The 105,211-nt window shown below is 40.8% G+C and overlaps 1 protein-coding gene across 1 annotated transcript; it reads left to right on the top strand.

The window, feature by feature from the left end:
* The first annotated feature begins 2,260 nt into the window (after window positions 1-2,260).
* On the top strand, window positions 2,261-75,772 carry LOC117346293 (vomeronasal type-2 receptor 26-like). Its single transcript, XM_033915693.1, has 5 exons — window positions 2,261-2,307; window positions 10,669-10,960; window positions 47,841-48,068; window positions 65,700-65,826; window positions 74,886-75,772. Exons 1-5 carry the CDS (start codon window positions 2,261-2,263, stop codon window positions 75,770-75,772), a joined length of 1,581 nt encoding a protein of 526 aa, XP_033771584.1.
* Window positions 75,773-105,211: the final 29,439 nt, after the last annotated feature.

Below are 105,211 nucleotides of genomic sequence, written 5' to 3'. Positions count from 1 at the left end.
CTGTAGGAAAGACCATATTTGGTAACAGGATACATAAAAGCAACAAAAAAGGTAGCAAGCACAAGGAAGGAGGGGTCCATAACTATGGCATATAATACTGTGCTTTATTGTCTAAGGTCTTTCTTAGCAAATGTGTCTTATCTACAGGAGAAGCAGGATCGCTCAACTAGAACACGGGCTGTGGGGGGCAGTGTTCCCTCTAAGCGGGCGGGTGTTGTGAGCAAACTTTTTTCACCGTGAGCCAAAAATATCGGGCGCCAGCAAGTTATGAGCCAACTCGCCTGATTCTCCTCTCGCCGCCCTGCCATCTGCCGTACGCCTCTTCCGATCGTGCGCTGTGACGAGAAACGTGTGCGCTGCGATGTAATATTTTGTGCGCCAGCGCACGCCAGCGCAGCTTAGCGGGAACACTGGTTCAAATGGTTTTATTTATTTCCCCAAATTTATTTTTGTTATACGCATTGAAAATATTTGATATTGCGTTTAAATCAAAATCTCAATAAACTTGAAACGAGTGCCCGTGAGATTGTGGGAGGGTTAAATACTCAAAACTTAGAAGTTTTTGCTACGCCAGCTTTCTGGTATCTTTACATACAGTGGCGTACCTAGCATATGTAACATCCGGGGCCCATCATTTTTTGGCACCCCCCCCCATCTGTAAGAAAAACATGATTTTTAGTAACAAACCACACGTCACACATGAGTACCTAGGAAAAGGCAGCATCTTACATATTGCAGTGAGCAGTACATCAATACACCCATTGTAAAACTAAACAAGCCAGACCAGCACAGATCAATCCTACACCGTCAATCCTAACAGAAAACCATGTCTTTCGAACACACAGAACACAGAAAACACCTTCGCCTAGTAAGGAATATGTAATCACAAACTAACCCCTCCCTCTTTTACAAAACTGTAGTGTGGATTTTAGCTACGGAGGTAACAGCTCTGATGCTCATAAAATTCTGAGCATCAGAGCTGCTACCACCAAGGCTGGTGCTAAAAACGCTTCACAGTTTTGTAAAAGGGGGGATAAAATAAAAATACATAGACAAAGGTTAAATTGAACCAGCAAGAAGCTGGACTCTGCATACAATGCTTCACAGAAACAGTGACACATGTCTCCTAAAGCAATAAATAAATAGAAATTTTTTTCTACCTTTGTCTTCTGTGGTTTCTCCTTTCCTCATCTTCTTGTAACTCTCTTCCTTCCATTCACTGTCTGCCGTCTCTCTTCCCCTATATGGCATCTTCTCTCCTTCTATGCCCCTTCCAGAAACTGTATGCCTCCCCCTTCCATCTCTCCTTTCACCCCATTGGTCTGGCATCTCTCTCCTCGCCTTCCCTCTCCCACACCTCTCCTCATAGTCTGGTATCTCCCCTTCCCTGATTCTCTGGCATCTCTCTCCTTTCCTTTTCTTCCATCTTTCGTTCCCCCTCCATGCTCTCACATCTCCCCCTTCCTTTTCCCTTAGACTGGCATACCTTCCTCCTATGCTCCAAGCCCTGGCATCTCCTTTAATTCCCTCCCTCATCTTCCTTCTCCCTCCAGCTGGGTACCGCAACACTCTTCCCTGCAGCTCTGCACTTCCCCACAATTGCCATGCTTCGGTTCCTCTTCTTCCTTCCTTCCTCCCCCCCCCCCCCGCGGGACCCTGCGGCACCATCAACTCTTACTCCCTCTAATGTCGGCCCTGCAGCTCCAGACTTCCTCGCACCTTCTCCCCTCCCCCTTTGGATCGCTATTATTTTAAATGTTATAGCCGCGGAGCTGTATCCATCAGTGGAGATGTCTAACCTCGGCCTGCCCCGGAACTCTTACTGCAGCAGCCGCCCGTCTAGGCAGGAACAGGAAGTCACTGTTGCAGTAAGAGTTCCGGGGCAGGCCGAGGTTAGACATCTCCACTGATGGATACAGCTCCGCGGCTATAACATTTAAAATAATAGCGATCCAAAGGGGGAGGGGAGAAGGTGCGAGGAAGTCTGGAGCTGCAGGGCCGACATTAGAGGGAGTAAGAGTTGATGGTGCCGCAGGGTCCCGCGGGGGGGGGGGGGGGAGGAAGGAAGGAAGAAGAGGAACCGAAGCATGGCAATTGTGGGGAAGTGCAATCCCCCCAATGCGTCCCCTTACCTTACCTCCCCTTACCTTTGCGACGCGTGTGTGCGCTGTGAAGAGAAACTTTGCGCTGCGATGTAATATTTTGTGCGCGCGCGCAGGCCAGCGCACCTTAGCGGGAACACTGGTGGGGGGTTCAGGACATGAAGAGAAATGACCTTGGCACAAGTAGCAAGCTTCAGAACAGGATGTAAAAGTAGCTGTTCAGCAGAATGAAAACTGTTTCTGTGTTTTTTATAGAATACTTACAAGGAATATATATGCACCTTCAACATCCACAACAGATATAGACCTCACTAGAAGAGAATTAATTGAAGAAAGGCTCAAAGACATAAATCATTTTGATGTAAATTGTCATTAAGGCCTTCAATTTGATGATAGCAGATATGCTCATTCAATGATTTACAGTGCTTGCTGTTGTTGAAATCAATATCTAATAAAAAAAAATAATAAAGACAACAGCTCTAGCCCCTAAGTCAAGAGGACGCTGATATAAGAGCTCCTATTTGAACCCTTGAAAAAAACCGGCAGGGCGAAAAGGGTCCCGTCGGGGCATGCTAGAGACACTGCATTAAAAGGATAAGTAAATGATACATCAGCTGCTGTCTTTGTTATTATGTTTTATTAGATATTGATTTCAACAACAGCAAGCACTGTAAATCATTGAATGAGCATATCTGCTATCATCAAATTGAAGGCCTTAATGACAATTTACATCAAAATGATTTATGTCTTTGAGCTTTTCTTCAATTAATTCTCTACTAGTGAGGTCTATATCTGTTGTGAGTGTGAACACACTCACCAAGCTGGAACGGGGTAAGAGCAGGAGAGAAGCTCCAGCCAGCCAGCCTTGAAGAGGCTGGGAGTGTGGAGGATCTCCCTCCCAGGCTGGAACAGGGTAACCTGTCTCATGTGTAATGTGCAGTATGTGTAAACATGCAACAGCAGTGGGTATATTCAAACACAGCACAAATAGGACATATTTGGCCTCGACAGCCAGCCCCCCATACTAGGTAAACACCCATTGTAATGCTAGCCTAATCAAAGGAGACCATAAGTATGCACCATCTTAAGTGTGAGATTGCCTTATCACACACCCAGGATTGTGGAGACGGCACTGAAAAGGTTCTGGTCCCAATACTGCCTCACACGCTCTGTCGTTTCTGGTACAGATGCATCTGGGGACAGTCTCTTTAAGAAGAAAGGACGCTCAGGCTCAGGTTTGTCCCAAAGAAATTGTCCATTTATTATGAGTTTTTCATCCATTTTTATAGCATTATACATGAGTCAGTTTTTTCAGCATATGACTGTAGGAAAGACCATATTTGGTAATAGGATACATAAAAGTAACTAAAAAGAAATAGCAAGCATAAGGGGGCTCTGGTGGGAAGTTTCATAATACTGACTTTTTGTCTAAGGTTTGAGCTGTTTCATTCTTAGGATAATGTTTCTTATCTACAGGAGAAGCAAGATCGCTGTGCTTCTCCTCTAGGACTGTGGGACATGAGGAGGAAAGGCCTTAATCAGAACACAAAGAGCAAAATGACCTTGTTCTTGCTTAGCAAAGTGAAGTTTCTTAGCAAAGTGAAAACTTTCTTTTTCAGCACAAGCATGAATAGAAAAAAATTATTTACAGAGAAAATTACTTACAAGGAATATATGTGAAGGAATATATATGTGCACCTTCAGGCGTCTGGTGGCAATTGCCACCTGGCTAGAAAAAGAGGAGGAGGGGGATTGAGACATCTGGCCTTTACTTCTATTTGGGGCAATGGAGGTAAAATCCAGAAACCTCAATTCGTCCATAGGATGTTGCTGCTTCCTAAATCAAAGCTACAGAGTGTAGAGACGCACGCTGCTCCCCGTGACACTTACCTAGGAGCCAGCCGTTGCCGTGCCTGTCCTCTTCAAACTGGCAGAATATGGCCAATTGTCGCAGGATGTAGGCATCGTGGGTAGATCCTGGAAATCTGGCCACCACATTCATGATCAACATATCTGCGTCGTACACCACCTGCACGTTAAGGGAATGGAAATGCTTCCGGTTCTGGTAACAGGCTTCCGTGGCACTGGGTGGGACTAATGCCACGTGTATGCAGTCGATGGCCCCATGACCTGTGATATTCCGGCAACAGTCTCAAATGATGTTCCTAGTGCTGCCCTGGTGTCGGGCAAGGAGATATAATTTCTCACGCTGGCCATCATGGCTCCAAGTACCTGGTGGAGACACCTTGAAAATGAGGGTGGAGATATCCCTACCATGGCAGCAGCAGAGGGCTGAAAGCTGCCGGACCCCAGAAAGTGCAGGACAGACAGCAGCTTGCAGATCCCGGGATGGCTCTGGATCTAGCAGTCAGGGGCTACAGATCATCCCGGAGCTGATCGTACAGTTCTGCGATGGCAGCAGAACTGAGGCAGTACAACGTGACCACCTGGTCTTCCCTTTGACCTCGCAACAGCCTCCGAACCCATAAGAGTTGAGGGAGACGTGGCCATTGTTCGGCCCTAGGAGGCCGCCCACGCCTCTCCTGCTGCTGAAGCTGGCCTACTGCTCCTGCTTCTGGTCTCTGCTGGTGGGGTGCCTCCTCACGTGCACATGCACCCTGTGACTGCATGTTCTTCTTCTACCAAGAGGAATGCCAGTGGTACAGCACAACTATAAACAACCATGACTGCAAACACTTACTGGTTGCTTGAACTTCCACTCTCGTTTTATTGGCTGATAGGGAGATGTCATCACATGGACTACCGCGCGTTAGTGCCCATACGCAGCGTGCGCCATAAAAAACGGTTACCTACACCTATTTTCGAGGCGTTAAACAGGGACACATTAAGCACACGATAGAGCCGTGTGACGCTTCTGCCTATACTGTGCAATACATAATTTCTGGTACCCGCCTACGCCACACCTCCTTTCTGCCCCTATCTCCGCCCCTGTCCGCGTTAGGGCTTTTATGTGTGAAATAACACGCACTACTACCTGATTTACTGCATGCACCACCTAACGCGGTCATAATGCGCGGTACGCCACGCATTAAAGCCCTAATGCTGCTTAATAAAAGGAGACCAATATATCCTAGTCATGGCCCTTCATGAACTATATCTCTGTGATTGCCACCAAATCCAACTCATCTTCTTCCATCACAGCCTCTAGATTCAGAACCTTGTTTCCCATACTTTGAGCATTAGACATTGCCCCCTTCCCTTTTTTGATAGATGCACACCATTCCTGCCCAGCAGCCCTTGGAAAACCAGAAAGGAAGCCAAAATGCTTTCTACGACACCATCTGTGCAGCAATACATTCATCCCCAGGATGTGATCTTCTCTGCCCTGGTCTCAATAGGAAGGATCAATGAGAAAAGCACCTGTACAGCGGACTGCTTCACCTTTTCTCCCAGAGCCATAAAATCACTTTTGATATGTTCTGAGGGGTACCTTTCAATATCATTAGTACCAACATGGATGAGCAGCATATGATAATAGTCATTAGGCTTGATGAATCTCAGCAAGATCTCCATAACATCTTGAATTTTGGTACTAGGCAGACAGCATATCTCCCAGGACCAAATGTTTGGTCTGCAGATGGACACCTGTATACACCTCAGAAGGGAATCACCTAACGTCACTACCTTTCACCTCCTTATGGTTAAAGATCCAGAAACTTTGGGGATTTCCTATGAGGGGCCTCAAATGCCTGGGACAATCAGAGCCTTAGGCCCCTCCCCAGTGCATCCCAGGATTCACCAGGAATAGGAAGGCCCACCATTTTGTAAGAGGCGGGCCTGCCAGTTGGAACGGTTAGGCATCCCTCCAGCCGGACATCGTCAATAAGTTAGGGAGGGGCAGGGACATGAGGGGAGTAGTCAGGGGACTTGGGCGATGGCAGGAGGGGGTAGTAGTATCGGGGAATTGTGCAACATGGTAGGAGGGAGTAGGCATCTCCTGCTGTGGAGGGGAAGTAGTACTAGTGTCAGGGGACTTTGCAAGCACAGCGGTAGAGAGTGGGCATCTCTCCTGCTGATCTTCAATTTTTATTTTATTTTTTTAATATGTGGGTGTATTCTGCACATGTGCTGATCACTTCCACCAGTGATCACTTAAATTTAGTGAGCCTATGTGAACATCCACAAACCTCATTTGCATGCGGGGCCTTTTGAGAATGACTCACCATTTTTAACTCATTACAATAGTGACCTCGGTAGCAGCCCATCGGATTTTACCATTAGTTTTGAAACCCTTCCCCTCAGTTTCTTCATTATATAAAAGTAAGGATGGGAAAGGAACATACAAGTATGACATGGAGAGGACATTGGAGACAAAAGAGTGGAAAAGGAAGAAAGAAATATTGGCAAAGCTGAGACATGAAACAATCTAAGAAGAAGTAGTAAGAAGTGCTAATGTGTGGAGAAGACATGAAAATTGACAAAGAGAGTGAAGGAGAAAGGAGGAGAATGAGAGAGATCAAGTACCTGATGGAGGTAGTGTTCCATTATGTCTTCCCAAACTTACAGGAGGTCAGTATTCAGTCAGCATGATAACTGGATTAAGTTAAACATTGCACTGATGTTCAATCTAATCCATAGAGTTAACACCAATATCCATAGAGGCATCTGCATAGAATCTCACTGACTTTATTGGCTCCTTTTACTAAGGTACGCTAGCGTTTTTAGCACGCACTAAGGATTAGCACGCTCAAACCATGTGCTAAATGAAAAATACTAACGCAAGCTCACTGGAGGTGTAAGAGTTTAGCACGCGCGGCATTGTTGTGTGCAAAAAGCATGCGCTAAAACCACTAGCGTACCTTAGTAAAAGGAGCCTTATATGTTTAGCTTATATCTGCTAAATAACTCTATATCAAGCAGATTTATTTTATTTTTTATTTTAAAGTGTCATGGTTACATGCTAAATACACACTGCATATGTCTTTCAGTTCTTTGAAATGATAAATAATAGTAGTGTAGAGTTGGAGATAATGAAGGTGGGCTGCAGACTAGTACAAAGGCTTTATTGGGTGATAGATTGCCTAGAAAGGGGGCAGAATAAACTGTTCTGGAGAGATACTTGAAAGGATTGTGCTCTGATTGGAATCTGAGAAAGTATCCAAGGCAATATTGCCACAATAACTGTGCAGACCAAATGGACTTTCATGTTATTATCAACATATTATATTGTTATGTTATTAAACTATATCCCACACAAGCATTGCAAGTAAATTAAAATTTGATTTTATTTTAATGAATGCACATGAGCCATAAGGTTATATTTAAAAGAAATAACCTATATTTCAAAATAAATGTAGATATCAGGAGCAGATATCCCTTAAGGCTGAGCGGCAGGATCCAAGAGAGACCACATGGTATCCTCACAGGTGTTGATAATCTAGAAATAGAGCGATCACCTCAATATCATGGTCTTTCCTCATTCATCTTCTGTATAAAAGCACAGGTCTTCTTCAGTCCAGTTTAACACTTACCCCCTCTTTTACAAAGGTGCTTTAAGCTTTTTAGCTCATGCTAAATGCTAATGCATGCATGTTATCCTATGGGCATGTTAGCGGTTAGCGCATGCGTTGATTTAGCGTGTGCTAAATCCACGCTAAAACGCTTAGTGCACCTTTGTAAAAGAAGGCCTTAATAAATTCTTCCCATCATTCAACTATTCAATTCGATAGCACCTTCAAGGACTCTACATCATCCTGCCTCAATGATCAAGTGTAACAACTGGAGTGGTAAGAGACAGCGTCATCACAGAAGAAATTTTCACAGCCTTAATTAATGATGGAAGCTCGTCTGGTCCTAACTTTATTGATGCTTTGTGACATCCTGCGGAATATGGCTGCGGGTCAGTGTACACTTAGAAACTACCCACCAATACAACCTCTGCCAGGATACCATAGAGGTGGGGACCTCGTGATTGGGGGACTTGTAACTGTGACAAATTTTTATCCAAATGTTGGTGCCTCCTTCACCACTCCTCCCTCATTTGAAGGAACTGGCTTGTAAGTAGCATCATGGCTTAACTCCTTATCTGAGATATGCTTTGGGCTTTTACATTAGATGGTTACTTCCTGACGTGCAGATATAACAAACATATGTTGGAGGGATCTTTGGATGTGGAAGTTCAACTTGAAATATTACTTTACCTCCAACCACTGTATAATATGAGAAGCTATGAAGTGAATCACAATCTGACAGTTCTAGGTTGACAGTGAAATGCTGCAAATAAATTACTCATTATTACAAGACAACATTATTAGAATAGTTTGCCATGGGATGGAATATTTATAGTCAGAAAATGTTGTTTTTCTGTTATTTACTGTGTCGTTTGATGGAATTTAAGTTTTATACTGGGGGTTTTTCTGGTTATGTTGTAAGTTTCTGATAACAGAGCGCACTTTGGAAAATGTGGAAAAATGGCTCATTATTACATAAAGAGGGCCATGGACTTTTCCTCCAGGAACTTGTCCAAACCTTTCTTAAAACTAGTTACGCTATCCGCTCTTACAACAACATCTGGCAACGTTGTCCAGAGCTTATCTATTTTTTTTTTTGTGTGTGTGTGTGTGTGGGTGTTTGGGTTCTGCTGACTTTCATTTGGTAGTTACATATAATGACATAGAATAGGTTGTTGACACTCCTTGTACTTCCATGACCTTCCTGCTTTTATGATGGTTGATAAAAGCCTATGCCTTTAATTCTTCCTTAATATTATAATGAATGTCTCTCCCCTTTCCCAATGTGTTATTTATCTTAATCGTTCCTTTTGAATTAAATTGTATTTCTTCTCTAAACTTTCCCTTTGTTTGACCTTGTATGTATTTATTGAATTTTAATATGTTTAATAATAGTTTTGTTAGTCATGTTATGTCATGTTAGGTATTTATTGAAATTTTAATATGTTTAGTAATAATTTTGTTAGTCGTGTTTGTTTCCCTCGACTCTGTAATTTTTAACTGTACATCGCTTAGAATTTGGAATAGGCGATTAATCAAATCTTATAATAAACTTGGAAACTTGGATTTAGTGGCATTGCCCAGATAATTGCTGAAGAATATCGGTGTAAGAGTGGCCTAAGTGGGCCTGACGTTCTTGAGTCCATTTAAATCACTCTGAGTTCCTATGAGCGTCAGGAGCAGCGTGAGGCATTAAGCTCAGCTCCCCGCTCTAAACACTGCTAACGGAGTTTAATAAAAGGAGGCCTAAGTGGGCATGAGCTTCTTGAGTCCATTTAAATCACTCTGAGTGATATCTTTCATGCAAATGGTGCTTACATTTAGCTGTTAAAGTTATAGGACTGGGGAAATTTTGTGATTTAGATTTAACCGTTAAGTACAGTGACGCTCTGAGCTTCAGCATACAACATTCTAATGCATGAATAGAAAAGAACTTCCCATGCAATAAATTAATGGTATCAAAACTACAATTGTATTAAAAGTGTGCAATGAAAGAAAAACAGTGTATACTACCGATTGTAGCATCAGGAGTGTTTTTCTCTCTATCTCTCAGTTGTTATTTTTCTAGATGGGGCAGACAAAGAAAATTCCATTTTCTAACTTTCTGTATCACATAATTAATTCTGAATTTAAATCACCTGTCAGTTGAGGTGGAGAATGCAAAGCTTTCTGCAGAGGCTGGCTAACTTTTATAAATGTATTTGCAAAAGTTTTCAAAGCTCAAAAATGCAGATGGTTCTGTAGTTCTAAATTTTTGGAATGCCAATCCTTCTGTGAGAAAACTGAATATGGAGTAATGTGAGTAGAGGAAGGGGTGATATTCAGGGAGACTACGGTACTGCAAATGCGTTTAGGGCTGCCAATTTATCCCTTTCTGCTTTCTTTCTCTCTTATTCCCTTTCCTCTTCTCCCATTTCTGGTACTTCCTCCCCTCTCTTCTCCAACCTCATTTTCTAACTTTTCCTCTTTACCTTCTCCCTTCTTCTACTCTTTAATTTTCCTCTTTCTCCCTTTTTGATTCCTTTGTTCTTAATTCTATTTTCTACCCCTTCTATTTTCTCCTCTTGCCTTCTTCTCCTCCTCTTCTTTCTGCTCCCTTTTTGCCTTTTCTGTTTTCTTATTGTCTGAGATGCATTTTCATCTATGATAAATATGAACTTCCTCTAACATTTCCAGCTTTTCCACCTTGGTTCTGGTCTCATTTTATTAATAGTAGTGACAAACCTCCACCAGCACTTTCAGACTTTACTAACTCCTGCCTAGTGTTCAGCAGTTAGTTTCTCTGTTCGGTTAGATACATATAGATGGGTAGAGAACAGTAGTGTTAGAGTCCAGTGAGCAAGGCTATATCCATATGGGTAGGATATGCGTTTACCTGCTATGGCCTGAGAATATGGCAGGTAAGAAGGTTAAAGAAATCTGACACACACTTATCTATCATATTATCAAACAAATATAAAGCTTGTGACTATTACTATTTTGAACCCTTATCCTAATCCTAATCCTATTTCACTTTTTTCTATCTTATTCTATCTTTTCTGTATCTCATTCATTGATTCTAATTTCATATTATCTGTCATTCATTGTCCTTACAGTCCTGTATCCTTGAACTATTACAACTTCCTGGCTTTTGTGTCTGCGGTGGAAGAGATTAACAACAGCTCAGAGCTCTTACCCAACCTCACACTGGGATTCCACATTTATGAACCTTACAACAATTTATTATTAATGTATAGAGCTGCTATACATATATTTTCAGGATTGGAAAGCGGGATCCCAAACTACAGCTGCAAAACATCTGGCCCATTGGCTGCTGTCATTGAAGGTCTTCCAGCTGAGCATTCGAGTGAGTTTTCCAGTCTTTCCAGGATATACCAGTACCCACAGGTCAGGGAAGATCTTAATTTTACTCCATATCCTCTTCTACATCCCCTTCTCAAAGAAATTAGTGATCAGCAACATCAAACCAAATTATTAACCACTCACAGTTAACAATGAGAAACTGCAGAATTGAAATTCTAATTTAGAAACAAAAGTTGTACATGAAATAATGCAGCATAGAAAAGACCATTTCAAAAGGTAATCTAACTCAGAACAAGAAAAGAAAAAATTATTGTCAAAATAAAGGACCTCTTTTACAAAGGCGCTAAGGGGTTCATAATAAAAAAACAAACAAACATCTAAAAAGTGGCCTAAATGGCTACTTGGACGGTCAAAAAGCCTGATCATCCAAGTACCCATAATCAAAGCTGGTTTCAAACGTATCTAAAACCAGCTTAGGCCTTTCCCCTGCCTCTAAATGCACAGAGAGAAAAGAGGCGTTTTTAGAGGAGGGGAAAGGGCGGGCGGTGGGTGGGAAGTGGGCCGACCTAGACCTAGGCGTACAATAGGTATAAGCAAAACATTTGACATGTTGCCTAGTCAGCACTTATACATTTTGACTTAGACCAAGTCAAAACAGGTATAAGTGCCGAAAAGGGGCCGCTGAGCTGATCGTGGCTGCTGCGATCAGCTCAGCGGCCCCAGCAACCTGCCTACCCCCCTACAGCAATGATCGCGGCAGGAGAGATGGCTCATCTTCCCTGCCGCGGTCCACCCTTCCGTCCCAACGATCAGGGCAGGAGGGAGCCCAAGCCCTCCTGGTCCACGGAACCCGATTATGTTTGGGGCAAGAGGGAGCCCAAGCTCTCCTGCCCCACAATCCCCAAACCCCCCGATGACATCGGGGCAAGAGGGAGCCCAAGGGAGCCCTCCTCCCCTTGATACAACCCTCCCAATGACCGCCCCCCAAAACCCAGATTGGCCCCCCCACTGACCCAGGCCCCCCTGCCGACCCCACGACCCCCCCACCTTCACCCCCCTTCCCCGTACCTCAAAAAATGTTGGAAGGACAGACGGGTGCCAAGCCTGCCTATCCGGCAGGCCAGCCAGCACAGAAATGGGCCGGATTGGCCCAGGCAGCTGAAACCCCGCCCACAGGTGGGGTCTGAGGCGCCTTGGCCAACCAGAATCGGCCCGGGAGCCTTAGGCCCCTCCTGTGGGCGAGGCTTTAAGCACATGGCCGGGTTGGGTCCATGTTCCTAAGGCCCCACCCACAGGAGGGGCCTAAGGCTCCCGTGCCTATTCTGGTTGGAGTATCATTTGCTAGCCCCAACATTTGCATGCTCAAATGTTGGGGCTAACAAATGATACTGCATTAAAGGATAAGTAAAAATATTTACATACTGTTGATTATTATTTTATTATTAGTTGAATTTAAAAGAACAGATCAACATATAGAGTTAGCATGTTTTGCTATCATTCAATTTATAATCAGACCCTGATGAGTGAGGGTGATTTTGGTTGTGGAGTTTTTCTATTTACCTCACTTTCCGTCTTCAATTTTTTGCTTTAGTGCCTTTTCTAGTTGGCCCAGGTGCCCCATTCCTGCACTGGCTGGCCTCCCGGATGGGTGGGCTTCACACCCGTCTGTCTGGCACACATTTTTGAGGTACGGGGAAGGGGGTGGAGGTGGGGGTTGTGGGATCAGCAGGGGGTCGCGGGTCGCAGGGGACCGTTCGGGGGTTGGGGGGGGCGGTCATTGGGGGGTTGCCTTGAGGGCAGGAGGGCCTGGGATCCCTCCTGCCCGTATTTTAATGGGGGGTGGGGATTAGAGGGGGTTGCGGCCCAGGAGGGCTTGGCCTCCCTCTTGGCTAGACCATGTGGTGTGGGAGGGGGGGAGATCGCTGGGCCAAGAGGGCTTCGGCTCCTTCCTGGCCGGATCGTGTGGTGGGGGGAGGGGGAAGATCGCTGAGCCAGGAGGGCTTGGGCTCCCTCCTGGCCCCGACGGATTCAGCCCGGGGGGGGGGGGGGTTAGGGATTGCGGGGCAGGAGGGCTTGGGATCCCTCCTGCCTCGATAGTGTCGGGGAGGTCGGGGGTGCCACGGGGAAAGAGGGCTTGGGCTCCCTCTTGCCCCGATGTCATCGGGGGGGGGTGGGGTTGGGGATTGTGGGGCATGAGGGCTTGGGCCCCCTCTTGCCCCGATGTCATCGGGGGGTGTGTGGATTCTGTAACCGCTGTTGTTTTTGACAGACACCGGTTACAGAATCCAGCTTTTAGGCGAAGGACTGGCTCCTCCTTCGCCTAAAAGCCTTTGTTTTGGATGTTTTTGGCTTAGGCTTCTTTTAGGTTGATTATATGGTATAGGTTTAGACGTAGTGTGGTGGTCTGGGTGTTTAAACAGCTGAACGTAGAGGCAGTCCATTATCAAAAAAAACCTCCTTTTGGACATTTTTTTTGATAATGGACATTTTCCCTGCTTCTACTTTCAACGTTTAAGGCCTTAGGCCAAAAGGAGACTTAGATGTTTTTTTTGATTATGCCCTCCATGTGTTTTAGTACAGATTTAGGGCACGCTAAATCAACACATGCGCTAACCACTAACGCGCCCATAGGATAACAGCCACGCATTATCAATTTAAGAAAGATATACAATAAATTTTAAGAGGTAAACCTGCCCTTTAACTTCTGAGCCTTGATCTCATTCCATTAAGGAGCTCATTAACATCCGAAAATGACAAAGTTGCAGACGGATGCTTTTCTCTCCAAACCTTCCAAATTGCTGTTTGTCTGCAATGCATCTAAATCTCAAGGGGGGGTGTTAGAGGCATGTCTTGGGTGGGACTAGACAGACTTATGAGTTGACTGTATTTCTGCAATAATTGCGAAAGCAAAATATTGACCCTTGATGTTCCACAGAATCAAAAGACTAATGAAAACAAAAACACCATGGAGAAGGTGATGTTCAAGATGTAGGCTTTATTGAAAGTTCAGTCAGATAATCCATATGACAAGATACCTAGAACCCAAGTTGTTGGGGACTATGGACCCAACATGGTCTGTGTTTCGACAAAAACTGTCTTCCTCTGGAGTTCCTGCGCAAAGTTTTCGTCCAGGACTGGTTTTAGTTTTTGATCTATGTTTTTTTTTTTTTGCATCAGGGACCCCTAAGGAAGACAGTTTTTGTCAAAACACAGACTGTGTGGGTCCATAGTCCCCAACAACCTGGGTCCTAGATATCTTGTCATGTGGATTATCTGACTGAACTTTCAATAAAGCCTGCATCTTGAACACCGTCTCCACAGTGTTTTTGTTTTTGTTTCTTCAATAATTGAACATTATAGAGTAAGTCCAGGCACAGTTTGGATGTTTGAGGCTTGACCTGTTTTCCTAACAAAAAAGTTCCAAAAAGGTGCTCACACTCACCAGATGACTACTGAAGGGATGAAGGCATGACTCCACCTTTATCCTCTAGTGGTCATTCATCCCTACCTCTCCTAAAAGTTCCTGGAGTATCCTGGCAGGTGGTGTAGTAAAATCAGAACCTTGGTCCAACCCCTGTGGAGTACCACAAGGATCCCCACTATCCCCTACTCTATTCACCCAATATACTGCCTCCCTCGGAACATACCTAGGCCAACTAGGCATATCCTCATACAGTTATGCAGACGACATCAGCATTCTCATACCTTTTGATTAACAAAAATCCACCATAACAGACGCAGTACCCTGAACTCTGGAAACAGTAATGAACTGGATGAAAGATCACAAACTGAAACTCAACCCAGACAAAACAAAATTCATCCCAGTGTTCTCCCTAGGGCCTTTCAGCTGGGCGGTCCGCCCGGGTAATTTAGATGACCGCCCAGCTAAATTCTGCTGCCTCCGCTGCTGCTCAACATTAAAAAAAAAAATAAATAAAATAAGCCGGCTTGATGATTTCACCTTAGCCCGTAGCGAACTTATGCTCCGGGGCTTTAATGTGTGTGTGCCGGCTTCCCTTCTCTTCCCTCCAAAACTGGAAGTTATGTCCAGGGGAGGGGGGTGAAGGAAGAGAAGGGAAGCTGGCACGCACATGTTAGATCCCCGAAGCATAAATCTGCTACGGTCTAAGGCGGGAGACAGGTCAGTGAAGCTTTCCATTTGCTCTTCTTGCTGCCGGGTCCTGCTTACTTTCAGTTTCCGTGAAGGCAGGACCCGGCAGCATTTCCCCCAATCGATTGTGATCTTGGGCCGATCAGCTTTCTTCTCCGACGGCAGAATTGACATCGGGGAGAAGAATGCTAATCGGCCCGAAGTAGGGAGAGCTTGGGGGGGGGGGGGCGGCGGCCAGCGGCTTTGGGGCCTGTTCCCCGATGGCAGTGACTTGGAGGAGGGCAAGGAGAAAGAAAGTAAGAGGGCAGGAAGAGAAACAGAAAAAAAGAAAGGGGGCATGAAGAGAGAAAGAAAGAAAGGGCAGGAAGAGAGGAAGAAAAAGTTGGGGGAGGGGAATGAGGTCAGGAGGAGAGGAAGCATACAGGCTGAAAGAAGGGAAGAAAGATTGGAAGCACAGTCAGAAGAAGAAAGTGCAACCAGAGACTCATGAAATCATCAGACAATAAGGTAGGAAAAATGATTTTATTTTAAATTTACTGATCAAAATGTGTCTGAATTTATATCTGCTGTCTATATTTTACACTATGGTCCCCTTTTACTAAATCGCAATAGCGGTTTTTAGCGCAGGGAGCCTATGAGCGTCAAAAGCAGCGCTGGGCATTCAGCGCAGCTCCCTGCGCTAAAAACTGCTATCGTGGTTTAGTAAAAAGGGAGGGGGTATATTTGTCTATTTTTGTATGGTTGTTAGTGAGGTGACAGTGCATAGAGTCATCTGCTTTGACCTCTTTGAGAAAACCCCGGAATAGGAATGATTATTAACATTTTCTCTGTGTACAGTGTGCTTTGTGGTTTTTAAAAAAAATTATATTACTGGTAGATCATTTTGACTTGGTCATTTTAAAAGTAGCTCGCAAGCCCAAAACATAGCCAATGGTAGACTTCAGAGGGTGGTGGTTAACGGTACCCTCTCTAAAACGTCAGAAGTGACAAGTGGAGTACCGCAGGGCTCAGTCTTGGGCCCGCTCCTTTTCAACTTATTCATAGGGGACCTGACTCAGGGGCTTCAAGGTAAAATAACACTATTCGCCGACAACGCCAAACTATGTAACATAGTGAGCGGCTCCGATTTACACGATAGTATGACGCAGGACCTGTTTTTGTTGGAATGCTGGTCATCTACCTGGCAGCTGGGCTTCAACGCCAAGAAATGCAAGGTATCCATTCAAGTTTCATCACGGTGCTCTGGTTTTGGCTCCAGTATTTGTCACTTCCGTTCACCAGGTCTGGCTATCCGTTACCATCTCATATTTTAAAGACTCACTCGTTATAATTAGTGGTGATCCACATGTCGCTTCGTAATGGACATGTCCGATTTTAGCATTTGGATCTTAGTACTATGGATTTGGTCTTTTCTGGTTTCCTTTCTATAGTATGCTTTTCGTCTGGAGTCTTTTGAGTTTAGAATTACATTTTATGACGTATTTTTGTGGTTATAATTGTATGACATGTCTAAAATCGGTCAAGTTATCCATTCTTTTATTATTTTTTGTCCCCTCATACAGTGGCAGACCGCCCCGGGTGCCAGCCCTAGGGGGGTACACAACCGGCTTGATCCAGAACCTTCCAAGCTGCTCTAAATGGCACCTGCACCTCAGCACGGCTGCCGTACTTATTCTGAAGCAGAGTCGGCAGCCGCACTGAAGTGCAGGTAGGTCCCACGATGACTGCATTTGCTGCCTCTGCCTCCAGAAGACGTAAGTGATGTCGGAAGGGGAGGACCGGCAGCTGCAGTCATTGCGGAACCTTGCTGCAATTCCCTGTGTCTGCCGGCCCACCCCCTCCAATGTCACTTACATCTTACAGAGGCAGAGGCAACAGAAGCAGTTATCATGGTACCTTGCTGGTTTGGAGGGAGAGAGGAGTATAGAAGGGTGGTGGAGGGAGAAAAAGGAGGTCAGGGTGGTATGGAAGGGTGGTGGAGGGAGAGAAAGGGGGCAGATGCTGATGGAATTGGTGTGCACGGAAAGGAGAGAGAGACATAAGGGTGAAGGATACTGGATGGAATTGGGTTGGAGGGAAGAAAGGGGGTAGATGCTGATGGAAGTGGGGGGAAGGGAGAGGAGATTGAAATGCCAGACCATGGGGATGTGGGAGAGGGAAGGGAAGAAGAGGAGAGAGATGCCAGACCATTGAAGGAGGGAAGGGAAGAAGATGGATGCCAGAATAATAGGGGTGAAGGGAGAGATGGAAGGGGAATACAAGGAGAGAAGATGCCATATAGAAGGGGCAGAGAGAGGGTAGACAGTGGATGAAAGGAAGAGAGTATCAAGACTATGAGGAAAGCAGAAACCAGAGAAGACAATGTAGAAAAAAAATTATATTTATTTATTTTTTTGCTTTAGGGAAGATGCATCGCTGTTTCTGTGGTTTTGCATTGTATGCAGAGTCCAGCTTCTTGGTAGTTCAATTTAACCTTTGTCTACATTTTTCTATTTTATCCCCTCCTTTTACAAAACTGTAGAGCTTTTTTTTTAGCACTGGCCATGATGGTAATTTCTCAGAATTCTATGAGAGTCTGAACTGTTACCACCATGGCTAAAAACCACATTACAGATTTGTAAAAGGGAGAGGGGTTAGTTTGTGATTACATATTCGATACTAGGCGAAGGTGTTTTCGAAAGACATGGTTTTCAGTTAGGATTGACTGTGCAGGATTGATCTGTACTAGTCTGGCTTGTTTAGTTTTACAATGGGTGTATTGATATACTGCTCACTGCAATATGCAAGATGCTGCCTTTTCCTAGGTACACTCTTGTGTGATGTGTGGATTGTCACTAAAAATCATGTTTTTCATACAGATGGGGGGGGGGTGTCAAAAAATGATGGGCCTCGGGTGTCGCATATGCTAGGTACGCCACTGACTTCATAGTTTATATCTAATCCACAAGCCTGCTTTTAGGAACTACAGGGTATGTATCTCTTTGACTCATGACAATTTCACTTCTCATGTTATCTTATCCATTCTTTTTATTATACAACTGCCCAGATAAGCATCAGTCTTTGACGTGATTGGACCTTGAAAACTAACGGCAACATTGTTCTCCCCAGAAATTTTTTCCAGCCATGAAAAACATTTGCTGCATTTAGTGTGCCACAAAAAACATTTGCTCCGTTTAGTGTGCCGGAGTTAAAAAAGTTTGTGAGACGCTGCTCTATACCATTTGAAAGAGGGCAAATATCTAATTATTCACTTCTAGAATTGGATACTTCTTAAATTTAATAAAAAATTATGGAACAAGTGTCAAACCTTAAGTCATATTGAGCATTGGAAAATAACTAATAATAATTAACTAATACAAATAGTACACATTTAGGGCTCCTTTTACTAAGCTGCGATAGCGGTTTTACTGCGCGCTTAGCTCACGCAGAATTGCCGCACATGCTAGACACTAACACCAACATTGAGCTGGTGTTAGTTCTAGCCGTGTAGCGTGGCAATTCTGCACGTGCTAAAAACGCTATTGCAGCTTAGTAAAAGGAGTCCTTAATTTTCCCCACTACCAAATTTCCCTGTCCCGCCCCACCCGGCTACTTTTTCATGCCACCCGGCTGGAAAAAATTTCTGGGGAGAACACTGCATCCTCCTCGAAAATAAAAAACCCCAACTATAACCAACATAAAAATCAACTCGACCAAATACCCCATCCAAAACACCCTAACACTACTAGGCATGACAATAGACAAATGCTGTACCATGCAACTACAAATAAATAAAACAATACAGAAATCCTTCGCCGTAATGAGAAACATAAGACAAGTCCATAAATTCTTCAAAAGACCACAATTCCAGCTCAGAGTACAATCCCTTATCCTGGATATACTTGACTATTGCAACATCCTCTACCTCCCCTACCTTGCAACAAGGACCAAACAACTACAAACAATTCAAAATACTGCCCTAAGACTCGTCTACTCCTTAAGGAAACACGACCACATTACTGAAGCATTCATCAACTCACATTGGCTCCCAATCCAAGAAAGGATACTATTCAAATTCTACTGCATACTATTTAAAATAGGGAAAGCACAACTTACCTGAACAACAGACTCATCCTTAACCAGACATAGAAAAACTCACAACCCATTCATACTACCGCCAATCAAAGAAATGAAAAGGAAAAAAATCTACGATGGTCTCCTGGCCACGCAAGCAGCGAAATTGGAAGCCAGATCTCCAAGCTACTAATAACAACCTCAGACTACAAGTTTTTCAGAAAAAAAATAAAAACCATACTCTTCAAGAAATCCCTGAATAAGTCTTAACATCACAAACTCCTCCTTCTTCCTCTCTTCCTCCCGACCCCCTGAAATTACCTGACCTATTCACCTTCTCTAGCCATGTCTACTGATCTCCTTCTGTAACAGACCAACCATAATTCTTTTGTAATCCGCCTTGAACCGCAAGGTAATGGCGGAATAGAAGTCTCTAATGTAATGTAATATAATGTATAGAGATGCAAATGAGGACAAGACCATCTGAGAAATGGCCATTGTTGAAACAAAAGATGGATGCTTTGTTGTTTTGAAAATGGTCATGTTCACTGCTTGGTTTTGTGTATGCTCCATAAAATATCTAAACTCAGATTTAGATATCATATTGAAAATGTCTTTCCATATAACACTGTAAGTGAGAAAGATAAAAAAAATAAAATCTTTTCTTCTGATGTTGCAAAACACATCTACAGAGGAAACAAAGAAAAAAAAGTTGTTCCAAGGCTAAAACTTTGGGTTTCAAAGTAAGTAACATGTTTCTCCTTTGCTGAGTAACAAATACATTGTCTGAAAAGATTTATATTATATGCCCACAAAACAGCTCCTGCTTAGCCTTAACATATGTAATTTCAGGATCTTCAATTTATCCAGATCAGAAAGGAAGGTTAGTAGCAATGTTGCATGTGAAGAAATGATAATCTAGGAGTCCTCCAGAAAAGCTGTCAACTGACCATCTTTCTTAGAAGGATTCCCACATCCCTGTATTCTGAGAGTCATTAGAAACCTTAGGGAGATATTAACACCTAGAAACTGGAAAATTTCAGCATATTCTAAAAATCTGTGTTTCTAAATTTATAAGGTTTTTATTTGTCTATTCAGGCATATATTGAGGATTGACAGAGATGTGTTTTTATGATGTGCCACCTGCTGCACCATTTATATAATACACATCTCAAGAGTTAGCCAATCTATTGTATTGTATATAAAAACACCCACCCTCAGGTTATGTGGCAATATTGAGTTACAGAAGTTGCAGGACAAAATAAAAAAGGATTGTCCTGTCTTGTGGGGGAAATCATTAAATAAAGGGGCTGTGGAATTCAAGAGGCTGGTAAAAGGTCCCAGTGTGGGCTTTTGTTTTAGAATTTCATTGGAAGCAACATCTTTGGTCAGAGAATGGTAAAGTTTCTGGAATCCTGTGGATTACAGGACTGAAGGCAACATGGATTTACTAGAGGCAGGTCTTGTTCAAGAAATCTGATCAATTTCTTTGACTGGGTGACCAGAGAATTGGATAGAGGGAGTGCGCTAGATGTAGTGTATTTAAATTTAACCACACAGATGTCTACTGAGTTCCCTTGGGATGGGTCCCAGAGTGACGGGCTGGGTTAAGGACTGGTTGAGTGGAAGGCGATAGAAGGTATTGATCAAGGAGATCGCTCTGAGGAAAGGGATGTTTCCAGTGGTGTGCATCAAGGTTCTGTTCTTGGGCCTGTTCTTTATAACATTTTTATAAATGATATTGCTGAAGGACTGTCAGGTAAGATTTGCCTCTTTGGGGATGACATCAAAATCTGTAATAGAGTACTGTAGACACCCAGAAAGGTGTGAATAACATGAAGAAAGACTCGGCGAAGCTTGAAGAATGGGATGAAATTTTATAGCTAAAATTTAATGCTAAGAAATGCAAGGTCATGCATTTGGGCTGCAAAATCCTGAAGTAATGGTACAGTTTAGGAGGTAAAGAAGTTATGTGCATGACAAAAGAGCAGGACTTGGGTGTGATTGTATATAATGATCTCAATGTGACCAAACAAGTTGAAAAGGTGACACGAAAGCTAGAAGGATGCAAGGGTGTATAGGGAGAGGTATGGGCAGTAGGATAAAGGAGGTATTGAGGCCCCCTTTTAAGACTCTGGTGAGGTAATTCTGGAGGCTGCACCTTCAAAAAGATATAAAAAAGATGGAGTCAGTCCAGAGGAAAGCTACTAAAATGGTGTGTGGCCTTTGTCATAAGGTGTATGGGGACAGACTTAAAGATCTCAATCTGTATACTTTGGAGGAAATATAGGAGAGGGGAGATATGATTGAGACATTTAAATACCTACATGATGTAAATTTGCATGAGTCTAGTCTTTTTCATTTGCAAGGAAGCTGTGGAATGAGAGGGCATAGGCTCAAGTTAAGAGGTGATAGGCTCAAGAGTAATCTAAGGAAATATTTTACTATAGAAAATGTAGTAGATGTGTGGAACAGTCTCCTAGAAGAGGTGGTGGAGACAAGAGAATGTGTCTGAACTTAAGAAATCCTAGGATAGGCATGTGGTATCTCTTAGAGAGATGAAGAGATCATGGTTGCTGTGGATGTGCAGACTGGATGGGCCATTAGGCCTTATCTACCATCATGTTTCTATGTTTCAATTTTTCACATGGGAAGGGGGAAGTTTCCTCTTACTCTGGTCTCTCTCCCTGAAATCTCTGCTACCATATATCATTTGGCTTAAACCTCTTAAGCTTTTTCTATTTTGCTCTTTACAGTAGAATTATGCACTTAATATTTGATATGTGGATGAAATGTGATCTTTTCATAACTAAGGTGTTGATGAATTCAACCTGTTATTTTCAGCAGATCAGTTACACCTCAGGAAATCTTGTCATGAGTGACAGAGTTAAATGTCCTTGTTTCTATCGTACTGTTCCCAGTGAGCTGCATCTCTGTGCTGGGATAATCAAATTACTGAAGCATTTTGGCTGGACCTGGGTCGGTATCATTACATGCAATGATGAAAACAGTCTGAGGGCTGTGCAGATCCTGAGAGAAGGGATTGAGAAGAATGGAGATTGTATTGAATTCATACAAACATTCAAAGTTTCTTTTGTGTATCAAAATATGAGTGAAATTTACCATACCATCCAAACATCTTCAACTAAAGTGATTATTTTGTATTGTAATAGACACTACACAGAGTTTCTAAAACAAACAGTTATTTGGGAAGTATCTGGAAAGGTCTGGATCTTCGCAGCTGAACCATTCTTTCACTTTCCCTCATACCATATTGATAGGAGAAATGCCTTTGCTTTCTCTGTGGCAAAAAAGAATATTCCAAGTTTTCACAAATTTGTCCGTGAAGTGAATCCTGTTGTGTTCCCAAATGATTCTTTCTTAGAGATGTGGTGGAAGGACCTGTGTAATGACCAATGCCCCGAGAGCATCCAAAGAACCTGCAGTAATAATGAAACATCTGACTACCTCATACACTGTGACGTCATAAACTCTGGGGACAGTTATAATGTATACAATGCTGTGTATGCCCTGGCACACGCACTTCATGACATGGTCACTTCTACATCAGATAACACCAAGTGGGGTGGAGAAAGTGAGAGATTTATAGATTTTTTCCCATGGAAGGTAATATCCTATGTAAAAAGAATGTTATTTTCAGAAAGGAGTAATGATATATTATTGTGCTTTGACATTTAAAGCAGATTAAGCTCCTACCATTAAAAAATGCCATATAAATAATAAATCTTTTATAATTTCTATATTTTAAGCTTTGTGTTCTTTATATCAGTAGCCTAAGTTTCCAGTTTGCTTTATATCAAGAGCCTCATTAATGATAAATGATATTGCTTAAGGGCTGTCGGGTTAGCTTGAAGAATGGTCTGAAATTTGGCAGCTAAAATTTAATGCTAAGAAATGCAAGGCCATGCACAGAGCCGGATTAAGTCCCTTAGATGCACTAAGCACTAACTAATTTTGATGCTCCCTTACACTTGTAATTCAAAATAGTGAAACAATAATAAACCATAAAATAAAATTTTAATTATCGAAAATTCAAAATGAAAAAAAATTTAAAAAAAAAAAAAATTTAGCATTTTCAAATTACAAATTGATTCCGGAACTTGGAGGCTTGGTGGATGGCTGGCTAGAAGTTGAACTCCCTCCTCTGAGCATTAATTATTGGACTTAAAGTAACAATTTTTCTTCTATTTGAAAATAATATCCTCTAAGACAGCAGTCTCAAACAAGCGGCCCACAGGCCGCATGTGGCTCTCCAGGTTTTATTTGTGGCCCGCGGTCTGGACACGATCAACAGCATTTCTCTTCCCCTTTCCCTTCCTTTTGCAGCAGCAGCATGTCAGGCCGGCTCATTCCGTTCAAAGCCGCGGGTTGGCGGCTCTTCGTGCTATCCACTCCTACATTGGAAGCCTCTCTGACATCACAACATCAGAGAGGCTTCAGACGCAGGCGCAGATCGCGCAAGGAGCTGCCACTCGCGGCTTTGAATGGAATGAGCCAGCCAGACACTTTACTGCTCCACAAGGAAGAGAAAAGAAGGGGAGGGGAAAGAGAAATGCTTCTGCTACATAGGGAAAGGGGGACATTAGGGAAATGCTGCTACTGCTGTACAGGGAAAGGGAGAGGAAGGGAAAGGGGAAGAGAAATGCCTCTTCTGCATAGGAAAGGGGGAAGGGAAATGCTGCTTCTGTTGCTGCTGCACCTAATTGGGGAAAGAGAGGTAAGGAAGGAGAAGGGAGAGGAGAGGAACAAGAGAAGAAGCTAAATTCATGGGAGGGAGGGAAGGAAAGGAGATATCAGACCAAGGAGGGGGAGGGAGAGATGCCAGGGCATGGGGGAAGGGAAGGAGACAGATGCCAGACCAGGGGAAAGGAAGAAAGGAGGGAGGGAGAGAACATAGTAACATAGTAACATAGTAGATGATGGCAGATAAAGACCCGAATGGTCCATCCAGTCTGCCCAACCTGATTCAATTTAAATTTTTTTATTTTTTCTTCTTACCTATTTCTGGGCAAGAATCCAAAGCTTTACCCTGTACTGTGCTTGGGTTCCAACTGCCGAAATCTCTGTTAAGACTTACTCCAGCCCATCTACACCCTCCCAGCCATTGAAGCCCTCCCCAGCCCATCCTCCACAAAACGGCAATATACAGACACAAACCGTGCAAGTCTGCCCAGTACTAGCCTTAGTTCAATATTTAATCTTATTTTCTGATTCTAGACCCTCCTTTGTGTTCATCCCACGCTTCTTTGAACTCAGTCACAGTTTTACTCTCCACCACCTCTCTCAGGAGCGCATTCCAGGCATCCACCACCCTCTCCGTAAAGTAGAATTTCCTAACATTGCTCTTGAATCTACCACCCCTCAACCTCAAATTATGTCGTCTGGTTTTACCATTTTCCTTTCTCTGGAAAAGATTTTGTTCTACGTTAATACCCTTCAAGTATTTGAATGTCTGAATCATATCTCCCCTGTCTCTCCTTTCCTCTAGGGTATACATATTCAGGGCTTCCAGTCTCTCCTCATACGTCTTCTGGCGCAAGCCTCCTATCATTTTCGTCGCCCTCCTCTGGACCGCCTCAAGTCTTAATACGTCCTTCGCCAGATACGGTCTCCAAAATTGAACACAATACTCCAAGTGGGTCCTTACCAATGACCTGTACAGGGGCATCAACACCTTCTTCCTTCTACTGACTACGCCTCTCTTTATACAGCCCAGCATCCTTCTGGCAGCAGCCACTGCCTTGTCACACTGTTTTTTCACCTTTAGATCTTCGGACACTATCACCCCAAGGTCCCTCTCCCCGTCCGTGCATATCAGCTTCTCTCCTCCCAGCATATACAGTTCCTTCCTATTATTATTTCCCAAATGCATTACTCTGCATTTCTTTGCATTGAATTTTAGTTGCCAGGCATTAGACCATTCCTCTAACTTTTGCAGATCCTTTTTCATCTTTTCCACTCCCTCTTCGGTGTCTACTCTGTTACAAATCTTGGTATCATCTGCAAAAAGGCACACTTTTCCTTCTATTCCTTCAGCAATGTCACTCACAAACATATTGAACAGGATTGGCCCCAGCACTGATCCCTGAGGGACTCCACTACTCACCTTTCCTTCCTTTGAACGACTTCCATTAACCACCACCCTCTGGCGTCTGTCCGACAGCCAGTTTCTGACCCAGTTCACCACTTTGGGTCCTAACTTCAGCCCTTCAAGTTTGTTCAACAGCCTCCTATGAGGAACTGTATCAAAGGCTTTGCTGAAATCCAAGTAAATTACATCTAGCATATGTCCTCGATCCAGCTCTCTGGTCACCCAATCAAAAAATTCAATCAGGTTCGTTTGGCACGATTTACCTTTTGTAAAGACATGTTGCCTCGGATCCTGTAAACCATTAGATTCAAGGAAGTACACTATCCTTTCTTTCAGCAAAACTTCCATTATTTTTCCAACAACTGAAGTGAGGCTCACCGGCCTGTACTTTCCTGCTTCATCCCTGTGACCACTTTTATGAATAGGGACCACATCCGCTCTCCTCCAATCCCCAGGAATCACTCCCGTCTCCAGAGATTTGTTGAACAAGTCTTTAATAGGACTCGCCAGAACCTCTCTGAGCTCCCTTAGTTTCCTGGGATGGATCCCGTCTGGTCCCATCGCTTTGTCCACCTTCAGTTTTTCAAGTTGCTCATAAACACTCTCCTCCGTGAACGGCGCAGAATCTACTCCATTTTCTCGTGTAACTTTGCCAGACAATCTCGGCCCCTCTCCAGGATTTTCTTCTGTGAACACAGAACAGAAGTGTTTGTTTAGCACATTCGCTTTCTCCTCATCACTTTCCACATATTGGTTCCCAGCATCTTTTAGCCTAGCAATTCCATTTTTCATCTTCCTCCTTTCACTAATATATCTGAAAAAAATTTTGTCTCCCTTTTTTACATTTTTAGCCATTTGTTCTGCCTGTGCTTTCGCCAGACGTATCTCTCTCTTGGCTTCTTTCAGTTTCACCCTGTAGTCCTTTCTGCTCTCCTCTTCTTGTTTTTTTTTTATATTTCACGAAAGCCAACTCTTTCGCCTTTATTTTCTCAGCCACTAGGTTGGAGAACCATATCGGCTTCCTTTTTCTCTTGTTTTTATTGATTTTCTTCACATAAAGGTCCATAGCCATTTTTATCGCTCCTTTCAGCTTAGACCACTGTCTTTCCACTTCTCTTATGTCCTCCCATCCTAACAGCTCTTTCTTCAGGTACTCTCCCATAGCATTAAAGTCCGTACGTTTGAAATCTAGGACTTTAAGTATCGTGCGGCCGCTCTCCACTTTAGCCGTTATATCAAACCAAACCGTTTGTTGATTGCTACTTCCCAGGTGAGCACTCACTCGAACATTAGAGATACTCTCTCCATTTCTGAGGACCAGATCCAATATCGCTTTTTCCCTTGTGGGTTCCGTCACCATTTGTCTGAGCAGAGCCTCTTGAAAGGCATCCACAATCTCCCTACTTCTTTCCAATTCTGCAGACGGAACATTCCAGTCTGCATCCAGCAGGTTGAAATCTCCCAACAGCAGAACCTCCTCTTTCCTTCCAAACTTTTGGATATCCACAATCAGATCCTTATCAATTTGCTGCGATTGAGTCGGAGGTCTGTAGACTATACCCACATAGATAGAAGTTCCATCTTCTCTTTTCAGAGCAATCCATATCGCTTCTTCCTCTCCCCAGGTCCCTTGCATTTCGGTCGCTTGGATATTGATCTTTACATACAGAGCTACTCCTCCACCTTTTTGACCATCTCTGTCTTTCCTAAAAAGATTATATCCCGGTATGTTTGCATCCCATCCATGTGATTCACTGAACCATGTCTCTGTGATAGCGACAATATCTAGATCTGCATCAACATCAGGGCTTGCAGATCATGAACTTTGTTGCTTAGACTGTGAGCATTTGTGGTCATCGCTTTCCAGCTATTTTTCAGCGATAATCTCTTTTTTCGTATGGATTTTTGTTTCGTTTCCCTTTCATTGCAATACTAAGAAATGAGTTGCTGATATTTCTTATGTTGCAGTCTTTACTACTATCACATCTTTTCTTTTGCCGGGGTGGTCTCTATAATTGTCCTTCATACATACACCACCCCCACCTTCTAGTTTAAATGCCTAGAAAAATATTGTCTAAATTTCTCTGCAAGGTTTCTTTTTCCTGCTGTAGTAATATGTAGCCCATCAGTGCAATATAGCTTCTTGTCCTTCCATGTGTTTCCCCATCCTCCTATGTACCTGAAGCCTTCTTGATGACACCAGGCTTTGAGCCATCTATTAAAGTCCTCTGTGTTTTTCACTCTTTGCTCTCCCTTTCCATATGCAGGCAGTATTTCAGAAAAAGCGAAAGTGTTTAAAAAAGGTTTCACGCCCTCACCAAGCTCCCGAAAAGCTTTCTGTGCTGCAAGTGTGGAGTTGTTGGCCAGGTCATTTGTTCCCAGATGGATGACAACATCAGTGTTAAAATCCTTAGTTTCTTCCTTAATTATAGTCTGTATTTGCCTGGAACTCCTGGTAGCTGAGGATCCTGGAAGACATTTCACTATTTTGGTCTCCTCGCCCTGTGTTCTAAGGTTAATGTCTCTGATGATGGAATCCCCCAACAGTAATAGTTTTCTGTTTTTGGCTTTTTTATCTGTACTTAGGGTGCACTTGTTCTCTTGAGTTACCTTCATTGGTTCCAGTCCCACCTCCCTTCTGTTTTCCTGAGTATCGCAGTGCAGTAGTGGAGCGAAGGAATTCTGTAGAGGTAATATTAGTGAAGGTGGATGTTTCTGTGTTACATGTTGCAGTCTTCCTGAGCCTACTGTGACCCATTTATTCCTGGGCTGTTTTATTCTTTGAGGTAGAGGTGGTAAGTTGGTATGATTTTGTGGAGTGATGAAAGCTGCTTTAATTGTATTCAATTCCTGTTTAAGTTTGCAGAGCTCCTCCTTAATACTAGCAAGTTGAAGACAGATGGGGCAAGCCTTAAGCCTCCAAATAGTATGTCTTGGAATTAAAGCGCCACAGTGATTGCATAGAATAAAGGTCATCTTGATTGGTTGTGAAGTGACTTGATTTGAGTAGTCCTGATTATTTTAGTCTCTATATATGGTTGGACTATAAGTCTTACCCTTATTCCTATGAAGAGGAAGAGGAAATAAGATTTAACAGAGGAAAGAGAAGGGTTTATTTTTTTGTGCTTTTTTGTTGTTGTTTTTTTAAGTAAGAAACAGAGAGGAGAAGAGAAATTAAGCAGATATAATGCTGAAAACCAGTGAAAAGAGCAGAATATGAAATGTTGAGCAACTTATCTTATTGAAGTTCACAGGGCAGCCTTGTTCACAGCAATGTCTCAAAGATAATGCAATTAACCTTAGAAGTAAAACAGAGCCCCTCCTACTCCACCTAATCAGACACAATAGCTAAAAACTAGTAAGTCAGAAATATAGGCTCTATACCACCTAAAACACAGTATTTTAAACAGAAATGCAGGTTCTATAACAAATCAGGGCTACCCTAAAACACAGGATTTTTAACAGGATTTTCCCTACTTTAGTCACCCTGAGCCACAGGCACCAGGATTTAATTAGAGTTAACAAAGTCTTACCCTTATTCCTATGAAGAGGAAGAGGAAATAAGATTTAACAGAGGAAAGAGAAGGGTTTATTTTTTTGTGCTTTTTTGTTTTTTTAAGTAAGAAAGAAACAGGGAGGAGAAGAGAAATTAAGCAGATATAATGATGAAAACCAGTGAAAAGAACAGAATATGAAATGTTGAGCAACTTATCTTTTTGAAGTTCACAGGACAGCCTTGTTCACAGCAAAGGAAGGAAAGAGATGCCAGACCATGGAAATAGGACGGAAGAGAGAGATAGGAAGGGAAGGTAAGACATGGAAACTTAGATTTTGAAAAGAAAGCAGAAAAATTGAACATTAAGTTAATGCCAAAGATGGATGCAACGTTAAAGAAAAGTACAGGGACTCATATATGAAAGCCCTAGTCAGTAAGAGTATTTATGATAAAAGATGATAGACTGACTACATTGGTGATAAATGCCAGCGGGGAGAGAGCTGATGACAGCTTAGAAAAACGCTCAGAAAAAATGAAACTCTGAGGGGGGTGAATAGAGACCCCTAGAGCCCTTACAACCACAATCCTTAAAAGCTTGCACAGATAAGTGTATAGTATCATTCAATGAGCAAGAGATTTTGTGCATGATACTTTTGAACAATTTTTTGTCAACCAAAAGCTATTGAAACAATTGAGTTTTACCAGCGGTCAGAGAGTGATGCTCCAAATAGCAAATGCAATGATTGGATTGTAAACTCTTGCCCAAGGGGAGGTATTCACCCCCCTCAGAGTTTCATTTTTTCTGAGCGTTTTTCTAAGCTGTCATCAGCTCTCTCCCCGCTGGCATTTATCACCAATGTAGTCAGTCTATCATCTTTTATCAAAGATGGATGCAAGGCAGAAAGTGAAGACGGAGAGAAAAACAGTCAAAGGACAAGAAGGTCCTGGAAACATAGTTGAAAGCACAGAAAAATAAAGTCACCAGACAACAAAGGTAGGGAAAATGATTTTATTTTCAATATAGTGATTGAAATGTGCCATTTTTGAGAAAGAAAAGATATTAAACTTTAAATGTGAGTGCTGCAGAAAAAATAGAGTACTTGGAGGGCCGCAGTAAAAATAGTTAATGTCTTATTAAAGAAATGACAATTTTGCTTGAGGTAAAACTCTTTATAGTTTATATAGCTTTCCTTTTAACTGTTAAAGGAAAGTTTTATAAACTATAAAGAGTTTTACCTCGTGCAAAATTGTCATTTCTTTAATAAGACGTTAACTATTTTTTCTGCGGTACTCCAAGTACCTACAAATCCAAAATGTGGTCCCGCAAAGGGTTTGAGTTTGAGACCACTGCTCTAAGATGACATCAAACAAGCAGAAGATGCAAGAGACTCCAGCAAAATCCACAGGAAAGGTTAAAAGATTAAAGGAAGATCCACAGAATCCTAATGTGAGTCCTCTGCCAATGGATACACTTGATGTACTAGAGGTAATGAAGGAGCTGAAAAACATCAATTTATCCTTAATAGAGATGAGGAAGGAAATGAACCTCATGAACAGCAAGCTGGATATAGTTAATAACAGGATGGACAAGATGGAAAACAGAATAGAAAAGATAGAACAGATACAAAAGGACAACAAAGAAGATCATAACATATTTAAAAAAATGAATAAAGAAGATGGCTGCTTCAAGCTAGACGTGCTGAACTGTTCGCGTCGGGTTTGTCCCTAATTCAAGAATTTTATTTGTATCGAGCCCTGAACGGGCTTTGCGGATACTTACAAGCATGCCTAAGAGAAGAGGCCGGAACGCTGCTGCTGCCTAATGGCGCCCCGAAGTTCCCCCTCTTGGCAACATAGAACAACTCCTGAGGTGAATACAGGAGGTCTCTCGGGCGTCGGATGGAGGCCTGTTGAGGACACAGGGAGGCAAACCCATTGCTGTTCCTCTAAGGCACGATGTCACGCTGAGCCCCGATGCAAGGGCGCCGCCCCCACAACCTCAGGTCACCAGCTCTCTCAGGGGTGGGGAAACCCCAGAGCCCTTGGTGTTTTCTCCCTCAAAGGTAAGATTGGAACCGGGAGAAGGCTTGGAGGTAGGGGCTCACAGTCAAGGAACCCTAACAAATATGCCTGGGGACGATTTAACTTTACAAGGGGCGATATCCAGGAGGCAGGCCCTGAAGAATACCCACAGAATGGTGAGCACTCTACTATCTTACAAACTTCAATTTCTTTGGTAAAACCTGCAGTGGTAACCTTAGATTCTTTATGGAATCTAATTGCTGGTTTTGTAAAGTCTACTACCCCTAAATTTCAATACTTGGAAGGAAAAATCACAAAACAAACAAAAGAACTGAATGATTTAAGAAAAGAACTGACTGACTCAAATGCATCTATACAGAAAATTGAAAAGGAAATCTTCACATCTAAACAACTTCAAGAGACTCTGATTAAGGATAATACCAACTTGAGAAAGAAAGTTGAAATGCTTGAGAACAATTCTCGTAGTGATAATTTAAGGTTAATTAATTTTCCTAAACTTGAGATGTTAAATCCTAGAGAAATGCTTAAGAGATATTTAGTGGAAATTTTAGAAGTATCAGAGGAAATGTTATCACCATTTTCACATATCTATTATTTGCCGATGAAAGTTTCTGTAGACCAGCAAAAAGAATCGGTTCAATAAACTCTAAATGTTTCAGAATTATTAGAGACATCTGATAAGGACTTAGCATTACCAGCAACTTTGATTATAACTGTGGCGCTTCCGTTAGATAAAACATGGTTATTAAGACTTTACTTTAAAAATAGACAAAAAGTTTTTCTTGGTTGTAAAGTACAGATGTTTCCTGATCTTACAAGGGACACACAGAAGCGTCGCCATGAATTTCTTCTTTTGAAACCTGGGGTTACATCTTTGGGGGCTACATTTTATTTGAGACATCCATGTAAATGTATAGTGTGTTACCGCTCTGTCAAATATGTATTCTTTGAACCATCTCAATTGACAACTTTTGTAGCAATGTCTCGTCTGGATGGAGGAATATCTTGACCCTATATAAATATGAGATCTCATTTTCAGTGCTATAGCTTTTAACATCTTGCTATAAATTTTTATTTTTTCTTGTTTTCTTTAATTTTTCGCTAGTTCTAAAACTTGGATCTAGAATGAGGACTTGAGCATAAATAGTTAAATAATGTTTTCCTTATTAGATGTAAAATTTATTTTATGATTTTATGTTATTATAACTAATGCTTTCTGTACAAGTGTTAAGCTTGAATTTAAATTGAAAATCAATAAAGATATAATTAATAAAAGGGCCTTCAGTGTAGGCCTGAACACACACACAAAAAAAAATGAATAAAAAAATGATGGATCTTGAAAATAGATCTAGAAGACAGAATTTAAGAATATTGGGACTGAGGGGAGAAATATGATATCTTTTTTGGAAGAAGCAATACCAAAGATTCTGCCTCTTAAGTTAAAAATACCAATTGAAATTGAGAGAGCACATAGAATTGGAATGAAAAAAAATCTCATAATCAAGGAAAGCTAAGACCTGTAATATTAAGATTACTGAGATTCCAGCATGTACTTGAAATTTTAAAAGCTGCAAGGGAAATTAAAAATCTGACATATAAAGACTCTAAATTGCTTTGTGTCCTGGATTTTGCCAAGGAGACTGTTCAAATAAGAAAACAATTTCTACAACTCAGACAACCATTAAAGGAACTGGGAGCTAAATAAGGATTATATTATCCAGCACAAATGAGAGTCACATATAAAGAAGAGTTCCATCAATTTGAAGATCCAGAGAAACTTAGAGTTTCTGTCATCTCTAGAAACACCTATGAACTAAATTTAAAAATATTGGTGGGATTTATGGTATTATGAGAAATGCAGAAATACAGAAATAATTGATTTTTTAAGTTAAAAATATATATTTTGTCATTAAAAATGGCTGCTGCAACTGTTTTTCAACTGACATGGAACTAATAGAATAGTTATAATTTTAAATAGAAGATTCTGCATCTGAATAAGAAAATCTGCTGATGTAGTTAATGTATTCAAAAGCTACCTGATGTCAGAAGAATCCGAAGATGGTTCCTGTGATGTATGATGCTTCGTTTGAGAATGGAAGGGATGAAAAAATGCCGTTGGAGACTCGACAAGAGACATGAGACACTGCATTGGTGGTAAAGGGATGGAGCAGTGCTGTTTTTATGCTGAAGTAAGGCCCTGCCCACTACCTTTAGTCTTCCAGTTCTGGGATCCCCACTCAGTCCTGGTCGGCGGTTGGGCAGGGTAACGGTCTCCCATTGCTGGATCGGATTCACATTGGAGCTGCCTCAGATGCCGAAGATGTGGTCGAGTGGAGCGGTTACGGCCTGCGAGGAGAGGATTTAATTGTGTATTAATATTGAAGGAGGGCCGGTGGATCATATGACACCATGAGGCAGGTCAGATGCTAATCGCTGGAAAGGAGGTGAACAGAGCTGTGTCTTGGCTGGGGAACGGCCCGCTGGACTGAATTTTCTGGTTCCAGGTTGGGTAGAGAAAATGTCGGAGTGATTCCCAATCCAGGTTGTCGGTCATTTAGGTGCAGATGGCGATGGAGAGGGCATAAGGAACAGCAGCCAGAGACACCGGAACTGGTGAGCGAGCGAGGGAAGGGAAGCTGAAGCCGACATGAAATTTGTTTACAAGGAGGAGAAGCGACGTTACGAGGGTGAGAAGATCCGCATGAAGTACTGGTTCGACATAGGAGAAGAATAATGTAAAATAATGTAGACATATGTTCCTTCCTCGAACCAGTGATTCATCAAACTTGGCAACATTGAACCATCTATTCCTGCTCCATTTTCCCCCACTTGCTCATCTTCTGCACCACTAAAACGTTTTATAGAACCAGGGAATGTACCACTAGAGACCATGTAAAATGAGCCTGAAAAGCAGCAAACTGGATTGTTGGAAGACCTAATCGTTGCAGCAATGGATGCCTTATAGTACATTAGTTCAGTAATGAGAAAAGTTCTATTAACTGAATGATTTACATAATTTAATTAATTATTTTAGATAGTTACTATACTTCATCATATATTTATTCTTCCCTTATGGATAGATAAAACTAAATTATTTATGAAATACATATTTTGAGATGATTAATTCTTATTCATGAATAAGGGGTAATAGGTTTTGAGTTATATGATATTTATAATTTAGTGAGTTTTAAAATTGAGTATTTTATGATTAAATGAAATTGAATTCTTATTTTAATTGGATTTTATGGACTGAAATATTGTAATGCACTTAAATTTTAAAAATATCAATTTAATACTGATAAGGGGAAATTATAAGGGGATTTCTTATGTATTTTAGGCTATCAGATTGATTTAATGAACATAATATATTATATAATAAATCATTTAATTATACATTTGTTTTTTGAAATGAATTTATGCAGATATTTATGTAATATGTTCGAAACATAGGTTTCATTGACAATTATCGTATTAAAGGGAAAATTAAAGGGTTTTTTATATATATCTTGTAAAAAAAAATTTAAGTATATAGGCTGATCAATTCTTATAATATAGAGGAAATAGTAAAGTAAAATGCTTGGGGGAGGGGTGGGGGCTGCCAGTCTGATTTTATGTCTTCAAGTTATCATAATATAAGAAGGGGGTATGGGATGGAATAGGGAAGGGTTTTTGTAATTTTAAAAAAATATAATATTTAAAAGATCAAGGGAGGGAGGGGTTGTTCCACAGAGTAAATTAAGGGAAATGAGTTATGTACAGAAAGTGTATAATAAGTTAGGGTTCATATGTCCTGTGAGCAAATATCTTAATGGAGCTTAAATTATTTTTGTTAAACGTTAATGGCCTCAACCATCCAATTAAAAGGAAGAAAACACTTTTATTTTTAAAGATCCCACGTTGGTTTCAAATTACAGGCCTATTTCTTTAATAAATGTAGATGGAAAACTTTTAGCTAAGACATTGGCTTTACGCTTGGCTAAAGCTCTCCCTTTTATTATTGGTATGCACCAAACAGGGTTTGTTGCTCAGAGACATTCTTCTAACAATACCAGAACAAATGGTAGGAGAACCAACAAGAGGGTGTGCAATCCTGGACTTGGTCATAAATGGCATTGCTGGTAGGGTAGCAGATGTAGAAGTTACAGCCCCGCTAGGGACAAGTGATCACAATATGATCAATTTTACCATTGGCATCGGAAAGGGGAAACCAATTAAGACTTGAACCACGACCTTTAACTTCAAAAGAGGAAATTACGACAGCATGAGAACTATGGTTAGAAAACGGCTCAAGAAGGGCAAAGCAGACATCCAAACAGTTGATCAAGCATGGTCTCTACTGAAAAACACCATCACAGAAGCACAGAATCTTCACATACCGAAGATATCCAAAGGAAGGCGAAAAAAGAACAAAGGAGAACCAGCTTGGTTATCCAAAGAGGTGAAAGATACAGTGAGAGAGAAGAGGAACTCTTTTAAAAAATGGAAACGGGAGAAAATGACGGAAGCCTGGAACTGTCGCAAAATCGACCAAAAAAAGTATCATAAATGGTAAGAGACGCCAAAAAAGGCTATGAGGAAAAGATAGCGCAAGAAGCCAAAAATTTCAAGCCTTTTTTTAGATATATAAAAGGAAAGAAACCAGCAAGAGAGGCAGTGGGCCCTCTTGACAACCAGGGAAGGAAAGGGTCAATTAAAGAGGACAAACAGGTTGCCGATAGGTTAAATTCATTCTTTGCCTCAGTCTTCACAAATGAGGACATTTCAGCAGTACCAACCACAGGGAAGCTATTCACCGGGGCCATAGAGGAAAGCCTCACAACAGTAAATGTGACGTTGGACATGATACACTTTCAGATTGACAAACTAAAAAGCGACAAAACCCCTGGACCGGATGGAATTCACCCAAGAGTATTAAAGGAACTTAAGGTGGAAATTAGTGAATTATTACAATCCGTAGCTAACATGTCTATTAGAACTGGGCAAATACCAGAAGACTGGAGGATAGCAAATGTCATCCCAATTTTCAAAAAAGGATCAAGAGGTGATCCAGGAAACTACCGACCTGTGAGCCTCACATCGGTTCCAGGGAAGATAATTGAAACACTAATAAAAGATAACATTGTACAACACTTGGAGGATCACAATCTAATAAGGGCTAGTCAACACGGCTTCAGAAAAGGGAAGTCATGTTTGACAAATTTACTACAATTTTTTGAGAAAGTGAACAAACAAATGGACAGGGGAGATCCAGTGGATATAATTTACTTGGACTTCCAGAAAGCGTTTGACAAGGTCCCACATGCAAGGCTTATGAAGAAACTACTAAGCCATGGAATAGGAGGAGAAGTACACAGATGGATCGGCAAATGGCTAGAAAACAGAAGGCAGAGGGTTAGCATAAATGGGAAATTCTCGGACTGGGAGAAAGTGACTAGCGGCGTACCTCAGGGCTTGGTTCTTGGGCCTATCTTGTTCAATATTTTTATAAACGACCTAGAAGAGGAAACAACATGCAATATAATAAAGTTTGCAGATGATACAAAACTATGTCGGGCGGTTGGTTCTCCAGAAAGATCTGAACCAGCTGGAAATGTGGGCGACAAAGTGGCAGATAAACTTTAACATAAACAAATGCAAGGTGATGCATCTAGGAAAGAAAAACAAGGAACATGAGTACAAGATGTTGGGGGTGACATTAGCAAAATGCGAACAAGAAAGGGATTTGGGGGTACTGATTAACAATACCCTAAAGCCATAGGTACAATGTGTGGCGGCGGTGAAGAAAGCAAACAGGATGTTAGGCATAATTAAGAAGGGGATCACGAGTAGATTGGAAGATGTCATAATGCCACCTTATAGAACAATTGTCAGACCGCACTTGGAATATTGTGTCCAACACTGGTCTCTATACCTCAAGAGGCATATAACTCTGTTGGAGAAAGTGCAGAGGCGAGCCACGAAACTTGTCAAAGGAATGGAGCATTTGAGCTACAAAGAACGACTCAGGAAACTGGGACTGTTTACCCTCGAGAAGAGAAGACTGAGAGGGGATTTGATAGAGACTTTTAAAATATTAAAAGGATTTGATAAAATAGACCAAGAAGCAGAAATGCTAACATTTTCAGATGTAACATGGACAAGAGGTCATAGCCTGAAACTGAGTGGCAACAGGTTTAGGACAAATGTCAGGAAGTTCTGTTTCACACAGCGAGTGGTGGGTGCTTGGAATGCACTCCTGGAGGAGATTGTGGAGGAGACTACGGTACTGGGATTCAAGCACAAGTTGTATGCACACCTTCTTGCATATCATATTGAGGGATACGGTAAAGTCGGGTCTCCAAAAAGGAGTACCTAAATGGGCCGCCGCGTGTGCGGAGCACTGGACTAGATGGACCTCGGTCTGATCCAGTGAAGGCATCTCTTATGTTCTTATGACTTTTCATATGTTAAATTTAACAAAAGCCATGAACGATCCAGCCTTTTCTGTATCCTTGGATGCAGAGAAGGCCTTTGATCGGGTAGAATGGGCCTTCATGTATCAAGCAATGGAATGGTTTGGTATAGGTTCAGGATTTATACAAATGATCCAAACATTGTATAGCTCCCCTGCTGCTAGATTATATATTAATAATAATTTTTCAGAGTGTTTTAGTCTTCAGAGGGGGGTTAAACAAGGCTATCCTTTGTCCCCTTTACTTTTTGATATTGTATTAGAACCCTTGTTATTAGCTATTTAGCAAGTGAAGGTATTCCTTATTCAGATCGGGAATATAAAGTTTCTGCTTATGCAGATGATATATTGCTTCATTTGAGAAATCCGGAAACAACCATTCCAAATTTACTAGAATTGATAAAAAAATTTGGAAAATTTTCAGGGTACAAGATAAATTGGAGTAAATCAGAAGTTCTTCCACTTAATGTCCATTGTACAAAAGGTTTATTTGAAACATTCCCCTTTTTATGGAAAGAGGACAGAATAAAATATTTAGGTATTTGGATAAAAAGCACGTTGGAAGAAACAATGCAAGTGAATAAAAAATTTTTATTATAGAAGGTAACAGAAATGTGTGAGCAATGGAATCCTCTACATCTTTCTTGGTGGGGGAGAGTTCAAACTATTAAAATGATGATTTTGCCTGTGGTTTGTTATCAAATGGGTATATTACCAGTTTTTTTTCAGGGGTCCTTTTATAAAAAGTTAAATTGTATTTTTACAAAATTTATTTGGCTGGGCATAAAGGCTAGAATTGCTTTAATATCTTTATAAAAACCAATTACAGAGGGAGGGGTAAATTTTCCAAACTTTTATACGTATCATCAATCCTATATTTTGCGCCAGGGTATGTATTGGATCCTCCCAGAGCCCGTTGATAATATCCCAGATTGGTTATGGCTGGAATGGCGCCTTATGCTTCCTCTGCGATTATGCCATGTACTTAGTATGAAAATGCCTAGATTATATAAAGAAAATAGATTATTTGTAGACACATAGAAAACAATATGATATATGAGTAATTTAACACCTATTCCAATTCACAAATCAACAAATTAAATTATATGGCTGAACTTCAAGATTCAAATTGGCAGATTTAAGGTCATCTGGAAGCAATGGATGATTGCAGGAATACGTGAATTAGAAGATGTTATTTCTAATGGTAAACTGTTTGAGTTTTCACAGTTGCAACATAAATATGGTCTTAATAAATCACAAAGTTATAGATGGTTGCAACTGAAGCAGGCCTTTCAGGCGGGGTTCCCTGAATGGAAAAATCTTAATAATCAATATAGTTTAGAATTCTTGTGTTTTCAGGTAGACTTCTTGGGACACCAGGCCGCACAGTGGTACAAATTGATATCTGAATTTGTGAATAAAAAATCAAGAACTGGTCTTAAGGATATTTGGAGAATTGAGATAAAGCATCAAATTACTACTGCGTCTCAATGGCCACGAATTTGGTCTTGGAGGATGAGATGTACAATGTCTGCATCTATGAGACAAACATGGTTTTTTTTCCTGTTGCATAGAGCATTCTGGACCCCTGTTTGTTTACAAAAATTAGATTGCTCTAAGTCTGATAGATGTTGGCATTGTCATTTTGAAGCAGGGACTTTAGATCACCTATTATTCTATTGTCCATTTATTTTGGCTTTTTGGAAATCAATATGGGGCCAAATAAATTGTTTGTTAGAAAATCATGTGGCATTATCATATGATACAGTATTATTTGGCATGTCTATGAGGGCTAAGAGCCAAATATCTTCCCAAAAAAATAAACTTTTACTTATTTTAACAGGAGTTGCCATACAACAAATAACTTGTAATTGGAAAAATTGGAATAGATTGAACTACAGTTTTTGGTGGAATTCAGTATGTCATATTTATAAAATGGAAAGATCTTTAGCTATTCAGAAAGGGAATTTTAATAAATTTCAAGATGTGTGGGGACCATTAACAAATTATTGCAATGAATAGATATTATTTTCCCTGATTAGTACAAATGAAAGAATGGGGTGGGGGAGGGGGGGTTTATTATAAGGTATATGTGTTATGAAATATTGAAGAAAAAGGAGGGAAATGGATAAATTACATTTAATATGAAGAATTATAGAAATTCAAGTGATGTATTTAAGTTCAAATGTGGTTACTTTTTAATGCACTTGATGTAAATTATAAAAATGAATAAAGAATTTTTTAAAAAATTACAAATCAAGTGTTCACTTGTACAGAAAAATAAAGATAAGCCAATAACGTATTCATTCTAAGATCTCAAACATCAAAATAAGGAGGAAACTCAATACAGCTTAACTTCAGCTCAAGTCCACAATTAGGATCTATAGTATATGTAGCGAAAAATTAAAAGAAATTTAACAAACTAAGTTGCTATGTGAAGGAAAAATAGGCCCTTTAGACTGAGACAGGATAATAAATAATCAACATAGCCCTCATAATTCCCCTTAAGCCTGAGGTGCTATAGACAAGAATGTTGTCAACTGGCTTGGATCAAAGAAAAGATATATTTTTAAATACGATATTGTATCACACATTTACAAGGATGCAGGAGAAAAAGGTCGCCCCCAAAGCTATAACTCCTGGTTTTAAAAGAAGAAATTCACGTTTCCTTTTTTGCGTATCTCGAGCCTGATGTGGAAAAATCAATATCTTAAGTCCCATAAATTTTTTTTGTCTATTTTTAAAGAAAAGCCTGAGCAACCAGTTTTTATCTGGTGCTAAGGCTACTGTAATAAGAAGCGTCGCCGGCTTAGCCATTTCTATGTCAGAAAGTTCGAATATTGCTGTAACATCAAGTGGTTGCTGGTCCCATTCTTGTAATTGTAGTTGTTCATATCTTTTAATTGGTAAATAGTAGGCCTGAGTAAGTGGTGGCAACATATCTTCAGAAATTTCCAAAATTTCCATCATATAGCATTATAGTATATCTCTTGGAGATATTGTTGCAACCCTCGGAAAATTAATCAATCTGAGATTATTATTTTGGGAGGTATTTTCTAAGGATTCCAGTTTCCTTCTCAAATCGATATTGTCCTTAATTAGTGTTTCTCTAATCTGTTTAGATACTTTCAATTCTTGGTGGATATTTTATAAAGAACTTTTTGTATCATCAATTTCAACTTTCATGTTTTCTACTAAAGTTTCATAGGCTTTAAATCTTTCTTTAGGAACATAAGAAGTTGTCTCCGCTGAGTCAGACCAAAGGTCCATCTCACCCAGCAGTCCGCTCTCACGGCGGCCCATCAGGTCCATGACCCGTATGGTGATCCCCTTTATCCTTCTATCTATACCCTTTCATAATCCTTTCCCTACCTCTATCTGTATCTCTCAATCCCCATGTCCTTCAGGAATTTATCCAATCCTTCTTTGAAACCCCGTAGTGTACTCTGTCCTATCACATCCTCCAGAAGCGCATTCCAGGTGCCCACCACCCTCTGGGTGAAAAATAATTTCCTAGCATTGGTTCTAAATCTGTCCCCTTTCAGCTTCTCTGAGTGCTCCCTTGTTCTTGTGGTTCCCAATAGGTTGAAGAATCTGTCCCTATCTAGCTTCTCTATGCCTTTCAAGATCTTGAAAGTCTCTATCATGTCTCCCCTGAGTCTCTGCTTCTCCAGGGAGAAGAGCCCCAGCCTTTCCAACCTGTCTGCGTATGAAAGTTTTTCCATATCTTTAATCATTTTTGTCGCTCTTCTCTGAACCTTCTCAAGTATCGCCATGTCCTTCTTAAGGTACGTTGACCAATATTGGACACAGTACTCCAGGTGCGGGCGCACCATTGCACAATACAGCAGCATGATGACTTCCTTCGTCCTGGTTGTAATACCCTTCTTAATAATACCCATCATTCTGTTTGCTTTCTTCAAGGCTGCTGCGCATTCTTCCGTTGACTTCATTGTTGTATCCACCAGCACAACCAAGTCTTTTTCAAGGTTACTTTCTCCTAGTACTAATCCCCCCATTCTGTAGTTGAATATCGGGTTTTTTCCCTATATGCATGACCTTGCATTTCTCTATATTGAAGTTCATTTGCCATTTTTTTGCCCACTCCTCCAGTTTGTTTAGGTCCCTTTGTAGGTCTTCACATTCCTCCGCTGTTTTAACCCTGCTACAGAGTTTAGTGTCATCTGCAAATTTTATAACATCACACTTCGTCCCTGTTTCTAGGTCATTTATAAATTCATTGAACAGCAGTGGTCTGAGCACCGACCCCTGCAGAACACTGCTCGTGACCCTCCTCCAGTCCGAGTAGTGGCCCTTCACTCCAACCCTTTGCTTTCTGCCTGCCAACCAGTGTTTAACCCATCTGTATACGTCCCCTTCCACCCCGTGGTTCCACAGCTTCCTAAGTAGCCGCTCATGGGGTACCTTGTCAAAGGCTTTTTGGAAGTCGAGATAGATGATGTCTATGGGTTCACCTTTGTCCATCTGGCTGTTTATCCCTTCAAAGAAGTGCAGTAAGTTCGTTTGGCACGATCTTCCTTTGCAGAAGCCATGCTGGCTCGCTTTCATTTGTCCATTTTTTTCTATGTGCTCACAGATGCTGTCTTATATCAGTGCTTCTACCATCTTGCCCGGAACTGAAGTCAAGCTTGCCGGCCTGTAGTTCCCCGGGTCACCCCTCAATCCTTTTTTAAAGATAGGTATAACATTTGCTATTTTCTAGTCCTCCGGGATCTCCCCAGTTTTCAAGGATAGGTTGCAAATTTGTCGGAGTGTTTCCGCTATTTCGTTTCTTAGTTCTTTTAATATCCTTGGGTGGATTCCGTCCGGGCCTGGTGATTTGTCGCTTTTCAATCTATCTATCTGTTGGAGGACAACCCATGGCTTACTTCTATTTGCGACAGTTTTTCTTCTTGGTTTCCACTTATGATCTCTTTGGGTTCAGGTACATTGGATGTGTCCTCGCTTGTGAAGACTGACGAGAAGAACTTGTTTAACCTGTCAGCTACCTCTTTTTCCTCATTTACCACTCCCTTTCTGTCTCCATCATCCAACGGTCCTACTTCCTCCCTTGCCGGTTGCTTCCCTTTAACATATCTGACAGTGGCATACCTAGGGTATGTGGCACCCGGGGCCCATCATTTTTTGACACCCCCCATCTATATGAAAAATATGATTTTTAGTAACAATCCACATATCGCACAAGAGTGTACCTTGGAAAAGGCTGCATCTTAAACACTGCAGTGAGCACTAGAACACCAACACATACATTGTAAAACTAAACAAGCCAGATCCTGCACAGTCAATTGATCCTGTAGTCAATGCCAACTGAAAACTATGTTCTTTTCATACACACAGAACAGAGATACACCCTCGCCCAATATGGAATAATCACAAACTAAAAATAGAAATGTGTAGACAAAAGTTAAACTGAACCGCCAAGAAACCAGACCCTGGATACAATGCAACACCACAAAAACAGTAACACATGTCCTCTAATACAGTGCAAAATATAAAGACAGTAGATGTAAATTTAAAAAAACTGATACATAACAATTACCACTTTACAAATTAACAAATAAAAATAAAACAAATAATGAGAAATAAAAAAATACCATTTTATTGGACTAATCCCCGTAAGCTCGGTCCCCATCCCCTCAAACCACCTGATTCCATCCACACAAGCCTTGAATTGTTTATATTAAAGTATAAAAAGAAACAATATTCTGTACAATTGTCAATTTATAAATCAGCGTCTTCTCCCCACTCTCTTCCCCATATCCCTTCAGCATCCTCAGCCCACTCTCTCTCCACTTTCCTTCAGTGCACGCACATAAAAACAAGCAAGTAATTTGATATCATTTTCATTCTATTCATTCATAGAAATTAAAGTCTAGATAGTGCCAGTCACATAACAAAACATGATTTTACAAAAATAATTCCCTGCACAATCAAGCCTGCAAGGATTACTAGATATCTTTCAGCAGCTCCCCTCCCTCCCTCCCCCTTACCTTTGTGGCCAAGTCAAAATGATCTACCAACAATAAAATTTTTAAAACACAAAGCACGCTGTACGCAGAGAAAATGTTAATTATCATTTATATTCCGCGGGTTTTCAAAGAGGTCAAGGCAGATGACTTTATGCAATGTCACCTCAGTAACAACTATACAAAAATAGACAAATATTCCCCCTCCCTTTTTACTAAAATGCGATAGCGGTTTTTAGTGCAGGAAGCTGCGCTGAATGCCCCACGCTGCTCTCGACGCTCATAGGCTCCCTGCGCTAAAAACGCAATTGCGGTTTAGTAAAAGGGGGCCATAGTGCAAAATATAGACAGCATATATAAATTCTCAAAGCAGACACATTTTGATCACTAAATTGAAAATAAAATCATTTTTCCTACCTTTTTGTCTGGTGATTTCATAAGTCTCTGGTCCTTCTTCTCTGGCCCCCCTCTTTATTTCTCTCGCCCCCTGGCTCCCCTCTTTATTTCTGCCTTTCTTTCTCTCTCCCCCTGGCCCCCCTCTTTCTTTCTGCCTTTCTTTCTCTCTCCCCCTGACCCCCTCTTTCTTTCTGCCTTTCTTTCTCTCTCCCCCTGACCCCCTCTTTATTTCTGCCTTTCTTTCTCTCTCCCCCTAACCCCCTCTTTATTTCTCTCTCCCCCTGGCCCTCCTCTTTCTTTCTGCCTTTCTTTCTCTCCCCCTTGACCCCCTCTTTATTTCTGCCTTTCTTTCTCTCTCCCCTTGGTCCCCCTCTTTCTTTCTGCCTTTCTTTCTCTCTCCCCCGACCCCTCTTTATTTTTGCCTTTCTTTCTCTCTCCCCCTAGCCCCCACAAAGCCATTGTGCCAATTTCTCCACTTCCACGATTCTTTCCCTACCCTCACCACCAAGCCAGCAGCCGATTTCTTCCTGATCCTTCCCCGATGTCCTGATATCCTGAACTTCATCGGGCAGCAGCAGCATTCACAATTCACTGCTGTTGCCCGCTTCAGGCCTTCCTCTCTGTCGGGTCCTGTCTTCATGAAAACAGGAAGTAGGCAGGACCCAGAAGAGAGGAAGGCCTGAAGCCGGCAACAGCAGTGAATTGTAAAAGCTGCTGCTGCCCGAAGAAGGTAATGGAGCACCGAGGCAGACCGCTTCTCCCCCCTCCCAGCCAAACCCCCGCTGACCCTCCTATCTCCCCCCCCAGTGAACCTTTCAGACCCTCCCAGCGAAAGCAGCAAACCTCCCTCCAGTAGCGTCTGCTGCTTCGTGGCTTTCTTCTCCCTCTGCCGCGTCACTGATGACGCTACTGGAGAGAGGTTTGCTGCTTTCGCTGGGAGTGTCGGAAAAATTCACTTGGGAGGGATAGAGATAGGAGGGTCAGCGGGGGTTCGGCTGGGAGGGGGGAGAAGCGGTCTGCCTCAGTGCTCCAAGGCCTGGCCCCATTACTTTTTTCGGTAATGGCGCCGATGCTGCTTTCGCTGGGAGGGTGGGAGCGCAATAGGGACCGGGCCAGCTGTGCACCCCCCAAGGCTGCACCCAGGGCAGACCGTCCCCCCCGCCCCCCCTTGGTACGCTACTGATATCTGAAGAACGTTTTGAAATTTCTTGCTTCCCCAGCCAGCTTCTCTTCATATTCTCTTTTTGCTCTCCTAACCACTCGGTGACATTCTTTTTGGTGTTTCCTGTGTTCCTTCCAGTTTTCCCTGGTTTGGTCCTTTTTCCATTTTCGGAATGATTTTTTCTTATCTCCTATCGCTTTCTTCACTTCATTGGTTATCCATACCGGGTCTTTTGTTCAATTTTTTTTGCACCCTTTCCTAATCCTGGGGATGTACAGATTTTGTGCTTCTTGCACCGTGTCCCTGAATAGGGTCCAGGCTTTCTCTAAGGTCTCCGTTTTTCTTGAGCTGTTTCTGAATTTCTTTCTCACCATTGCTCTCATAGCATCGTAGTTCCCTTTCTTGAAGTTGAGCGTTGTCGCTGTGGTTCTCTTCACTTTTGATGTTCCTACTTCTAATTTGTACTGGATCATGTTGTGATCACTGTTTCCTAGTGGTCCTACTACTTCCACTTCCTTTGCAGGTCCCCCTAGCCCGTTGAGAATTAGGTCGAGAGTGGCATCCCCTCGCGTTGGTTCCTTGACGAGCTGTTCCATGAAGCAGCCCCTCACAGCCTCTAGGAATTCTGTTTCCCTCGCGCAGTTGGAGTTTCCAATACTCCAGTCTGTCCTGGGGTAGTTAAAATCCCCCATTACCATCACACTTCCGTTTTTGCATTCCCGCCTTAATTCTGCTTCCAGTTCTTTATCGTTTGTTTCTGTTTGTCCAGGTGGATGATAGTGCAGTCCCAATTTTATGTCAGATCCATTTCTTCCTGGTAATTTAACCCATAATGATTCCAATCCTTCCGCCTTTGCTGCCGTATCCACTCTGGTTGAGTGAATGGTGTCCTTTATATATAATGCTATTCCTCCACCCTTCTTGTGAGTCCTGTCTCTTCTATAGAGTTTGTACCCTGGCAGTACTATTTCCCATTTGTTTTCCTCATTCCACCATGTTTCCATGATTCCAATGATGTCTAGGTCCTCTTTTTTGGCCGTGACTTCCAGTTCTCCCATTTTGGTCCTTAGGCTCCTTGCATTTGCGTACAAGCAATTTAAGTCTTGGGTTTTTTTCTGCTGTTTTTCATTGTGATTTGCTCCTCCTGCCATCCCCCTCATGAGCTGCCAGCCCCTGATTTCCCTTTCTTTCTTCCTCTTCCTTTGGTGCATCTTTTTCGTCCTCAACCTGTTTCCTCATTTTCACACATTCTTCTAGCTCCCGCTGTTTGCTTTTCTTTTTGTTCTCTAGTTTCTCTTGATCTTTAGACTCCTATAGTTTGTCTTTTGTTTCTTCCCAGCATTTTCCCCACTCAGTATCTTCTTTGGATACTCTTGTCTGAACCGTCGATGTTTGGTCGATGTCGGCTTTCCCCTTCTTCTTATTTTAAAGCCTGCTCTATTCCTCTCTTGATGTTGTTTGCTAGCAGTCTCGTTCCTGCCGTGCTCAGGAGTAGGCTGTCCCTCCTGAAGAGCTTGTTCTTCCCCAAAAAAGTTGTCCAGTTCCTCACAAAGTGGAAACCTTCTTCGCACCATCTCCTCAGCCATGTGTTTATTGTTTGTAGTTCGGTCTGCTTCTTCACATCTGCCCTCGGTATTGGCAGGATCTCTGAGAATGCTATCTTCTGTGTCCTCAGCTTCAGTTTCCTTCCCAGGATCTTGAACTGTTCAGTTAGTGTAGTCCTGCTGTAATTTCTCCTGTTGACATCATTTGTTCCAATGTGGATTATCACTGCTGTTTCTTCCATCTCGGCTCCTTCCAGGATCCTCTCAATTCTGTCGGTGATGTCCTTCGTTCTTGCTCCTGGAAGACAAGTCACTAACCAGTCCTCTCTCCCTCCTGCTATATGACTGTCCACTTCTCTCAGGATTGAGTCTTCCACTATGATTGCAGATTTCCCCTTTTTCAGCTTCCTCATTGGTCTGAAATCTGGCGTGATTCAGTACTTCTCCTTCAGGGTTCCGGTGATTTTTTGCCTCCTCTGTTTGCTCGATTTTTCCATCCTTGGTGTCTGATGGTTCTTGTCTTCCGTCTCGTGTGGGCATAGCTTCCTCGTTCCAGTGTTGCAGAAGCTCCTGTTCTTCCACCCTCCTGTAGGCCTCCTCAATGAATCTCTCGAGCTCCCTTACTTACTCCTTGATGAGGCTCTCTCTTGTGGGGTCCTCAGTTGTCTTGAATGGGTCTTATGAGATGTGGAGTCCCTCCAGCTCCTGAACCCTGCCCTGTAGTCAACCGACTTCCTTCTTCAGGCTTTCCAGTTCCTGACACCGACCGCATACCTACGTCTGCCTTCTCGAGAGGAGGTAGTCGTACATATGACACTCCGTGCAATACACTGGGAAGCTCCTTTGGGTTCCTGCTGCTTCCATTACTCTTTAGTCCACTAGGTGCTCTCTCCTCTTGCTTTTGCATGTGTGCGTGTGCTCTCTCTTGTTTCAGTTGTGGTTTAACTGACTTTGCCAACTCTGCCACAAGATCCCAAAGGGAATCCATGGCTACCTCTCTCAGTTTTTCAATTGTGTAGGAAACACTTGTATAATGAGAAATCTCACCAGTTGGCATCCCCTCTTGAACAGCACTGCTCAGGTTCCGGTTTACCCCTACAGCTGTTGAACTCTCAGACCTCCAAACTCTCCTGCAAATGTAGGGAGTTCGTCTGAACACATACAATGAAAGCTAGCACAATATATACTATAAAATTACATTCTTCTTCAAAATTAATAAAAAACTTTAACGAGTCTTCAACTGTTTTTTAAATGACATTTTCTCTCTGAGCAATCTCAAAACCTCTGGAAATGTGTTCCATTAAGATGGACCTACAATGGAAATCGCTGTCATTTGTGATTTTTTGATAACTTCAGGACTTCAGTTTTGTTGAGCTGCTGGTACATATTCACCAATTTAACTGATGTTTACCTGAAATGTTTTTCATATATGGAAACAAAATTATGGGGTAAAAAAGTCATCTTTACAGACTTCAAAAATAAGCTCCACCCTATTAATGTTGATTGAAAATGAAAACATATTACTAAAACCAGAGCAGATCATATGTGCTTGAAGGTAGAGATGTAACTCTGCAGTTAGCTTCACTAATAAAATTGTTTCTCTTATTAGCTTCATCGTTACCTGAAGAACCTACACTTTAAGAATGTTCTAGATGAGGAAATCTTTTTGGATGAGAATGGTGATCTTGCCATTGGATATAATATTATAAACACAATCTATCTACCTGATGGTACAAGGAGTAATGAAATTATTGGAAATTATAACCCTTATGCTCCACCAGGGCAGGAATTTATGATCTATGAGGAGGTGATCATGTGGGAGAACACATTCACCGAGGTCAGATTTAAATGATACAAAAACAAGATGGAAAACCCTGAACCATGCACACATTGAAAGAGATTCAGTAAATGACACCCAACATTAGACACCAGAAAGATCCAGCACCCTTTATAGAATAGTGCTTTGAGTAGATTCTCATGCCCAATTTTGGGTGTGAGGAACTCTGTCTGCCAAAACCTGTGGTAAATCCATGCAGCTAACTAATGGTGCAAAAGTCTAAGTATTATATAACGTAGTGCCTAAATTTTGGGAATGCCCTGATCCATTAATGCCCCTTCCATTGATTTGTCTTCTTTTGAGTTTCAAGTTATGAAAGTTGAGGGCCCATTTTATAGAATAGGGCATAAGGGCAGCTATAATAATAATAATAATAATAATAATTTTATTTCTTATATACCGCTGTACCGTGAAGTTCTAAGCGGTTTACAGTAGAAACTATTAACTCATAACTATTGCTAATTAAGTGTTAATTGATTAGGTCCATGTGCATCTTTCAGATATCAAGATAAATTTGCATTACATAATTGCACAAATGGCCAAAATATATTCATTTGGCAAGGCAAGCAGTTTTAACCAAAAAATACCAAGTGTACAAGAATGAAATTCTCATTGGGAAAAGGTATTAGCTTAATAATGAAAAAAACAAAGGTCCTTATAAATTAAGCAACCAAAGGCGAGGGCAAAATAAATTTGGCTCCATTAAAATGAGTCATCATGCCATATCCATTATGCACATGTTCAGTTTTGGAAGTAGTAAAGTAGGCTACAATGACATCACATAAAAGTCCTATTCTGATACCTCGTCAGCGTTATTCAAAATATTTTGTCAAAGTATGAGGGTACATTTTTTTAAAAAATTTATATTCTGCATATCTATGTGGATTACAAATTATTCAGGTACTCAAGCATTTTCCCTAACTGTCCCGGTGGGCTAACACTCTGTATCTGGGGCAATGGGGATTACATGACTTGCCTAGGGTCACAAGAAGCAGTGCGGGATTTGAACCCACAACCTCAGGGTGCCACGGCTGTAGCTATAACCACTCCACCACACACTCAATCAAAAAGTAAAGTCAAAATTCATTTAATGGCTTTAATAGAAGTCACTGAAAGCAATTGATCATATCACTTTTCCACATAGTCCCCATGCAAGACGACGCATTTGTTGTATTGTTCAACTACTTCTGTATTTCTGAAGAGAAGATTTTCAGCTGCTCCTTGTGATCATGTGATTGGGTTGAGTGGTCACTCCCTGCCTCCTCTCCACTCCCCAGGTACTTCTGGTCTTCTTTCTTGCTTCTGTCACACTGTTCTAACAACATATACAACCTCCCTGGTCTCTTGAGCCACCACCGGTCCCTCTGGTCACCACGTGTCACTCATTCTCGGGTCACCTTTATAGGTTATCAGGTTATAGGTTATCCTATGGGGTCCTCTTACAGCTCCTAGTACCATTCACCGGTCTCTCTGCCGGTCACCACCGGACCCTCTGGTCACTCGACAGTACCTCTCAGTCTTTGTGGGGCCATAGCCGGTCCCCTGCTCCCTAGCCTTTTAAGTCCCGATGCTCTTCACTGGTCCCTCCACCAGTTGTCAAGCCTGGGGCACTCTCCTGACTACCCCCAAGCTCTACCAGGCCCTCCAGCTACTTCACTCCTCAACTGGTTACCACCAGTTTTCCTCACTGGTCACTCCACCTGTCACAGTCAGCCAGGACTCCACTAGTACTCTAGTCATTCCTCAGACTCTCTAGTCACTGGTCATTCCTTGAGAACTGGTCCCTAGGACAATCTTTTGCTGAGGACTCTCCTAGTCCCTCACACCTCTGTCACTGGGCCCTCTGCTAGTCATTGAGCCTGAGTGCTCTCCAGTTGCTCCAAGCTCTATCAAGTAGGCTAGGGCAGGGTCTCTTTCTCTCACTGCTGCACCGTGCCCCCTGACAGCAACGGACAACTCCTCTACTACACTGGACCCTCTGTCAGCACTGGTTAGTACTGGTTTTGGGAGCTTTCTGTAAATTAGGATAAAGCCAGCTTTCCTCCTCCAAAGGGTTTCCCAGTATCACTGCTCATCACTGCTCTAGAGCTGTTCTTTTCAGCACAGTACTTCACTCAGGGTGAGAGAACATCTCACAGTAGCCTTTGCAAGATCTTATGCAAATGAGTTTTACACACCACTTCTCAGGCTCCCTGTGCAGGTTTGTAATAGGCATCTCACCCTGTCACACTCCCAAAGCCAGGTGAGTACCACTTCCTTTACTTCATCATGCTTTGTCTTTTGCTTTCCCGGTCACAGTGATGCACCAATGTCTCACCACCAGTACAATTCTCTCCAGAATTCTCAGATATTCTTCATACTGTCTCAGGAATTGGGTCACAACCTCCACACATTGTTGATTGTGCAGATCAGTTAGCTGTTAGGGAACCCTTTGTGTGCAGACTTTCCTATATCCCAAGTCATCATGCATTATGGCAAATGCAGAGCCATAGCCGATATCAAAATTTGTAGCCATTTGAGATACCGTTATCTGTCAATCTACTCTAATCAAGGCATCTGACCTGTCAAAGTGCTCTTGTGTGCGCGATGTTGATGGCCAATCAGAACGACCTTCATCTGTTATACCTGTTCTCACTTTAAACCTTTGGTGCTATGTCCATACTGAGTAAATATCCAACAGTGAAGTTCTACAGGTTTCACTTCCTCTGCCCACAGAAAGTGCACTTCTGCATTTTGCAATGGAGTGTCAATGTTTCTGACCTTGTGGTTGTCATGCAACTAAAGTCTGAGCACTGCACTGTGCGAGGATGAAATATCCAATAAACAGTATATATAGTAACATAGTAAATGATAGCAGATAAAGACCAGAATAGTCCATCCAGTCTGCCCTGTAATCACATGCATTACAATTTCATGATTAAATTAAAATGTCTTTTTTCTTTGTTATTTCTGGGCCATAGACATTAGAAGTTTACACAGTACTGTCCTTAGTGTAACCATGGATTACAAAATAAATTTGAAATATGTTATAGTTTACCCAGGGCAGAAGACCTGATAGAAGCTTTTTTTCTCTAATATTTTAAAGTGAAAAGTTTTTTTTTGTTGCTAGCCAGAAAAATTAATGCTGTATTTGCCTGACTGATAGTAAGAATTCTAGAATGCTGATGTCTGCATCAGGTCTGATGATCTCATGTAGAAGCGGCAGTGCTGGTCAGGATTCTAAAACTGCCAGAGAGGGCAGTTGGGGAGTGATCAGTTTGGAAGACAGGTTGGTTTGGGGTTGCTTGAGAATAGTTTAAGATACATCGTGGGTGGAAAAAGTTTAGGGAATTTCAATTATCCATTCTTTTCTATGGGTAGTTATTAAAAAAATAAAGAAACAAATATAATTTTCAGGGTGATAGGGTTTTGCTTCCTTTGATTTTTTTAGTTAGGAAGTAGGTACGCTGTTGATTAGAGCTGAATCTCCATAGAGGAAAGAAGAAGCGCTGGTACCCAATGGCTGTGTAAATAAAACAACGGAATCCTATGAGAAAAATTTACATCTGAACTCTGTGAGGATAAAATTATTTGAAAGGACTAAATTCTTTGAGGAAAACTTTTTTTTTTTTTTAAATCTTATTCTAAAGTTATTTAGATATATATACTTTTTGTTAGAGTTGTAACAATAAATCAACAAAAACTCTTATTTAAGGTAATTTTATATTTTATGTTAACTTTTCTATCTTTTTGTTATAATTCATACTTTATCTAGTTAGGTAACCTAAGATTAAAGGTTAAGAGAGTGGGAATTGGGAGTTAAAAGAGGGAGGGGTTACATTAGGTTGCGGCTACTGGAGTTGCCATTGAAGCTCACTCCAGCCTATCCAAACCATCTCCTTTGCTGGATTCAGACTGTGAAAGATTGCTTATCAATACCTCAAACATTTTAGAAATAAACGACATTAACAATAAATTGGATGCAATAAATGACTGGCTTTACACAAATAAACTCTCCCTCAATATCGACAAATCCTATGGTCTTCTACTCCCAATCAACAACAGTGAGACTTTATCCGGTAAGATCTTTATCAAATCCATCCCTATAAAAATGGAATAAAAAATAAAACTTCTAGGAGTCATTATCGACAAAGACCTCACTTTCCATGATCACATCAGTTCGGTAGCAAAAATTTGCTTTTTTAAACTTCGCCTTATCCGTTCCCTCACTTCAATTCTAGATACAGATGCAATTAAGATTTTAATTCACTCTTTAGTTATCTCCCACCTCGACTATTGTAACTCTCTTTTCAATGGACTGCCCCAAAAAGAACTCCGACGCTTACAAATAATTCAAAATACAGCAATAAAACTCATCTATAAAACTGGCAAATTTGACCATGTTACTCCACTTTTGAAGGAAGCACACTGGCTCCCTATTACACACCGTATCACCTATAAAACCATTCTGCTCACCTTTAAAATAAGACTTTCCCACCAGCCTTTATATCTTGATAAGCTTCTTTCCAACAATGTCCAACATGCCTACTGAGATCAGCAGATCAGAAACTCTTGTTAATCCCTTCCATAAAAGACTTCTTCTACACTAGGAAAATAAACTTCGCAGTAGTAGCTCCAACCCTGTGGAATGCTCTGCCACAGCAACTCCGATTCGAACATCAACTTGATAAATTCAAGATAAGCCTGAAGACTTTCTTATTTAGCGACGCCTTCTCCTGTATTTAGAGACACCTTTTTTTATGTGTTTTATATACTTTATTTAACTTTTTTTTTTTTCTTTTTCTTTCTCTTTTTTCTCTTTCTTTCTCCTCATTCTTTTCTATTTTTTCTTTCCTTATTCAGCAAACCGCTTTTATAAAGCGATCCCGTCCCACATATTTTACCCTCTCCCCTCTCTCTCCCTTCTTCTTTTAACATGTAACTCTCCCCCCCATCTCCCTTTTTCCCTCACTTTCATGTCTGTCCTGTTTATGTCCTTGGTGTGCACTTTCATTATTTTTTAATTATTTATCTTTTTAAATTTTTATTGTAAACCGGCCAGATACTTGCTGATGGTCGGTATATTAAAACTCAATAAACTTGAAACTTGAAACTTATTCATATTCTAATTAGCGACTCTTTGTGTTCATCCCATGCTTTTTTGAATTCCATCACAGTTCTCTTCTCCCTCAGGAGGACATTCCAGGCATCCACCACCCTCTCTGTGAAAAAGAATTTCCCAACAATACTCTTAAGTCTACCACCCCTCAACCTTAATCTTTTCCTCTAGTTTTACTAATTTTTCTTTTCTGGATAAAAATTTGGTCCTATATTAATACCTTTCAAATATTTAAATGTCTGTATCATATCACCCCTGTCCCTTCTCTCCTCCAGAGTATACATGTTGAGGTCTTCCTCTTTCAAATCTTTTTCTATCCTTGGCCAGATATGACCTCTAAAACTGAACACAATACTCCAAGTGGGGCCTCACCAAATCTGTACAGGGGCATCAATACCTTCTTTCTTCTGCTGGTTAAGCCTCTCTTTATACAGCCTAGCATTATCATGGCTACAGCCACCACCTTGTCACACTGTTTTGTCATCTTCAAATCCTCAAACACTATCACCACAAGGTCTCTGTCCATGCATGTCAGCCTCTCACTTCCCAGTATATATATATATCTCCCTTGGATTTCTGCTCCCCAAATGCATCACTCTGCACTTTGCACTGAATTTTAGTTGCCAGACATAAGACCATTCTTCCAACTTCTGTAGATCCTTTTTCATGTTTTCCATTCCCTCTGTTACCAATCTTGGTGTTATCCACAAAAAGGAAATCTTTCCTTCTTATCCTTCAGCAATATCACTCACAAACATATTGAACAGAATTGACCCCAGAACCAATTCTTGAGGCACTCCACTACTCACCTTTCCTTCCTCTATGCAAATTCCATTAACCACCACCCTCTGATGTCTGTCCATCAACAAGTTTCTAATCCTATCACCACTGGTTCTAACTTCAACCAGTCAGGTTTGTTGAATAGCCTCCTATGAGGCACCATGTCAAAGGCTTTGCTGAAATCTAAGTAAATGATATCTAGCATGCTTCCTTGATCTATTTCTCTGGTCACCCAGTCAAAAAATTCAATCAGATTTGTTTGGCATGATTAGTAATGCCATGTTGTCTCAGATTTTGTAAGCTATCTGATTCTAGGGATTTTACTATCCTCTCCTTCAGCAACTCTTCCTTTATTTTTCCAATAATCGATGTAAGGTTTACCAGCCTGTAGTTTCCCCCTTCATCTCAGTGACCACTCTTGTGAAGAAAGAACCACATCTGCTCTTCTCCAATGCCATGGAACCACTTCTGTTTCCAGGGATTTATTGAACAAATCTTTTAGCGGAGCCACCAGAACCTCTCTGTGCTCCCTCAATATCCTGGGATGGATCCCTTCTGGTCCCATGTCTTTGTCCACCTTCAATTTTTCAAGTTGAATGGCACTTGTAATTTTTGCCTGCAAATTGTGGTCCTTCTCCAGAATTATATTCCTGGAACATAAAGTGGAAGTGTTTGTTTAGCATGTTTGCTTTTTCCTGATCACTCTCCACATAGCAGTTTATAGCATCTTTCAGTCTTGCAATTCCATTTTTTGTCTTCCTTCTTTCACTAATATGCCTGAAAACATTTTTGTCTCCCTTTTTTTTATATTTCTAGTCATTTGCTCATCCACCTGCGCTTTTGCCATATGTATCTCTCTCTCTTGGGTTTTTCATTTTCATCTGGTATTCCTTTTTGTGATCCTCTTCTTGAGTATTTTTATATTTCACGAACACCAACTCTTTTGCTTTTATTTTCTACTCCACTATTTGGAGAACCATATCTGTCTCCTTTTTCTCTTTTGTTTATTGCTCCTTTTAGCTCGGACCACTGTTTTTCCACTTCCCTTATATCCTCCCATCTTATTAGCTCTTTCTTCAGATATTCCTCCATTTTACTAAAGTCCACACGTTTGAAATCCAGGACTTTGATTAGTTGTCATATCAAACCAAACCATTTAATGATCACTACCTCCCAAGTGGGCAACCACTCGGACATTAGAGACACTTTCCCCATTTGTGATCACCAGATCCAGCATTGACTTTTTCCTTGTCAGTTCCATCACCATTTGTCTGAGCAGTGCCCCTTGAAGGGCATCCACTATCTCTCTCTTTTTTCTGATTCAGCAGATGGAACTTTCCAATCTGCATCCAGCAGGTTGAAATCACCCATTAGTAATATCTCTCCTTTCTTCCCCAGCTTTTGGATATCTGCAACAAGATCTTTTTCAATTTGCTGTGCTTGAGTTAGAGGTCTGTATATAACACCCACATAGATAGAAGTTCCATCTTTTTTTTTTCAAAGCTATCCATATCACTTCTTCTTTTCCCACCCCTTGCATTTCAGTTGTTTGAATATTGGTCTTTATATAGAGAGCTACTTCTCCACCCTTTTGACCTTTTCTGTCCTTCCTAAAAAGATTCCATGGGAATCACTGAACCACGTCTCTGTGCTCATTACAATATCCATGTCTGCCTCTAACATTAGGAATTGCAAATCATGATTTTTGTTGCCTAGACTGTTGCCTAGACTGCGAGTGTTTGTAGTCATTGCTTTCCAGCTATGTTTCTGTGGCCATTTCTTTTTTTGTCTAGTCTCACTTCCTGTTGCCTTGCTAAGAAGTATATTGTTAATATTTTGGTAAATTGCTATCTTTACTATCGTCACATCTTATCCTTTGATGGGATGGCTGTCGGAAGAGTACTGGTACATATGCCACCACACCTTCTAGTTTAAACACCTAGAAACATAGGCCCAAATTCTGTAACCGGCGCCTAATGTTAGACACCTATTTCAGAGGCACCCAGCTAGATAGGTTCCTATCTAAATTAATTAACAACCTCAATTAAGCTTTTTAATCTGCAATAATTGAGACTTAGGCACCTGGCAAGAAAGAGTGATTCCGTAACAAGGCGCCGCTAAAAATTTAGGCGGCCTTCATTAAAAATAGGTGTTATGTACATTAGGCGTGGGCATGGCTACATGTTAGGCACCTTGGTCTTAAGCGTGCATAAGCGGTCATATAGGCGCCTAATTTTTAGTTGCGCCTACAGCTGGCCTATTTATTGGTCGCCTCCAAAAGAGGTGCCGCTCAGCGTGGTTTATTAAACAGCACCCAATGTTACTTGAATCGCGCAGGACAGTGCCTATATCGGCGTCTAACGTTTGGGCGCTTCTTATAGAATTTGCCCTATATTGCCTGAATTTCTTAGCAAGGATCTTTATACCTCTGCTCCTTTTCATTTAGGGCGCTTTTCTGTCAATGACACTCTGGTTTTAGTTAATTCCGTATGTATCTGTCTCAGATGCGTCTAGGCCGTGAGTTTACTTTTATGCCCATGGTTTTTAACTGTATGTATGTGCTCTTATATTTCTGATACAGAACCCTCTATTTTAGAGACATACGTAATTGTACTTTTTTGACAATTGTTTTAAAATTTGGTTCGTTTCCCTGGTTTACCATTTTATTTACTTATTTATACGTTTGATTAATCTACTGTATACTTTTAAGTGCGTTTTCATGTTTGCAATTTATGTATATGCTCCTGATTTGATTAATACTAAACACGTGCATGTTAGTCTATGGACGCGTTAGAGTTTAGCGCACCTTAGTAAAAAAGGGGGTAACCACCTTTTTTACACAAGTGTGCTAAGGTTTTTAGCATTTGCTAAATAGCACGCACAAAACACTAATACGTGCATGTTATCCTATGGACGCAATATCGGTAAGCGCACGCGTTGATTCAGCACGTGCAAAATCCATGCCAAAACGCTTAGCGCACCTTTGTAACAGAGGCCCTAACATGCACGCATTAGCGTTTAGTGCATGTTAATGAGTTAGAGCCTTAATTTGGAAGCGCGAATACAGTTCAAATTTGCATGCATCTGCTTCAAACAAATCTGGGGCCTAGCACCTTCCTACCTGCAAACAGACTTCACTCTACACAACCCCACACGAACAACCAGAAACAAAAACATCTTCGCCTATCCTAAAATCACTGGCTGCAAATTCAAATCCTTCCTTGACAGAACCTTCATGTTCCAAGCTAACAGACAACAATCCTGGCTGACCTACAATGCGTTCCAAAAATCAATCAAAACCACTCTGTTTGACAAATTCATCACCTAATCAGACCAACCTTCGCTAAATGCATTTTTTCCCCTACAAACCTGAAACAATCTATCAGGCAATCCCAACCCCCTCTCACATCCCCTCCCCTCTCAACCATGCTTACATTCCCTCCCCCTCTTTTTTCTGCAACATTCCCCTCACACATTTGTAAATTTGCTGAATGTCCAGCCTTCTTTTGATGTGAACCGCCTAGAAGTCATCTGACTATAGCGGTAGTTATAATTATTATTATTATTATAGTTATGCCATGGGCCTTAGTTTTACTAAAATAAAATGAATGGTAGAGCGATAAAAGTTTAGGATAAAAACATTAACAGAAATTGCATTCATTGTAGTTGCACTACTTTTAATTTTAACTCAAAAAGTATATTAGACAATTACTATGGCTAAAAGATGTTCAAGAACTGAACAGGTAGGAAGTGGATTGCACAGTCTGAGTAAAAGGTTCCTTCAAATCACACCAGGCTGCAATGTTACTGGTGTCTTTTTATATATATATTTATCTTTATTTAACATCAAAGAAGAACACCTTTGAAAAGGAAAAATAACATCCAATAAGGAAATATTACATATAATATCCATTAATGTACAATGATAATAGTCCACAACTAAGGAGAGAGATTCAAGCACTGTCAAGTGTAGTTGAATTCAGGAAAAAGGAAAACATAACAATATAAGTTGTATATATTACTAAACGGTCTGGACAGTGATAACTGTAGGCATCTTTGGGGCTACAGAAGCAGCCTTGCCCTCCAAGAAAAACTGTAATTAGTCAGGTTCATAAAAAACATATTTATTAGCATTTACAAGGAAAACACAGTTGGAAGGTAGCTCCTAAACGCAATACAGATTGACGTAACATTAAAAAATTTTTCCGCCAGGGCATGGCTTGGCGCACACACAAAATGGACGTGTGATTGCAGTGCTCCTCTTACCTGGGCAACCGTTGAATAAAAAAAAGATTTTCCTTTTGAACTGATTTTGGCTGAAAATATCGGAGAAGAGAGCGGGAGCATGGCGAGCACCCGACAGAGCAAAAGTGAAACTGGTGGGGCGGCGAAAAGGCAGAAGCAGGATCAAATTACCCCGAGTAAGGTTCCGCTTCCTGCTGACGAGTCGGAGGAGTTAAGCAAAGCTGAAGTTATGGGGGAACTGGGCAAATCAAACAAATGCTGAAAGAGAATGTGAGTATAATGAGAATAAGCAAATGGAAGTAGCTAACAAAAGAACAACAGAGTTAGAAGCTAAAATGGAGGGTTTAGAATGTGAAGGAAAAAGATGTAAAAATGACAGTTTGGAAATTATTCAATTGAAAAATCAGCTGGAAGATTATGAAAACCATGGAAGAAGAAAGAATATAAAACTTTTTGGAATACAGGAAAATTTGGAAGGGAAAAATGCCATACAGTTTTTAGAAAATTTAATTCCTAAATTACTGCAGTTGGATTTCAAACAGCCTTTGGAAATAGAACGGGCATACAGGATTCCAATAAAAAGTCTGGAAAATCAAGGGAGACCAAGACCATTAATATTCAAGATGTTAAGATACCAGCAAGCAATAGAAATTTTAAATGCTGCCAAAAAAGATAAAAATTTAAACTATAAAGGGTCCAAAATATGGTTTTTACCAGACTTTGCTAAAAATACAGCAAACATTAGGAAGAAATTCCTTGATCTGAGACCTCAATTAAAGGAAAAAGGATATAAGTATGGGTTATATTACCCAGCAAAAATGAGGGTATCTTGTGGGGATAAATCTTTGTATTTTGTTGACCCGGAAAAACTAAAGACCTTTCTTTCAAAATCAGAACCTATGTCATTTTAGCAAAATGGATGTTGAAATGAAGGGATAAATATTAAGACTGGATTGGTGGATATTGAACAAAAAGTTTAATATAAAGATCTATGGGACTTTTGTTTGTTGGAGAAAGAGGAATATTACATTACATTACATTACATTACATTACGGATTTCTATTCCGCCTGTGCCTTGCGGTTCTAGGCGGATTACAATATAGAAATTATCTGGGCAGTTCCAGTAGAATTACATTTCAGGATAAGGGTAAGTTACAGGAACAGTAAAGGATTATGATACTTCAATTTCACAGAAGATAATACATATCACAGAAGATAATACATATAACAGAAGATAATACATATCACAGAAGATAATACGTGTCAACTGAATCAAGTTAAATCGGGTGTAGTGTAAAAGAGTTACAGTACATTCTGGATCACAGACAAAGAGATACTATAGGTGGGTGTTTCCAGAGGCGTTGATTGGGGACTCATTGGGTGGTGGTTAGAGTGATGGGAGATATTTTTTGAACAGTAGTGTTTTTATTTCTTTACGGAACTCTTTTATGTCTGTTGTTTTGGTCAGAAGTTTTGAGATGTCAGAGTCGATTTTAGCTGCCTGTGTCCCCAGAAGGTTGTCGTAAAGTTTCTTAAGACGGGTACCGTTGAGAGGTGGGTAGGTGAAAAGGTTCTGTGTTCTCCTTCTTCTGGGTGAGAGGTAGTAGTGAAAACGGTTGTTTAGGTAACTGGGTGCCGTGCCGTGGGTTACTTTGAAAATGAGACAGTAGAGTTTGAATTGTGTTCTTGCTTTTATTGGTAGCCAGTGTGATTCTAAGTATGCATTGGTAATGTGGTCGTGTTTGCTGAGTGAGTATATGAGTCTGAGGGCTGTGTTCTGGATGGTCTGTAGTTTTTTTATTGTGTTGGTAGGGCAAGGTAAGTAAAGGCTGTTGCAGTAGTCTACAATACTTAGCACAAGGGATTGGACAATGATCCTGAATTGGTCTTTATTAAAGAATTTTCTGATTTTTCTTAGATTTCGCATTGTGAAGAATGCTTTTTGGGTGATTTTATGGATTTGTGTTTGCATTGTGCAGCATCTGTCTAAATGTATACCTAGGATTTTGAGGGAGTTCTGTATTGGGTACTTGATTGAGTTTACTTCCAGTTCAGTTAGGGATGGTTTTTTGTCCTTCTCTAGTAGTAGGAATTTAGTTTTGTCTGAGTTCAGCTTCAACTTATGATTTGTCATCCATTTTTCTACTGTTTCCAATGTGGTTTTCAGGTGTCCTGTGGAGATTGGGTTGTGGATGTCGAATGGAAGGAGGATGGTTATGTCGTCTGCATAGCTGAAAGAAGTAATATTTAGGGCATCCAGGGTGGTGCCTAGGGAAGCTATGAATAGGTTGAAAAGTGTGGGAGAGAGGGGAGAGCCTTGTGGTACTCCGCATGGGTTGGTCCATGGTTCAGATAGAATGTCTTTTGATTTGACTCTGTATGTTCTTGTTTTAAGGAAGCCTTGGAACCAGTTGTGAACTTTACCTGAAATTCCTATTGCGTCTAGTATCTGGAGAAGTATGGAGTGGTCCACTAGATCGAATGCAGCTGAGAGATCAAATTGGATGATTAGCAGTCTGTTTCCTTGGCTGAGGTGTCTTCGAGCTATGTCTAGTAAAGATACCAGGAGAGTTTCTGTACTGTGGTTGGTTCTGAATCCGGATTGGGATGGATGTAGGATGTTGTGGGCTTCTAGGTACATGGACAGTTGTTGTGCTACTAGCCCTTCTATTATTTTGACGTATGTTGGGATAGAAGCGATTGGTCTGTAATTTGATGGGTTATTTATTAGACCTTTGGGGTCTTTCAGTATAGGCGTAATTATGATTTCACCGAGGTCTGGTAGGAACTGGCCTTCCCTGAGTGTTGTTTGCAGCCATAGAGTGTAGCTAGCTTTGAAGTTGGTGGAAGCTGTTGCTAGTAGGTATGGTGGGCAGTTGTTCAGATCACATGAGGATTTGCAATATTTTTTGTAGAGCCTGTCCAATTCAGACCACTGGGTTGTAGGGAAGTCGGTCCAGGACCTGTCTGCTGGTATGGCTTCATCTGTTGTGGGTTTTGTTAGAATCTCGTCTATGTTGTTTTGTGAGTTATTGAATGTTGTTCTGATTGAGATGATTTTATTTTTGAAGTGATCTGCTTATTGAGAGGCTGTAGGTATTAGGTTTCCCTGGGTGGCTAGACATGGTTTGGTGTCGGTGAGGTTTCTTACTAGGTTGAAAAGTTTTTTTGTGTCTGGTTTGTCGGTGCCTATGAGGTTGGAGTAGTAGTCTTTGCGTTTTTCCTTCAGTTTGATTTTGTATTGCTTGATTTGGATTTTCCATTCTATTTTTGTGTTATCTTGTTTCTGTTTTATCCATGCCCTTTCTAGTTGTCTACATTTCCTTTTTAGTTGTAGGAGTTCGGTGTCAAACCATTTGTCTGATTGTCTACATATTTTATTTTTTGCTTTTAGTGGTGCTAGTTTGTTCAAGGTCGATTCGCTGAGAGACCGCCAGGTGTTTATGAATTCACTAGGGTTGCTGGAATATGCAACAAAGAACAGGAAATAAAAATGGACAAGTGAAAAAGAAAATAAAAGAATCTAAAGAAGAAAGAAGCAAGAAGGATGGACTGGAAAGACATTAAGTAAAGTTATTAGACTGAACTTTAGGAGACTGAAGGATGGATGGCTGGAGTAAAGAATTACATTACATTACATTACATTAGGGATTTCTATTCCGCCTGTGCCTTGCGGTTCTAGGCGGATTACAATATAGAAAATATCTGGGACATTCCAGTAGAATTACATTTCAGGATAGGAGTAAGTTACAGGAACAGTGAATAGTTATGATATTACAATTTAACAGAAGATATTACTTATTTCAGAAGATAATACATATAGCAGAAGATAATGCATTTTAAAGAGGTAATACATGTCAACTCGATCAGTTAAGTCGGGTGTAGTGTAGAAGAGTTACAGTACATTCTTGATCACAGACAAAGAGGTAATATGGATGAGTGGTTCCGAAGTCGTTGAATGGGAACTCATTGGGCGGTGGTTAGAGTGATGGGAGATATTTTTTGAACAGTAGTGTTTTTATTTCTTTGCGGAACTCTTTTATGTCTGTTGTTTTGGTCAGTAATTTAGAGATGTCATAGTCTATTTTGGCTGCCTGTGTCCCCAGGAGGTTGTCGTAGAGTTTCTTACGACAAGTACCGTTGAGTGGTGGATAGGTGAAGAGGTTCTGTGTTCTCCTTTTTCTTGGTGGGTGGTAATAGTGAAAACGGTTATTTAGGTAACTGGGTGCCGTGCCATGGGTTACTTTGAAAATGAGACAGTAGAGTTTGAATTGTGTTCTTGCTTTTATTGGTAGCCAGTGAGATTCTAGGTATGCATTGGTAATGTGGTCGTATTTGCTGAGTGAATATATGAGTCTGAGGGCTGTGTTCTGGATGGTCTGTAGTTTTTTTATTGTGTTGGTCGGGCAGGGTAAGTAGAGGCTGTTGCAATAGTTGTACCAAGAATGAACAAGAAGGAATAATGGACTTGACAAATTAACAAAAGGGGAAAAGTGAAGAATGGATAAGAAAATAAAAAGATGTGAAGAAGAAGAAAGCAGGATTGATAGACTAAAAGGATATTAAATAAAATGACAATTGGTAGTCAAGAGTCTTAAGAGTGGATGGATGGAGCTAAGAAATAAATATGAAAGTTCAGTTAATTTAATAAGTCAGTAAATGAGAAAGTAAAGAATGAAAGGATAACAAGAAGAAGAATGCAGAATGGACTAATTATAGACAGGACAAGTTATATGACATTTAGATGCAAGTAAAGGAAAGGAAAATGAATAATATAAAAGAAAGATACATAATAAGAATTTATTGGTAGTTGAAGGAGAAGACTAAAGGATTAAATGTAAAGATTGATTTTGTGATATTATAGTTATAAAAGGATTGGATTTAATTTGGAAAAGAGGAAATATTAAAAAAAAATTATAAAGTGAAAATTTTATTTTTGAGAATGAAATAAAAATGTTTATATACAAATAGATGATAAAAATTTATAAAATTGAAAACAATTTTTAAAGAAATATATGAAGATATGGATATTTGCTTTTGGGTATTAAAAGGATGATAGGAGTAGATGGATTGGATAGTATGAGATATAGGAAAAATGATACTAATTTATTAAATATATGTTTATGATAGAATTTTGTTGAATGAAATAAAATATTGGGGAAATGAATTAGAGATTGGTGAGAAGATAAAGATACATTAATGGAATGTTAGGAATTAAATATGGTTATGTGACCAAAGGTTAAATAACAGATAGAGAAATTAATTACTTTAAAATGGAAAAAAAAAAAAGGGTTTTATGATTAGAAAATATATAATTAGATATATTGGGGAGGGGTAGTGAGTTTGTCTTAATAAAAGATAAAGGGGTTATTAATACATATTGGTTGCCTGGGGGGAGGGGGAAAGTTGGGATTACTGGTCCAATGTGTGTCCTTAAGCAGTCATTATATTGGGGGGGAGGGGTGGGAAGAAGGTGGGCATTAAAGATATTACTAAGATGATTAAGGGAAAGATTAATAAGGGATTGGGTAATTTAGGGGTAAGAATGTGTGCCATTGGGAGAAGTTCTTTAGATCTTAGTTATGGAAGAAGGGAAGAGGAAGACTATGATGAGGAGTTTCAAATATATTATGTCTTTTAAGATATTTTCTATTAATGTCAATGGCCTGAATCATGTAATCAAAAGGAAAAAGGTATTATCATTTTTAAAAAAGCAAAATGCGGATGTTTATTGTCTGCAGGAGACTCATCTTAATATAAAGGAATCACAGAAACTAATGTGTGGGTGGGTGAAAGAATGTTTTTTTGCTCTAGCAGCAGGTAAAAAAGCAGGGGTAGCAGTTCTTATAAATAAAAAGTATATGGCCAATTTTAAGGTAGTAAATAGTATAATTTCTGTAGTGGGGTTATAACTGTCTCAGGATACTTTAGGACTGAAGTCAAGAACTGTTGAAATAATTCTTTAGGTGTTGTAGTCTGGAGACTGGAAAATTAACCAATCTTAAATTTAAATTCCTGTTTGCATTCTCCAGGTTCTCAATCTTCCTAGCCAGCAATACTTTATCCTTATAATGTAAATTAGAGGAATTTTGTAACTCTGAGACCTGTTTCTCAGCTTTGTCCATTCTTTTGTCCTGATGTTGAATTTGTAACTCTAAATTCGTTATTTGAGTTGAGGAAGTTTGTGAAACAGAAATAAAGTAAAGGCTTTCAATAGACTCCCAGATTGCTTCCATGTCTATCTCTGGAAGTTTTTTCAGCGGGTTCAGGAGGGAGGAAAGAGATGTTGAAGAAACTGAAACCATTGGGTCTACTTTAGAATTTCCACATCCCAAACCAGGCTGAATTTCAGGTCCCCCAGTTGCTGTAGAATGAAGCTTGAATTCCAGCAAAGGTAACTCTGCCTCCAGGGTCAAGGATGAGCTAATCAGCGCTGGCAGAGTAAGAATAATCTCCGCCACTTCCTGCAGTGCCGTCGGTATCCCTGACAACGTCCCGGGGCGTGGGGGAACTCGTGGACCAGCTGGGCTCAGTGAAACACCCCCTTGAACCACCCTGTACAACTGGAACAGCATAGGTGGTGATTGCTGACTGGCGCATTAGGGGTGTAGCAGAGAAGGCAGGAAGTCCATCTCTATGTTTTCCTCTTCACTTCGGCATGAAAATATTACAAGAAAAGGCAAGTATAAAGTATTATTTTGCCGGCATAGCAGGAGCTTCCTGCTATGCAACTTGCTCTGTCGCCATCTTGAATCGCTCTCCTACCGGTCTATTTAACTGGGTTTGCAGATGTTGATCAAGGGAATCTCTGTCATCGTCATCATTGTCATTATGATCCATATTTGAAGCAATGATGGTCTAATTCATTTCTTGCATCTTCATCTTCATTTTCATCATCATGCTGTCCAATTGCAGAGATGGATTTCATAAATATGGAATCATTGTTGTTCTAGCAATTGTTCATCTGACTATACAGTATACTTTGAACATCTTAAGAGAACTGATGTAAGAATGTCAAATGTGTGGAAATTCTTCAGTTTTAAGGCCAGACATGCAGACTTCTTCTCTAAAGATGCTACCAATCCAGTGAACAGTCCATTGGCTGACTAAAAGTATGATCTTCTAGAGATATATATGTTAACTAAGAACTGTAACCAGTTTCAACTCTGTCTCCACTTCAGCATAACCCAACTTATCACTGTCTTTTTGTCTGGAGAGCAGTAACCATTTCAAATTATTAAGGATGACCTACATAGGAACATTACTCAAAACATTATCCAATCAGCTTGAATGACTAATTTCAGGTCAAACATATTTCATATTATCTTTATTTCAAATCAAAACATAGTTCATATTCATTGATATATTCTACTGAATAGCTTGTTAATGAGAAGAAATATTATTGGGCAAAACTGACTCAGTTTTGACAGAAACGTAACATTCTATTTGAAAAGTCATAACCCAGGGTTGTCTCAAGTAATTCAGATTTTTTTTTTCTCATTCATTAGATACCGCCACAGTCCAGATGTAGCCTGAGTTGCCTTCCTGGGTTCAGGAAATTAACAAAGGAAGGAGAGCCCATCTGCTGCTATGACTGTATCCCCTGTCCAGAGGGAGAGGTCTCCATCCACACTGGTGAGAGATTTCATGTTATAATGTGTCATGATCTTGGGCACTTTTTAATTACTTTCAGGCTTATATTCAGTCTTTATTGAAGATCCAACATAGGCCAGCAAATAGATATCACTCCTGCTTTTTCAAAAACTTTGAACCAAGCAACAGAGAAATTCTACATCACAAGTCCCAGGGAATCCAAAGAAGAAGCAGAGTGAGCCTGGTCTTCAAATGAATCACAATTTAATAGCCCATGTCGAGCCCACTGTATGTTTAGATGACATTCTGTATATGCTACATTGGTTGCTATTAAAGTGTGGTTGGATTGAAGACCAGGCTCACTCTACTTCTTTGGTTTTCAGAAACATCACCAGAATTGAGAAGGTCCTGATCTGAATATCAAACTTGCAATCTCAGTGGTCTATGTAAAATGGGTTTTCACATGTCCTAGTGGAATACCCTTTGTCCATTTTAAAAATATGAACTGGATATCACTAGCAAAACTAATCACACTCCTATTGTATAAGCTATATGGAATCTTTGGAAAGCATTCATACATAGTAAATGACAGCAGATAAAGACCTGAACAGTCCATTCAGTTTGCCCAATAGTTAAAAGCATTATAAATTCATGATTAAAATAAATTGCATTTTTCTTTGATATTTCTGGACTGTAGAAGTCCACCCAGTACTGTCTTTATTATATTTATTCAATTTTCTATACTGTTCTCTCAAGGGAGCTCCGAGTGGCTTACATGAATTTATTCAGGAACTCATACATTTTCCCTATCTGTCCTGGTGGGTTCACAATCTATCTAATGTACCTGAGGCAATGGGGGATCAGGTGGCACATCCATTGTCACAAGGAGCAGTGTAGGTTTGAACCCACAAAGTCAGGGTGCCAAGACTGCAGCTGCAACTACTGCACCACATTGTCAGACATAGCATGGTAAACATTGTCTGACAAAATTGCAAAACCTAGTTAACAAAGCATGGTAGAAACATAATATGACAAAATATGGTATGGTGAGACAGCATGATGAGCATAGTTCAGCAAAACATAGCACAGTAAACACAGTATTACAACGCATGGCTAATATAGTATGATTCAACTTGGAAAAAATGGTAGAGCAAATGTGCAGGATGAAAGGAAGCATGGAAGACAAGGAATGGCAAACATGGCATATAGTATAGTAGGACAAAGATGGCGAATAGTATGGCATAGTATGGTAGAATATTAAATGACAGAACATGGAGATTCGAGACAGAACATGGAGATTCAAGCCAGAACATGGAGATTTGAGACAAAGGAAGGTCAGGGCCCTTTGTCAGAAGATCTGTGGAGTTGGATAGATGCACTCTCTTAAAGGGCTAGGGGATGAGCTGAGCTTTTATTGTCTTGGGATCTCTCGGAGAGAAAAAGTGATAATGGTTAGTGCAGATGGGCAGACTAGATGGGCCATTTGGTTTCAAACTGCCATCATGTTTCTATGTTTCTGTATAATTGTTTTTCTTCTTGTGAGCAAAGTAGTCAGTTTGGGGCATTGGGCAGAACTTTGGAGGCTATTTATGCTGGTACCATATTGCGGAAGGATTTGTAGACCATTACTAGGACTTTAAATATATATTATTTGTCAATCAGCAGCCAGTGGGCAATTGGGTCTCATTTGCGGAGATTCATTAGGAGTTGGATGTCTGCATTTTGAACTCATTGTAGTTGTCCATACAGGGAAGATGAAGGCACAGAGTAACTGAGATGTCTGGTTCTGAGAAGTATTGTCTGATTTTTCCATATTTCCAGATGTAGTAGAATGATGCATATTCTATTTGGGATATATGGTCAGAGAACAAACAATTGCCATCTAGAATCACCCCTAGGCTGCATTCTTTGCTCATGGAAATCAGGGTGGCTGATTCCCAAGAGATCAATTGGCGGGTGAGTTTGGAGTCACCTCTCCTTATCCAAAGGATCTTGGTTTTTGACATGTTTAGTTGTATCTTGTTTTGGCTCATCCATCTTTTTGTATCTGAGCACCAGAGGCAAGTATATGGTAGCAGTGGAGATATTTGCTATCCTGGCATCTGCTTATGGAATATTGGGCAGTTTGGAGATTTGAGCGTCTTGGTTTGAGCTTAGCAGTAGGAACAGTTGTATGTCAACGGCAAACGAGTGGATCTTTATTTGGTATTTTAAGGTGATGTTTATCACTTGTTTGTTATAGAGGTTGAATAGCAGAGGGGCAAGGAAGGCGCTCTGCGGTAGTCCTTATTTTATTAGCTTAGGTTGTGGTAAGAGTATATGTTAGTAGTATACTTTGGGTCCTATGGCTCAGGAATGATGATAGAAACGTGATTGAGTGACCAGATTATGAATACAAAGATTAACAAATGAGATGGAGCACTCAGTTTTACATATAATTTAAACTTAAAACAGAGGAAAAAAGACCTCAAAAAACCCCTGGACTATAATCAAACAGATCATAACCAATTGGGGTTGGTTTTCATCACTGATCAAAAAACCCCTGTGTGATTTTTTCATTTTTATGTGACTTTATTTTTGATTAAATATGTATTATAATCATATATAAATATTGTGAAAGAATATCAAAATTTTTTAATATCAAGATCTCTCTTATTAATAATTGAGCATGACCAAACCAGCAGCTCTATAATGAAATTCACAAATGAAATTGCATATAGCTTCAAGACATCAAGCACTTATCTTAATGACCCGACGGAGGTCCCATCCATTTCGCTCCAATGGGCTTCATCGGGGGTATCAATAGAGCTTCGAACACGCAGCTAGGTTACAGAATTTGTGAGCAATATTTAATTTTCACTGGCATTACAACAAGCTCTATTGATACCCCCGATGAAGCCCATTGGAGTGAAACGGATGGGACCATTGTACTGACCCAGTAAGGCTATTCTTATGTTCTTATGACTGTTATGAGGTCATCTAGGGCATTCATGGGAAGCTTGGGGCTCTGTAGATCAGGGTAAAGGTGTGGCTTCTGGTATGACCAGTGGAGAAGGTGAGGCATTAAGTACATAAGTAGTTGCCTCCGCCGGGGCAGACCAGAGGTCCATCCTGCCCAGTGGTCCACTCACGCGGCGGCCCATCAGGCATATTGCCTGAGCAGCGGTCCCTGACTAATTTTATACCTACCTCTACACTTATCTCTAAACCTTCCACTGCTCTTATCTGTACCACTCAATCCCTTTGTCCTCCAGGAACCTATCCAGGTCTTCCTTGAAACCCTGTACTGTGCTATTTCCTATCACGGCCTCCGGAAGGGTGTTCCATGTGTCCACCACCCTCTGTGTGAAAAAGAATTTCCTTGCGTTTGTTCTAAACCTGTCCCCCTTCAATTTCATCGAGTGACCCCTTGTTCTTGTGGTTTCTTTCAAATTGAAAAATCTGTCCTTGTCAACCTTTTCGGTGCCCCTCAGGATCTTGAAGGTCTCTATCATATCTCCTCTGAGTCTCCGCTTTTCCAGGGAGAACAGCCCCAGCTTCTTCAGTCTGTCAGTGTATGTAAGGTTTTCCATACCCTTAATCAGTTTAGTTGCTCTTCTCTGGACTCCCTTAAGCATTGCCATGTCCTGTTTGAGGTACGGTGACCAATACTGTACACAGTATTCCAGATGCGGGCGCACCATAGCCCGGTACAGTGGCAGGATGACTTCCTTCGTTCTGGTCGAGATACCCTTCTTAATGATACCTAACATTTGGTTTGCTTTCCTCGAGGCTGTGGCGCACTGTGCCGACGCCTTCAATGTCGTGTCTACCATCACTCCCAGGTCTCTTTCCAGCTTACTGACCCCTAGCATTGATCCCCCCATTTTGTAAGTGAACATCGGGTTCCTTCTCCCTATATGCATGACCTTGCATTTCCCTACGTTGAAGCTCATTTACCACTTTTTCACCCATTCTTCCAGTGTCGTAAGATCCCTTTGGAGATCCTCGCAATCTACCGTGGTTTCAACCTTGCTGAATAGTTTGGTGTCATCTGCGAATTTGATGACCTCACATTTTGTTCCCGCCTCCAGGTCGTCAATGAATATAAACAGGAGCGGTCCCAGCACTGACCTTTGAGGAACCCTGCTCGTGACCCCTTGCCAGTCCGAGTAGTGGCCCTTTACACCAACCCTCTGCTTCCTGTCTGCCAGCCAGTTTTTGATCCATCGGTGGACCTCCCCTCGCACCCCGTGATTCCATAGCTTCCTGAGCAACCGCTCATGTGGTACCTTATCGAAGGCTTTCTGGAAGTCTAGGTAAATTATGTCTATGGGTTCACCTTTGTCCACCTGGCTATTTACCCCCTCAAAGAAGTACAACAAGTTTGTGAGGCACGACCTACCCTTGCAGAACCCATGCTGGCTCGACCTTAGCTGTCCATTTTTTTCGATATGATCACAGATGCTGTCCTTAATCAGCGCCTCCATCATCTTTCCCGGGACCGATGTGAGGCTCACCGGCCTATAGTTTCCCGGGTCGCCCCTTGAACCCTTCTTGAAGATGGGCGTGACATTAGCTATTATCCAGTCCTCCGGGATCTCTCCAGTTTTTAGGGATAGGTTGCATATTTGCTGAAGTGTCTCTGCTATTTCATTCCTTAATTCCTTGAGCACCCTTGGGTGAATGCCGTCCGGACCTGGCGACTTGTCGCTCTTTAGCTTGTCTATCTGCCTGAAGACATCCTCCTGGCTCACCTCTAGTAGGACCAGCTTGCTATCTTGATCTCCATTTTCTATTTCCTCTGGTTCCGGAATGTTGGATGTGTCCTCCCTCGTGAAGACCGACGTAAAGAAGTCATTTAACTTGTCAGCTATTTCTTTTTCCTCCCTCACTACTCCCTTTCTATCCCCATCATCCAAGGGCCCCACTTCCTCCCTCGCTGGTTGCTTTCCTTTTACGTACCTGAAGAATGATTTGAAATTTTTTGCCTCTCCCGCTAGTCTCTCTTCATATTCCCTCTTTGCTCTCCTAACCACTCGGTGGCACTCCTTCTGGCTTTCCTTGTGTTCCTTTTGGTTGGCCTGCGTTTGGTCCTGTTTCCATTTTTTGAACGATGCTTTCTTGTCACTGATCGCCTTTTTTACAGCAGCCATTATCCATGCTGGGTTCTTTATTCGATTTTTCTTGCACTCTTTTCTGAACCTGGGGACGTACAGGTTCTGTGCTTCGTGCACCGTACGCTTGAGCAGGGTCCAGGCGTTTTCTACGGACTCTATCTTCCTTGTGCTGCCGTTGAGTTTCTTCCCCACCATTTTCCTCATTGCATCATAATTCCCTTTTCTGAAGTTGAGCGCTGTTGTTGTGGTTCTTTTCACCCTGGATGATCCCAGTTCTAGTCTGCACTGGATCATGTTATGATCCCTGTTCCCCAGTGGGTCTAATACTGCTACTTCCTTTGCAGGTCCCCCCAGTCCACTGAAGATTAGATCAAGAGTAGCTTCTCCTCGTGTAGGTTCCGTGACAAGCTGCTCCAGGAAACAGTCAATTCAATGCCATTTAGTGTGATAAGATCTATCAGTCTTGGTATGAGGTTTGATTTTAAAATGACTGCTACTCCTCATCCTTTTTTGTCTGTATGAGAGCATGCTAAAGCTTGATAGCCTGGGAGGCATGTCATGCCTAATATGACTCCATTATTATCTTTAAGCCAGGTTTCAGTTATTAGGATATAGACCTTAAACGTCTGCTAGCACTGTCCTCATTTTCCAAAATACTGAAGTTCCTCATGAAGCTCTCCCCAACCTATCTTCATCCAAATTCAAGGTTTCAAGGTTTATTAAAAATTTCTTATACCGCTTAATCCAAAATTCAAAGTGGTGTACAATAAAATCCATTATCAGCATACAATGGCACAAAACAGAAGATTAAAAACAAAACATATCATATCTGGGGATTGGTTAGTAAACACAAAAACCCATATACCAGACAAACAAAAGTAAAACGAGAGGGAAAAGGGAGGAACAACAATAAGTAAAGAAAAGAACAAATAAGGAAAAAATAATAATCTGACCTGAAGAAGAACAGTGAGATTATTGCCCTTATGAGGGCAGTTGTATATCAAAAGCGTCTAAGCGTCTTCAACTTTATCTTAAAAGGGCCTACAGAAGTTTCTTCCCTTATGTAATTGGGAATGGAATTCCAAAGGAAAGATGCTATTACTGAGAAATTATTGGATCTTGAAGTGTTAATATACTTTAAGGATGGAATGTTAAGGAGATTTTGGCTGGATGGGCTATATGGAATAAGGAATGTATTGATAAATTCTGTCATATATGGGGCAGAGACTGTGGAAATCTGCCCAGTACTTACCTTAGTTCTTCAATTTATACATTCATGCTTTTTTGAATTCTGCCACTGTTTTCATCTCTACTACTTCTCTCTGGAGGGCATTCCAGGCATCAACCACCCTCTCCATGAAAAATAATTTCCTAACTTTACACCTTTTGTAAGTCTACCACCCTTCTCTCGAAAACATTTGGTTCTATATTAATACTTTTCAAGAACATATTTAAACCATGTATCATATCTTCCCTGTCCTTCCTCTCCTTTGTACATATTCAGGCCTTCCAGTTTCTTCTCATGTGTCTTTTTTACCTTCCTCCAGACTGCTTCAAGTTTTCTTATATCCTTAGCCAGATACGGCCTCCAAAAATGAACAGGGGTATCAACACCTCTTTTCTTCTGCTTGTTATACCTCTCTCTATACAGCCTAGCATCCTTCTGGCTACAGCCACTGCCTTGTCACACCATTTTGTCACCTTCAGATCCTTAAACACTATCACCCTATGGTCCCTTTCCCCATATGAGCATATCAGCTTTTCGCTTCTTAGCACATACACCTCCTCAGATTTCTACTCCCCAAATGTATCAATCTGCACTTCTTTGCATTGAATTATAGTTGCCAAACATTAAACCATTCTAACTTTTACAGATCCTTTTTTCATGTTTTCCACTCCCTCTGAGGTGTCCACTCTGTTACAAATGTTGGTATCATCTGCAAAAAAGACAAAACTTACTTTCATAACGGTGCTCATTAACATATTGAATAGAATCGGCCCCAGTACCGATCCTTTCCTTCCTCCACATGAATGCCAATATACCACCATCCTCTGGCATCTGTCCATGAGCAAGTTTCTAATCCAATTCACCACTTTGGATCCTAGCTTTAGCCTGTCAAGTATATTCAAAAGCAACTTAAAAGGAGACATGTCAAAGGTTTTGCTGAAATCATGTCCTCGATCCAATTTTCTGGTTGCTCAGTAAAAGAATTCATTTAGATTTGTTTTGTATGATTTACCTTTAGTAAAACCATATTGCCTTGGATCTTGTAACCCACTAGAGTCTAGGAAATTTACTATATTTAAACTTCAGTAACACTTCCAATATTTTTCCAGTAACTGAAGTGAGGCATCATCTTTGTGACCACTTTTGTGAAGAGAGATTTCATTCTATTTTCTCCAATCCCACTCCTACCTCCAAGTATTTGTTGAACAAATCTTTGAGGACTCACTTGAACCTCTCTAAGGTCTTTTAATATCCTGGGATGGATCCCATCTGGTTCAATGTCTTTGTCCACTATCAATATTTCAAGTTGTTCATAAACACTTCCTTCCATGAATGGTGCAGTATCCACTTCATTCTCATGTGTAACTTTGCCAGACAATAGTGGTCCTTCTCCAGGATTTTCTTCTGTGAACACAGAACAAATGGTTTTAACACCTCTCCCATCTTCCAATAAAATTTTGCACTGTAAGTGGGGTATTGGTCCCATAATTTTTTCCCAGATGGATAATGCCATCAGCATTATAGTATTTGCCTGGCGCTCCTAGTAGTTGAGGATTCTGGAAGGCGTTTCACTAGAAATATTGAGATCCAACTGACTAAATGCTTGAAATTTCTCAGAGAAATCCTTGACCCTGCTCTGAAGATGAAAAACCATCTCTGTCATGTACTGAAGAAAATCTTCTTAGAACTGAAAATTATCTGATGAGAATTTCAGACTTGTCCAAAGCACAATCATACCTCTCTTTGACTAATGCAATGCTTTACTAATGGGAGTTCCCCCAAACCACCTAAAAACTCTGCAATCTGCATAAATTACTGTAGCCGGGTTAATTCATAATATCCCAAGACATGAGCATATCACACCAACATTGATGTATTTATACTGGCTGCCAATAGAGTATTGCATCTGACATACAGTAAAGTTGTGATTCTGGTTGTCAAAGCATGATGGGTATGTTACCTTCATTACTGGCATCCACACTACATATCCATCAACCTACTCTACCAGTACAGTCCTCAAAAACTAACCTCCTTGACATACCCTCCACTGAAAAAAATCCACCTTGAAGGATGCAGGAAATCTATTTTTTTACATTAAGGGTTCCCAGAGGTAGAACCTGCTCTCAGAATAAATTCAGTTGATATCTAACCTTAAGGCATTTAGAACCTCAGCAAAAACACATCTGTTTAAAGATGCCTATACCACCTATTAATTGGTGATGGAAAATCACTAAGCAGAAATGAAGGGTTATGCTATAGAGCTAGAACCTTAACCTGAGAGTTGAAATTACTTAGCTAATTGTACCTTGTCTTGTCTCTAACATGATTATATCCTTATACATCTCATCCCACCCTATACTTGTTACCCCTGAAAATTTTATATCCCATCTTAAATTATGTATGTAGTACTGTAATCTACCTAGAAACTTACTGATTTTGTGGAATATAAATCCTTCAAATAAATAAAATTTTGGGCTCCTTCACCTTTGTTCCAAGGTTAATATCTCTAATGATGGAATCCCCTAGCAGGAATAATTTCCTGATCTGAGATTTTTATTTGTGCACTGGGGTGCTTTTTTCAATACATTTCAAGTACCTCTTAGAGAGATACAGTACATGATTGCATAAGCAGTAAGCTCATTGTCTATTACATGTTTAATATTTCTGCAGTCTGTCATTCTGAAACATGCTTTATAATAATGAAAAGTGTTCATTTGCTGTCATATAACTGATGCTATTTATGAGATAATAAGGCAATATTTTTTCATTCTCAGATATGGACACCTGTACAAAATGCCCAGAGGACCAATGGCCCAATCAGAAGAGAGATGCCTGCATCCCAAAAGTGATAGTTTTCCTATCTTATGAAGAACCTTTTGGGTTAACGTTGACTTTCATCTGTCTTTTCCTATTGCTCATTAATGTTGTTATCTTGGGGCTCTTCATTCATTACAAAGACACCCCGATAGTGAAAGCCAACAACCAGGAACTCAGTTACATTCTCCTCATCTCCCTCATGCTCTGCTTCCTCTGTTCCTTGGTATTCATTGGCCATCCTGACAAATTGACTTGTATTCTCCGACAGACTGCCTTTGGGATCATGTTCTCCATCGCTCTCTCCTCCATATTGGCAAAGACCATCACTGTAGTCATGGCCTTTCATGCCACCAAGCCTGGAAGCAAGCTCCGAAAGTGGATGGGTACCAGGATCTCCGTTTCTATAGTCCTTTCCTGTTCCCTTATTCAAACTGCTGTGTGTCTTGTCTGGTTGAGCACTGCTCCCCCATTCCCATATCTTAATATGAAATCAGAAATTGGAACAATATTGAGTGAATGTAATGAAGGTTCAATAGTTGCATTTTATTGTGTTCTGGGTTACCTGGGCTTCTTGGCTGGCATCAGCTTCATCGTAGCTTTCCTAGCAAGGAATCTACCTGACAGGTTCAATGAGGCCAAGTACATCACTTTCAGCATGCTGGTGTTTTGCAATGTCTGGATCTCTTTCATCCCAACATATCTGAGCACCAAGGGTAAATATATGGTAGCGGTGGAAGTATTTGCTATCCTGGCCTCCAGTGCTGGACTTTTGGGCTGTATCTTCTTCCCTAAGTGCTATGTTATTCTGCTGAGACCTGAAAAGAACAGCAGAAAACCCCTATGAAAAAAAATTAAATTATTAATATTTGAGCAAAGGATGGCTTAATTTGATATCACTGCTGCCAGTGTGATTTTTATTCCAATCACCTTTTTAATATAATTAATATGATATTTTAATGTGGCCTCTGGCACACCACCTCCACCCTTGATAATAATTTATATCGCGGTGGGGCTATTAATGTGTCAGTATCTTCATTGGCCTACATTATTGAAGCATATCACGTGCTCGTTTTCAATTTTTATAACTTTTAAGTATATGTTTTTTTAGAAGTTTTTGGGAAGATATTAGTTAAATCTTATGATACATTGCATAATTAACTTAGATTAATCATGCTCCTGGGACTAGATGATCCAGCCCCAGGAGCATGATTAATCTAAGTTAATTATGCAATGTATCATAAGATTTAACTAATATCTTCACAAAAACTTTTAAAAAAACATATACTTAAAAGTTATAAAAATTGAAAACGAGCACGTGATATGCTTCAATAATAATAATAATAATAATAATTTTATTTCTTATATACCGCTGTACCGTGAAGTTCTAAGCGGTTTACAGTAGAAACAGAAGAAATGCAATAAGTAAGATTAATTAAGATGAAGATACTGACACATTAATAGCCCCACCGCGATATAAATTATTATCAAGGGTGGAGGTGGTGTGCCAGAGGCCACATTCAAATATCATATTAATTATATTAAGAAGGTGATTGGAACAAAAATCACACTAGCAGCAGTGTATAACACGATTGGTGTTTGGGAATATAGTTGTCATAGAAATCGGTACCCCTACTGTATATATATGGTAAGAAGCAGTGCCATCTTTAGTGGAAGTGCAAAGTGTTAATTTAATGTCAGGCATCAGTGACTGGACTTGTGAAAGGTAAATGTCCTTTTTATACCTAGAAACTTTATCATTGGTTGAGGTCATCCTAAATTTCATTATTTTATTATAACTAAGGGCCCCTTTTTCAAAGCAGTGATAGTGATGCTGCCGTGGAATTGAATGAACTTTGGTGCTCATTATATTATACACAATTGCAATATAAAATTTAAGTAATTATTATGGTTATTAATAAAGTTGTTGGTGATGCTTTTTATTGGAATAAATTTACATATGTACACATGGATCGTGTTATTATTTAAATTTACATACACAAAAGGTGCATAAATTTATGAACATAAGAACAAAAGCGCTGCCATATTCGGACCGACTGAACTTCCGTTAAACCCAGTATCATGTTTCCAAGAGTGGCCAATTTGGATCACAAATACCTGGGAAGATCCCAAAAGAGAAAACAGATTTTATGCTGCTTTTCCAAGAAAACACAGTCCAAAACTATACCAGACAGTTTCCTAAATCCTGCAAATTTCAACAAGGATTCAATGTGTTTTACAATAAGATTCTTAAACCATTAAGGCCCTCTTTTACAAAGGTGCACTAAGCGTTTTAGCATGGATTTAGTTCATCAGAAGTTGGTGGATTAAAGAGAGAAAAAGTATGCTCTGTTCATCTCAAAGCACTTGGACATTTCTGAAGCAAATACTTGCAACATAACATTAACCCCCCTTTTACAAAACTGCGAAAGCCATGAGAATCAGACCAGCGCACAGCATTCGGCATGCAGCTGGCACTAAAAACCACTTTCACGGTTTTGTAAAAAAGGGGGCAGGATATATTTTAAAGCCATACTTTGTGCTGGTCTGCATATGTTGAATGTTTTACACAGAATAAGAAAGGAAATGTTAAAATGTTTAATGACACTTTAATGTGCTGTGGCTTATTTTACTGCTATTTGTTCAACTGGTAAAGTTATACAGGGTGAGCCATGGAAAAGTAGTCTGCCTCCAATACCGGCGCCAGAAAAGATGGTGTTCTCCCTGGAACTATACTATCCCTGGAGGCGGGCTATTTGTCCGTGGCCCACCCTGTATATATCAACTTTGTTTTGAACTGAGGTAGACATGGAATTGGAAACTCTATAAAGAGAAGTATAATGTGCAAAATTTTTCACATTCTCTTAGGTTTTAATAAAGCATGGACTTGTCAATTATCCCTATTAAAGAGGTGCAGTCATTGGAAACATTAACCCAGTAGCATATAGTATATGCACTTTCAAAATAGAGAAAATAGTTTACATTACCATTTACTCTATCTACAGTGTAGAGTTTGGGACACTGATATACACAGAGGTCCTCCTGATGGAAATTACTATTATGTAAAATTTGTGGTCATCTCTCACAGAGCTACATTTGATGCCTTCCCATATCAAATTTACCTTCCTCCAAAACTTTTTTAAACCCTGCTAAACTAACTGCTTTAACTACCTCTGGCAAAGAATATCAGAGTGTAATTACACTTTGATTGAAGAAATATTGTTTCTGATTTGTATGAAATTTACTACTTAGCAGTTTCGTTGTATGCTCCCTCATCTTTGTATTTCTGGAAACAATGAACAAGTGATTTGCTTCTACCTGTTCCACTCCACTCCTGTTTAGCATGAAGGGATTATTGTACTTTTATTGCACCATGTTGTCACAGAGACTGATATCCCTTTTTAGTTGGACAATTAGGAAGGACAGAAATCACTAAGTAATTAGCAATGTGACCAGGGCAGGATTAACCTATAGGCCAAGTAGGCATGTGCCTAGGGCCCAAAATGGTCATGGGGGCCCGATGAAGGAGGGCATCAACATTGTTTTTTCCAAACGGCGATGGACCCCTCCAGCATCGATCAGCAACGCGGCCCCCCCATCGATGGAAAGTAAGACAGGCAAGCAACACGGGTAAGAAAGGCAACGGGAATTGTAATTGTACAAGCGGTGCTGCTTGCCCAAAGCTTCCTTCTGACGCAGCTTCCTGTTTCTGCCTGGGCGCATGATGGGGTGGGGCGGAGTAGGGGAGCCCAATGTACTTGTATGCCTAGGGGCCCTCGACGAATTAATCCTGCCCTGAATGTGACCTCGAATAGCCAGTATTCATTCCCTTTCTGAAAAATGGAATTCATGTATATTTCTTAAATTACAGTTTTAGATGTGTGCATCCTAGTTTTGTCATTTTTGGATTTAGAAGATTCTGGAATAAACAAATTTAGCTCTAATTTATGCTATTTTAACTCAGGTCCCATTTTATGCAGTGAGACTTTGGGGCTCATTTAAAAAAGATAGATGTCAAGTTTCGAGTTTAAGTTTTCTGATTAAATGCAAATCAAGATTTCTAAGCGTTTTACAAAATTGATTAAAAATAGGGAGACGAGATTGACAAATATCCACTTAACAATACATGACTAACAAGAACAGTTGGGAGAGTTGGGAGAATTACAATTTAAAAGTAAAGAATACATAAAAAGGGAGAACACAATATGAGGGGAAGGTAGTTAGCAGTAGCGAGCTGTTCTAGCTATGATTAAAGTCAGATTAAGAGTCAGATGCATCTTGAAATAGATAAGTCTTTAAATTTCCCTTAAACTTGGATAAATTATTTTCTGCCCTAATATACTGTGGTAAAGAGTTCCATATTGTAGGAGCAAGAACTGCGAAAGAAGTGGCCCGACATGAGCCAATCATTTTTAATGATGGTATATGAAGAAGGTGTTGTGATGAGGATCTTAAGACTGAGTTGGTTCAAGCGGGATAAGAAATTTATGACTAAAGGCTGGTTCTTTGGAATCTAGAGATTTAAAGGAAAGAAGTGCTATTTTATAAGTAATACGATATGGAATTTTTTAGCCATTGAGCAGATTTTAACAGAGGGGTGACGTGATTAAATTTTTTCTTATTTGCAATAATTTTTATGGTAGTGTTTTGAATCATTTTTGACATATACACTTGTACAGTGCATTACAGTAGTCAAGTTTCGATATAATGTCCAAAAGATGCCATAAACCGGCACTTGGATGTTTTACTAGTCAAAATGTCCAAGTGGTCATTTTCAAAATTGAGTTATTGGATGTCTTTCTGGTTGTTTTGTCTCCAATGCATCGAACTCCCTGTTTTACTATGGTGTGCTAAACGTTTTAGCACGCGTTTAGCGCACGCTAAATATTAGCATGTGCTACCCTGTTTCCCCGATGATAAGGCAGGGCCATCAAATAAGACAGCCCCCCCTTTTTAGAAAAAAATGTAAAATAAGGCACCCCCCCCGCAAATAAGCCACCCACCGATACCTGCGCTTACCCGAATCGGGTGGTACGGTGGGTGACTCCGTGTGGTCCCTCCGTCTACTGTATTTGCCTCCATGGCTGCGTGCCGCGCCTCGTCATGAAGTGAAGAGGAGGAAGTGACAGGACTGCAGCGCGCGCACGTGACTCCGCGCAAGGAAACACAAGCAGCTTCCCTCATCCCTCCCTAACGGAGACTGCAGGAGTTTGTTCACGGCCAGAACATCCAAAAGTGAGACACGCAGACAGGTTTCTTTTGCTGTGAGCAATACCACTTACTGTATATAAAGCCTGTTTAAAATGCATACGGTATATAAACAATGGTTTCACATTGTCAAGTCCCCTCTGATGCTGCACTACAGAATAACCTATTTACTGTGTTTCCCTGATGGAGAACATTGGGGACATTAAATGGTACAATATATGGTATGATGGATAAAGCTGGCCATACATGGTACGATTTTTCGGCCGACCGATTCTTCAGCCGTCAAATAAGACAGCCCCCCCTTTTTAGAAAAAAATGTAAATAAGGCATCCCCCCGAAAATAAGCCCTAGAGCATATTTTGGCCTTCCAAAAAAAATAAGACAGTGTCTTACCATCGGGGAAACAGGGTAGCTGCCAATGCATCCATAGACTAACATGCACACGTTAGCGTTTAGTGCGTGGTTAGCGTGCGCTAAAAAGCATTGCGCACCTTAGTCAAAGGAGCCCTAAATCTTAAGGGAGAGGCAGAGAGTTACAAGAAGATGAGGAAAGCAGAAACCACAGAAGACAAAGGTAGGAAAAAATTTTGTATTTATTTATTGCTTTAGGAGATATGTGTCACTGTTTCTGTGGTGCACTGTATGCCGAGTCCAGCTTCTTACTGGTTCAATTTAACCTTTGTCTCTGTATTTCAATTTTATCCCCCCTTTTACAAAACTGTGGAGCGTTTTTTAGCGCCAGCCCCGGTGGTAGCAGCTCTGATGTTCAGAATTCTATGAGCGTCAGAGCTGTTATCACCGTGGCTAAAATCCACACTACAGTTTTGTAAAAGGGGGAGGGGTTAGTTTGTGATTACATATTCCATACTAGGCGAAGGTGTTTTCTATGTTCTGTGTGTTCGAAAGACATGTGTTTTTTGTTAGGATTGACTGCAGGATTGATCTGTACTAGTCTGGCTTGTTTAGTTTTACAATGGGTGTATTGATGTTGTACTGCTCACTGCAGTATGTAAGATGCTGCCTTTTCCTTGGTCCTCATGTGTGATATGTGGCTTATTACTAAAAATCATGTTTTTCGTACAGATGGGGGGGGGGGTCAAAAAATGATGGGCCCCGGGTGTCACATATGCTAGGTACGCCACTGCTGAAGAGTCAAGTCCATGGGGGACGTATCTTCCAAAGTCTAAAACAGAGGTTTGGCAAGGTCCTTGAGAACCACACTGAAGACCCATAAAGGGAAAGGGTGTTTGATCGGTGATCAGATTCAGAGAACACCCTTTAGAAATCTTCCGACGTCTGGAAAGATGCTATCATAGGTCTGAAACAAGAGAGCCAAGTGACTTAGATGTAAAGTGAAGACATGGTGAGACCCTTGTCAAGGCCCACTGAAAATAGAGATGAGAATGGCTCCATACATTCCTGGGCGCACCACTGTTAGAAAGTCCTCCATGCCTTAACATATGCAGAGACTGTAGGTGACATCTGAGACTGGAGAATGGTAACAATGACCATGTGTGAATATCCTTTGTGCTTAAACGTTTTACGTTCAATAGCTGTACCATAGGAGCAAAGCAATCCAGATTCTCCATGCATACTAGACCCTGAGAAAGCAGATCTAGATTCACCTGCAATCTGACATCATGGCCTGTATGAAGATGCATCAGATCTGCATACCAAGGCCTAGGAGGCCAACCTGAAGCCACCTGAATGACTCATCCCTGATGAGCCACAATACGTCGAATGACTCGATCTATCATGGTCCAGGGATGAAAGACAGACAACAGAAGGTCTTGGGGCCATGATTAGACTAAAGCATCTAGACCTTCACTTCCAGACTTGAATCTTCGACTGAAGAATTGGTCTGCTTTCTTGTTTCTTGTTGTCATCATGAGGTCGAAGCTGTCAAGAAATTTGAGCCTATAAACACTAATAAAACACACTTACTAAATACAAAAAAATGGCAAAATTAGAATTTTTCAGGTGGAGGGATACAGGGAAACATGCAGAAACTCCCCCAGAACCTGTATTTCAGGCCTCCCCCGATTCACCTCACAGGGTGTAACAGCCTTACTCACTGAGACCTGTGCTGGACATGTGTTGTAGCCTGCTTCAGCCATTTACATTAGCTGGAAAAGAGAAGAATCGCTGCCTTATGCTGGAAATGCCTCAACACTGAATCTTTGGACTGCCAGTCAGACACAGCTTCTGACCACATCTCCACCCCTGTGGACCAACAAACATGCATACAGAAGTAGTAAGAGGTACTAATGAGCAGAGGAAACATGAAATTGATTAAGAAAGATAAAGAGAGTGAAGGAGAAAGGAGGAGAATGAGAGAGGTCAACTACCTGATGGAGGCAGAGTTCCATTATAGTAACATACATAGTAACATAGTAAGATAACTGGATTAAGTTAAAACATTGCACTGATGTTCAATCTAATCCATACAGTTAATACCAATATCCATATAGGCATCAGCATAGAATCTCACTGACTTTATCTGTTTAGGTTAGATCTACAAGCCAAAACAAAGAGAACTGCAGACAAATGTACAAAGATGCAGGCTAAATTTATTAAACCAAAATCATGAATGCAGTTAATGTTACCACCAGGTACCAAACCATAGGACTCAACACGGTCTGTGTTTCGGTAAACATGCCTTCATCATGGGTCCCAGTTGGGTAAGGTTTCAAATAAAACCACAACTTAGCCTGATGGCTGTGGGTTGCTGAGGGTGTGTGAGACACCAGCAAAAACTCAGCAATAATTACCTGCTAACTTTTTCCGATGCCGAAGAGGAGAGGGAAAGGCGCCTCTGGAGCCTCAAGGCACCTGGAGACTCCTCTCCAGACGACCATGGAGGACTTTTTGCAGTGTCTAAGGCAAGAGTCGGTTTTGTCGGGGAATCGCCCACTGGAACCGCTAGCAATGAGTGAGGCTGCAGCGAGTTTCCTTGGGCTAGAGTCAACGCTGAGCCCTGATGCCAGGACCCCGCCCCCTCAACCGCAGTGTGCTAGCTCTCCATGGGCAAGTAGCCAGTCCGAACAGGCAGACTCCGTTTCTCGGGAGGCTGAAGTGGGTGAAGCACTCGAGGAGAACAAATCTGCGGTGGAAACAATGAAGGCAAATGAACTGGAGCATGGCTTACAGGGAGAGAGGATTGCTAAACCTGTGGAAGTTGGAACAATACCTGCAAGTATATTCTCTGTTCCTAAACCTATTAATGTCACCATATGGGATTTCATAGTTACTCTGGGGCAGACATTGTCACCACAAATTAAGGACTTAGAAAAGAAAGTCTTAGAACAAAGAGATGAATTAAATGGACTTAAACAGGAAAATATTTTGGTAAAAACTAATATGGAAAAAATTGAAAAAAAGATAATTGAAGTAAATCAAGTGCAAACTACATTGATTAGAGATAATCTTAATCTAAGGGGAAAGGTGGAAATGATGGATAATAATGTGTGTCTAAATAATCTTAGATTTTTGAACTTCTCAAAAATACCTTCACTATCAGCAAAAGAAGTCCTAAAAAATATTTTCTTGAAGTTCTTAATGTTCCACATGATACCTTCCCCCCTTCCTCAAAAATATATTATTTACCAACAAAAAGATTGGAAGAACAATATCCATCAGAACAACAAGGACAGGGTTAACTGATGGACTTAACAACGATGTTGGAATCTTCTATGAAAGAGGTAGCTACTCCAGCTACCTTATTAGCTACGGTAGTTTTATGACCGGATAAGAATTGGATATTAAAGTTGTACTTCAAGAATAGATATAAAGAATTTCTTGGACTCAAAGTTCAAATATTTCATGATCTGACAAAAGAATCTCAGAAACGAAGGAAATAATTTTTGCTTCTTAAGCCAGGGGTCATTGCAAAGGGGGCATTATTCCTATTACGATACCCTTGCAAATGTATTGTAAAGTATAAGTCCTGTAACTATATTTTCTTTGAACCTTCTCAGTTGATGGGATTTCTCTCCAGGAAACGCCTTGAAGGGGAGATAGTAACAACTTAATATACCAGTTTACTCTTGTATCATTCTCAGCTAACCGCCTAATTGGTAATTCGATATTATCTTTTTTCTATTTATTTTGTTTTCTCACTCGTGATTGCATCTTGGATCTCTATATTTGGTACTTTATTATTTTCTTTGGTTGTTATTAATGATGTCTTAAATAATTAATAAAACCACAACTTAGCCTGATAAAATAGCAGCGATGGCGGAGTTTCCAAGAGATTGCTTTAATTGCTGTTGCTGCTATTTTATCAGGCTAAGTTCTTGTTTTGCGGTTTTATTTGAAACCTTATCCCCCTGGGACCCCTGATGAAGGTATGTTTAGCAAAACACGGACCATGTCGGGTCTTTTGGTTTGGTACAAGGTGGTAACATTAACCGCATTCATGATTTTGGTTTAATAAATTTAGCCTGTATCTTTAAACATTTGTCTGCAGTTCTCTTTGTTTTGGCTTTTGCTCTATTTACTGAAGATTGTGTTGGATTTCTCCCCTTTGTTGTTAGCTTAGATAAGAACATAAGAACATAAGAAGTTGCCCCCGCTGAGTCAGACCAGAGGTCCATCTTGCCCAGCGGTCCGCTCCTGCGGGGGCCCATCAGGCCTAGTGCCTGAATAGTAGTCCCTGATTAATTTTGTAACTTACCTCTAATCCCATCCCTATAATCTACCTCTACTCTTATCTGTACCCCTCAATCCCTTTGTCTTCCAAGTACCTATCAAAAGCTTCTTTGAAGCCCTGTAGCGTGCTCCTGTTTATCACATCCTCTGGTAGCGCGTTCCATGTATCCACCACCCTCTGTGTGAAAAAGAACTTCCTGGCGTTTGTTCTAAACCTCTCCCCTTTCAATTTCTCTGAGTGCCCCCTTGTACTTATTGATCCCCTTAATTTGAAAAATCTGTCCCTGTCTATTTTTTCTATGCCCTTCATGATCTTGAAGGTTTCTATCATGTCTCCTCTAAGTCTCCACTTTTTCAGGGAGAATAGCCCTAGCTTTTTCAGTCTGTCAGTATATGAGAGGTCTTCCATGCCCTTTATTAGCTTAGTTGATCTTCTCTGGACCCTCTCAAGTACCTCCATGTCCTTCTTGAGGTACGGCGACCAGAACTGAACACAGTACTCCAGGTGCGGGCGCACCATAGCACGATACAGTGGCAGGATGACTTCCTTTGCCCTGGTCGTGATACCCTTCTTAATGATACCCAACATTCTGTTTGCTTTCCTTGAGGCCGTGGCACACTGCGCCGACGCCTTCAATGTTGTGTCTACCATCACTCCCAGGTCTCTTTCAAGGTCGCTCACCCCTAGCGCTGATCCCCCCATTTTGTAAGTGAACATCGGGGTTTTTTTCCCTATATGCATGACCTTGCATTTCCCTATGTTGAAACTCATTTGCCACTTTTTGGCCCATTTTTCCAATGTTGTCAGATCTTTTTGGAGATCTTCGCAGTCCTCCATGTTATTGACCTTGCGATATAGTTTGGTGTCATCCGCAAATTTAATAACCTCACATTTTGTTCCTGCCTCCAGGTCGTTAATGAATATATTGAATAGGAGCAGACCCAGCACCGACCCCTGTGGAACTCCGCTCGTGACCCATTGCCAGTCTGAGTAATGTCCCTTTACTCCAACCCTCTGTTTCCTGTCTGCCAGCCAGTTTTTGATCCATCGGTGGACCTCCCCTTGCACCCCATGGTTCCATAGCTTCCTTAGTAGTCTTTCGTGTGGCACCTTGTCGAAGGATTTTTGGAAGTCAAGGTAAATGATATCTATGGATTCCCCTTTATCCACCTGGCTGGTTACCCCCTCAAAGAAGTATAATAAGTTTGTGAGGCATGACCTGCCCTTGCAGAACCCATGCTGGCTCGACTTTAGCTGCCCATAGTTGTTGATGTGTTCCTAGATACTGTCTTTAATCAGTGCTTCCATCATCTTTCCCGGGACCGAGGTCAAGCTCACCAGCCTGTAGTTTCCTGGGTCTCCCCTTGAGCCTTTCTTGAAGATTGGTGTGACATTTGCTATTTTCCAGTCTTCCGGAATCTCTCCTGTTTTTAGGGATAGGTTGCATATTTGTCGAAGTGGTTCAGCTATTTCATTCCTTAGTTCCTTGTGTACCCTTGGGTAAATGCCATCTGGACCTGGCGATTTGTCACTCTTTAGCCTGTCTATCTGCTTGAGGACATCTACCTTGCTCACTTCTAGCTGGACCAGATTTTCATCCTGCTCTCCTTTTACAATCTCCTCGGGCTCCGGAATGTTGGTTGTGTCCTCCCTCGTGAAAACTGACGTGAAGAACTTATTTAGCCTGTCAGCTATCTCCTTTTCCTCTTTTACCACTCCCTTTCTGTCCCCATCATCCAAGGGTCCTACTTCCTCCCTTGCTGGTTGCTTCCCCTTAATGTACCTGAAGAATGATTTGAAGTTTGTTGCTTCCCCTGCCAGTCTCTCTTCATATTCTTTTTTTGCTTTCCTAACCACTCGATGACACTCCTTTTGGTGTTTTTTGTGTTCCTTTTGGTTCTCCTCTGTTTTGTCCTTTTTCCATTTTTTGAATGATGCTTTCTTGTCACTTATCGCCTTTTTCACTGTATTTGTTATCCACACTGGGTTTTTTGTTCTATTTTTTTTTGCACCCTTTCCTGTACTTGGAGATGCACAGGTTCTGTGCTTTGTGCACTGTGCCCTTGAGTATGGTCCAGGCATTTTCTACGGACTCCATCTTCCTTGCGCTGTCGTTGAGTTTCTTTCACACCATTTTCCTCATGGCATCATAATTCTCTTTTTTGAAGTTAAGTGCAGTCATTGTAGTTCTTTTCACCTTTGATGATCCAATTTCTAGCCTGTACTGGATCGTGTTGTGATCGCTGTTTCATAGTGGGGCTAGTACCGCCACCTCCTTAGCGGGTCCCCCTAGTCCGTTGAGGATTAGGTCAAGAGTGGCATCACCCCGTGTTGGTTCCGTGACCAGCTGTTCCATGAAACAATCCCTCATGACCTCCAGGAATTTGATCTCCCTCATTCAGTTCGAGTGCCCAATACTCCAGTTTATTCCCAGATAGTTGAAGTCTCCCATCACCACCACACTTCCGTTTTTGCATACCTGCCTCAGTTCAGCCTCCAGATCCTGGTCGATTTCTTCCATTTGTCCAGGTGGGCAATAGTACAGACCCAATTTTATGTCTGCTCCAGTTCCTCCTGGTAGCTTAACCCATAGTGATTCCAAGTCGTCCGCCCTTACTGTTGTTTCCATCCTGGTTGAAGGTATGGAATCTTTTATATATAGTGCTATTCCTCCACCCTTTTTGTGTGACCTATCTCTCCTGTAGAGTTTGAATCCTGGTAAAGCCACATCCCATTCATTGTCATCAGTCCACCACGTTTCTTTGACTCCAATTATGTCTAGGCCCTTTTTGCTGGCTAGGATTTCCAGCTCTCCCATTTTAGCCCTTAGGCTCCTAGCATTAGTGTATAGGCAAAGTAAGTCCCGTTTGTTCGCCTTTCTTGCTGTTTTTCCTTGTGGTTTGGCGCTCCTGGCCCCCTCGTGAGTTGCCAGACCCCAAGCCTCGTCCTCCTCCTGTGGTGTGTCTGTTTCATCCTCAGCCTGTTCCCCTGTTTTTGGTTGTCCCTCTGGATTCCGTTGTTCTCTATTAGTGCTGCTTGCCAGTTTTGTTCGTGCACTAGACCCCTGCAATTCTCCCTTAGGTCCTTTTTCAAAAAGTTCCCACTCAGACCTGAGCTCTCTTTCACAGTGTCCTTGCTCAATATCTTTGGCCCGGGTCCCCTGCATTGCGACCTTAGGTTCTTTTTCCAAAAGTTCCCTCTCAGTCCCGATCCCTTTTTTACAATGTCCTTGCTCTATGTCCATGGCCCTGGGCCCCTGTGTTGTATCCTTAGGTCCTTTTCCCAAAAGTTCCCACTCAGTCCCCAGCCCTCTTTTACAATGTCCCTGCTCAGTATCCTTACTTGATACTTTTGTCCGATGTGTCAGATCGACTGTCGGCTTTCCCCTCTTCCTCAGTTTAAAGCCAAATCTATGACGCTCTGGACGTTGCGTGCCAGCATCCTCGTCCCAGATCTACTAAATAACTCTATATCAAGCAGATTTATTTTACTTTTTATTATAACGTGTTGTGGTTACGTGTTAAATACACATATATAGCACTGCATACGCCTTTCAGCACTTTAGAAATGATAAATACTAGAAGTAGCAGTGGTTGGTGATAATGAAGGTGGGCTGTAGGCTAGTGCAAAGGCTTTATTACATGTGTTTTGTTATATTCAGTGATAGATTACCTAGAAAGGGGGCAGAGTAAACTGTTCTGGAGAGATCCTTGAAAGGATTAGGCTCTGATTGAAATTTGAGAAAGTATCCAAGGCAGCATGGACAAAATAACTGTACAGCCCAAATGGACTTTCCTATTATTATCAACCATATTATATTGATATGTTATTAAACAATATCCCACACAAGGATTGCAAGTAAATTAAAATTTGATTCTATTTTAATGAATGCAGATGATCCATAAGGTTATATTTAAAAGAAATAACCTATATTTCAAAATAAATGTAGATGTCAGGAGCAGATATCCCTTAAGGATGAGCAGCAAGAACCAACAGAGACCACATGGTATCCTCACAGGTGTTGATAATCTAGAAATAGAGAAATCACCTCAATATCATGGTCTTTCCTCATTCACCTTCTGTGTAAAAACACAGGTCTTCTTCAGTCCAGTTTAACACTTAATCATTTCTTCCCATCATTCAAATATTCAATTCGATAGTACCATCAAGAACTCTACATCATCCTGCCTCAATGATCAAATGTAACAACTAGAGTGGTAAGAGACAACTTTATCACAGAAGAAACTTTCACAGCCTCAATTAATTAATGATGGAAGCTCATCTGGTTCTGACTTTATTGATGCTCTGTGACATCCTGTGCTATACAACTGACTGTCAGTGTACACTTAGAAACTACCCACCAATACAACCTCTACCAGGGTACCATAGAGATGGGGACATCGTGATTGGGGGACTTGTAACTGTGACAAATTTTTATCCATATGTCGGTGCCTCCTTCACCACTCCTCCCTCATTTGAAGGAATGGGCTTGTAAGTACCATAACGGCTTTAACTCCTTATCTGAGATATGCTTTTGGCTCTTATCTTGGATGTTTTTTTCCTGACCTGCAGATATAACAAACACATGTTAGAGCAGTGGTCTCAAACTCGTAACCAGGGGGGCCACATGCAGCTCACCAGGTACTATTTTGAGGCCCTTGGTCTGTTACCATTGTTCTGGAACATTGCCTGTCTTACTGCTGTAACCTCACACAAGCGCTTTCCTGTATCTGTACGTGATTGTGAGATGGAGTGGAGAGGACAATCACGTACAGATGCAGGAAAGCGCTTGCATGAGGTTATAGCAGTGAGGCGGGTATCATTCCAGAGCATAAGGTAACCATTGGAATCAGTGCAGCTTGTGCGTGTGTACGTAATCTCGTGAACTCTCGCAAAATTAGGCACCTCTCCTTGCTGTGACAGGAGATTTCAATGTAGATTTCAATCATATCTTTCTCAGTGAATGACAAAACATTGCATTTTGTGTGTGTGGGTGGATGGTGGTGGGGGGGGAGGTTTGAGTTCTGCCAACTTTCATTTGGTAGTTACATGTAATGACATCGAATAGGTTGTTCACACTCCTTGTACTTCCCTGACCTGCCTGCTTTTGTGATGGTTGGTAAAAGCTGATATTTAGTGGCATTGTCCAGATAAGTACTGAAAAATGTCGGTGTATGAGTGACCCTAAACAATTTAATACCCCCTTTTATTATACTCTGTTAACAGTTTTTAGCGCAGGGAGCCGCGTTGAATGTTCCGCGCTGCTCCTGACCAGTGTTCCCTCTAAGCGGGCGGGTGTTGTGAGCAAACTTTTTTCACCGTGAGCCAAAAATATCGGGCGCCAGCAAGTTATGAGCCAACTCGCCCGATTCTCCTCTCGCCGCCCTGCCATCTGCCGTACGCCTCTTCCGATCGTGCGCTGTGACGAGAAACGTGTGCGCTGCGATGTAATATTTTGTGCGCCAGCGCACGCCAGCGCAGCTTAGCGGGAACACTGGTTCAAATGGTTTTATTTATTTCCCCAAATTTATTTTTGTTATACGCATTGAAAATATGTGATATTGCGTTTAAATCAAAATCTCAATAAACTTGAAACGAGTGCCCGTGAGATTGTGGGAGGGTTAAATACTCAAAACTTAGAAGTTTTTGCTACGCCAGCTTTCTGGTATCTTTACATACAGTGGCGTACCTAGCATATGTAACATCCGGGGCCCATCATTTTTTGGCACCCCCCCCCCATCTGTAAGAAAAACATGATTTTTAGTAACAAACCACACGTCACACATGAGTACCTAGGAAAAGGCAGCATCTTACATATTGCAGTGAGCAGTACATCAATACACCCATTGTAAAACTAAACAAGCCAGACCAGCACAGATCAATCCTACACCGTCAATCCTAACAGAAAACCATGTCTTTCGAACACACAGAACACAGAAAACACCTTCGCCTAGTAAGGAATATGTAATCACAAACTAACCCCTCCCTCTTTTACAAAACTGTAGTGTGGATTTTAGCTACGGAGGTAACAGCTCTGATGCTCATAAAATTCTGAGCATCAGAGCTGCTACCACCAAGGCTGGTGCTAAAAACGCTTCACAGTTTTGTAAAAGGGGGGATAAAATAAAAATACATAGACAAAGGTTAAATTGAACCAGCAAGAAGCTGGACTCTGCATACAATGCTTCACAGAAACAGTGACACATGTCTCCTAAAGCAATAAATAAATAGAAATTTTTTTCTACCTTTGTCTTCTGTGGTTTCTCCTTTCCTCATCTTCTTGTAACTCTCTTCCTTCCATTCACTGTCTGCCGTCTCTCTTCCCCTATATGGCATCTTCTCTCCTTCTATGCCCCTTCCAGAAACTGTATGCCTCCCCCTTCCATCTCTCCTTTCACCCCATTGGTCTGGCATCTCTCTCCTCGCCTTCCCTCTCCCACACCTCTCCTCATAGTCTGATATCTCCCCTTCCCTGATTCTCTGGCATCTCTCTCCTTTCCTTTTCTTCCATCTTTCGCTCCCCCTCCATGCTCTCACATCTCCCCCTTCCTTTTCCCTTAGACTGGCATACCTTCCTCCTATGCTCCAAGCCCTGGCATCTCCTTTAATTCCCTCCCTCATCTTCCTTCTCCCTCCAGCTGGGTACCGCAACACTCTTCCCTGCAGCTCTGCACTTCCCCACAATTGCCATGCTTCGGTTCCTCTTCTTCCTTCCTTCCTCCCCCCCCCCCCCTGCGGGACCCTGCGGCACCATCAACTCTTACTCCCTCTAATGTCGGCCCTGCAGCTCCAGACTTCCTCGCACCTTCTCCCCTCCCCCTTTGGATCGCTATTATTTTAAATGTTATAGCCGCGGAGCTGTATCCATCAGTGGAGATGTCTAACCTCGGCCTGCCCCGGAACTCTTACTGCAGCAGCCGCCCGTCTAGGCAGGAACAGGAAGTCACTGTTGCAGTAAGAGTTCCGGGGCAGGCCGAGGTTAGACATCTCCACTGATGGATACAGCTCCGCGGCTATAACATTTAAAATAATAGCGATCCAAAGGGGGAGGGGAGAAGGTGCGAGGAAGTCTGGAGCTGCAGGGCCGACATTAGAGGGAGTAAGAGTTGATGGTGCCGCAGGGTCCCGCGGGGGGGGGGGGGGGGAGGAAGGAAGGAAGAAGAGGAACCGAAGCATGGCAATTGTGGGGAAGTGCAATCCCCCCAATGCGTCCCCTTACCTTACCTCCCCTTACCTTTGCGACGCGTGTGTGCGCTGTGAAGAGAAACTTTGCGCTGCGATGTAATATTTTGTGCGCGAGCGCAGGCCAGCGCACCTTAGCGGGAACACTGCGTCCTGACGCTCACAGAGTTCCTATGAGCGTCGGCAGCCCGTGCTAAAAACTGCAAACACAGTTTAATAAAAGGAGGCCTAAGTGGGCATGAGCTTCTTGTGTCCATTTAAATCACTCTGAGTGATTTTTTTTCATGCAAATGGTGCTTACATTTAGCTGTTAAAATTATAGGACTAGGGAAATTTTGTGATTTTAGATTTCACTGGCTATCCAGGCATACCCTTCACCGTTAAGTGTTACAGTGACACACTGAGCTCCAGCATACAACATTCTAATGCATGAATAGAAAAAAGCTTCCCATGCAATAAATTAATGGTATGAAAACTGCAATTGTAATAAAAGTGTGCAATGAAAGAAAAACAGTGTACACTACCGATTGTAGCATCAGGAGTGTGTGTCTCCCTTTCTCTCAGATGTTATTTTTCTAGATGGGGCAGACAAAGAAAATTCAATTTTCCATCTTTCTGCATCACATAATTAATTCTGAATTTAAATCACCTTTCAGTCGAGGTGAAGAACACTTTCTGCAGAGGCTGGCTTACTTTTATGAATGTATTTGCAAAAGTTTACAAAGCTCAAAAATGCTGATGGTTCTGTAGTTGTAAATTTTTGGATGCTAATCCTTCTGTGAGAACCCTGAATATGGAGATATGTGAGTAGAGGAAGGAATGATATTTAGGGGGACTACTGCAAATGAGTTTACGGCTGCCAGTCTATCCCTTTCTGCTTTCTTTCTCTCTTATTCCCTTTCCTCTTCTCCCACTTTTGGTACTTCCTCCCCTCTCTTCTCCAACCTCATCTTCTAACTTTTCCTCCTTACCTTCTCCCTTCTCCTACTCTTTAATTTCCCTCTTTTCTCCTACCACACCCCCTCTTTGATTCCTTTGTTCTCACTTCTCTTTTTTACCCCTTTTTTTTCTCCTCTCTGCCTTCTTCTCCTCTTCATTCTGCTCCCATTTTGCCTTTTCTGTCTTCTTATTGTCTGAGATGCATTTTCATCTATGATAAATGTGATCTTCCTCTAACATTTCCAGCTGTTCCACTTTGGTTTTGATCAATTTATTAATAGTATTGACAAACCTCCACCAGGACTTTCAGACTTTACTGACTCCTGCCTAGTGCTCAGCAATTAGTTTCTCTTTTGGGTTAGTTGCATATAGATGGGTAGAGAACAGAGGTGCTAGAGTCCAGTGAGCAAGGCTAAATCCATATGGGTAGGATATGCATTTACCTGCTTGGCCTGAGAATATAGCAGGTATGAGCTGAAGATTAGGAAAAAAAACACCCCCATGTTGGAATAGAAGGTTAAAGAAATCTGCCACACACTTTTCTATCATATTATCAAACAAATATAAAGCTTGTGACTAGTACTATTTCAAACCCTTATCCTAATCCTAATCCTATTTCACTTTTCTATATCTTATTCTATCTTTTTTGTATCTTATTCATTAATTCTAATTTCATATTATCTGTCATTCATTGTCCTTACAGTCCTGTATCCTTGAATTATTACAACTTCCTGGCTTTTGTGTCTGCGGTGGAAGAGATTAACAACAGCTCAGAGCTCTTACACAACCTCACACTGGGATTCCACATTTATGAACCTTACAACAATTTATTATTAATGTATAGAGCTGCTATACATATATTTTCAGGATTGGAAAGCGGGATTCCAAACTACAGCTGCAAAACATCTGGCCCATTGTCTGCTGTCATTGAAGGTCTTCCAGCTGAGCATTCGAGTGAGTTTTCAAGTCTCTCCAGGATATATCAGTACCCACAGGTCAGGGAAGATCTTAATTTTACTCCAGATCCTCTTCCATATCCCCTTCTCAGAGAAATTAGTGTTCTGCAACACCAAACCAAATTATAAACCACTCACACTTAACAATGCAGAATTTAAATTCTGATTTAGAAACAAAAGTTGTAAAAAAGACTACATGAAATAATGCAACATAGAAAAGACCATTTCAAAAGGTAATCTAGCTCAGAACAAGAAAAGATACAATTATTCCCAAAACAAAGTATCAAGTCCAAGAACGGAGAGAAGTGAAAACAGTAATTATCAATTTTTTAAAAAATATACAATACATTCTAAGAGGTAAACCTACCCTTTAACTTCTGAGCTTTATCATCAGAGCCTTGATTTCATTCCATTAAGGAGCTCATTTTCAAAAAAGAAAAACATTCAAAAAGTGACAAAGTTGGAGATGGATGATCAAGGAGTGAAAGGGATTCTCAGGGAAGATAAGGCCTTAGCGGAAAGACTGAATGAATTATTTGCTTCGGTCTTTACGGAAGAAGATGTAAGAGATCTACCTGAACCAGAAATGATTTTCAAGGGTGATGATGTGGAGAAACTGAAATAAATCTCATTGAATTTGGAAGATGTACAGAGCCAAATCGACAAGTTAAAAAGTAATAAATCACCAGGACCTGATGGTTTACATCCCAGGGTACTAAAAGAACTCAGACATGAAATTGCTGACCTGCTGTTAGTGATCTGTAACCTGTCGCTAAAATTGTCTGTTGTACCTGAAGATTGTAGAGTGGCTAATGTTATGCCGATTTTTAAAAAGGGCTCCAGGGGAGATCCATGAAATTACAGACTGGTAAGTCTCATTTCGGTGCCAGACAAAATGTTAGAAACAATTATAACAAATAAAATTGTGGAACACATAACAAAAATGATTTAATGAGACAGAGACAGCATAGGTTCAGCCGAGGGAGATCTTGACTCACAAATTTGCTTGACTTCTTTGAAGGTATGAATAAACATGTTGATAAAGGTGAGCCGGTTGATATAATGTTTCTAGGTTTTCAGAAAGCTTTTGAAAAAGTTTCTCACGAGAGACTCCTGAGAAAATGTCATGGGATAGGTGGCAAAGTTCAGTTGTGGATTAGGAATTGGTTGTTGGATAGAAAACAGAGGGTAGGGTTAAATGGTAATTTTTCTCAATGGAGGAGAGTAAACAGTGGAGTTCCAAAGGGGTCTGTACCAGAACCAGTGCTATTTAACTTATTTATAAATGATCGGGAAATTGGAACGATCAGTGAGGTGATTAAATTTTCAGATGACATTAAACTGTTCAAAGTTGTTAAAACGCATGTGATTGTGAGAAATTGCAGGCGGACCTTAGAAAATTGGAAGACTGGGCGTCCAAGTGGCAGATGAAATTTAATGTGGAGAAATGCACATTGAGAAGAATAAACTGAATTATAGTTACCAGATGCTAGAGTCCACCTTGGGGTTAGCGCCCAAGAAAAGGATCTGGGTATCATTGTAGACAATATGATGAAACCTTCCTCCTAATGTGCTGCAGTGGCCAGAAAGCAAACAGGATGCTGGGAATTATTAAAAAAGAGATGGTTAACAAGACTAAAAATGTCATAATGCCCCTGTATCGCTCCATGGTGCAACCTCATTTGGAGTATTGTGTTCAATTCTGGTCTCCTTATCTCAAGAAAGATATAGTAGTGCTAGAAAAGGTTCAAAGAAGAGCAATCAAGATGGTAAAGGAGATGGAACTCTTCTCGTATGATGAAGGACTAAAATGCCTACGGCTCTTCAGCTTGGAAAAGAGATGGATGAGGGGAGATATGATTGAAGTTTACAAAATCCTGAGTGTAGCAGAACAGGTACAAGTGGATTGATTTTTCACTCCAAAAAGGTGCTCACAATTACCAGATGACCACTGAATGGATGAAGGCATGACTCCACCTTTCTCCCCTAGTGATCATTGATTCCAACCTCTCCTAAAAGTTCCTGGAGATCCTGGCAGGTTGAGTAGTGAACTATAGAGATGCACTGAGGACAAGTACATCTGAGAAATGGTCATTGTTGAAACAAAAAGATGGATGCTTTGTTGTTTTGAAAATGGTCATGTTCACTTCTGGATTTTTACATTACATTACATTACATTACATTAGGGATTTCTATTCCGCCTGTGCCTTGCGGTTCTAGGCGGATTACATTATAGAAGATATCTGGACATTTCCAGTAGAATTACATTTCAGGATAGGAGTATATTACAGTAACAGTAAAGAGTTATGATACTTCAAGTTCACAGAAGATAATACTTGTCACATAAGTTATTACATATAACAGAAGATAGTGTATTTTGCAGAGGTAATACATGGCAACTCGATCGTTTAAATCGGGTGTAAAGTAGAAGAGTTACATTACATTTTAGGTCACAGACAAAGAGATAGTATAGATGGGTGTTTCCGAAGTCGTTGGTTGGGAACTCATTGGGTGGTGGTTAGAGTGATGGGAGATATTTTTTGAACAGTAGTGTTTTTATTTCTTTGCGGAACTCTTTTATGTCTGTTGTTTTGGTCAGTAATTTTGAGATGTCAGAGTCTATTTTAGCTGCCTGTGTCCCCAGGAGGTTGTCGTATAGTTTCTTTTTGTGTATGTTCCATAAAATATCTAAACTCAGATTTAGATGTTATATCGAAAATGTCTTTCCACATAACACTGTAAATGAGAAAGATTTAAAAAAAATTATATTCTGATATTGTAAAACACATCTAAAGGGGAAACAAAGAAAAGAAAGTTGTTCCAAGTCTAAAACTTTGGGTTTCAAAGTAAGAAATATGTTTCTCCTTTGCTGAGTAACAAATACATTGTCTGAAAAGATTTATATTATATGCCCACAAAACAGCTCCTGCTTAGTTTCAACATATGTAATGTCAGGATCTTTAATTTATCCAGATCAGAAAGGAAGGTTAGTAGCAATTTTGCATGTGAAAAAATTATAGTCCCCAGAATGTCCCCAGGAGTCCTCCAGAAAAGCTGTCAACTGACCATCTTTCATAGAGGGATTCCCACATCCCTATATTCTGAGAGGCATTAGAAACTATAGGGAGATATTAACAACTGGAAACTGGAAAATTTCACCATAGTCCAAAAATCTGTGTTCCTAAATGTATAAGGTTTTTATTTGTCTATTCAGGCATAGATTGAGGATTGACAGAGATAGGTGTGTTTTTATGATGTGCCATTTGCTGCACAATTTATAAAATACACATCTCAGGGGTTAGCCAACCTATTGTACTGTATATAAAACCACCACCCACCCTCAGGTTATGTGGCAATACTGAGTTACAGAAGTTGCAGGACAAAATAAAAGAGGATTGTGTGGGGGAAATCATTAAATAAAGGGTCTGTGGAATTCGAGAGGCTGGTAAAAGGTTCCAGTGTTGGGCTTTTATTTCAGAATTTCATTGGAAGCAACATCTTTGGTCAGAGAATGGTAAAGTTTCTGGAATCCTGTGGATTACAGGACTGAAGGCAACATGGATTTACTAGAGGTAGGTATTGTTCGACAAATCTGATCAATTTCTTTGTCTGGGTGACCAGAGAATTGGCTAGAGGGAATGTGCTATATGTGGTGTATTTAGATTTAAGCAAAGCCTTTGACAGTGTTCCATACAGATGTCTAATAATTAAACTGAGTTCCCTCAGGATGAGTCCCAGACGTGACGGTCTGGGTTAAGAAATGGTTGAGTGGAAGGAGAAAAGGGATGTTTCCAGTGGTGTGCCTCTTGGGCCTGTTCTTTTTAACATTTTTATGAATGATATTGCTGAAGGGCTGTCGGATAAGATTTGCCTCTTTGGGAATGATACCAAAATTTGCAATAGAGTAGACACCTAGGATGGTGTTAATAACATGATGAAAGACCTGGCAAATTTTGAAAAATGGGCTGAAATTTTGCAGCTAAAATTTAATGCTAAGAAATGAAAGGTCATGCATTTGGGCTGCAATATCCTGAGGTAATGGTACATTTTAGGAGGTGAAGAACTTATTTGCATGACAGAAGAGCAGGACTTGGGTGTGATTGTATGTGATGATCTCAAGGTGACCAAACAGGTTGAAAAGGTTACACGAAAGCTAGAAGGATGTTAGTGTGGGACTCGAGACAAGATGGCGACGGGAGTGGACGTATGAGTCTAAGCTCCCGCTCTAGCATTAACAATTTTACCTGCTAATGTTTTCTTCAGTTTGGTTTTGATGCCTAAAAGAAGGGGACGGCAGAGGGATATCCCTCTTCCCTTGGCCGCGACTTCAACTCCGCGTCAAACTGCGATCACATCATACGCAGTTCCGATGGCTTTGGGCGGATCCGCAGCTGAGCTCCAGGAGCAACTCAGCTTGGACGGCAACGCGTCGCTGAGCCCTCTGGGACCTGACCCCCCTCCTCCCCCGAGGGATTTCGGCAACAGCCGACTCAGGAGATAACCCTGTTGCAGGCAAACTTGGAGAGAAGAACCGGAGAAGGAGGAGGAGCACTGCAGGCAAGCGGTGATGAGAGTGGGGGAGGTGAAACCCGGAAAGGAGAGCGGGAACCCGGGTTACCTCATCTCAAGCCGCTTGTGAAACCGGCGGTGGTTACACTGGATTCACTGTGGGGAGCAATTGAAAATCTTCAAACAGTATGTATTGGATTTATTTCCTTGATGGCTGAAGTTTCTACTAAAGTTAACAAACTGGAAACTGTTTCTTGTGATCAAGTGAAACAAGTAGGAGATATTGAAAAATCTATAACAGAGATTAAATCTTTAAATAACCAGCATGCAAAGGATAAAGTTTTTCTTCTTCGTAAAATTGAAAACTTGGAAAATCAAAATAGGAGTTTAAATTTGAGGATTTTAAATTTTCCTATGTGTAAATTTAAAACTCCTAGGGAATTATTTAAGGATTTCCTGGTTTACATATTAAAAATTGTGGAAATGAATATACCACCTTTGCAAAAGATTTATTATCTAAAAAGGACAATAAAAGAGCCTGATACAACTACTGAACAAGATTTAACAACTATCTTGGAATCATCAAATCTTGAATTGTCCGGACGAGTTACACTGATAGTATCCCTGGTATTTCATCAGGATAAAGAAATGATTCTGAAATTCTATTATGGTTTAAAACAAGTTTCTTTTTTGGGAGAAAGAATATACATATATCCGGAAGTTTCAAAATGGACTCAGACTAGAAGGAAAGAATTTCTTACATATCGGGAAAAAGTTCTATCATTAGGAGCTTCTTTTCAGTTAAGATTTCCTTGTAAATGTTTTGTTGTATTTCAAAACAATAGATATATTTTTTATGATTCGCAGCAGCTACGTTTCTTTCTAGAGGGAAAAGGAGTTTCATTTGCGCCATAGTGATTTTCGGTGTAACTCAAGTCTATCATTATTATTAAACCATCGGTTTTCACTTAATTTCCTTTAAATGCTTAATATGTGATCTTTCCTGGAATAATTTCTCTCTTCTTGTCTCCTTCCTCCTTTATTGAAGACTATGTTAAAAAAAGTATGGGTTACTTCCTTTTTGTTAATATATTGACCCAATAATGAAAATCAATTTATTTCTGTATTATTTTTTTTGAATTATTATGATTACTAAAAGAAATATTGGATGTATTAATACCGTATATTGCCTGTTAAGCACAATTGTTGTTTATTTGAAAATTAAAATAAAGAATTATAAAAAAAAAAGAAGGATGCTAGGGTGTATAGGGAGTGGTATGGTCAGTAGGAAAAAGGAGGTATTGAGGCCTCTTTTTAAGACTCTGGTGAGACAATTCTGGAGGTTGCACCTTCAAAAAGATATAAAAAGGATTTTCTTTAGCATCATACAGACATAGTAGAAGAACTCATCCTTTGTTTAATTTTCCATCTGTCCAGGGTTGCAGGAGTAAGAAATTTCTGAATCATACTTTGGCATCTCAGGCAGCTCTTCATGACAACAAATTCCAAATATTGTTGCTTACTACCCATTCCTATGGCCATTATAGAAAACAATTGAAGACCTATCTTTTTTTAAAATATTTGACTGTGTAACGAATCGTCTTATTTCATGTAGCATGTTTACTTTTATAACTTTTGGAAACCGCGTTGAACTTCTGGTTACGCGGTCAATAAGCACAATGTTATGTTATGTTATGAGTCGGTCCAGAGGAAGGCTACTAAAATGGTGTATGGTCTTTATCATAATGTGTATGGAGACAGACTTAAATATCTCAATCTCTATACTTCGGAGGAAAGGCGGGAGAGGGGAGATATGATTGAGACATTTAAACACCTACATGATGTAAATGTGCATGAGTCAAGTCTTTTTCATTTGAAAGGAAGCTCTGGAATGAGATGGCATAGGATGAAGTTAAGAGGTGATAGGCTCAGGAGTAATCTAAGGAAATACTTTTTTACAGAAAGTGTGGTAGATGTGTGGAACAGTCTCCCGGAAGAGGTGGTAGAGACAGAGACTGTGTCTGAATTCAAGAAAGCCTGGGATAGGCATGTGGGTTCTCTTAGAGAGAGGAAGAGATAATGGATGCTGTGAATGTGCAGACTGGATGGGCCATTTGGCCTTTATCTGCCATCATGTTTCTATGTTTCAATTTTTCACATGGGAAGGGGAAAGTTTCCTCTGGTCTCTCTCCCTGAAAACTCAGTACAGTTCTGCTTTTTCTGTTTTCCTCTTTACAGTAGAATTATGCACTTAAAATTTGATATGTGAATGAATTGTGATCTTTTCCTAACTAAGGTGGTGATGAATTCATCCTGTTATTTTCAGCAGATCAGTTACACCTCAGGAAATCTTTACATGAGTGACAGAGTTAAATTTCCTTATTTTTATCATACTGTTCCCAGTGAGCTGCATCTCTGTGCTGGGATAATCAAATTATTGAAGCATTTTGGCTGGACCTGGGTCGGAATCATTGCATGCATGGATGAAAACAGTCAGAGGGCTGTGCAGATCCTGAGAGAAGGGATTGAGAAGAATGGAGATTGTATTGAATTCATACAAACATTCAAACATTCTTTTGTGCATCAAAATATGAGTGAAATTTACCATACTATCCATACATCTTCAACTAAAGTGATTATTTTGTATTGTGATAGACACTACACAGATTTTCTAAAACATACAATTATTTGGGAAGTATCTGGAAAGGTCTGGATCTTCGCAGCTGAACTATTGTTTTACTTTCCCTCATACCATAATGATAGGAGAAGTGCCTTTGTTTTTTCTGTGGCAAAAAAGAATATTCCAAGTTTTCACAAATTTGTCCGTGAAGTGAATCCTGTTGTGTTTCCAAATGATTCTTTCTTAGAGATGTGGTGGAAGGACCTGTGTAATGACCAATGCCCCGAGAGCATCCAAAGAACCTGCAGTAATAATGAAACATCTGACTACCTCATACACTGTGACATCATAAACTCTGGGGACAGTTATAATGTATACAATGCTGTGTATGCCCTGGCACACGCACTGCACGACATGGTCACTTCTACATCAGATAACACCAAGTGGGGTGAAGAAAGTGAGAGATTTATAGATTTTTTCCCATGGAAGGTAATATCCTATGTTAGAAGAATGTTATTTTCAAAAAAAAATAATGGTATATTATTATGCATTGACATTTAAAGCAGATTAAGATCCAACAATGAGAAATGCCATATAAACAATACATTTTTTATAATTTCTATATTTTAAGCCTTGGGTTCTTTATATCAGTAGCCTGATTTTCCAGTTTGTTTGGTTTGCTTTACACCAAGAGCCTCATTAATGATAAACGATATTGCGCCTTCTTGAGCATGCACAGATGCTCAAGGCCCGAGCCAGGCAAGAGGTGGGAGCTTGCTTTCACTCTCACAACCAGCAGAAGGGGTAAGGAGCGTGTTTGAGAGGAAGGGCGGTCGGATGCCGCTTTCAGCACGGGTGTGCGATGCGTTTCTCGCAGGGGGGCGTTCACGGGGGGGGGGGTTGCGATGCCGGTTCGGGGGGTGCGATGCCAGTTAGAGCGGGGGGGAGGGGGTGATGGAGCAGTGCCGGTAGCTTCGGGTGGGGGGGGTTTGGTGGAACGAATCAAAGCGAGTTTCCATTAATTCCTATGGGGAAACTCACTTTGATATACGAGAAACTTGATTTACGAGCATGCTTCTGGAATGAATTATGCTCGTAAACCAAGGTTCCACTGTAATAAAATTGTATTTATTGAAAATTCAAAATTAAACAAACCTTAAAGTAAGAAGGAAAATAATATTTATTTTTGTATGCTTCCATTTTATTTATGGTTTAATAATTTTCTCCTACTTTTTTTCCTTGCAAAGTGGATTACAATGAAAACGTATAGTCAAAACATATTCAGACATGTTATAAGACTACACCTCATCCTATTATGTTCAAAATCTGAAACACATATAATGAAAGCTAGCGTAATGTTAATAAAAAGTTTGCACAATACAAACTATAAAATTACATTCTTCATCAAGACTAATAAAAAGCTTTAATGAACAAATGAGTCTTCAACTGTTTTTTAAATGACATTTTTTCTCTGCACAATCTCAAAACCTCTGGCAATGCATTCCATAAATATGGACCTACAATTGAAATCGTGTCATTTGCAATTTTTTGATGCCTTTAGGACTTCGGTGTTGTTGAGCTGTAGGTACATATTCACCAATTTAACTGATGTTTACCTGAAATGTTTTTCATATATAGAAACAAAATTATGGGGTAAAAAAGTCATCTTTACAAACTTCAAAAATAAGCTCCACCTGACGCCGCTTGTACAGGAAGGATCGGGCTTGACTCTGCCCTTTTCAGATCTCTGGCTTCTTTTCAGCCCATTTGAGGGCCGCCAAAAGTTTTCCCGCAGTGACTCTTGAAGGAGAGGAGGAAGGAAGCCCCCTCCATCTTGTCCCTCCTTTCTCCGCCCAACACCTCTTGTGTAGGAACGATTGGGTTTAATTTTACCTTAATTAGATGCTAAGTTGTACCTCTCTCCAAGTTCTTACATGAAACTAAAAGCTTTTAAGTTTTACCTATGTTTATCTCTTACTAGAAGCAATTGGGTGCTAAGTTTTCATCTGATTTAAGTTTTACCTCTGTTTTTGTCTTACTAGATGCTATTAGGTGGCAAGTTTTCATCTGATTTAAGCCACTATTCAGAGAACAAACAAGTCCTAAGCCATCTACTATTAAATACTCAACACGAACCAAACCTCTGATTCCAGATCCCCACATGAAAAACAAACAGGTTCTGCCTTTCAGCCCTCTTATAGGTTCTCCTAGATCTCATCATGAAGCCACCTCCTTGGCTCCTTCTTCTCTTACTCTTCTCATTTACCAAAACTACTCACTGCCTGAAACCTCTTCCCCAATCTACCAGACTCCACAAATGTCAGTAATATTTGCCCTGGCCTCAAATCCAATTCCCATGAGGAGTGAAGTGGAGTTAACGAGGAAGGGAGAAGGGACTTGAGAAGTTTATAAAAATGTGATGCTGTATGTCCCATTGTTAAGAATTGTTGTGAGAGGGAATGTAAAGAGGGAGCAGAGTTAAATGGAATAGGAAGGAGACCTGATTTTCAGTTGTAACCACTTATAGAAATCTGATTCCTTAAGTGAGAAGGAGTCCATAACTTCATGGAAAGTAAGAGGAGTCCCATCCGGACGACATGGGGTGGGACAGTAGAGTGGGCAGACTTGATAGGCTATAGCCCTTTTCTGCCGTCATCTTTCTATGTTTCTATGACATAAGGATCCGAGGTCCCAGATTTGTTGTTGAAACCAGGAAGGCCAGCAAATGGGTTTTTTATCAATTAAAAGACATTTATTGTACCATAAAGGGCAAAAGGAAGATTTGTTCCAAGGAATATCCATATGAGCATCAAGGTCCATAAGGACTTTATGAGTAGTTGCAATAATGGGATTCTTGGAAAGATTTGGGAGGTTCTTAGAGCCCAGAAGTCTGGTCAGTGGAAAAGGAGACATTAAGGAAATTTCTAATCGCAGCCAATTGGGATGATCAGAAGGGGAGGAAGATGCAAGCCATTCTGCACCCTGTCTAAGGATGAAGGCTTTATGGTAACTGAAGAGATCAGGAAAATTAACTCCACCTTGTAATGTAGGGGTTTTAACTTTTTAAGAGAGATTCTATGGGGTTTGTCATTCCAAAGAAATCGTTACATTTTAGATTCCAGTTTTTGTAGAAAGTAGGTGGAAGCAGTAGAGGAAACATATTGAAGATGTATGTTAATTTGGGAACCACAACCATTTTTAGTGAGTCGAGTCGGCCCCATCAAGAGAGGTGTAGGGGTGACCAAGAGGAAAGGGTGGTGGAAATTTGACTTAGAAGAGTGGAGCAGATTGCTTGGATAGTGGAAGAAAGATCCCTATCCAAAGTGATTCCAAGATATTTGATACCATGAGAGACCCATGTGAAGGGTTGAGAGGAGATAACAAAGGGGAGACAAGAATCATTAAGGGGCATGAGTTCTGTTTTATCCCAATTGATTTTGTATCCTGAGAGCAAAGAAAAGGAAGTAATCAAGTGCATTAGGGAGGTCAGTGAATGTTCCGGGTCAGACAGGTACAACAGGACATCATCTGCATAAGCCGAGATTTTGAATTCAATATTGGCGATGGTTATGCCTTTGATGTCTGTGGACTGCCTGATGGCCGTGAGGAGGGGTTCAAGGGCTAGGTTAAACAAAAGAGGAGACATTGGACAGCCTTGATGAGTGCCCCTATGAAGAGGGAAGAGAGAGGAGGCTTCGTCATTGACTATTAGTTTAGCCGTGGGAGCCTGGTAAAGCAGTGAGATCAAATGAATAAAAGATGGAGGGAAACCAAATTGAGAAAGGACAGTGAAAAGATACTTCCATTCTACCCTGTCGAACGCCTTCTCAGCGTCGAGAGATACAAGAACAGCTGGAGTAGTGCTCGACCGGGCAGAATGCAGTACGTGACAGAGAAGTCTAGTATTATCGGCTCCATATCGGCCCTTCATAAAACCAACTTGGTCTCTGTGGATTAAGGAGGACATAACTTTTTCTAAGTGAAACACAAGAATTTTAGCAAATATTTTATCATCTAAATTTAACAAAGAGATGGGACGATAATTCTTTACTAATTGAGGGTCTCTATTTGGCTTTGGGAGAATGATGATGTTGGCTTCCAGAAAGCGACTGAGTCCATGTGAAGTTGATTGTAGATCTTTAAATTAGGAAAGTAAGTGAGGCGTCAAGAGGGTGGAGAATGATTTAAAAAATTCCGATGTGAGGCCATCAGGACCCGGTG

The sequence above is a fragment of the Geotrypetes seraphini genome, chromosome 12 (assembly GCF_902459505.1).
Source record: "Geotrypetes seraphini chromosome 12, aGeoSer1.1, whole genome shotgun sequence".
Taxonomy (NCBI): domain Eukaryota; kingdom Metazoa; phylum Chordata; class Amphibia; order Gymnophiona; family Dermophiidae; genus Geotrypetes; species Geotrypetes seraphini.
This window is presented reverse-complemented; position numbering and strand designations above follow the sequence as displayed.

Excerpts from the sequence above, each read along its gene's own strand:
- LOC117346293 (XM_033915693.1), top strand. The coding sequence starts at position 2,261 with ATGAAGAGAAATGACCTTGGCACAAGTAGCAAGCTTCAGAACAGGAT. Across the intron at positions 2,308-10,668 it reads AGCAAGCTTCAGAACAGGAT|TCCTGTATCCTTGAACTATT; the intron begins GTAAAAGTAGCT and ends TTGTCCTTACAG. Across the intron at positions 10,961-47,840 it reads GGATATACCAGTACCCACAG|CTTCATCGTTACCTGAAGAA; the intron begins GTCAGGGAAGAT and ends TTCTCTTATTAG.